Below are 144179 nucleotides of genomic sequence, written 5' to 3' on the forward strand. Positions count from 1 at the left end.
GAACATCATTAGTGCCGACGTGAATAATAATCTTAGAGAATTTACGTTTAGCATTAGCCAGCACTTTCAAATTTGCTTTGATGTCAGGCGCTCTGGCTCCCGGCAAACATGTGACTATGGTGGCTGGTGTCTCTATTTTCACGTTCCGTGTAATAGAATCGCCAATAACTAGGGCACAATCAGAATAATTCTCAGTGGGTGTTTCACTGAGCGGGGCAAATCGATTTGTTATCGGAACGGAAAAGTGGTTTTTTGATCCGCGACTAGAGCGATCCCTCACTGTCACCCATCTGCCCTGCTGCACGGGCTCTACTTCAGCCGGAACCGACTCATGTAAAGAGTTCACTAGGCTAGGCGCATCCAAAATAGTATCTAAAGCTCTAGCACTCTTCTTACTATTCTCGATTAAAGTTTGGATGCGTGTCTCTAGTTCTGAAATCTTCTCTGTCAGCCTGACTGCCTCCTTGCATTTATCACATATAAATCCTATATTGCCGACAGAGAAGGCTATGGTAAACATGTGACATGAAGTGCAGGTGACAATAACAGGAGAAGACATTACTCACCGTGTTTGTTGACTGATTCTTACTCACCTGGGCTTTTATGAACTTAAAGGTGCGGGCGCGCGAGAGAAAAATAAATAACTGAGCGCACGGGTGGTGCGTTAAAAGGCTAGCGAGTTAGCGTGTTGTGCTGACAATAACGGAAGCTAGCAATGTCAGGTTAATCTGAGATGTTGAGTAAGCTGTATTTAGTAGTATAAACAACTAGAATTTATAATAAATGATGGTTCAAAACAGAAAGAAATACGAAGCTAATACGAGGCTTAGACGCAGCAAACAAACTCACAGCAGCAGCAGTCACAGCGAGGCAGACAGGAGCAATCGATCTCCGAGCCGGTGTAGTGAAATGCTGTGTAGTGATCAGTGATCGCTCGCATCTTTCTCCGCTGCCATTACTGAACTACAACTCAAACTAACGCACGACATCAACGTCATCGTTCTCACCCACTCCCTCTGTTTGCTGATTGGACCGGTGAAATTTTGATTTCAGAAAAACAAAGAATATACCACAATCCCAGACCTAGTACTGAAGGAAAATTAAAATTGAGCGGAAGTACGTAGGAGGGCGGAGCCAGGCTAGGTCCTGGCCGTTCAGCTGTGGTACAGCAATTGTAGTGACGGGACGTAGTAACTGTGACGTTCCCTTTCAGTCAGTCACATTTGACGTAACATCAGAACGACTGATGAATTGGGATACCTATAAAAGCACTACTATTGCTGCCCCTTCCACCACCCCCCACCTACTGGGGCTTTACACAGAGATCGTCAATCACTGCTGTTATGTCTGACCCACTCAGTGAGACTATTGGATAACACTGGGAAAGCTACCAGAGATCTTTTTTTCATGTGCTCACTAAAACCTGGAATGAGATCCCACAGCACATCAGGACTATCACATCAAGAAGACTATTTAAATTAACATTTGCTCACCATTTAATGGACAGGTATATCTGTGACCATTGAGATGGCTCTATAGCCACTCCTGTAGCCCAATATCTTGGTTTTGTGTGTCTGTTGTTGTCTTTAGCTGTCTAGTGTGTGAGCTTTGTTGTGTATGTGGTTTTTATGTTCTGCAGAGCAGGAACCTGCTGAAAATCAGTTTTATACTGAGCCAGGCCCGATTGTCCTTAATCTTTCCCTGTTTTAAAAATATAAATAAATAAATACCTATGGAAAGGGACGCTGCGGAGACCACATCCTGCCCCTAGGGAGGTATCATGTGGAAAGTTACACATATGGACTGGCGAAGAGGGCAGTGCTAAAGACCTTTAGCTTCCCCAGAAAGGTCTCTGTGGTAGATACAGACTAGTTAAGGTGAAGGCAATACCGGCAGAGACGTCAGAGCAGACTCAAGGTAAAGAGACAGGCTCGCCAACAGGAAACCCGTACGGTGGAAGAATACGGATCGCCGTAGGAATCACAACATATGGGTACCTAGCCTAGCCCAGGGACTGATCAACTGGGCATACTCACAAGTGCTAAGCCTAGCGTTGGATGTCTCCACTACGTCTGACTGCCGAGGGTGCTGGAGGAACTCCATGCAGGATTCGCCAGGTAAAAAAAGCGCACGTATCGCTGCAAGCGAAACACCGATCGGTTCCCCAGGGTCTACTGGCAACTTGTGGCGAGTACACGGGAGGATATGGAGGTTGTAATACCTCGCAAACGTGTCGGGTGTTGCCCAGTCTGCAGCTCTACAAATGTCCGCTAACGAGACGCCTGGCCCCAATGCCCAGGAGGAGGCCACACTCCAAATGTAATGAGCCCTCTCCCCCAGGGGGCACGGCTGATCTTGGGCTTGGTATGGCAAGACTATGGTGTCCACTATCCAGTGGGCCAACCTCTGCTTGGAGACAGCCTTTCCCTTCTGCTGTCCTCCATAACAGACAAAGAGCTGTTCTGAGGTCCTGAAGCTCTGCGTTCGGTCCACGTACAGGCTCAAGGCGCGGATAGGCCAGAGCAGGGCAAGGGCTGAGTCTGCCTCCTCTGAGGGGCAGCGCTTGCAGGTTCAACACCTGATCCCTAAAAGGAGTGGTGGGAACCTTGGGCACATATCTGGGCTGAAGTCTCAGGATTATGTTGGCCGGTCCGAATTTCAGGCATGATTCGTTAACCAAAAATGCTTGCAGGTCCCCTACCCTCTTAACAGAACCCAGTGAAAGTCAGGAGTGCCGTCTTAAGAGACAGGATCTTAAGATCTACTGACTGCAGTGGTTGGAAGAGCGCTCTCTGCCCTAAGAGAGAGCTCCCAAGAGGTTACAATGTGAGGGCAGGAAGGTTTTAACCTTTTCGTGCCCCTCAGGAAACTGATGATCAGGTTATGCATACCCACAGACTTACCATCTACTGCATCGTGATGTAGCAACATACACTTTCTTGCAGAAAGGAAAGCACAGCTCAGTGAGAAGAACACCACTCAATGAACAGGTTCCACTTCAAGGCGTAGGCGTGCCTCGTTGAGGGTCAGGAAGTAAAACAACTGGCAATAGGTCTACCTGTGTGGCCCCGAAGCGTCTCCAAATCAGCTGGACCATCTGGGGGTGGAGTCATCATTCTCCAGGGAGTATGGGCTGTCATGAGAGCTCGTCGACTGCACGATTGAGCTCGCCTGGAATGTGAATGGCGCGAAGCGAACTCAGGTGCTTCTGACTCCAAAGGAGGAGATGGCGGGAGAGATGCTACCGGAGCGTAGACCACCCAGATGGTTGATGTACGCAAATGTATGATGTATTGTCCAAACGGACCAGTACGTGCTTGCCTTGTAACTAGGGGTGGGGGGGGGAAATCGATTCTTAGATGCATCGTGTTGCGGACGTGGACAATTCAGAATCGATTCACAACTGTCAAAAATCAATTTCCTAAAAAAAAATAAAAATATCTAATAAATTGTCAATAATATTGACGGAACGAAAAAGGCAGGACCCTGAAGCGCGAACGTGCTGTACACGGAGAGTCATGTGACACGCGCATAACAGAGACGCATGATGGCTGAGCGCGAAATTCGAACGGCACCCTCTCCGTTAAAAGCTAATGTATGGGAAATTGGCAATTTCATTGTGACCTATTTTGTATTTTTTGTATGAGAGCTGCTTTTCTGTATTGTTTAGTTTTCACATCAATATGCTGTAAACCGAGCTGTTTTACGTACGTTATACTTACTGCCAGTGTTGTGCATGAACGCGTTCAATGAACGACGTTCACTGAAAGCGTTCATATTTTCGCTGAACTGAACGAACCACTTTTCATACAATGAACGTGAACGAGAGCGGCGCTCACTCTGGCAGGAATGAGCAGCACGCGCAGTTTATGTTCACGCTCATTTGAAAAGTCAGGTTTTACCAGGGCTTAATTTGAGCCGGAACACGCCGGAACATGTTCCGTCACCTCCGACATTGGATCCGGAACCTTTTTTATTGGATCCGGCACCTCCTGTGTCACTAAAATGAATTGCCTAAATGAAAAAAAAAAAATTACTGTTTGTGTAGTGTTCAATATTTGTGACATATGACTTGCACGCTTGTTGTACGAGTTGAGATTGCTGTTAGCCTCAATCGTTTCACTCAGGGGAAAAATATCAAAAAGACAGGAAAGTTTGCTTAACTTTTTCAAATACGCTGGACAGTCAGATCCCAAACAAGCAAAAATCGTTTCCGCTGATCAAAAAGGAGACCACGGTGGACACAGTAGCCTAGTATCGATATCTCGTTATTTCAACATAAATAAGGGGACATTCTAATCTGCATTAAGCCACATTAAGCATTCTTATAGCCTAATGGTTTTCTATAGGAGGAAAATGCTTAACCGTTCATATTATGGGCTCATCTGATTTTTTGTACATAGCATAAATAAAAGGTGACTTGACTTGACTGTCACTACATGCAACTCTCCGCTATCTCACTTTTCTCATCAAATACAGCACAAAGTCATGACACATTCATTATTTAGTGTAGTCAATGATTGACAGACAAATCATAAAATGTAACAATAGTGAATTTAATTCAGAACAAATATACAAAACAAATAGTAGAACAGTATCATCAGGTGAATTTGCTGGCCGGCTCCAAGGTGTCCTCCCAGACTCTGCCACAGTAAATAGTCCACAAGTCATCTTACACACAGCATATACAGTACAGCCTACAGCTCACAACTAGTCTTCTGGCTCAAGTTTGAAGATATGTCATCTGAAGCTGATACATAAAGGTTTGCCCTTTTTCTGTTGGATAATTTATTTTGGTTTATTTTATATGGCGTTTGTCAAACAGCAGTCATTTTATTCCAAGTGAAAACTACTGGACTCAGTCGCTTGGACACAGTCATCCCCACAGTCAGTAAACCCTTTGAAGTTCTGCATCGGGTTAACCGTGTCGCTATGCAAATACTCCCCACAACGGGAGGGGCACAGAAATGATGTAGTTAGAGGCCTCTATGTCGGGTGCAAAGGGGGTCAGCAAAGACGCACCACAAAGGCATTTGCGTCGCATCTACATGTAACCATGAATTGGGCTTAAGACCCCATCAGAGCTAATGTGGACTAGAAAGTGATCTGAGTCCTCTTTAAGTGAACTCATAATGTGAACACAAAGAGACAAGAGTTATTTTTGGTTCAGTCCACTTCACAGGCCATTTTAATTGGACAAAATTTGGTTAATTATGGGAACAGTAGTTTTCACTTTGAACAAAATAACTGCTGTTTGGCAAACACCATATAAAATAACCCAAATAAACAAAATAAAATTAGCAAATGTATAGGGGAAAACAGGTTAGAATGTATTTGCTTCAGATGTCATATGACCAAACTTGAGCCAGATGACTACTTGAAGGCTGGCGTGCACATGTTCTCACATGGTCTTAGTGTCACAGGTCGGGGCGGGCCAAGCCAGACTGCACCCACCCCTGAAAACCGGGAACCACCTCGAGGAACGTGTCAAGGACCAGACAGACAAGGGAATAAAATAATGACAGTATTTTATTATATTAAAATTGGTAAATTGGATAAGTCCTAATTAAAATCTTCTTCTTGCCGCCAGGGCAGTTCGGGCGTCTCTGGACCTCCTGGGATGGGAGGGGAGGAACGATCGCAGCGGGCCGGGGGCTCGTTGAAGGGGGATCAGGGGAAATCCTCACGCCGTCCAGGTAGGTCACTAGGTAGGTACTTCTCCACGGGACTCAAGCGGGGGTCGGGGTCATACGAACCCCATTCAGACTGGAACCAGGTAGGTATGCAAGTGTGGAGGCGAGCGAGTCACTGGAACGATATGGCAAGGTTTAACTGTTCGACAGTATATGAACACTCAGCTGAGGAACCTTCTTTCTAGTGGTGTCAACAATAATCGATTCGGCGATGCATCGCAATGCAGGATATGCACGATTCAGCATCGATGCGGCAAAGTGCCATAATCGATTATGTCACTGTTTATTTTCTGGCCTTGAGTTGGACAATAAAGTTGTGAAGTTTCAATTACTTCCGCGGGCATAACAACAACAATCAAGATGGCTGAGGCGGAGGGAGACGACCGCGATAGACGAGTAATTAAAAACGCACCCAAAGCTTGGAAAGCGGACATCTGGGCACATTTCGGATTCTACGAAGAACGGGAAACTAGACAAGACGAGGCTGAACACAGGAGCGCAGCTTCGTGGCTGAGACACGAATAGACTATTAACATAAAGCTTTTACTCTTAAACACAAAAGGCACGTCCATTTGAATAAAAAAATAATATTTATTAAACAAACCAGATCAAGAGCAAAAACGAAATAAAGTGCATAACTGAAAAATAAAGCTTAGGCTCAAAACGAATACAAACAGTGGGCACTGCGCATTAGGCTCCAATAATTTTTTCCCGTCTTCTAAAAAAAAAAAATGCTGCTACACTGCCGATGTCTTTGTTGACATGGTAGAGGAGGACTGACCATGAATTAAACGGTCTCTCAATTAAATAAATAATATTCAGCAAACCTTCTAGCCTACTTTCCTCAATCTGTCTCTCTTCTCCGGTGGGTTGGGCTAATCCAAAAGAAGTGAAAACAAGGGGGGTGTTCTGAAGACAGACTGTTACCTGTGAAACAGGGGTGCTCTGAAAACCCCTGCAATTAATGCTTAGCAGTTAATGCTTTCCACCTGATGAAATGAACGCGCAAAACGAATGAAATGAACGCGGCAAAACTGATGAAATGAACGCGCAAAACTGATAAAATGAACGTGACAAAACTGATGAAATGAACGCGGCAAAACTGATGAAATGAACGCGGCAAAACTGATGAAATGAACGCGGCAAAAAATCGACCAATCAGAATTTTGTTCAAGCCAGAACGTATCGACCAACAATCGACTAATTGACTGTGAGATTACAGCCCTAGAAAGCAGTGATTTATGTTTTCTTTTTCAGGTTTGAAAATGCCATATACAATACCCTGTACCATTCAATTTTATTTTGTTTAATGACATTTATGTCGAAGATACAGGAGAGTGATAATACACACATAGCAGCCAATAAAATCTGTTGTTCAATATATGACTGCTTGTATTGCCTCATGACAAATGAAAATGAAATGAAAAATTTGCCTTGTGTGCAGTAGAATTTTGATGCATCGCAATGCATCGTAGAATCGAATCGAATCGAATCGTTACCTGGTGAATCGTAATCGAATCGAATTGTGAGGGCAGTGCCAATGCACACCCCTACTTCTTTCTTTCCGATTCGGGCAGATGCTTCCAATGGAGGACGTGTGGAGACCACCAGACGGGGAGGACACTTTAAGCGAAACGCTTCACTTGGCTGAGCACTGGAACGGTACAGTAAGGTTTGGCTGTTCAACAGTATATGTAACTTTCAACGAAAATACCTTCTCTTCTTCGGAACAGGGCAAGGCTTCAAGGAGGCGTATGAGGACCACCAGACGGGGAGGACACTTGGAGCGGAACGCTCCACTTTGGCTGTGCACTGGAACGATACAGTAAGGTTTGGCTGTTCAACAGTACATGTAACTTTCAACGGAAATACCTTCTCTTCTTCGGAACAGGGCAAGGCTTCAAGGAGGCGTATGAGGACCACCAGACGGGGAGGACACTTGGAGCGGAACGCTCCACTTTGGCTGTGCACTGGGATAATAGAGCAGGACTTTAACTATTCAACAGTTTAGGGAACATTCAGCTGGATTACCTTCTCCTTTTCTGGACAGGACAGAGGCTTCAAAGAGGCGTGTGGAGACCACCAGGCGGGGAGGACACTTGGAGCGCAACGCTCCGCTGGGCACTGGAACAAACACAGCACGGTTCTAACAGTTCAACAATATATGAAGCACTCAGCATTAACGGAGCCGGGTCTTCTCAACGCACGAAGTTGGGCGCTTGCTTTATCAAGACCCTTCTTTAGAGACAGCGGGTGGAAGACTGTAGGAGGAGAGTGCACGGCAGACTTCTATTACTTCTCCACACAATAATTTCACTTCACAGCACAAACCGTGTGAATCGTCACTTCAGGCACTGCAATTCCACTCACACACCGTGCATTCGGGCCAGCACTCACCCACCGGTCTTTCTCCCACCAGATCGGATCTCGTCTTTGACCAGGGCTTGACTTCGCTCCAGGAAAAGCAGAAGAACGGTACAGCGATTATCACATTCGGCAAGGAGAGGACAGAAGTTGGAGACAGATCAACAATTCACTCGGTGTACTAGTTCACTCGTGCCACTCACTTTCCAAACTCTCAACACCACTTCAGTGTTAGTGCAAATAAACAACGGATCCAATACTCATCACTTTGCGTCCTTCCCACTGCTGACGATATTCCTTAGGTTTTCGCTGACACATCCTTCACCCTTCTCTTCCTACTTCTCAGCTTCGATCTTCACCCGTTCCACAGCCCAGCCTCAATAAAAAGAACAACCCGCCAACGAGCACAGTATCACACGGGAGGAGAACCACACTCACAGTCTGTTTTCTCTCTGTTTTTAAAGCCCCATCTCAATATGTGTCCCTCTCACAAAGTTCCCTGTAATTGCCCCACACCTGCTGTCACTCAGGCAATTGGCCTCGCTGCCATGGCAACAAATTCGCAGTGCATTCACCAGGATCTTGGTCCCGTTCAGGTTTTTGTCACCCCGTGACATACCCCCCTGCCAAACCGTTCTAGTCCCTAGAACGGGATCCGGACACCCAGTCTCCATACCTGGCTGGGGGTTTCCCCCGGTTCTCCCGTTGGGATCGCCTTGGCGGGGAGTTAGGTTCCTCTGGCCTTGGCCCTATACCCAGCCCCTGAGGGGCCACAGCCCATCCCACCACGGGAGGCATCCACGCTGGCTCAGTCGGAGGTCTCTCTACAGCTGGTTTGGGGTAATTTGGACAAGGGCGCATCAGGTTTCGGTGGAGCACCCGCTCTGGACCTCCTCTCCCTTCGGGACGGATGGCATACACCGGCTGATCGAGATGCGGCTGTCGTTGGACTACATACGGCTGGGGCTCCCACCGATCACTGAGCTTGCCCTTCCCTTGTCGCTGGTTATCTCGCACCAGGACTCTCTGCCAGGCAGTAGCGGTGCACTTCGAGCCGTACGGTCATACAACCTTTTGTTCTTGTCTGCGGCTTGCTTAATTCGGTCCGAGACCCGTTCATAGGCCAGTTGAAGGCGTTGATGGTGCCTGGCCACCCACTCCGTTACACCGCCTCCCTCTTCAGCAGCCGCAGTGCCCAGCAGTAGGTCAACTGGTAGTCTCACATGCCTTCCGAACATCAGGTAGGTCGGTGCATACCCGGTCGTGCTGTTTATGCTGTTGTTATACGCCTGGACCATCGCCGGGAGGTTGTCAGCCCAATGCCCCTGTTGGTCGTTTTCTAAGGTCCCCAAGAGACCGAGCAGCGTCTGGTTAATCCTCTCGCACCCTCCGTTCCCCTGGGGATTATAGGGCGTCGTATGGGTCTTCTTACATCCGTACAGTTGGCACAGCTCATGTACTACCCTGGATTCAAAATTTGGCCCCTGATCAGAATGGAACACTTCAGGGCACCCGAAGGGCTGGATGACGTGCCTCCACAGGGCATTAGCGGTGGTAATGGCGGTTTGGTCCAGAGTTGGGATGGCCCAGGCATATTTAGTGAACAGGTCAGTGATCACTAAGAGGTTCTGAATGCGATCGACCGGCCGACCCAGCGTCAGATAGTCCATAGCAAGGATATGCATCGGTGCTTTGGCTCGAATTGGGACCAATGGAGCTCGTGTCTCTTTCCTGGCTTTGAACAAGGTGCAGCGCGGGCAGCCCTGCAGGTAATTCCTCGTGGTCCCCTCCATCCCAGGCCAGTAAAAGTGGCGTCGCAAGAGTGCCGTCGTCCTCTCCCGCCCTTGATGACCAAGCTTGGTGTGATAAGCCTCCAGCAGAGCGTGACATCTTCCCTCGGGGACCACCACTTGACAGACCGGGTCACCAGAGCATGAGTCCTGGAGGGACCGACAAATCACCCCCTCCTTACTTTACTTTATTCATTCATTACCTCTTCAAAACATTACAATAATACTGTTTTAAGGTACACAGTAGATTAGGTACAGTGAAATGGGTCTCCCAAAGAAGCAAAAAAAAAAGCTTATAAGTAGGGGCCCATAGTTCTTAAATGGTTAGTTACAGACAATGTGCAGTGAGACACAATATATACACACAAAATGTACTATAACATACGTTACAACAACATACTTACTCATACATACAAACATATACATACAAACATACACACATCCCAGTAATCCATGAAGATCAGTTTTGGAAAATTAGATATAGGTTAATAAAAACTTGTGTTTTAATTGTCTTTTGAAGTTGGAGATAGAGGGTAACACCTTAATACCATCATCAACCCTGTTCCAAATCTGCGGCCCCCTACAAACAACACTCATACTGGCGCGCACATGTCTGCGATATTTTCCAAATATAAGTGGTTTGATTCTCGTTTGGTATATATGCTGGGAGCTGGAGATAGGAACAAGATTACTCAATCTAGGGTTCATGTTATTTACAATTTGAAACATTAAACAAGCATTATGATATTCATTTAGCTCAGCTAGTCTCAATAACTTAAAGCGATAGAATAGAGGGCGGGTCGTAGAATTTGTCTCTGACCAGGACAGAGCCCGTATGGCTTTCTTTTGCAACGATTCAAGTTTTTTTAGATGACTTGTGAAGGTGTTGCACCATATAACATTACAGTAATTGAGATGTGGTTCAAACAAAGTTTTATACAACATCATAAGGGCAGATAGAGGAAGAAAATGTCTGATCTTATAAAACAAGCCAACATACCTTGATAATTTACTTACAAGATGGTCAATATGACATTTAAAGCTAAGAGAATCATCAATGAGGACCCCCAGAAATTTCGTTGAGTACACTCTTTTTATCACCTGCCCATTAATTTTAATCAGGCAGTGAGCAGGGTTTTTAAAAAAAGACGATTTTTTGTTCGAATTAAATAAAATGAAATTTGTTTTGCTGATATTTAATGACAGTTTGTTGCATTTAAACCAGGTGTCAACTTTGGTTAACTCTGAGTTTACTATATCTTGTAGCATATGTGGATTCCTGTGTGATGTAAATAGATTTGTGTCGTCAGCAAAGATTATTTTATGAAATATTTTAGAGGAATTTATAAAATCATTTATGTATAGAATGAATAAAAGTGGCCCCAAGATTGAACCCTGGGGTACCCCATAAATGATAGGCTTACAAATAGAGTTTTGATCATTGACATGGACATACTGTTCCCTCTCATTTAGATAACTTCTGAACCATTCAAGTGCGAGACCTCTGATACCATAGTGATGTAATTTGTGCAATAAGATATTAAAGTCGATGGTGTCAAATGCTTTTGATAGGTCCAAGAAGATACCAACACCGCATTTTCCCTCTTCAATACAGTCATTAATTTGTTCTAATAAGTCGAGTATTGCCATACAGGTTGTGCTCTTTTTCCTGAAACCATATTGTGAAGGAACAAGAATATCCAATTTGTCAAGATACCCACTGAGTCTATTATATACCACTTTCTCCAATACTTTAGAGAAAGTGGGTAGAATTGATATGGGCCGGTAATTGCTCATATCATTTTTGTCGCCCAATTTAAAGATTGGGATTATTTTAGCAATTTTTGTCATTTTAGGTACAATACCAGTTAATAAAGAAAGATTAATACAGTGAGCCAATGGCTCTACAATGACGTTCGCTATGGCCTTCATGATCCTACTACATATTCCATCCACACCAGCGGAGCATGAGCTCCTCAAGTCTAAGATGATCTTGAGGAGTTCAGCACCGTCTGTTGGCATCATAAAAAATGAGTGAGTGTAGCTACCAGAGAGAAAATGCTTGAAGGTGACACCCTGGGGTTGGCTTATCTTTTTAAACAGATTTGCGCCTATTGAAGCAAAATGATTATTAAAAGTCTGTGCTAGATCAGCTTTGGCATCACTGATGTCAGGTAGAACAGTCGATTTATGTCTCCTATTAAGAACTTCATTTAAGACATTCCATGACCTCCTGCAGTCCCCCTGCGAAGCTTTTAACAGTTCCGTATAGTGAAATCGTTTTCTTTTTCTTATGATCTGTGTTAATTTATTTTTATAGGAAATATATTTCTCTTTTTTTAAAATAGAAGGATTTTTTATGTAGGATTTATAGAGCCTACCTTTATATTTAATCGACTTCAAAATCCCCTTTGTAATCCAAGGGCTCTGGAGGGTAGTGCTGCATCTGACAGTCTTCTCAGGAATTGTGTCATGGATGGAATCTTGAATGATCTTTATCAGACTGTCATATGCAGCATCAGGAGTCACACTGTCATAGACAGAGTCCCATGGCTTGGCCTGTAAATTAACAGTTAACTGTTGTAAGTTTCTCTCGTTGGTGATTTTAAATTTAGTTTTTGAAAGTGAAGGAGAGGATAATTTACCAGAGCCAAAAAATATTACAATGGGGAAATGATCTGTGATGTCAGACTGCACGACTCCTGTCTCCATCTTAGTATTTTGAATATTAGTCACGATATTATCAATAATTGTTTTGGATGTCAGTGTAACTCTAGTAAATCTATTGATGGTGGGAAAAAAAGAGGAGGAATGCAATGTGTTCATGAAGTCATGTTTTGCCCTGTCTTCCTTAAAGATATCAATGTTATAGTCACCAAGAATTATGCAATCTTTTTTTTGCTTATTTAGTTTATGTAATAGGTCTTCCAATTTACTGCAAAATGTGTCGAAAGCAGAATCTGGTGGACGATAAATAACACCTACAATAAATGTTTTGTCAGAATTTTTAATCTCAATAAATAAAGACTCACAGTGGTCATCCTCTAAGTAATAATCACAGATATTAACTCGTAGACTGCTCTTAACATAAAGGCAGACCCCTCCACCTGTTCTATTTGGTCTGTTCTTAATGTGTAGATTATACCCATCGATGTTAAATAAATCGGCATTTGAAAAGTCATTGAGCCAGGTTTCACTACATCCAATAACATCAAAATGACAGCTTAAATTAGATAATAGGGAGGTTAAATCAGAGTGATGTTTGTTTAGGCTTCTGATGTTTAAGTGCAACAGTGAATAATTATATATATAATTTAATGGTTTTAGATTATCAAGGTCAAAAGCATTACAAGTTATATTGTCACCCATGTCAATGCAGTGCTGAGATTCTCCAACGATATTAAGATCATCAAAACCCATTTAAATAGTACAACTTGATCATGGAATTTTCTGGAATTACATTGAAACATTTACACGGCAGTAGCCACAAACGCAAACGTAGCAACAAAACACACATACATACACATAACACACACATACGGAAATATTGTAGTACCATTGTGTAGTAATTTGTACCACGCCGCAGTCATCAGCGCCAACTTGCAAAAAAAAAAAGACCCCGTAAAATGTCTCACCTTTCCGTCCTGAAAAACATTGTCCAAGCCTCCCGTAAAAGGGAGTAGTCTATTGGAGACATTAAGTCATGATAGAGTCAAGATAGAGACACTGTCTCCCGTAATCAGCAAAAGTGGGTGCAAATCACCGTTGTCAATGGAGGATGCAAAAATAGGAACTCTACTTCAAACAACAGTAACAAGTCGTAGCCTGCAGCATCCTCGTAGCATGAATATAGGCGACCATGATCTTATGCGTTCCGTGAGGGCAAGGAGACAATAAAGGCTTTGGCCTCAGCAACAGTTGGAAAGTGTTTCTTACCTCCCGACTCCATCTTGATGTAAAGCCTGGCCGGGTACAGCAGGGCCGGCTTGAACCCTCGCTCGTACAACTCCGACATGACCACCTTAAACTCGTTCCGCTGCTGCACAACCTCTGGAGGATAATCCTCAAATACAAGGATGGAATGGTCCCGGAATTTCAGCCTACCCCTCATGGTCCGGGCATGACGGATGATCTTGTCCTTTACCTGGAACCTGAGGAGACGGATGATGACCGGTCTTGGCCGCTGGTTGGGTGGTGGTTTAAGGGCCAGGGCTCTGTGAGCCCGTTCACACTCCACAGGCGAATCGATGACCGCTCTAAAGACCTCCTCGAGCATCTTGGCGAAGAAAACTGTCGGTTGTATCCCCTCCACGGATTCAGGTACACCGATTACCCTGATGTTGTTACGCCGGCTTCGTGATTCGAGGTCGACAACTTTAATTGCTAGTTTAGCATGGTCCGTCTGGAGCTTGACAATAGCTTCATTGGCAGCTTTCAGGCATGTCTCTCGCGCGTCACCTTCACTTTCAAGAATTTCGAGTTTCTCAGCATGTTCTGTCACTGTAGTTATGACACCGTTCAATTTGGTCTCGAGAGCTGAGAGAGTTCGTTTGAAGTCCTCGGAAATGGCGGCTCGGTGAGACTCAAGCAGGTGGGTGAGTGACGCCATGGTGACCGCTTCGGCGTTTGAGTCGGTTTGCACTGCTTTAGCCTTCGGCATAGTTGCAGCAGATCAGCAAGATGTATATCCACCACTTTTAGATTTTAGGAGCGAATTAGGTTACAATCGGTGAGGTTATTGGGCAAACATTTGCAAGAGCGCGAGACGCAGCGTGCCTCACATGTTACCTCATCACGTGACTCATTTTGATATTACGCTGTAGCCTTCAGGTGGAGCCTCTCCTTCTGGCCCAGCAGGCCCCTCACGATTCGGGTTTGAGCCCGGCGTCCCGCACCCTCCGGCCACTTGTCCTGTTCCAGCCAGACCCGGAACAGTGACAGGTCCTCATCCTCGCCCTGCAACATCCTCCAGCGCTGTGGGTCCCATCCCCAACTTGCGGGCGGTTCCTCCGATGGTGGTCCCGGTGCCTCCACAATGCCCACCATCATTCCCTCGTCGCGGTCCACCTCAAGCATGGGTCCCGGACCCTCCGGTCCTCCTTCGGGCCACCTAGACAGCACGTCAGCGTTGGTATGTTCCCTTTCTGGCCGGTACTGAAGCTGGTACTCAAAGTTGGCCAATTGTGCCACCCACCTCTGTTCCACCGCCCCCAGCTTGGCGGTTTGCAGGTGTACCAGTGGATTGTTATCCGTCACCACGGTCACCTTTGCTCCCCATAGGTAGTCTTTGAATTTCTCACTGAGCGCCCACTTCATGGCCAGTAACTCAAGCTTGAAGGAGCTATAGTTGGCATCGTTCCTCTCCGCGGGGTGTAGGCTCCGGCTCGCATAGGCAATAACTATTTCTTCCTCCTGTTGTTTCTGAGCTAAGACAGCCCCCAAGCCCAAGTGGCTGGCGTCAGTGTAGAGGATAAAGGGCTGGGTGAAGTCGGCACTGTATGCACAGTATCACACGGGAGGAGAACCACACTCACAGTCTGTTTTCTCTCTGTTTTTAAAGCCCCATCTCAATATGTGTCCCTCTCACAGCGTTCCCTGTAATTGCCCCATGCTGTCACTCAGGCAATTGGCCTCGCTGCCATGGCAACAAATTTGCAGTGCATTCACCAGGATCTTGGTCCCGTTCAGGTTTTTGTCACCCCGTGACATTAGTTCAGCTCACTTTAAAAGGGACCTGAGTATGCTTATAGTGTTCCTTATGCCCAAAACCATTCTCAGTCACTGCTCAAAGTTCACTTTGAAGGCTGAAAGGGACCAAGTTTTAAAACACTAAGACTGTGTGTAGCTATGGATTAATTGACCGTTCGCAAAAGCCACGCCCCTTAGTTATTGTTACTACGCCCGTCAAACAATTGAGAACCAGACACATGGCTGGGTTGAGCTCCATACATTAAGTGATTGGTTTTGGAGTAATGCAGCAGACATATCCTCCAGAGCACGACAGAAAGTATAGACAGAATAGCGCACGGGAGCACATGCACAAAACAGTTTTGTAAAATTATATATCAATCATTTTTATTTGATCATATAGCCTATCATTTTACAAAACTGTTTTGCGCATGTGCTCCCGCCGCCGCGCGCGCTATTTCAGTCACAACACTGCAATCAGAGGACGCGCTGAAACCATCAACTCTCTGTGCTGTTCTCTTCATTCATAACTCGTAGCCGACTGAGAAGGATATATTTGTGTAAATAGTTGTGCAACTGCGCGAACTTTGTTTTGAAGTTTAATGTTTGAGTTCCAGAGGAATTTGTGTCTGTGTACCTGTTCAACCACATCAAAGTTTCGTAATTAGTAAGTCCGTGCTTTTTCTCTTTTTTCTCTCTTGTTTGCTGACTGATGAGGGGCCGCAGTGCCGTAGTGAAACGGTGTTTGTACATGTAGCCTATTTTTTTTAAATTATTGTTGCAAGCAATCATAAAATACAGCAAGTTTTAAGCCCGTGCAGACCTCACTGCCATAGGCGCATCGTTTCACTATCTTGCTGAAATCGGAATGTTTGACGGAGGTCCTTCTCCTTAGTTACAGTTGCTGAGCTAGGATTGGACGAGAACCGGTCGAGGGCGGGGTTTTGCGAACGGTCAATTGACAATATAAATATGTATGGCAAAGAAAATGTGGAAATAATATGAATTAATGAATGAACCAAATGAATGAATGGATACATATACCGAATAAGCCATCACTTACCAGGAAGAGCATGGCAGCCAGCGCACTTTGACCTCTGCTGCCTTTCCCTGCAGAGACAGACAGACAGACACAAGCACACACTTAATCAGTTTAGTGAAGGTACTGTAATGATTTTACCATTCAAATAATGATGTTTGTACTTAGCTCTCTACACTGGTGTTCTTACTTGAAACATCATTTAGTTAACAAGAGTACTTATGTATTTTTTGTAAGCTCAATAAAAAATAAGAATCTGTTGTGGCATTCCATTTGCATTGTTGTTTTTGTTTAGGATTTACAGTATGTCCCTTACGAAAAGTAAGTGTATTCAAGTGTTCTATTAGTATACTTCTTTTAAACTAAAAATAATAAAGTATACTTTCAGTCTACATTTTATATAATTCTCAAAAATATACTTTATTATTGTCTCAGATTCTTCCAAGCAATTGATCTTGTTGGAACTCACTGTGCCATGGGAGGAGCGCATGGACGAGGCCAATGAGAGAAAGCGCGCCAAGTACCAGGAGCTAGTGTAAGAGTGCAGGGCTGGCAAACTCGTTGTGAGCCTCTGGAGGTAAACAACATCATAAACAACATCAGCAAAGTTACAACGCTCAATGTTCAAAGCAAAGGAAGATATTTGCTTTTAAAGAAAAGGACTACAACAAACAGCTGGTAGGGACTACACGACATTCCTCCGGGATTAGTGACATCAGCAACCCTAAACTCTACATAAGCCCCGCCCCCCGGGAACACAGTCCATGTTGAGAAGAGGAAGAGTAGTTGTAGTCGAGCACATTTGTGAATCAGCTCAAACTTTAGCATCCATCTTTTCACATGCAATAGAAAGTCACTCTGTGTGCATCTCACAACAGTTCCTATACGAGCGATTTATAGATTATCGAGACAGAATATGCTAATTGAAGATAGTTAACTCCACATCAGCAACATAAATACATCAACTAACCATTCGGAGACGTCCTGTTGATTCTACATGTTGTCACTTCTTCTTGAGTCTCTCCATCTTTGTCTGACACCGTTTTAACATTAAAGGCAGAACAGTTTCTGTCATTTTAGTGTGTCTGCGTGAGGTAATCGCAGCTAACACACACGAGCTCTTGAAACCCCTCTACACAGGCACAAAACGGTGCGTTTTTGCAAACCCTCAAAATAAATGACAACTTTAACATGCTATATAAAAATATCTGTGGGGTATTTTGTGCTAAAACTTCACACACACACACTCTGGGGACATCAGAGATTTATTTTACATCTTGTGAAAATGGCATTTTACCAGCTCTTTAAGTCTACTTGACTTATACTGAGAGAAAAGTCCAATTTTGTCCTGTGCTTGTACTCAATCTTTTGATCGAGATATACTTAAAGTATAATTAAGTATTCAAAGTATACTTGGCTTGTAGTTGTGTTAATTATTTTGATCGAGTAGCCGATTAAATATACTTTTTTTACACAGTTTTTCATATATAGTCTTATGAAACTTCCTTTCATTGTTTGAAAATATTGATTTGAATATTGATATAAAACATACGTTTCTAATTCTGCGTATCTGAATTTTAGTGTAGGCTAGTCCACTGGTAGTGTACATAGGAATTTACTTTAATTCTACTTTACTCTTTCCCACCATTGACTGAATTGACCAGCTATCCATGTTTTCACTGTTATACGGTAGGGGGCGCTATGACACATCTTCTAGTAGCCTACAGAATCTCCGGATCAAAACACAGGAGAAGAAGAACTGAACCAAGTGATAGAAGATTGCTCACTCAAATGTAAAATAACGTGATCATCAAACATTAAACAGTGTGTAAATCAAAACTGCTTAATGTTACCAAATGAAATGAAGCGTAACACATGAAGAGAAAACGACTGTGAAGCTTTGGGGTTGTTGGACTCGATCTACTCCATCTGTGTTTTGATCATCGTTCTGAATCTGATCAAGGCGTAGTCTTTGACAACAAATGAGATTTTCTCAGCTTTTTTGTTTAAAATGTTGCCTTTCTTTTTGAAACTTACCGACATTCATGCATGTAAGAAGCTAATAAAATGTTTTTTAAATTAAAGTACAGTTAAAAGGTATTTTTCAAGTATAAAAAATAATATCTTCATTTGAACGCAGTAGTATACTGCAAGTACAAAAATAATACATAAATAGTCAACTATAATTATAATGTTATGTTCACATAAAGAAAACTTACAAGTATATTTCCTTAAACTACTAAACTAGTAGTTTACTGAGAGTACACTTCAGTGTACTTTCATAAACTAAAAAATGTACTACTTGTTTTAAAATAGTAAACTACTAATATACTTATAAGTTCACTTGTAGTACAGATGCATTACAAATGAGAAACTTAGTTGTGTACTTAAAGTTTACTACTCTTACACTTATACGTATACTTTCATTTACTAAAAGTGGGCCAATTTAGTCCCAAGCAGTATTGAAATAGTACACTTACAAGTCTAGTACAAGTACACATTGATAATTAGTATACTTACTACATAAAGTATACTTAAAAATATACTTGAACATTACTTAAGTATATTTCATAAAGTTAACTTGAAGTATACTTATTTTTCGTAAGGGGTAGCACTTGTGAGAGGGTTGATACTGAACTACTGCTCAGTGTTACTGTTTTGTCACATGTGGATTGAAAGATGAGCCAGACATGAGTCAAGAGATTATCAGACAGCCTGATGAAAATATGGTTCTACATCTTACCCCATTCATCCGTCTCTCCAATATTTTATCATATGGATAAATTGTCTGTCGACTGCATTTGCTGCAACCTTAAATGACAAAGGCAAAAAAAAAAGTTTGGTTCACTTCAAATGGGTCTGAGTTCGCTTGGGGTGTTCACATATGCCCAAAAAATGCTGAGTCACTGTTCTTATTCACTTTGAAATAACCATAAGACCAATTTACGGATGGGGTGCAGTATCGGAAGGGAAGTCACTGGTCACTTCCCCACTGGTTTCTGGAGCTCTGACATGAGAGACGCCAGTCTTCCAACTCCGGCTGTGACTGGGACCTGCTGTAGCACAAAAGCTGTTGCTTTTTACACTCAATGACACACACTTTACCTGATACTAGGCACAGGTATGTAATAATAACCTCCGATATGTTCTAATTCAGACCCATGACTTGTGATCATGTTGTATACCATTCCAAGATGTAAAACTAGACCTGGAGATAAAGTACATTTTAATTAACAGGAATGTAAAAAATATCAGACCTGCTTGTTCCCGGGATGATAATGTTTCCATCACTGTCCCTCTTAATCTACTGGTGGAAGGCTGACTGGTGGGTGGATTACTGGTGGAAGGCTGACTGGTGGATGGTTCTGCTTCCTGGAGCATGCTAATGAGCTGTTGGAGGTGAGCCTGATGTTCAGCCTGATCGACAAGGTCACTCATCTCATTCAGGAGACGGTCCATCTCAGGATCAGACATGGCACAAAATATAAACACACAGGGACAAACAAAAGACAAGACAGACAGACAAACAAAAACACCACTCAGAGGAGAGAGAGAGAGAGAGAGAGAGAGAAGAGAGAGAGAGAGAGAGAGAGAGAGAGAGAGAGAGAGAGAGAGAGAGAGAGAGAGAGAGAGAGAGAGAGAGAGAGAGAGAGAGAGAGAGAGAGAGAGAGATTCAACAAGAGTAACAAGATTCAAGACAAACGTGGCTCTTAAAAGTGCCTTTTTAATGTAATGAGGTGCTGCTAATAAGTGTTAGGAAAGGACAAGGATTAAAGACCCTGCAGAGAAAGAGAAGAACAAATGAAAAAAGAATAGATCAACCAAACTACATATTACAATATGAACAACTACTAGGCTAAGAAGTTCTGTAAATGCTGCTCTTGTTCATTCATGCAATCACATACCATAAAAAAAGAATGACTTTAAAAAGAAGTCATTGTGTGAGCAAGGGTTCTATCATGATATTTTGAACACATCTTTTGTTCTGCCTTAATTTAAATTTATAAACAAACAGGAATAACATGACCAGGGACGTGTACATTGTGAATGATTTTAATAAACTCAGTTGCCTAGTAGCCTTCGGTAATTTAACATCTCTGAGAAAATTATTCATAAAAACAGCTGAATAACTGTGTTATATACTCACTTAAAAATGTTGGGTTAAAATAACCCAACAAATAACCCAACTATGGGTTAGTATAGCACCTTCCCAACTGTGGGTTATTTTAACCCAATGCATTGGGTTAAATACTAGTTGGGTTAAAATAACCCAACGGTTGAGTTAAATATTTATTTTTATTTATGACCTTATTTTAATAAATAAAATACACATTGTTTTCATTTTTTTATTGGAGTATAGACACAATCATTATGTTTTAAACCAGTTTAAAGTATTCAATTATTAATGTAATAAATATTAGTGAGCCTAGTATGTAAACATACACGTGTATAATAATAAATAGAACATAAACAATTATGATATGCAAATATTAAAATATACACATTACATTTATAACACGCGTGCACATACTGTACATAAATTAAAAATGTACACAGATGTGCCACAATAAATCAAAATAAACATACTTATTAAAAAAGGCTATACTGTACATAAATTAAAAATGTACACATAATATATCATTTCTCATGTTTTTGTCTTCTTTATCTCTATTTCAACACAAGAAGCACAAATGGGATTCAGCGGATCCTGAAGACTCCCATGATGCTGCACGCTCACCCTGAGTCTCAGCTCCCTGGATCTTGCAAGACTTTCCCTGCTCCTTTCTATAAATAAACATTAAACTTCTTAGTGTTGGTCTTTGTGAAAAAGTGCAGATACACCCAAGTATGATTAGTGCACAATGTAGCTAACCATATTCAGTTGTATTTAGATAGAGTCTGCGTCTGCAGCCATTATTTTCCATTACTTTCACACTGCAAACCATAGTGGAGATCAGGGACAACATGGAGGAAAGGACAGACAAAATGCTTGACATGCAGTTTATTAGAATTTTATTAATCCATTGAAATCAGTGCAATAGTCAAAATACATATTATATACAGTACTGGTCAAAAGTTTGGAAACATTAAGGTTTTTAAATGTTTTTGAAAAAAGTATCTTATGCTCACCAAGGCTGTATTTAAAAAATACAGTAAAAAATAATAATAAAAAAAACAGTAATATTGTGTAATATTATTACACTTAAAATATCATGTTTTCTGTTTTAATATTATTTAAAATGTAATTTATTCCTGTGATCAAAGCTGAATTTTCAGCATTACTCAGTCTTCAGTGTCACATGATCCTTCAGAAATCATACAACACGCTGATTTTGTGCTCTATTATCAATCATTATTGGTGCTCAATTATGGTTCTTATGTTTATCAATGTTGAAAATAATTTTTGCATGCTTAATTTATTTTTAATTTAATTTATTTTTTTTATGAAACCGTGATACATTTTTGTTAGGATTCTTTGATGAATAGAAAGATCAGAATTTATTTGAAATATATTTTGATCGATGTAATGCTTCCTTGCTAAATAAAAATAAAAGTTTTTTTTCTTTAATATCTTTGATATGAATGTTATCCTCAATGTTCATCATATACAATACATGATGTTAAAAATGTTTTCAAAGTTTTATGATGCTGGAATTCTTTAGAGCATTATATGTGACACATTTGTATCTCTTGAAATGTTGCATGTATATTTTTAATAAACGTTGAAAAAAATTGTAAATGGGCTTTTTCGTTTGGTCTTGTTTTGGGATCCTTTATTTTTATTTTTTATTTGGATTTATTAATATATATTTATTATTATGCAACAATAACAAAATACAAAAACTAGACAAAACAGCCACAAATAATAATAGACAATAATGAGGGTTACAAGACAAAACCACAAAGAATATTAAATCAGCTTTTAATGTTTTACACCATGACAGTCTTACATACAGTAGAGCTTTAGATATCCTCAAACTCTTTCTTAAACATAAAAAGAAGGATTTTTCTCTGAAAATTTGTGAATATAAAAAAGTATGAATCATTACAAATTTTAAATGAGAAGGGTCTAATATCAGAGAGTATTTTGGCTATACAGAATTTGAAGATAGATTGGCCTACCTTTTAACAAAGTTTGAAAAGTCAACCCAAAATACTTTGCCAAAGGAGCACATGGGGTAAAACTATTATTAAATGTATCAAGTTTATAGTTAACTGGGTAGCAACTGTGAACAATGTTAATAGAGAATTCAACAATAATTTGGATTTCTTCACCACTAATACTAACCGGTTGATGACGCAGTAGTGATACTGAAAGCTGATTGGCCTTGATGGTTATATATGGAGAAGGCAAATTTAATTCACAAGATGATGTCCGATTTATTGTGCCTTTTTGCACGCATTTTCCACGGATTTTAATAATAATACTTATTAATAATAATACTAATTATAGATTCGATGTCTGTACTGTGCATAGTGTTTTAATCTTAGTTGCCTCAGCAACGCGTGTTATCAATTCTGCATTTACACTGAACCAATCGCTGTCTGTGCGTGCATATGAGTGATTCGAATTTTAGTTGCTATAGCGACGCGTTACGAATTCTGCATATATATTTACATTTGAACGATCGCGGTCTGTCTGTTGGTTGAGAGACGAGGCGAGCTTACAGACTTTTCTGAGAGACTTTTCTGAGCAAATCTTGCGATTTGAAGCTGTTTTCTGGATTTCTGAGAGGAGACTTTTATTCTAGAAGGACATCGGAGGATATATCCTTTATATAGTTATATTTTTGAGATAATATTTTTGAATTTTTGCGTCATATAATTTCTGAGAATACTTTTCATTTGTTTCTTCTTTTAGAAGCAGTTTATTTTTTATTGTTTTATTTTTAGGGGAGTGTTTCTGAGGAGATTTGTATTTTATTGTATTGTATTTTGTGTTGTATTTTTGTATTGATTTGATTGCAGTTTGGAGGAGGACGTCGATGGCTCACATGATGGGTGAAAGAGGAGGTGAGTGCTTCAGTTTTTCATTTATGGTTTATGGTATGATTTTGTACAATGACTGAGGGTCCCCGCGGATCCTTAAAAGGTCTTAAATTCGATTTTTAAAATGTAAGGCCATAAAAAAGTCTTAAAGTCTTATTTTTACTTATGAAAAGTCTTATTTTTACTATGAAAGGTCTAAAATGTTAGATGACACTTTGACTTAGACGTATCTAAATGCTTTCCAAATGAAAACTATCTAATTAACGTAACTTACGTATTATTGTTTATTATTCTATCTTTGTGGATTTGCTTTTTCACGTGACAATTCGCGTCATTTACGACAATTCACGTCTCCTGCGCGCGAGAGGAGGATAAGAAAACAAGTAAATGTCAGTTCAATAGTTCATTCTTTGTGATTATTTTTGTCTATGAACTATGTTGATATTGTAATCATTGTTTTAACTGTACGAGGCACTGCCAGTGGAGCTGACATCGCATTTGTCTCTCATGCTTTCACTGCGTGATGTGTCAGTGCAGTTATAGATATGTCCCCAAATTAGTTTTTGTCTTATTATATTTATATCATATTATGTTGTTATATTAGAATATCACGAGCAAGAGTGTCGTTTTCCTGTGCACAATTGCAAATGTGCTATTTATTTTATACAACAGTTAAATTAACAATAAAGTTAATGTTAAGTTTATTATTATTATTAAAGCATTACTAACTATGGGATGTGTGAAATATTCCATCCTCAGGCCGCTCCAGATCCAGGAGAGCTGCTTTCTCTCAGACGGCTGGTCAGGAGTTTTGGAGACCCGGTTCTGATGATCAGGATCCGCTGCCAGACCCGAGCCAGGATCTTCCTGGATATTTAACATCTCTATCTTCTGAGTTTTCTGTGTCCACAGGTCAGGCTCACGGGACGAGGGTGAAGCAGAGGCCAGATGATGGACGTCAGGCTCACGGGACGAGGGTGAAGCAGAGGCCAGATGATGGACGTCCGTCCACTTCATCGAAACACTCTCGCAGAGGTCAGAAAGGGCTTTTAATACAGAAGTAATGGCTTAGTTTCTATTTCTATTTTCAATGGGTGATTTGTCATCGAAAACAGAAAGTTGAACCAACTAAAGTAACGGTAACACTTTATTTTGATGGTCCCTTTTGAACGTTCTGTTGACTTTAAGTAACTGTGCAACTACATGTCAACTAACTCTCATTAGAGTATCAGTAGAGTATCATTAGAGTATCATTAGAGTATCAGTAGAGTATCATTAGAGTATCAGTAGAGTATCATTAGAGTATCAGTAGAGTATCAGTAGAGTATCATTAGAGTATCAGTAGAGTATCAGTATCAGTACACTGTCTGCTTAATATCTGTTACCTCTTTATTGTGATGCTCCTCAACAGACACTCTACTGGCTATAAGTAACTTTACAACTACATGTCAACTTATTCTAACCCTACCAGTCTACTAATACTCTACTATTACTCTAATGAGAGTTAGTAGACATGTAGGTGCAATGTTACTTCTAGACAACTGAATGTCTGTTGGAGGAGCATCACAATAAAGAGTTTGCCGATATTAAGCAGAGAGTCTGTCACACTATTAAGATTTTAATAGTAAAATGTAAGTTATGTCATTATATCATTGCTTAATTTGACGTCAGAGATGTTTCTAATAGTTGTTTTTTCTTCATTTCAGGAAAAGCTCCAGAGTGTAGGAAGAGGAAGAGAGCTGGTTGTCTCCTCAGGCTCTGGAAGGCTACGAAGGGTGTTTTCAGCGGCTGTTCCTCTAGTGCTGTGAATGTTGTGGAGCCTTTCGTTCCTCCAGCAGATCCTGATCCTGAACCATCATCCCCTGCTCCAGGTACTGATACTCTACTAATACTCTACTAATACTCTACTGATACTCTACTGATACTCTACTATACTCTACTGATACTCTACTAATACTCTACTGATACTCTACTAATACTCTACTGATACTCTACTAATACTCTACTGATACTCTACTGATACTCTACTAATACTCTACTGATACTCTACTAATACTCTACTGATACTCTACTAATATTCTACTGATACTCTACTGATACTCTACTAATACTCTACTGATACTCTACTGATACTCTACTGATACTCTACTGATACTCTACTAATATTCTACTGATACTCTACTGATACTCTACTAATACTCTACTGATACTCTACTAATACTCTACTAATACTCTACTGATACTCTACTAATACTCTACTAATACTCTACTATACTCTACTGATACTCTACTAATACTCTACTCTACTGATACTCTACTAATACTCTACTAATACTCTACTGATACTCTACTGATACTCTACTAATACTCTACTGATACTCTACTAATACTCTACTGGTACTCTACTGATACTCTACTGATACTCTACTGATACTCTAATGATACTCTACTGATACTCTACTAATACTCTACTGATACTCTACTGATACTCTACTAATACTCTACTGATACTCTACTAATACTCTACTGATACTCTACTAATACTCTACTGATACTCTACTGATACTCTACTGATACTCTACTAATACTCTACTGATACTCTACTAATACTCTACTGATACTCTACTAATACTCTACTGATACTCTACTATACTCTACTGATACTCTACTAATACTCTACTCTACTGATACTCTACTGATACTCTAATGAGAGTTAGTAGACATGTAGGTGCAATGTTACTTATAGACTTTTAGAATGTCTTAAAGGGACCAAAATTAAAGTGAAACCAATTTTTTTTTGTTGAAATATTTTAAATTGGACGTTCATCTAACATTTTCAGAACATTCAAAAGTAACGTTCCCATAATGCAAAATTATAAAATAGAATGTTCCTTTAACTAAGATAAAACATTTTTGAAACGTTGAAAAAACTGGATGTTTTGAACGTTCAGGGAACATTTAGAAATGATGATTTCTTAATTTAATGGGAATGTTAGCAAAAGGTTCTCAATAAGGCATGAACTCGATGGCACTTGCGCTGTCTGACACACACCAGAAACACACACACAGAAAGCCGCTTCTCAGACAGCCTACGATATAGAAAATAATTCAATTTCACCACTTATTTCTCTTGAATTGTCAAAAACATGCAAAATTGTCAAAATGGCTGTCGTGCCGAGTATTACAAAGTTGGTTATGTCATAAATAAGACATTGCTATGCATTTAATAAAAGTCAATGTTTAATATAATATAAATATATTTTAAGATATGGCCCATATGATCTTTACCATTACAAGAACTGAGCCACATGTGCCAGAGTTGGCCAAATAAAGCCTGGAAATGTATGTTTTCTTTTTAATAAAAGTTCAGATAAAATAAGAAAAATAACTTTATCGTTGACACGGAGTCACCAGGCTCCACCCTCGTAATCGTGATAATACTGAAATAAAATGACTATTAATATTGTGAAATAAGATGTTGGGACATTTATGCAGGCATTAAGCAGAAGTCAGGTGGATAGCGTGAACAATTCCCATTACTTTACATTTGTAGCATTACCGATAAGATTTTAATAGTAAAATGTAAGTTATGTCATTATATCATTGCTTAATTTGACGTCAGAGATGTGTCTAATAGTTGTTTTTTCTTCATTTCAGGAAAAGCTCCAGAGTGTAGGAAGAGGAAGAGAGCTGGTCGTCTCCGCAGGCTCTGGAAGGCTACGAAGGGTGTTTTCAGCGGCTGTTCCTGTAGTGCTGTGAATGTTGTGGAGCCTTTCGTTCCTCCAGCAGATCCTGATCCTGAACCATCATCCCCTGCTCCAGATCACTCCGGCGTCAAGACAAATAATGGTAAATCATTATTTCTCCAACATTATTTTAAACAGTATTATCTTATTTTCCACTCAAAATCAGGCTTGTTTTTACAGAATATTAAAATTATGCAATGTTACTTATATAATGTCTTAAAGGGACCAAAATAAAGTGAAACCAAAGTAACAATTTGATGTGACCACTGACATTGATAATTAATATGATAAACAAATAAATAAAACAAAAGCAGTTTTTGATGTCTGAAATGTTGCATCCTCAGGCCGCTCCAGATCCTGGAGAACGGCTTCCACAGACTCTTCTCCGGGCATCACGTCATCCTCAGCTCGGTCCCTCTCTGAGGCCCACGTGGAGAGGCGGTGTGGAGAGTCGTGGAGTCTGAGCAGCCGAGGCTCGTACAGCGTCGAGTGGAGGTGGAGTGGCGATGGATCGGAGAGCTCAAACCAACAGGGTTTGTCCGGGTCCGACAGCCTGGAAGTGTTTCCGTGTCCTCCGCTGCCGGGTCAAGTTCCTGTCGAGCCAACAGAGACTTCAACTGGCCGAACTGCTCAGGGTGCCGTGGAGGCTTCTCCAGTGAACAAGAGCTCAACAGGTGACACTGAAATAAGGCTGGGCAGTGTAAAGTCTACAGAGAGAGATTTTGCTATTTCATGCATAACTGAGTCAAGTTTTTAACATGTCCGGTCACATTTACTGTTGCTCGACCAGCACTGATATTTTTTTAATAAAACAATGGATCTAGCAAGCTAATAATTGTCTCATATTTTTCTGTTTGTTTTTCAGAGTTCTTTGAGTCTTTCTACAACGTGGAAAAGATTATTGGATCCGGAGCATTTGGCAGGGTGTTCCTGGGAACATGCAAATTTGATGGCAAGAAGGTAAATCTTACTGAATTGTACACACATTTTGCTCTTGCATGCATCAAAACACATTGAAAACAATTTACAGATGGTTTAATACTTAGTACAAGGTCAGGTGCTTGAATACTGTCACTGTTATTGAAACTGGGTTTTTTTGTGCAGGTTGCCATCAAGCAGATACGCAAGATTGACAACGATCGCTATCTTAATATTGTAAGTTGGCCAAAACCTGAATATGTGTTGAGTTGTTTGAGTGCAGATTACTGTAGTTAATACACCCGTAGGAAGCATTAGGTGTAAATGTGATCAATATAAGCCTAGAGGCACCAAATAAAAAAGATCAACAAATAGTACATTTCAAAATGATGTTTTCTTCAGATTTTTACCCAGCTAACCTTCTGTCTGCTACTTCTCTCTAGCCTGGGAATCCCGAACCTCTCGTTACAGAAGTGGCGCTGCTGATGATGATGATGAGGCGAGAACCCATAAGCCCCTTCGTCATACAACTGTACGAGTGGTTTGAACATCCTAGAGACTTCACTCTGGTTATGGAGTATCCTGGACCCTGCAAGAGCTTGCTGGACTGCATCAACGGTCAACCTTTGTTTGAGTGGCTCTCACGGGTCATCATGATACAGGCTGTGCTGGCAGTGCAACACTGCATCCGGCGTGGGGTTTTCCATAATGACATTCATGCGCAGAATTTCCTGTTGAAGATAGACACGTTAGATCTGAAGCTGATAGACTTTGGCTGCGGTCAGCTGTTTAGTAGTGAAGGCTACGAGAGCAACATATACAGAGGTGAGCATTTTGGGAGTATGGAAACCTGAAGGTAGTGACTTACTGATTATTTGATGATGCTTTAAAAAAAAAAAGCTCAACAATGTGCAAATGTCTTTCTTACAGGAGCAGCGCCTTACTGCCCACCTGAAGTCTGGACAGGAGCTCGATTCCACGCCGTCCCAGCAAACGTCTGGTCTCTAGGAGTGTTGCTGTACGAGATGTCGAACGCATGTCTTCCTTTTTGTAATAGAACGGAAGTCACACAAGCCAAAGTTACATTTCAGAACCCCAACTTATCCAAAGGTGAGTGAATAATGATGATTTGTACAGAAAGTTAAAGGTTGAAGGGTGTCAGAATTTTTATATATAGCTCAACATGTTTGGCACGAGAGCCATTGCTGTTTTCAAAAATGCCAGGTCACATGGTCATGACTAACCAGCTCTCTCCTTATTAAAATGTGTACAGACTGCAGGGATCTGATTAGACAGTGTCTAGCCCGGGATCCAGCTAAACGCCCCAGCTTAGAGCAGATGTTACAACATCAATGGTTTGATCGTGATCAACAGTAGATGGAGAAGTTGAGGAGATTCACTCGATCAGTTGCAGGTGTGAGGAAGTGTAACAGGCAGAGCAGGATTATTACCTTTTGTCTTAAATTCTGGATTATTTGTAGTGAGATTTTCAAATTTGTGTTCATTGTAATGTTCTTGTTATAGTCAAATCACCTTCATTTATATAGCGCTTGATACTATACAGATGCTTTTAAAGCGGCATCCCTGTAGTAAACAGGGAAATTACAGAATCAGTAAACCCCAAACAGAGTTCAGTTCTGTTCTAGCTCTAAAAAAAACATTCATGAGTTGACTTGTTCATGTAATCTTTGTCTTGGACAGGAAATAACACACTTGCTGAGAGCTCTGAGCTCGAGACTTGACCCGAAGCCTGAAGTCCAACACCAGCCTGACAGAAACTCAGAGCCTGTCCACGTCAGAGCAAGAACATGAGCGACTGCAAGACTGGAAAGAAGTCATCAAGTCTTCACTGACACATGTGCTTCGTTTCAAAAGTCAAGACAAGTCATTTTTATTTATATAGCGCCTTATTTATGACCAATCTGTATACGGGTCAAAGACGAGACGTCACCATTTTGTGTCCGCATCAAATTAAATTGACAAAAGTAATTTTATATACAAAACCCTGTTATGTGTCTACCTTAGTGTCTACCTTAAAGGTGACATATTATTCCCCGTTTCACAAGATGTAATATAAATATATGGTGTCCCCAGAATCTGTCTGTGAAATTTCAGCTCAAAATCCCCTCAGATCATTTATTATCCTTTTTGGGTGTGAACAAAAACGCGCCGTTATTTTGTGTGTGTCCCTTTAAATGCAAATGAGCTTCTGCTCCGCTCCGTTCAGAAGAGGGCCGATCCTTTACACGAGCTTCAGACACTATAACAAAACACGTGAATAATCTCATCCAGAATCTTAGAAATAACAGTCGCGAGTGCAGCCTTACAGAGAGACTCAGGAAGAGGTGCAACTTTTAGACGTTTCTGAATGGTTAGTGGAGACATTTAGATGTTGTGGAGTTACATCGATTCTTCTGTTTCTGGGGGATTTCTGTTGGAAATAAAATGAATCCACTGTTCTCTTGTCTCCTCTGAGGCTGGGACTCTAGTGTTCAGTGCTCGTCTGTACGACAGGACAGTTTACAGGCTTTTCTCCAACTTTTGCCATTGCGTTAGAACTGTTACACTGTTGTCGCTTGTGAAACCAAACGGCGTCGCCGTATGGCAAGAATTACATTGTAATAAGAATTACAGACTTATGACTAGTAAAAATTAATTTGTGGAGCTCTCTAATTGCTACTAGTAAAAATGCAATTACGACGAGTAACGCCGTGTACAATTTAAGCTAAACGGCTTGCCATAGTCGCCGTGGGTGGAAACATGCAGATTAAGGGCCGGTAATGTTATAATAAGATCCTCTTCCTACATCAGAAGGAGAGTGAAATCTGATCGGCTTATTTTTTGACATGGTTGCAGAGAAATGCTCAACAAAACAAGTTACTGGGTTTCACTTTTCACGTTTCTGGGTTGGTAGATGCACCGGGGACTCGATTATATATTATTATTATTATTATAGCACTTAAACACGGGAAAAGTCAGATTTTCATGATATGTCACCTTTAATATTTCAAATAACTTTTGTGAAAATAAAATGTTAAAATATGGGGGTAATAATGTTCCAAAGTGTAAAATTGTGATTCAGCGTAATGGTCTGGACTTTGATTTTGCCATTACATCTTTAACTAAACATAAAATACCAAACTCGTTTATCTTTTTCTTGGCATGTTCACATAAGTGTTTGGCTGTGTTATATTAAAAGGATCATGTCTTATTATTATTTGTAAGTATTTCAAAAAAGGGGGAGTTTTGTCCAGAAAGTGTTGTCGGGGTCATTCAGTGTCACAGGATCAAGAAGCTTTTCTGAAATCATATAAACACATATTAATTTGACAGTCTGTGACATCATCAAATGGCGCCTGAAGATCATGTGGTGCCGCAGAAAAGTGGCTTTATTCTTCTTACATATTTGATCATTTTTCATGGTGTGGTAGCCTGAGTTACAAAAACACATGTCATTCAGTGAAATGCCACAAAACACTTATATTGTTCGATTTTTTGAAAAGTATTATGTTGTGAATAATTGTGATTATCTTTGCTGGTCAAGCTCGTTGTTTAATATAAGTGGCCAGTTGATGGCCGTCAATATAAGCTGAAGTAGAAGTTGTGTCATTCAGAGTAATGCAAAATAACAACTGTATCATCTTATTTATATCACAAAAAAATTAGGAATGCTTAACACTGACAAATATGTTCAACTTAATATTTTTTGTATTGTTTGTGTTTTTTAATGTATTTTGTTTAATGTGTTTATATTTTGGACGCTGCATTGTTTCTTTTTATATGCTCAATGTTTTATTGTACAGCACTTGTAGTGCAAATCTGTTGCTTTTAAATGTGCTGTAGAAATACATTTTGACTTGATTTTGACTTCAATTTGTGTTATTGGTTCATTTTCGATGCCCACGAACAGAGAGAGTTGAAAGGCACTGTAAAAAGTAAATGCAGACCCAGTATTCTTAAAGCACATTCACACCAAAAACAATAACTATAATGTTAACTATATTAGCGTCCAAACCCAATGACCGATAAGCTGTTCATTCTCAGCACACTGCAGTCTTTTGTTCATCTGCCACTTTAAATGCTGGCGCTCTTTGAAGCGGAATGGATTCTGATTGGCTGCAATGTATTTATCGTTCATTAGCTGGGAAAAATCGCTCTGTGTGTTTTTCTGTGCCGTTACCGTTATAGTTGTGATGTGGACTCTGCTCTTCTTTTTATATTTAGAATGTGTGTTGTTGTTGTTTTTACTATAAATGATTTATTAAAACTATATTTATCATTATTACATTTTCTATTACACTGAATAACATTTTAGTGGGAGTCTTCTGTAAACCATGGTATAATGTAAGCATTAACATTCACAAACCACTCTTAATTTAACATAAAAGCAAGCAGGCTGCGTGCATGGTTTGCCATGACTGAATGCGCGCTCCCTTAATAATTCCTAAAAAGCTGACATCAGTTCATCGCGATCTCATATCTGTTATTATCAATGAAGCTGACTGCACAATTATTCTTTCATAATATCTACACTTTGTTTGTTATAATCAGAGGATTTGCCATCATGCACTGAACAAAAAAGCGTTTTGAGCGGTGAGGGGTTTCTATCTTAAATGCTTCTGATTGGCCATTGCGTTCCAGAAATCAACACACATGTCTGTGATTGGCTACATCGCTCAACGCTGCAAACATGTTACAAATAGAAACTCTGGCCTGTAAATCGTTTCTATTTTGCTTGTTGCTTTTCTTCAACAGATGAATAACAATTTATTAGTTTTTAAATGTTTTATTCATAGATATTTCTATTTAATCGTTTTATTCCCCCGCAGTCCGCACACACAGAGTGAGTGTATTACCGCCCGCGCTCGCGCATCAGATCTAGGGAAATATCCTATACAGGTGCTGGTCATATAATTAGAATATCATGAAAACGTTTATTTAATTCAGTAATTCCGTTCAAAAAGTGAAACTTGTATATTATATTCATTCATTGCACACAGACTGATATATTTCAAATGTTTATTTCTTTTAATTTTGATGATTATGACTGACAACTAATGAAAATCCCAAATTCAGTATCTCAGAAAATTTGAATATTACCAAGACCAATACAAAAAAAGGATTTTTAGAAATGCTGGCCAACTGAAAAGTATGAACATGAAAAGTATGAGATCTTAGATCTTGAGATAGATCTTCTATAGGGTTAAGGTCAGACGAGTGGCCAATTAGAACAGGGATACCATGGTCCTTAAACCAGGTACTGGTAGCTTTGGCACTGTGTGCAGGTGCAAGTCCTGTTGGAAAATGAAATCTGCATCTCCATAAAGTTGGTCAGCATCAGGAAGCATGAAGTGCTCTAAAACTTCCTGGTAGATGGCTGCGTTGACCTTTGACCTCAGAAAACACAGTGAACTAACACCAGCAGAGGACATGACACCCCAAACCATCACTGACTGTGGAAACTTCACACTGGACTTCAAGCAACGTGGATTGTGTGCCTCTCCTCTCTTCCTCCAGACTCTGGGACCGCGATTTCCAAATGAGATGCAAAATTTGCTCTCATCAGAAAAGAGGACTTTGCTCCACTGTGCGTTATTAAATCCAGAGTCAACACAGCCGTCTACCAGGACATTTCCAGAGCACTTCATGCTTCCTTCATTTTCCAGCAGGATTTGCACCTGCCCACACTGCCAAAAGAACCAAAACCTGGTTCAATGACCATGGTATTACTGTGTAATTACATGTAGTATTCAAATTTTCTTTTGTGGGTTTCATAAACTGTAAGATTATAACAAATAAAGGCTTGAAATATCTCACTTTGCATGTAATGAGTCTATATAATATATTAGTTTCACCTGTTAAGTTGAATTCTTGAAATAAATCAACTTTTTGATGATATTCTAATTATGTGACCAGCACCTGTATCTGGAGGTTTGCCAATCCTGTGGACTACACCGATGGCCCCTGTCACAAAGCTGCATTCAGTTTCTGGAAGGACCTCTTTGCATATTTCTTTCACAACCGCTTTAACGTCTTCTTCTGGGCTCTCAGTGGATCCATAGAGACGTGGACAAAGTACACAACTTCCTTACTTGAGTAAAAGTACAGATACTACTGGTCAAATATTACTCCGTTACAAGTAAAAGTTGTAAAGACCGATGTTTACTAAAGTAAAAGTACAGAAGTACTCATTTTTAAAAGTACTTAAGTATCAAAGTAAATGTCAATGCATTGTTTTATTATTGTTGCATGTAATACTTACAGCACCTTATGCCTCTGAATCTCTGCCTGCCCTCATATCAATATCACATGTATTTCTAGAACACAGTTCCTGTAGTGGGATTGAATAAGTCACTCAATAACGTCCACAATGGTTTCGGACACACAAATGGCTGTTCCCAGTTTTTTGGCTTTTAGTGTGAACATGTTAGCCTTGTTATCTATAAGCTAGTGTGCTCCAAAACAATGACAAAGTTCACATTCAGAAGACCAAACCCAACGTTGAAAATTAAAATCATGTTGATGTCAGAATCCAATGTCAGATTGACGTTAATCTCCAACTTTGGACAGACGTTGTATTGTGGATGAATATCGGGTTGACGTCAGAAACCAACATCAGTCGAGTCATCAGACTTTCATTTACAACCAAAATGCAACCCAAATCATCCCTGACGTTACTACTGTCTACTCAAGGCCCTTGACAGAAATGTAGTGGAGTAAAAAGTATGATATTTGTCTTTCAAATGTAGTGAAGTTAAAGTAAAATTTTCCAGAAAAAATAATACTCAAGTAAAGTACAGATACTCAAAAAGTGTACTTAATGTACTTTGTTACTGTCCACCTCTGCCTTTCTATAAATAAACATTAAACTTCTTAGTGTTGGTCTTTGTGAAAAAGTGCAGATACACCCAAGTATGATTAGTGCACAATGTAGCTAACCATATTCAGTTGTATTTAGATAGAGTCTGCGTCTGCAGCCATTATTTTCCATTACTTTCACACTGCAAACCATAGTGGAGATCAGGGACAACATGGAGGAAAGGACAGACAAAATGCTTGACATGCAGTTTATTAGAATTTTATTAATCCATTGAAATCAGTGCAATAGTCAAAATACATATTATATACAGTACTGGTCAAAAGTTTGGAAACATTAAGATTTTTAAATGTTTTTGAAAAAAGTATCTTATGCTCACCAAGGCTGTATTTTAAAAATACAGTAAAAAAATAAAATAAAATAAAAAAAACAGTAATATTGTGTAATATTATTACACTTAAAATATCATGTTTTCTGTTTTAATATTATTTAAAATGTAATTTATTCCTGTGGTCAAAGCTGAATTTTCAGCATTACTCAGTCTTCAGTGTCACATGATCCTTCAGAAATCATACAACACGCTGATTTTGTGCTCTATTATCAATCATTATTGGTGCTCAATTATGGTTCTTATTTTTATCAATGTTGAAAATCATTTTTGCATGCTTAATTTTATTTTATTTTATGAAACCGTGATACATTTTTGTTAGGATTCTTTGATGAATAGAAAGATCAGAATTTATTTAAAAACATATTTTGATCAATGTAATGCTTCCTTGCTAAATAAAAGTTTTTTTTTCTTTAATATCTTTGATATGAGTGTTATCCTCAATGTTCATCATATACAATACATGATGTTAAAAATGTTTTCAAAGTTTTATGATGCTGGAATTCTTTAGAGCATTATATGTGACACATTTGTATCTCTTGAAATGTTGCATGTATATTTTTAATAAACGTTGAAAAAAATTGTAAATGGCCTTTTTAGTTTGGTCTTGTTTTGGAACCCTTTATTAATTTTTTTATTTTTTTATTTGGATTTATGAATATATATTTATTATTATGCAACAATAACAAAATACAAAAACTAGACAAAACAGCAACAAATAATAATAGACAATAATGAGGGTTACAAGACAAAACCACAAAGAATATTAAATCAGCTTTTAATGTTTTACACCATGACAGTCTTACATACAGTAGAGCTTTAGATGTCCTCAAACTCTTTCTTAAACATAAAAAAGAAGGATTTTTCTCTGAAAATTTGTGAATATAAAAAAGTATGAATTATTACAAATTTTAAATGAGAAGGGTCTAATATCAGAGAGTATTTTTGGCTTATACAGAAGTTTGAAGATAGGTTGGCCTACCTTTTAACAAAGTTTGAAAAGTCAACCCAAAATACTTTGCCAAAGGAGCACATGGGGTAAAACTATTATTAAATGTATCAAGTTTATAGTTAACTGGGTAGCAATTGTGAACAATGTTAATAGAGAATTCAACAATAATTTGGATTTCTTCACCACTAATACTAACCGGTTGATGACGCATTAGTGATACTGAAAGCTGATTGGCCTTGATGGTTATATATGGAGAAGGGCAAATTTAATTCACAAGATGATGTCCGATTTATTGTGCCTTTTTGCACGCATTTTCCACGGATTGTAATAATAATACTTATTAATAATAATACTAATTATAGATTCGATGTCTGTACTGTGCATAGTGTTTTAAATCTTAGTTGCCTCAGCAACGCGTGTTATCAATTCTGCATTTACACTGAACCAATCGCTGTCTGTGCGTGCATATGAGTGATTCGAATTTTAGTTGCTATAGCGACGCGTTACGAATTCTGCATATATATTTACATTTGAACGATCGCGGTCTGTCTGTTGGTTGAGAGACGAGGCGAGCTTACAGACTTTTCTGAGAGAATTTTCTGAGCAAATCTTGCGATTTGAAGCTGTTTTCTGGATTTCTGAGAGGAGACTTTTATTCTAGAAGGACATCGGAGGATATATCCTTTATATAGTTATATTTTTGAGATAATATTTTTGAATTTTTGCGTCATATAATTTCTGAGAATACTTTTCATTTGTTTCTTCTTTTAGAAGCAGTTTATTTTTTATAGTTTTATTTTTATTTTTAGGGGAGTGTTTCTGAGGAGATTTGTATTTTATTGTATTGTATTTTGTGTTGTATTTTTGTATTGATTTGATTGCAGTTTGGAGGAGGACGTCGATGGCTCACATGATGGGTGAAAGAGGAGGTGAGTGCTTCAGTTTTTCATTTATGGTTTATGGTATGATTTTGTACAATGACTGAGGGTCCCCGCGGATCCTTAAAAGGTCTTAAATTCGATTTTTAAAATGTAAGGCCATAAAAAGTCTTAAAGTCTTATTTTTACTTATGAAAAGTCTTATTTTTACCTATGAAAGGTCTAAAATGTTAGATGACACTTTGACTTAGACGTATCTAAATGCTTTCCAAATGAAAACTATCTAATTAACGTAACGTTAACTTACGTATTATTGTTTATTATTCTATCTTTGTGGATTTGCTTTTTCACGTGACAAATTCGCGTCATTTACGACAATTCGCGTCTCCTGCGCGCGAGAGGAGGATAAGAAAACAAGTAAATGTCAGTTCAATAGTTAATTCTTTGTGATTATTTTTGTCTATGAACTATGTTGATATTGTAATCATTGTTTTAACTGTACGAGGCACTGAGAGTGGAGCTGACATCGCATTTGTCTCTCATGCTTTCACTGCGTGATGTGTCAGTGCAGTTATAGATATGTCCCCAAATGAGTTTTTGTCTTATTATATTTATATCATATTATGTTGTTATATTAGAATATCACATGAGCAAGAGTGCCGTTTTCCTGTGCACAATTGCAAATGTGCTATTTATTTTCTACAACAGTTAAATTAACAATAAAGTTAACATTGTGTGTTATTTTTTAGACACAATATTGTCAATATTGTTTGTTTCCCCCTTTATTTCGACGACGAGAATTTCTTAATGAAACTGTAGTCCAACAGACAGCGATGTTTTTTTAACTGAAATCCGCGTTTTGAACGAATCATTTGATTCAATGAATGAATCGGTCGTTTGAACAAATCGGTTGAATAAATGACTCCCAACAACTCGCTTATTAAGACAGTGACTTACTGCCACCTACTGGCGGGTTTAGTTTCATATTTAAAGTACCCTTTAATAAAAATGTTAAAATTATAAATAATTTCATATTTAAATATTGAATAGCTTTATTTATGCAATTGCAAATTAAGTGTAAATATAGTAATGCCAGTTCAGTGCCTCTTCTGTGTCACCTCTGGACTGCGAGGATGGATTTGAATGTTAGAAGTTGACATGAAAGGTGATGCATACCTCTAAATACGTTTAGAAAATGCCCCTGGAAATCATTTTAAGGTGGTAAATATTGCCCCTTAATAAAAATGTTAATTTCGGTCACTACTGTAAACTGACCACTGCATGTTAAATATGAATATCTTCGTGAGTCTGCTGTCAACAACAGGCCTAAACCAGCCATGGTACCAGTACAAAATCAGTAAAATATCATGTAGTTATTATCAACAAAACTTTGAAAATATCGAGATATATTTTTGTTAATATTGCACACCCCTAATGTAATAATTTTGATTTCTTCAGGTCTTAAAAAGCCTTAAATTTGACTTAAAAAAATGTGCAGATAGACTACATACATGTAAAGGACCCATTTCATTTGATCTCCCAATTTGATCACATTTATTTGATGCCTTGCATGTGAAATAAACTTTTTAATTTGAGTAACTGAAGTAAAAAATTTTAATTGACCACTGACATTGATTATTGATTATTATTATTAAAGCATTACTAACTAAGTGATGTGTGAAATCTTCCATCCTCAGGCCGCTCCAGATCCAGGAGAGCTGCTTTCTCTCAGACGGCTGGTCAGGAGTTTTGGAGACCCGGTTCTGATGATCAGGATCCGCTGCCAGACCCGAGCCAGACACAGAGCCAGGATCTTCCTGGATATTTAACATCTCTTTCTTCTGAGTTTTCTGTGTCCACAGGTCAGGCTCACGGGACGAGGGTGAAGCAGAGGCCAGAAGATGGACGTCAGGCTCACGGGACGAGGGTGAAGCAGAACCCAGATGATGGACGTCCGTCCACTTCATCTAAACACTCTCGCAGAGGTCAGAATAGGCTTTTAATACAGAAGTAATGGCTTAGTTTCTATTTCTATTTTCAATGGGTGATTTGTCATCGAAAACAGAAAGTTGAACCAACTAAAGTAACGGTAACACTTTATTTTGATGGTCCCTTTTGAACGTTCTGTTGACTATAAGTAACTGTGCAACTACATGTCAACTTATTTTAACCCTAACCCTACCAGTCTACTAATACTCTACTATTACTCTAATGAGAGTTAGTAGACATGTAGGTGCAATGTTACTTCTAGACAACTGAATGTCTGTTGGAGGAGCATCACAATAAAGAGTTTGCCGATATTAAGCAGAGAGTCTGTCACACTATTAAGATTTTAATAGTAAAATGTAAGTTATGTAATTATATCATTGCTTAATTTGACGTCAGAGATGTGTCTAATAGTTGTTTTTTCTTCATTTCAGGAAAAGCTCCAGAGTGTAGGAAGAGGAAGAGAGCTGGTTGTCTCCTCAGGCTCTGGAAGGCTACGAAGGGTGTTTTCAGCGGCTGTTCCTGTAGTGCTGTGAATGTTGTGGAGCCTTTCGTTCCTCCAGCAGATCCTGATCCTGAACCATCATCCCCTGCTCCAGGTACTAATACTCTACTAATACTCTACTGATACTCTACTGATACTCTACTGATACTCTACTGATACTCTACTAATACTCTACTGATACTCTACTGATACTCTACTGATACTCTACTAATACTCTACTAATACTCTACTGATACTCTACTAATACTCTACTGATACTCTACTGATACTCTACTAATACTCTACTGATACTCTACTGATACTCTACTAATACTCTACTGATACTCTACTGATACTCTACTAATACTCTACTGATACTCTACTAATACTCTACTAATACTCTACTGATACTCTACTAATACTCTACTGATACTCTACTGATACTCTACTAATACTCTACTAATACTCTACTGATACTCTACTAATACTGTACTAATACTCTACTGATACTCTACTGATACTCTACTAATACTCTACTGATACTCTACTAATACTCTACTAATACTCTACTGATACTCTACTGATACTCTACTGATACTCTACTAATACTCTACTGATACTCTACTAATACTCTACTAATACTCTACTGATACTCTACTAATACTCTACTGATACTCTACTAATACTCTACTAATACTCTACTGATACTCTACTGATACTCTACTAATACTCTACTGATACTCCACTGATACTCTACTGATACTCTACTAATACTCTACTAATACTCTACTGATACTCTACTAATACTCTACTGATACTCTACTGATACTCTACTAATACTCTACTAATACTCTACTGATACTCGACTGATACTGTACTAATACTCTACTGATACTCTACTGATACTCTACTAATACTCTACTGATACTCTACTAATACTCTACTAATACTCTACTGATACTCTACTGATACTCTACTGATACTCTACTGATACTCTACTAATACTCTACTAATACTCTACTGATACTCTACTGATACTGTACTAATACTCTACTAATACTCTACTGATACTCTACTAATACTCTACTAATACTCTACTGATACTCTACTGATACTCTACTGATACTCTACTGATACTCTACTAATACTCTACTAATACTCTACTGATACTCTACTGATACTCTACTAATACTCTACTGATACTCTACTAATACTCTACTAATACTCTACTGATACTCTACTGATACTCTACTAATACTCTACTGATACTCTACTGATACTCTACTGATACTCTACTGATACTCTACTAATACTCTACTGATACTCTACTAATACTCTACTGATACTCTACTGATACTCTACTGATACTCTACTGATACTCTACTGATACTCTACTAATACTCTACTAATACTCTACTGATACTCTACTGATACTCTACTAATACTCTACTGATACTCTACTAATACTCTACTAATACTCTACTGATACTCTACTGATACTGTACTAATACTCTACTAATACTCTACTGATACTCTACTAATACTCTACTGATACTCTACTAATACTCTACTGATACTCTACTATACTCTACTGATACTCTACTGATACTCTACTGATACTCTACTAATACTCTACTAATACTCTACTGATACTCTACTAATACTCTACTGATACTGTACTAATACTCTACTAATACTCTACTGATACTCTACTAATACTCTACTGATACTCTAATGATACTCTAATGAGAGTTAGTAGACATGTAGGTGCAATGTTACTTATAGACTTATAGAATGTCTTAAAGGGACCAAAATTAAAGTGAAACCAATTTTTTTTTTTTGAAATATTTTAAATTGGACGTTCTAATATATTTTAAGATATGGCCCATATGATCTTTACCATTACAAGAACTGAGCCACATGTGCCAGAGTTGGCCAAATAAAGCCTGGAAATGTATGTTTTCTTTTTAATAAAAGTTCAGATCAAATAAGAAAAATAACTTTATCGTTGACACGGAGTCACCAGGCTCCACCCTCGTAATCGTGATAATAGTGAAATAAAATGACTATTAATATTGTGAAATAAGATGTTGGGACATTTATGCAGGCATTAAGCAGAAGTCAGGTGGATAGCGTGAACAATTCCCATTACTTTACATTTGTAGCATTACAGATAAGATTTTAATAGTAAAATGTAAGTTATGTAATTATATCATTGCTTAATTTGACGTCAGAGATGTGTCTAATAGTTGTTTTTTCTTCATTTCAGGAAAAGCTCCAGAGTGTAGGAAGAGGAAGAGAGCTGGTTGTCTCCTCAGGCTCTGGAAGGCTACGAAGGGTGTTTTCAGCGGCTGTTCCTGTAGTGCTGTGAATGTTGTGGAGCCTTTCGTTCCTCCAGCAGATCCTGATCCTGAACCATCATCCCCTGCTCCAGATCACTCCGGCGTCCAGACAAATAATGGTAAATCATTATCTCTCCAACAGGCTTGTTTTTACAGAATATTAAAATTATGCAATGTTACTTATATAATGTCTTAAAGGGACCAAAATAAAGTGAAACCAAAGTAACAATTTGATGTGACCACTGACATTGATAATTAATATGATAAACAAATAAATAAAACAAAAGCAGTTTTTGATGTCTGAAATGTTGCATCCTCAGGCCGCTCCAGATCCTGGAGAACGTCTTCCACAGACTCTTCTCCGGGCATCACGTCATCCTCAGCTCGGTCCCTCTCTGAGGCCCACGTGGAGAGGAGGTGTGGAGAGTCGTGGAGTCTGAGCAGCCGAGGCTCGTACAGCGTCGAGTGGAGGTGGAGTGGCGATGGATCGGAGAGCTCAAACCAACAGGGTTTGTCCGGGTCCGACAGCCTGGAAGTGTTTCCGTGTCCTCCGCTGCCGGGTCAAGTTCCTGTCGAGCCAACAGAGACTTCAACTGGCCGAACTGCTCAGGGTGCCGTGGAGGCTTCTCCAGTGAACAAGAGCTCAACAGGTGACACTGAAATAAGGCTGGGCAGTGTAAAGTCTACAGAGAGAGATTTTGCTATTTCATGCATAACTGAGTCAAGTTTTTAACATGTCCGGTCACATTTACTGTTGCTCGACCAGCACTGATATTTGTTTAATAAAACAATGGATCTAGCAAGCTAATAATTGTCTCATATTTTTCTGTTTGTTTTTCAGAGTACTTTGAGTCTTTCTACAACGTGGAAAAGATTATTGGATCCGGAGCATTTGGCAGGGTGTTCCTGGGAACATGCAAATTTGATGGCAAAAAGGTAAATCTTACTGAATTGTACACACATTTTGCTCTTGCATGCATCAAAACACATTGAAAACAATTTACAGATGGTTTAATACTTAGTACAAGGTCAGGTGCTTGAATACTGTCACTGTTATTGAAACTGGGTTTTTTTGTGCAGGTTGCCATCAAGCGGATACACAAGATGGACAACGATCGCTATCTTTATATTGTAAGTTGGCCAAAACCTGAATATGTATTGAGTTGTTTGAGTGCAGATTACTGTAGTTAATACACCCGTAGGAAGCATTAGGTGTAAATGTGATCAATATAAGCCTAGAGGCACCAAATAAAAAAGATCAACAAATAGTACATTTCAAAATGATGTTTTCTTCAGATTTTTACCCAGCTAACCTTCTGTCTGCTACTTCTCTCTAGCCTGGGAATCCTGAACCTCTCGTTACAGAAGTGGCGCTGCTGATGATGATGATGAGGCGAGAACCCATAAGCCCCTTCGTCATACAACTGTACGAGTGGTTTGAACATCCTAGAGACTTCACTCTGGTTATGGAGTATCCTGGACCCTGCAAGAGCTTGCTGGACTGCATCAACGGTCAACCTTTGTTTGAGTGGCTCTCACGGGTCATCATGATACAGGCTGTGCTGGCAGTGCAACACTGCATCCGGCGTGGGGTTTTCCATAATGACATTCATGCGCAGAATTTCCTGTTGAAGATAGACACGTTAGATCTGAAGCTGATAGACTTTGGCTGCGGTCAGCTGTTTAGTAGTGAAGGCTACGAGAGCAACATATACAGGGGTGAGCATTTTGGGAGTGTGGAAACCTGAAGGTAGTGACTTACTGATTATTTGATGATGCTTTGAAAAAAAAAGGTCAACAATGTGCAAATGTCTTTCTTACAGGAGCAGCGCCTTACTGCCCACCTGAAGTCTGGACAGGAGCTCGATTCCACGCCGTCCCAGCAAACGTCTGGTCTCTAGGAGTGTTGCTGTACGAGATGTCGAACGCATGTCTTCCTTTTTGTAATAGAACGGAAGTCACACAAGCCAAAGTTACATTTCAGAACCCCAACTTATCCAAAGGTGAGTGAATAATGATGATTTGTACAGAAAGTTAAAGGCTGAAGGGTGTCAGAATTTTTATATATAGCTCAACATGTTTGGCGCGAGAGCCATTGCTGTTTTCAAAAATGCCAGGTCACATGGTCATGACTAACCAGCTCTCTCCTTATTAAAATGTGTACAGACTGCAGGGATCTGATTAGACAGTGTCTAGCCCGGGATCCAACTAAACGCCCCAGCTTAGAGCAGATGTTACAACATCAATGGTTTGATCGTGATCAACAGTAGATGGAGAAGTTGAGGAGATTCACTCGATCAGTTGCAGGTGTGAGGAAGTGTAACAGGCAGAGCAGGATTATTACCTTTTGTCTTAAATTCTGGATTATTTGTAGTGAGATTTTCAAATTTGTGTTCATTGTAATGTTCTTGTTATAGTCAAATCACCTTCATTTATATAGCGCTTGATACTATACAGATGCTTTTAAAGCGGCATCCCTGTAGTAAACAGGGAAATTACAGAATCAGTAAACCCCAAACAGAAATCAGTTCTGTTCTAGCTCTAAAAAAACATTCATGAGTTGACTTGTTCATGTAATCTTTGTCTTGGACAGGAAATAACACACTTGCTGAGAGCTCTGGGCTCGAGACTTGACCCGAAGCCTGAAGTCCAACACCAACCTGACAGAAACTCAGAGCCTGTCCACGTCAGAGCAAGAACATGAGCGACTGCAAGACTGGAAAGAAGTCATCAAGTCTTCACTGACACATGTGCTTCGTTTCAAAAGTCAAGACAAGTCATTTTTATTTATATAGCGCCTTATTTATGACCAATCTGTATATATGACCAATCTGTATACGGGTCAAAGACGAGACGTCACCATTTTGTGTCCGCATTAAATTAAATTGACAAAAGTAATTTTATATACAAAACCCTGTTATGTGTCTACCTTTGTGTCTACCTTAAAGGTGACATACTATGCCCCGTTTCACAAGATGTAATATAAATATATGGTGTCCCCAGAATCTGTCTGTGAAATTTCAGCTCAAAATCCCCTCAGATCATTTATTATCCTTTTTGGGTGTGAGTAAAAATGCGCCGTTATTTTGTGTGTGTCCCTTTAAATGCAAATGAGCTTCTGCTCCGCTCCGTTCAGAAGAGGGCCGATCCTTTACACGAGCTTCAGACACTATAACAAAACACGTGAATAATCTCATCCAGAATCTTAGAAATAACAGTCGCGAGTGCAGCCTTACAGAGAGACTCAGGAAGAGTTGCAACTTTTAGACGTTTCTGAATGGTTAGTGGAGACATTTAGATGTTGTGGAGTTACATCGATTCCTCTGTTTCTGGGGGATTTCTGTTGGAAATAAAATGAATCCACTGTTCTCTTGTCTCCTCTGAGGCTGGGACTCTAGTGTTCAGTGCTCGTCTGTACGACAGGACAGTTTACAGGCTTTGCTCCAACTTTTGCCATTGCGTTAGAACTGTTACACTGTTACTCGCTTGTGAAACCAAACGGCGTCGCCGTATGGCAAGAATTACATTATAATAAGAATTACAGACTTATGACTAGTAAAAATTAATTTGTGGAGCTCTCTAATTGCTACTAGTAAAAATGCAATTACGACGAGTAACGCCGTGTACAATTTAAGCGAAACGGCTTGCCATAGTCGCCGTGGGTGGAAACATGCAGATTAAGGGCCGGTAATGTTATAATAAGATCCTCTTCCTACATCAGAAGGAGAGTGAAATCTGATCGGCTTATTTTTTGACATGCTTGCAGAGAAATGCTTAACAAAACAAGTTACTGGGTTTCACTTTTCACGTTTCTGGGTTGGTAGATGCACCGGGGACTCGATTATATATTATTATTAGGTGTTCAAGCACGAAGTGCTGAAAACCTATTGTAATTGTACTGATTTTTATTATTATTATTATTATTATTATTATTCTCCTGTAAAACGCATCGTGCAGCCAAAACCGTAAGAGCTAGAGACTTGAAACTTTGCCAGATGGTAGTACAAAAATCGAGGAGAGGTTATCAAATTATGAACCCGATTGACCCATAGGTGGCGCTATAGCGACCAATTGCGCGAAACTGGTCATAACTCCTAGACCGTATGTCGTAGACTCAAGTGTCTTATATCATTGGAAAGCTGGTCACCTGGAGAACAAAACGTATATCTCCGATTTAATTTCCGCCATGATAGAAATTCCGCCATTTTGAATTTTGTCAAAAACCTACTTTTGCTAACTAGTCCCTGGTTTTTTGCCCGATCGGAACCAAACCAGTGCAGAAATGTTCTCTGGAATCTTAAGATCAATAATGATCGAAAAAAAGTTGAAATTTCGATTCACGGTCGCTAGGGGGCGCAAAATTAACGTTCTGGGAGGAGCCTATTTTACAAAAATGCCTATAACTCGAGAAGTAAATGAGATAGCTTCACCAAACTTGGTAAACATGTGTAGGAGGTCAATTTGAGGTCACGATAAAAAAACCGCGTCGATTGGCCACATGGTGGCGCTATAATACAAAAAAAAAACATATAAACACCTGACCGTTTGTCCGATTGACTTGAAATTTGGTATGCAGTGTCTTGGCCCAAGGCCCCATGTATGTGTAAAAGGATATTGGCGTATCTCAAAAAACATGGCCGCCATTGACCAATGTAGTTGAATCACCTATTAGACCAGGTTAACGGTGGCCAATCAGAATGAAACTCAGTGGGCATGTTCAACTCATGGCCCTAGAGGTCTGTAAGAGTTTTGAAAGAAATCGGACACTAGTTGGCGCTAACGAGTTTTAAGGCTCTGTAATCACGTGGTGTCACAAATATCGTCACAATATGTATATCATTTGATAGATCTCCTCATGCTGAACATATTTGCCTCAAGAACCACTGCTGTCAATCAAACCGTTTATTAAATATTCACGAATATGTTAAAAACCTACTTTTGCGAACTAGTCCCTGGTTTTTCGCCCAATCAGAACCAAACCAGTCTAGGACAATTCTCTGGACTCTCTAGATCAATAATTATCGAAAAAAAGTTGAATTTTTGCATTTGGTTGGCTATAAGTGGGTCATTTAGAAAATGGGTGTGTCAGAAAGCACTCAAAAGCCTATAAATCCTAAAAGAAAACTCAGAACTTCACAAAAATTGCCGAGCATAAGTGTCCTAACATGGTGAGGAAGCATGCAAAGTTTCATGGAGATCGGACGAAATTTGCCTCTATAACAGTTAAAAAAGATGAAAATGATATGAACAACAGCATATTAAACCAATAAGTGGTCTTCTACTGCCCCCTGCTGTCATTTCATCATACTACTCCCTAATATTGTTATATATTTCATATTTAGACTTTATAAAATCAGTATTTTAACATTTACAATCACATTTTATCAAAATTCATCTATTGTTGTATTACTATTGTGTCACACTGAGAAATGGGAAGCCTGAAAGCGAAACTATAACGGTGGCCACGCCCCCCCCAGTACAAATTCACTCATATCTCGAAAACGGAAAGTCGTTGCGCGCTCAAATTTTGATGGTAAGGTCCTCTTCAGGCTCTTAATCGAAATCTATTTCGCGGAGCTCGGGAACGCCCCCCCGCGAATGTCAAATTCGCGAGACCTCCGACCTTTGATCGACTGTAACTCCCGAACCAGACCACCCCGATCCTTGTGGAATAGCTTGTTGGAAAGGGCTCGTCCTCATCTAGATTCGATTCAATTTTGGTGCGATTTGGCCTGGGGATTCCCGAGATATAAGCCAAAAAAGGATTGCATTTGAACGGGAATTACTCCCGGCCCCAATCGCCCACCAACACCAGGATGGTCTCATTACACAGGGCACCTCGAGCACCATCTAAGCTCCGAGTTTCAGATTTTTTCGACTTCTCGTTCCCGAAATATAAGTGAAAAACCAAATTTCCATTCATTCATTCATTCACTTCAACTATAAGATGGAGGCTGTACCACTGTTGTCCACTAGAGAGAGCAGCAGGATTATATTTGTAATCTTTATATCAGCTTTCAGCATTTGCTAACAAACAAATGCTTAAAGCTATATATTTGTTATTTTGATGGACGTGTAATGTGTGTAAGCATGCATAATGGAGTTAACATGGAAAAACTGGTTTTCTTTAGTGCAAAATACTGGTAAACATCAAGACTTGTAAAATGAAAGTGAGCCAATAAGTGGTTTTCTACTGCCCTCTGCTGGACATTCGACTTATTAATAGTCTTTTCACATGTGCTTTTGCATTCATATATTTAGACACTAATATATCCCTTATATATTAGATCCCTGATATAACAATAGCGTGCCGCACGAGTGCTATTTTTAGACCGCAAGGCCGCGTGACGTCAGCAACGTAAACCGGAAGGGGGTCAACATAGAAGCGCGCTCGCTTATGATTCATGCTAGTACTGCTTGTTTTCTGCCGGTTATCCCTCAAATAAGAACATGCCGAGTAAACACTGCTGCTATGGAACTTGCAGAAACGACTCCAGACACTATGACCGTCCACATATGAAGGATGTATTCTTTATTCGTTTCCCGAAGCCAAAAACCCAGAGGGATAAATGTGAACGATGGGTAAACTTGTGCGGACGTCCAAAAGACCAGTTCAATGCCAGCAACGTGAAACCATTCACCTTCATATGTTGTAAACTTAGATTTGATATGAATTAAAAATTAAGTGTTGTTGGTTGTGACCAAGTAGCATTAGCGATCGCTAAACAAAAAATAAATACATTAATAATAATAAGGTAACACTTTACAATACGGGTGCACTAATCTGCATTAATTCATGCTTAACTAATGCACAGATAATCATGTGTTAATGTATGACTCATGAGGAACTAAACCATTAATTAATGATTACTGCATCAGCAACTAATAAAGATTCTAAATGATTAATAGATTAAGTAATATATGAATTGTTATTAATTAAATGTGTGATAATGTATTAATTCCTTAAGAACTTATTTTATTAACTAAAAGTTTAAATGAATGTGTTAATTACCACAGTTGGTCAAAGTCATGTACTTCAACTTCCAGTTGCCTCCTTTAATTAATTACTACTTAATCTTAATCATTTAGAATCTTTATTAGTTGCTGATGCAGTAATCATTAATTAATGGTTTAGTTCCTCATGAGTCATACATTAACACATGATTATCTGTGCATTAGTTAAGCATGAATTAATGCAGATTAGTGCACGGTCTGTATTGTAAAGTGTTACCAATAATAATATAAATTACCCCCAACAACTGTCAGACGTAAGACAACCAGAGGACATAGTATATATGACAGACAGGACATAGGTTGGTAAAATATAGCTTGTTGAAACTGCAAAATGTCACTGTCAGTGGCGTAAGGCGATGTTTTTTTGGGGAGAAATTCTGTCGATAACAATCTACCTCTGGATCAGGTCGGCTCTTTTTCCCGTCTTTTTCAGCCCTCTACACTCAAGCCATCTCTTCAATTGAATATATATGTTCTTCTACTTCTATACCAGTGAATTTGGCACCGGGGACATCATTTTCAGGACAGAGTTAGCAGGTTTAGCTCAGTAGACATCTCGTCCGTAAACTGTTTACATGCGTCTAGCATGAGTGACACGCGCGAGTTTGACCCCCATAGCAACCGTCGCTAGCTTCATGAATATTAATGAGAAAAGGTGACGTATATCGTGCGGTACGCTATTACTATTATAACACAATCATATTTTGTCAGTTGATCACTTCATTTGTTCTGATGCTTCACATAATTGCTAGCAACGTGGTAAATCATAGTTATTAAAGCTAGAAACATGGAAAATCATAGTAAATAGGGTAAATCATGCTAGAATCCTGGTAAATCATTCTAGAATGTGGTATATCATGGTAAACCAAGGTAAACTAAGATAAATCATGGTAAACTATGGTAAATCATACTGGAACATGGTAAATCATGAAAAATCACACTAAAATGTGGTATATCATGGTAAATCATGCTAAAACATGGTCTATTCCATCTATGATGTCAGTGGTTAAATGCTTGCTACATAAAACTTAATGTCTTTTGATGCTTAACTGCCTTGACTGCCTTAAAAGCTTGAACACCGCTAAATGCTGCTAGCAGCTTTAATTATTATTATAGCACTTAAACACGGGAAAAGTCAGATTTTCATGATATGTCACCTTTAATATTTCAAATAACTTTTGTGAAAATAAAATGTTAAAATATGGGGGTAATAATGTTCCAAAGTGTAAAATTGTGATTCAGCGTAATGGTCTGGACTTTGATTTTGCCATTACATCTTTAACTAAACATAAAATACCAAACTCATTTATCTTTTTCTTGGCATGTTCTGTTTGGCTGTGTTATATTAAAAGGATCATGTCTTATTATTATTTGTAAGTATTTCAAAAAAGGGGGAGTTTTGTCCGGAAAGTGTTGTCGGGGTCGTTCAGTGTCACAGGATCAAGAAGCTTTTCTGAAATCATATAAACACATTAATTTGACAGTCTGTGACATCATCAAATGGCGCCTGAAGATCATGTGGTGCCGCAGAAAAGTGGCTTTATTCTTCTTACATATTTGATCATTTTTCATGGTGTGGTAGCCTGAGTTACAAAAACACATGTCATTCAGTGAAATGCCACAAAACACTTATATTGTTAGATTTTTTGAAAAATAAGTAGATGTTGTGAATAATTGTGATTATCTTTGCTGGTCAAGCTCGTTGTTTAATATAAGTGGCCAGTTGATGGCCGTCAATATAAGCTGAAGTAGAAGTTGTGTCATTCAGAGTAATGAAAAATAACAACTGTATCATCTTATTTATATTACAGATAAATTAGGAATGCTTAGCACTGACAAATATGTTAAACTTAATATTTTTTGTATTGTTTGTGTTTTTTAATGTATTTTTTTTAATGTGTTTATATTTTGGACGCTGCATTGTTTTTTTTTATATGCTCAATGTTTTATTGTACAGCACTTGTAGTGCAAATCTGTTGCTTTTAAATGTGCTGTAGAAATACATTTTGACTTGTTTTTGACTTCAATTTGTGTTATTGGTTCATTTTCGATGCCCACGAACAGAGAGAGTTGAAAGGCACTGTAAAAAGTAAATGCAGACCCAGTATTCTTAAAGCACATTCACACCAAAAACAATAACTATAATGTTAATTATATTAGCGTCAAAACCCAATGACCGATAAGCTGTTCATTCTCAGCATACTGCAGTCTTTTGTTCATCTGCCACTTTAAATGCTGGCGCTCTTTGAAGCGGAATGGATTCTGATTGGCTGCAATGTATTTATCGTTCATTAGCTGGAAAAAATCGCTCTGTGTTTTTCTGTGCCGTTACCGTTATAGTTGTGATGTGGACTCTGCTCTTCTTTTTATATTTAGAATGTGTGTTGTTGTTGTTTTTACTATAAATTATTTATTAAAACTATATTTATCATTATTACATTTTCTATTACACTGAATAACATTTTAGTGGGTGTCTTCTGTAAACCATGGTATAATGTAAGCATTAACATTCACAAACCACTGTTAATTTAACATAAAAGCAAGCAGGCTGCGTGCATGGTTTGCCATGACTGAATGCGCGCCCCCTTAATAATTCCTTAAAAGCTGACATCAGTTCATCGCGATCTCATATCTGTTATTATCAATGAAGCTGACTGCACAATTAATCTTTCATAATATCTACACTTTGTTTGTTATAATCAGAGGATTTGCCTGCATGCACTGAACAAAAACGCGTTTTGAGCGGTGAGGGGTTTCTATCTTAAATGCTTCTGATTGGCCATTGCGTTCCAGAAATCAACACACATGTCTGTGATTGGCTACATCGCTCAACGCTGCAAACATGTTACAAATTGAAACTCTGGCCTGTAAATCGTTTCTATTTTGCTTGTTGCTTTTCTTCAACAGATGAATAACAATGTATTAGTTTTTAAATGTTTCATTCATAGATATTTCTATTTAATCGTTTTATTCTCCCGCAGTCCGCACACACAGAGTGTATTACCGCCCGCGCTCGCGCATCAGATCTAGGGAAATATCAGGTGCTGGTCATATAATTAGAATATCATGAAAAAGTTTATTTAATTCAGTAATTCCGTTCAAAAAGTGAAACTTGTATATTATATTCATTCATGCACACAGACTGATATATTTCAAATGTTTATTTATTTTAATTTTGATGATTATAACTGACAACTAATGAAAATCCCAAATTCAGTATCTCAGAAAATTTGAATATTACCAAGACCAATACAAAAAAAGGATTTTTAGAAATGCTGGCCAACTGAAAAGTATGAACTTGAAAAGTATGAGATCTTAGATCTTGAGATAGATCTTCTATAGGGTTAAGGTCAGACGAGTGGCCAATTAGAACAGGGATACCATGGTCCTTAATCCAGGTACTGGTAGCTTTGGCACTGTGTGCAGGTGCAAGTCCTGTTGGAAAATGAAATCTGCATCTCCATAAAGTTGGTCAGCATCAGGAAGCATGAAGTGCTCTAAAACTTCCTGGTAGACGGCTGCGTTGACCTTTGACCTCAGAAAACACAGTGAACTAACACCAGCAGATGACATGGCACCCCAAACTGACTGTGGAAACTTTACACTGGACTTCAAGCAACGTGGATTGTGTGCCTCTCCTCTCTTCCTCCAGACTCTGGGACCGCGATTTCCAAATGAGATGCAAAATTTGCTCTCATCAGAAAAGAGGACTTTGGTCCACTGTGCGTTATTAAATCCAGAGTCACCGCAGCGTCTACCAGAACATTTCCAGAGCACTTCATGCTTCCTTCATTTTCCAGCAGGATTTGCACCTGCCCACACTGCCAAAAGAACCAAAACCTGGTTCAATGACCATGGTATTACTGTCTAATTACATGTAGTATTCTAATTTTCTTTTGTGGGTTTCATAAACTGTAAGATTATAACAAATAAAGGCTTGAAATATCTCACTCATGTAATGAGTCTATATAATATATTAGTTTCACCTGTTAAGTTGAATTCTTGAAATAAATCAACTTTTTGATGATATTCTAATTATGTGACCAGCACCTGTATCTGGAGGTTTGCCAATCCTGTGAACTACACCGATGGCACCTGTCACAAAGTGCATTCAGTTTCTGGAAGGACCTCTTTGCATATTTCTTTCACAACCGCTTTAACGTCTTCTTCTGGGCTCTCAGGGGATCCATAGAGACGTGGAAAAAGTACACAACTTCCTTACTTGAGTAAAAGTACAGATACTACTGGTCAAATATTACTCCGTTACAAGTAAAAGTTGTAAAGACCGATGTTTACTAAAGTAAAAGTACAGAAGTACTTGTTACAAAGGTAGCGCAAAGGCGTCATCTAGTGGCCATTAGTGGATGCGCCGGAAGCGATCGCTCACGTGAAATGTGCGTGAAATGCGCGTGAAATGCGCGTGATGAATAACAGCTGCGCTCCTCAAACTACACTACACTACACTGTATTCATACACTCGAATACCTGATGTAACCATATCATTCCTGTTAATCTGAATGGAGAGGCAACTACTGCATTCAAGTCAGCATCTGTGATTAATGTCTAATGTATGTCTGTGCTGCCGAGGATAATTCAGTAAAATGTTTAATCTGATCTCTGCCTCCTGGCCTGCGTTCTGACCGACGCTCCAAGGCGAGAACTATTCACGGGTTTCACGTGACGTCACACAGCAGTGTGGCCGCCATTTGTAGGACCGAATCCAAACATGCCGTCTATTTGCTGTAAGCTGCGATAACAGCAAATCTCAACGAAATGAGAAATTAACGTTTTACAATATCCCCAAAAACCCTGAGCGTCGTCAGAGATGGATTGCTGCTATAAAGAGGGATCACTGCGTGCATAAATATCTTTTTTTACTACTCTACTGGCATTCATATTGTCCGTGACGCCGGGGTGGTAGCCTACAAGATTCCTGTTATCCGGTGTTACACTGAGGCTTTGTGAATGCTTCACCTGGAAATTTAATAAAAGTAAAATTACTTTTAATTTTACATTATTATTGCATATTACAGGTTAGCTAGCTAAATTAAAACATGTAGTTTACAGTTGGAACACGTATAACGTCATTCTAGACAGCTATCTATTTTTACATTACTAAACTTATGTATTACTAAAATTACTAAATTTATATGTATGGCTGAATGATGTTGTTACCTGCTTCAGTATGCTAAACTACTGCTCACTGTTTCTGCCTTAAATTAATACATTGTTTAGATTATAGATAACTGCGTGATTTTTAAACATTTCTGAAATGCATAACTTGGACCCTCTAAATTGTAATGATGACCCATGCATTTTCTGTAAAGCTGCTTTGAAACGATATTGTGAAAAGCGCTTTACAAATAAATGAGAATTGAAAATGAAGGTGTCCAAACCTCACTAATAATACAGGAGATGTGCTTTACCGACATTATTAGCAATTCAGTTCAGCAATGCAGCGATTACTCGAGTGACGTTAATAACACCCGTCCTGTTATCAAGAACATTTTCTTCATCTCCAGATGATAGATTTTGGGATCATTAACCCATCCCGAAGTGAAGTAGAGGTAGGCTTCAGTGCTTTTAAATGCCTTGAGAGCTTCGCCGGTCCATGGAGAGGGATTGTGGACGAGGTAGATATAAACCGGGTGCGATTTGCCGGGGGGGATACGTAGACGCGAATTGCTAACACAGATGATGTCTTTTCTATCATTTCACTGTAGCTCATCATCGCGATGTAAAGTTAACGTTATTGCATGATCACAGTTATGTGTGGGGAAAGATAAGCTATTAGAGTAAAAATATTGCGTTAGGCTACTTCATGAGTTAATAAAAAAGATTTTACAATTCCTGCACATGCAGTGATGAAGTTCATGTTCTCATGATTTATTTTTATGAATAAAAATGTTTCAAAACATCCCCCCCTCTGTTTTTTTCACAGATCGCACCATAAATATCAGCAAACGTCAAATCTGGCAAGTTTTTACAAGACTTTAATGGAGTCAGCAGTTCGTTTGGCAGTAAATAAGGATCTATACCTAAAGTATCTATTTTATTTAAGTACCGTTGCTTTTCGTCTGCAGTGAGGTGTGCTATTTTAGTGTGCGACATCTTTCCAATCACCAGGGAGATACTACTCAATTTAACTCAAAGGTCCTAAAGATGGCGGCCACAACAAAAAAGTCACGTGACTGAAACCCATGAATAGCCTCTTAAGCACCTGTGGTCCTTACTCTAAAACATTTGGTCCTTCGAGCCGGAGAACAGTGCTTACCTTGGTTAAGGATGGCTACTTCTAAAGAAATGAGTGAAGCCCTTTCAGAATCTGTGCGTCCAAAACGGCAAGTCAGATTGCCAACCTACTTGTCAGACTACCAAGTGAATATAACAGGCCACAGACAACTGACTTCCTCTTATACAGAAGAAACTGCAGCACAGACTACATTCAGACTCGAAGAGGAGTACAAGGCAGGTAGTGATGAAACTGCCAGAATGGGGTACTCAGCGGGTTCAGCAGTGGCCAGACCTGGAAGTCGGTATGTAGAAAGAGATGAGTGGGGAGCCTTTTGTACTGAATTAGAGGACATTCAAGCTCAAATTGGCCAAGATACTAAGCTCATACAAAGTTTACGTGATCAAGTGCGCCATCATGTGTTATCCAAACACCGTGGGACTTTGGAGGAAACCTCAAGTGCAGATACTCGCCTATCACTGGACCATGACCGAGCCTTTTTCCCTGAAGCTAGGCAGCCACTCTCACACCCTTCTCACTTATCATCACCAGCTTCCTTCTCTGAATCATCCCAAGTCGCACCGCTCCGGTCCCAAGTATCAGCAGTGTCCTTGGCTGAGTCCCATTCAGTTTCCCATCTCACACCACAGAGGCCTAGAACGACAGTGGACAATCCTCAAGAGGATGAGTCATGGCCTGAACCACCACCTCCGGTATGTGATGATGTCCCTTACAGAGCTAGGAAAGAGCATAAATTCCCAGTCACTTACGTTACTTCTGTTAGTACTGCTGATAGTTATTCAAACCCAGTGAAACTATCAGCAGAGAGATTAGTAGCACAGCCCTACTACGGACAGCATGCTCCAGTCAAGGGAAACGCATTCCATGAACAAGCATTCAGGTCTCACAGAGGGGATATCATGACAAACCGTATGCTACACAATATTCGGGGTCAGGGAAGTCCACCATATCATTCCCTCATCTGCCCTCCGACCAATGCTCCATATTTAATGCCTCATTCTGCACCCTGGCTGGACATTCCTTCGCAGCATCAGCAACAAACTGTGTATGCTCCACAATCAGTGCAGCAGAGTGACCCATGGCTTACACACCCAGAAATGCCATACAATCAGCCAAAACACCAGCCTTATGAGATCGTTCCCTCATCGCTGCCGGCACAGGAGAAAGTCTATCTAGGCCCTAAACCACGAATCCGAGAATCATCGATTGATTCATCGAGACCCTGCGGAGTTCGCCAGGCTGAAGATGTCATTGGAGAATCTACTGCCAGCTTGTGCTACCGAGTTTTTTAAATACCAAATATTGGTCGACCATCTTAAATTAGAGGAAGCCTCTCTTATCGCTGACTCTTACCTGAACTAAATCACTCCATATTCTGACACAATGACCGCCTTAAATGAGAGGTTTGGTCAGCCGCATCAGTAAGCACTTAAAAGAATAGCACAGGTCATGGATGCTCCTGATATCAAGCGAGGGGATCATGAAGCATTTCAAAGATTCGCACTGCAGATTAGAGCTCTAGTTGGGATGCTGAAAACCCTTGGCGTAGAGGGAGAAGTGGAATTGAAATGTGGCTCACATGTTGCCAGATTGCTTGGTAAACTACCTCCAGAGTTGTGTGCAGACTTTCGCAGACACCTATATTATCAGTCTGATTCAGCGTATACATTACCTGAATTCTCCAAGTGGCTCCAGTACGAAGCATGGTGTCAGGGCTATACCGAACCACCCAACAAACGAAATTATGAGAGTCGAGCAAAGCCAGCCCGCTTCACAAGACCAGCCACTATCCTCCATGGTGCCAAAGCTGCCTCAGAGTCGAAAGGCCCAGAACCAGTACATAAAGCATCCACCTCAGGCAAGAAAAGAGTGAAAGTGCAACCATATTGTCCATATTGCGAAAGCTCTGAACATTTCTTAAGTCAGTTCGCTACTTTCCAGACTTTTACTCCTGAGCAAATCCGTAATTGGATTACTGAGAACAAGAGGTGCATAAGATGTGGTCGTTCTCATGCTGTTACAGACTGCACTCTCAAGAAACCCTGCAGCATTTGTCAAAACAAACATCTCCTGATACTGCATGCAGTAAATTCTAAGGCAAGTAGAGAGGGCATATGCATGGTGAGCTCGGCAGTTGGCACTGCTTATGTCACAGGTCGGGGCGGGCCAAGCCAGACTGCACCCACCCCTGAAAACCGGGAACCACCTCGAGGAACGTATCAAGGACCAGACAGACAAGGGAATAAAAATAATGACAGTACTTTATTATGTTAAAATTGGTCAATTGGATAATCCTAATTAAAAAGCTTCTTCTTGCCGCCAGGGCCGTTCGAGCGTCTCTGGACCTCCTGGGACGGGAGGGGAGGAACGATCGTAGTGGGCCGGGGGCTCGTTGAATGGGGATCAGGGGAAATCCTCACGCCGTCCAGGTAGGTCACCAGGTAAGTATACAAGTGTGGGGGCGAGCGAGTCACTGGAACGATATGGCAAGGTTTAACCGTTCGTCAGTATATGAACACTCAGCTGAGGTACCTTCTTTCTTCCGTTTCGGGCAGATGCTTCCAATGGAGGACGTGTGGGGACCACCAGACGGGGAGGACACTTGAAGTGAAACGCTCCACTTGGTTGGGCACTGGAACGATACAGTAAGGTTAGCTGTTCAACAGTATATGTAGCTTTCAACTAAAATACCTTCTCTTCTTCTGAACAGGGCAAGACTTCCAATAGGGGCGGGTGGAGGCCACCAGGCAGGGAGAACACTTTGGACGAGAACGCTCCACTTCGTTGAGTACTGGAACAGTACAGCAAGGTCTTAACGGTTCAACAGTACATGAAGCTCTCTACTGATATACCTCTCTCTTCTTCTGAACAGGGCAACGGCTTCCAATAGGGGCGTGTGGGGACCACCGGACAGGGAGAACACTTTGGACGAAAACACTCCGCGTCGTTGGACACTGAAACAGTACAGGAAGGTCTTAACGGTTCCAACAGTACATGAAGCTCTCTACTGATATACCTCTCTCTTCGTCTGAACAGGGCAACGGCTTCCAATAGGGGCGTGTGGAGACCACCAGGCAGGGAGAGCACTTTAGCGAAACGCTCCACTTCGTTGGACACTGGAACAAACACAGCACGGTTTTAACAGTCCAGCGATATATAAAACACTCAACTTTAACAGGGCCGGGTCTTCTCAACGGAGGAAGTTGGGCTCTTGATCTGTCGAAACCTTCCTTTGGAGACAGCGGGTGGAAGACTCTATGGGAAGAGTGCACGGCAGACTTCTAATATTTCTCCACACAACAATTTCACTTCACAGCACAAACCGGGTGAATCGTCACTTCAGGCACTGTAATTCCACTCACACACCGTGCATTAGGGCCAGCACTCACCCACCGGTCTTCCTCCCACCAGATCGAATCTAGTCTTTGGCCAGGGCTCAACTTCGCTCCAGGAAAAGCAGAAGAATGTTGCAGCTGTCGTTACATTCGGCAAAGAGAGGACTGAAGTTGGAGACAGATCAACAATTCACTCGGTGTAATAATTCACTCGTGCCACACACTTCCAAACTTTCAACACCACTTCAGTGTTAGTGCATATAAACAACGGATCCAATACTCATCACTTGCGTCTTTCCCACTGCTGACGATATTCCTTAGGTCTTCGCTGACAAATCCTTCACTCCTTCCTTTCTCTTCCTTAACTTCGACCTTCACCACTCCACAGCCCAGCCTCAATAAAAAGAACGACCCGCTAACAAACACAGTACCACACGGGAGGAGAACCACACCACAGTCTGTTTTCTCTCTGTTTTTAAAGCCCCATCTGAACATGTGTACCTCTCACAGCGTTCCCTGTAATTGCCCCACACCTGCTGTCACTCAGGCAATTGGCCTCGCTGCCATGGCAACAAATTCGCAGTGCATTCACCAGGATCTTAGTCCTGTTCAGGTTTTTGTCACCCCGTGACACTTATCTAAATCGACCCACTGACTGCAGCCGTGTATTGCTGAAGGTGGTAAAAGTTTGTTTGCAGTATCATGAACAAGCTCTGGAGACTTATGCTATACTCGACGACGGTTCAGAGAGGACCATACTCTTATGCGAGGCAGCAAATAAGCTTGGCCTGCGTGGAATTCCTGAGGAACTGAACTTGAGAACAATCAGGCAAGAAACCCAAGTACTTCAAGGAGCATCTGTCTCTTTCAGTGTTTTCCCCTGCTTCACAGCCAAAACGGAATTACCACATTGGTGGAGCCTTCACTGCTCAGAATCTAGCACTGGCTGATCACTCCTACCAACTAGCTGTCTTGCAGAAAAGGTACAAACACCTCAGAGGCTTGCCACTTGAGCCCGTTGATAAAGTTCAACCTCTTCTTCTCATTGGAGCTGACCAGTCCCATTTGATCACTCCAATAGAACCAGTGCTTTGTGGACCACCAGGAGGACCGGTCGCTATACGGACCAGGTTGGGGTGGACACTACAAGGCCCAGCTAGAGGTCTATCACAGCATCTTAGATCTCAGAACTGTTATCTGACCTCAATAAACACTGAAACAGCTGAACTTTTGAGAAATGTGGAGAAGTTGTGGCAGGTGGACACGCTACCATTCAAGTCCGAGAAACAGGCAACTCGATCGCGAGAGGATCAGGAGGCACTTTCACTTCTGGAAAGTAAGACAATCCGTGTGGAGCATAATAAGATCCAGCATTATGCGACCCCTCTGCTACGGAAGAGAAATCACTCCCCTTTCCATGCCACCAAAGATGCTGTCATGCCAAGCCTCCGAGGTACAGAGAAGCGACTCGCTAGAGACGATGACAAAGCCTCAGCGTTCATTGCAGAAATGAGCAAGCTTGAACTGACAGGCTCTGTACGTAAGCTAACTGAGGAAGAAGCTGCGCAGAGTGAAGAATCATGGTTCATTCCCCATCATCTGGTACAACATAATGGGAAGAACCGCCTAGTATTCAACTGTTCTTACCAATTCCAGGGCTGCAACCTCAACGAATCTCTCCTTCCTGGGCCTACCCTTGGCCCATCACTCCTGGGGGTCTTGCTTCGCTTTCGAGAACATGCCATTGCGATGAGGACAAGCCCCTTCTTCGGTTTGTGTGGAGAAATCTCTGCCGTGATGTGTCTCCTGTGGTCAATGAGTGGCAGGTTCTGCCGTTTGGTACCACATGTTCACCTTGTTGTGCTACTTTCGCCCTCCAAAAACACGTGCACGATCACAGCACAGAGGGAGAAGATGTCAGGAATTCAGTAGACAGGTGTTTCTACGTAGACAACTGTTTACAGAGTCTGTCATCAAAAGCTGATGCTAAAGATTTGCTCGATAAATTACGTGTCCTGATGGCATCAGGGGGCTTCGAGATCCGCCAATGGGCCAGCAACGCCCCTGACATCCTTAGCCATCTCCCTCAAGAAGCACGCTCCGATAACGCTGAAATGTGGCTTACCCAAGATTCTTCTGATGTTCAAGAGTCTACCTTAGGACTAAGATGGCACTGCCCTGCAGATATCATCGGCTATAAACATCGACTGGAGGATTACGGCCCAACCACAATGCGCACTGTGTATCGTACATTGGCCAGACAGTATGACCCTTTGGGGCTAATATTGCCATATACAACTCGGGCTAAGATGATTGTACAGCGACTCTGGGATAAACAACGTGAATGGGATGACCCATTACTGCCTGAGGAGCTGCTCCAAGCCTGGAATACATGGGTAGCAGAACTGCCTGAATTATCTCGCATCTACTTACCTCGCTGCTATGTTCCTACATCTATGGACCAGCCAGAGGTGGTACGAGACGTCCATGTGTTCTGTGACGCATCTGAGAGAGCATATGGATCAGTGGCCTACCTACGCTCTGAGGACGCTGAAGGTGGTGTCCACTTGGCATTCCTGCTGGCTAGATCTCGAGTTGCGCCGAAAAGACAACAATCCATGCCAAGACTGGAGCTTTGTGCAGCGGTTACTGGAGCCCAACTTGCGAAGCTGATAATCAGTGAGCTCACCTTACCTATCAGGAATACCATCTTGTGGTCCGACTCGACCACTGTCCTGACATGGCTCCAGTCAGACTCGTGTCGTTTTAAGGTCTTTGTGGGAACTAGGATTGCTGAAATCCAAGCGCTTGGAGGGATGGAGGTACGTGAGATCAACACTTAACCCGGCAGATGATCTGACCAGGGGTAAATCCTTGGTGGAACTAGCACAACCGAATAGGTGGTGTCAAGGTCCATCTTTCCTTTTACAAACCCCTGACGAGTGGCCAAAAGCTCCAGCAGGGACAGGTGGAGAAGATCCGACAGAGCTACGACGTTCCTTGTTCTGCCATTACATCTCAAGTTCTGATAGGTACGTCCCTGATCCCAGCAGGTATGCTACATGGGGTGAATTAGTGGAGGCCACATTAAACACCCTTCGGCATGAGGAAGCGGAGCAAACTGCTCCATCTAGTGCAAGAACTTATCAGCAGGCAGTCTCCCTCCTCCTTAAACGGTCCCAGCTCGACAGTTTCTTAGAGGACTATAACCTTCTCAAAGCCAATAAACCAGTTTCTTCCAGTTTCTTCCAATGTACTTAACTCTATCGACACAGATGCCTTCTTGATGGCAGTACGGAGGTTTACTGCACGTCGTGGTACCCCTGCTGAACTTTACTCTGATCAGGGGACAAATTTCAGAGGGGGAGAGAGATTGGAGAGATTCCAGATTGGAAAGACATTCATCCGTCTTTCCAATATTTTATCATATGGATAAATTGTCTGTCGACTGCATTTGCTGCAACCTTAAATGACAAAGGCAAAAAAAAAAGTTTGGTTCACTTCAAATGGGTCTGAGTTCGCTTGGGGTGTTCACATATGCCCAAAAAATGCTGAGTCACTGTTCTTATTCACTTTGAGGGCTGAAAGAGACCAAGTGTGAAAACACCCTGAGTTTGGTTAAATTAAAGGGGGCTACATGCAAAAACACCCTTACACCCAACACACGGCTGCTGATATACACATGGGGTGCAAAGAAAAGAAACAAATATACACATGAGGTGCAAAGAATGTCTACATTACTTTTTGTTTTCTTCTTTTTGGCAAGGGTGGAGGGTGGGGCTTGTGTGGCTCCTGTGCCTGCGGCTGTGGCTTCGGGGGCAAGGGGAAAAGATTAAAGATTCAGTATCTTGGGGGAGTGGTTTAATTAATTGAAGGGGTTAACTTATTTTATATTAATACAATGAATATAAAACCATAGGACCAATTTACGGATGGGGTGCAGTAACGGAAGGGAAGTCACTGGTCACTTCCCCACTGGTTTCTGGAGCTCTGACATGAGAGACGCCAGTCTTCCAACTCCGGCTGTGACTGGGACCTGCTGTAGCACAAACGCTGTTGCTTTTTACACTCAATGACACACACTTTACCTGATGCTAGGCACAGGTATGTAATAATAACCTCCTATATGTTCTAATTCAGACCCATGACTTGTGATCATGTTATATACCATTCCAAGATGTAAAACTAGACCTGGAGATAAAGTACATTTTTACATGAATGTAAAAAACATCAGACCTGCTTGTTTCCGGGATGATCTGGGCCTGCCGTAAATAATGTTTCCATCACTGTCCCTCTTAATCCACCTAACATCTTGCTTGCTGTTTGATGGCTGGCTGGTGGGTGGATTACTGGTGGAAGGCTGACTGGTGGGTGGATTACTGGTGGAAGGCTGACTGGTGGATGGATTACTGGTGGAAGGCTGACTGGTGGGTGGATTACTGGTGGAAGGCTGACTGGTGGGTGGATTACTGGTGGAAGGCTGACTGGTGGGTGGATTACTGGTGGAAGGCTGACTGGTGGGTGGATTACTGGTGGAAGGCTGACTGGTGGGTGGATTACTGGTGGAAGGCTGACTGGTGGGTGGATTACTGGTGGAAGGCTGACTGGTGGGTGGATTACTGGTGGAAGGCTGACTGGTGGAAGGCTGACTGGTGGAAGGCTGACTGGTGGGTGGATTACTGGTGGAAGGCTGACTGGTGGGTGGATTACTGGTGGAAGGCTGACTGGTGGGTGGATTACTGGTGGAAGGCTGACTGGTGGAAGGCTGACTGGTGGGTGGATTACTGGTGGAAGGCTGACTGGTGGGTGGATTACTGGTGGAAGGCTGACTGGTGGAAGGCTGACTGGTGGGTGGATTACTGGTGGAAGGCTGACTGGTGGGTGGATTACTGGTGGAAGGCTGACTGGTGGAAGGCTGACTGGTGGGTGGATTACTGGTGGAAGGCTGACTGGTGGATGGATTACTGGTGGAAGGCTGACTGGTGGATGGTTCTGCTTCCTGGAGCATGCTAATGAGCTGTTGGAGGTGAGCCTGATCGACAAGGTCACTTCATGCAATCACAATACCATAAAAAAATGAATGACTTTAAAAAGAAGTCATTGTGTGAGCAAGGGTTCTATCATGATATTTTGAACACATCTTTTTGTTCTGCCTTAATTCAAATTTATAAACAAACAGGAATAACATGACCAGGGACGTGTAGCTACATTGTGAATGATTTTAATAAACTCAGTTGCCCAGTAGCCTTTGGTAATTTAACATCTCTGAGAAAATTATTCATAAAAACAGCTGACCCTATGTTTACTTTCTTCACTTTATCGCCTCCTTTGGAGGGTGTGGTTGTCAGGTAGGGGAGGGGGGCCCATGAGGGTACTAATCCAGCCGTGAGTGTGACCTTTGCAAGAAAGATGGAGAGGCTTTTAAAACTTGCCTTCCCAGGAAGCCCACTGCTCGACCCACCCAGGACCAGTACCGAAACCATCGGATCAGTGCTGGTTTGGGCTGCAATATCATGGCATTGTCTACTGTGCTTGATGGACACGTCTCTGTGAAAGACTACTGAACTGTTCTGGAGGACCATGTGCACCTAAAGGTTCAAACATTGTACCCTGAAGGGGGCGCCGTGTATCGGCATGATAATGCACCAATACACACCGCAAGACTGGTGGCAGATTGGTTTGATGACAATGAAAGTGAAGTTGATCATCTCTCATGGACTGCACAGTCACCAGGGGCCTCATTTATAAAACTTTGCGTAGGATTTGCGTCAGAAGTGGCGTACGGATGAAATATAGGACGTGCGTACGCACAGAAATATTCGGATTTATAAAACCGCGCGCACGCACATCCTACACAGTTTTCCCTTAATAAATCACAATCAATTCTAAATGTAGCGCAGCTTTTGCGGCTTCATGTCACGCCCATAGTTGCCCATAAATAGTCCGTGAAACGCCCACAAGTTAATATTCATCGATTGCGAAATCATGGCAAACACAGAGAGGAAATAAAAAAAACTTAACTTCACTCAATGTGAAGTTCGTTGGCGAGGTGGAAAAGAGGAGAAAAATGTTGTATGGAGGGCACAATGTGGCAATTAAAAAATAAATCAGCCATTATTTTCCATTACTTTCACACTGCAAACCATAGTGGAGATCAGGGACAACATGGAGGAAAGGACAGACAAAATGCTTGACATGCAGTTTATTAGAATTTTATTAATCCATTGAAATCAGTGCAATAGTCAAAATACATATTATATACAGTACTGGTCAAAAGTTTGGAAACATTAAGATTTTTAAATGTTTTTGAAAAAAGTATCTTATGCTGCACCAAGGCTGTAATTTAAAAATACAGTAAAAAACAAAAAAAAACAAAAAAAAACAGTAATATTGTGTAATATTATTACACTTAAAATATCATGTTTTCTGTTTTAATATTATTTAAAATGTAATTTATTCCTGTGATCAAAGCTGAATTTTCAGCATTACTCAGTCTTCAGTGTCACATGATCCTTCAGAAATCATACAACACGCTGATTTTGTGCTCTATTATCAATCATTATTGGTGCTCAATTATGGTTCTTATTTTTTATCAATGTTGAAAATCATTTTTGCATGCTTAATTTATTTTTATTTTATGAAACCGTGATACATTTTTGTTAGGATTCTTTGATGAATAGAAAGATCAAAATTTATTTGAAATATATTTTGATCGATGTAATGCTTCCTTGCTAAATAAAAGTTTTTTTTCTTTAATATCTTTGATATGATGTTATCCTCAATGTTCATCATATACAATACATGATGTTAAAAATGTTTTCAAAGTTTTATGATGCTGGAATTCTTTAGAGCATTATATGTGACACATTTGTATCTCTTGAAATGTTGCATGTATATTTTTAATAAACGTTGAAAAAAATCGTAAATGGGCTTTTTCGTTTGGTCTTGTTTTGGGATCCTTTATTAATTTTTTTATTTTTTTATTTGGATTTATTAATATATATTTATTATTATGCAACAATAACAAAATACAAAAACAAGACAAAACAGCCACAAATAATAATAGACAATAATGAGGGTTACAAGACAAAACCACAAAGAATATTAAATCAGCTTTTAATGTTTTACACCATGACAGTCTTACATACAGTAGAGCTTTAGATGTCCTCAAACTCTTTCATAAACATAAAAAGAAGGATTTTTCTCTGAAAATTTGTGAATATAAAAAAGTATGAATTATTACAAATTTTAAATGAGAAGGGTCTAATATCAGAGAGTATTTTTGGCTTATACAGAAGTTTGAAGATAGATTGGCCTACCTTTTAACAAAGTTTGAAAAGTCAACCCAAAATACTTTGCCAAAGGAGCACATGGGGTAAAACTATTATTAAATGTATCAAGTTTAGCAATTGTGAACAATGTTAATAGAGAATTCAACAATAATTTGGATTTCTTCACCACTAATACTAACCGGTTGATGACGCATTAGTGATACTGAAAGCTGATTGGCCTTGATGGTTATATATGGAGAAGGGCAAATTTAATTCACAAGATGTCCGATTTATTGTGCCTTTTTGCACGCATTTTCCACGGATTTTAATAATAATACTTATTAATAATAATACTAATTATAGATTCGATGTCTGTACTGTGCATAGTGTTTTAAATCTTAGTTGCCTCAGCAACGCGTGTTATGATTTCTGCATTTACACTGAACCAATCGCTGTCTGTGCGTGCATATGAGTGATTCGAATTTTAGTTGCTATAGCGACGCGTTACGAATTCTGCATTTGAACGATCGCAGTCTGTCTGTTGGTTGAGAGACGAGGCGAACTTACAGACTTTTCTGAGAGAATTTTCTGAGCAAATCTTGCGATTTGAAGCTGTTTTCTGGATTTCTGAGAGGAGACTTTTATTCTAGAAGGACATCGGAGGATATATCCTTTATATAGTTATATTTTTGAGATAATATTTTTGAATTTTTGCGTCATATAATTTCTGAGAATACTTTTCATTTGTTTCTTCTTTTAGAAGCAGTTTATTTTTTATTGTTTTATTTTTATTTTTAGGGGAGTGTTTCTGAGGAGATTTGTATTTTATTGTATTGTATTTTGTGTTGTATTTTTGTATTGATTTGATTGCAGTTTGGAGGAGGACGTCGATGGCTCACATGATGGGTGAAAGAGGAGGTGAGTGCTTCAGTTGTTCATTTATGGTTTATGGTATGATTTTGTACAATGACTGAGGGTCCCCGCGGATCCTTAAAAGGTCTTAAATTCGATTTTTAAAATGTAAGGCCATAAAAAGTCTTAAAGTCTTATTTTTACTTATGAAAAGTCTTATTTTTACCTATGAAAGGTCTAAAATGTTAGATGACACTTTGACTTAGACGTATCTAAATGCTTTCCAAATGAAAACTATCTAATTAGCGTAAGTATTGTTTTTTATTATTCTATCTTTGTGGATTTGCTTTTTCACGTGACAATTCGCGTCATTTACGACAATTCGCGTCTCCTGCGCGCGAGAGGAGGATAAGAAAACAAGTAAATGTCAGTTCAATAGTTCATTCTTTGTGATTATTTTTGTCTATGAACTATGTTGATATTGTAATCATTGTTTTAACTGTACGAGGCACTGCGAGTGGAGCTGACATCGCATTTGTCTCTCATGCTTTCACTGCGTGATGTGTCAGTGCAGTTATAGATATGTCCCCAAATGAGTTTTTGTCTTATTATATTTATATCATATTATGTTGTTATATTAGAAAGAATATCACATGAGCAAGAGTGCCGTTTTCCTGTGCACAATTGCAAATGTGCTATTTATTTTATACAACAGTTAAATTAACAATAAAGTTAATGTTAAGTTGATTATTATTATTAAAGCATTACTAACTATGTGATGTGTGAAATATTCCATCCTCAGGCCGCTCCAGATCCAGGAGAGCTGCTTTCTCTCAGACGGCTGGTCAGGAGTTTTGGAGACCCGGTGTTCTGACGGAACATCATACCCATCAGAATGGGATACCTTCGGTTAATGCGCATGCGCAGCAGTAAAATTTGTGGAATTGCGCATGCGTTCCATTTAAACCATAATTTCAGCATACCTAAGATTACAAGCGGTAAGTGTTTGTGTATTATATCGCATAATATATACACATTACCTAATTGAAGGGTATGCTGTTTTGATAGCCCCTGGTTTAATAAAAATACAGTTAATAAAGGGGTATGCTATGTTGATAGCCCCTTGTTTAATAAAAATACAGTTTCTACAGGGGTATCAAAACAGCATACCCCTGTAGAAACTCTATTTTTATTAAACCAGGGGCTTTAAAACAGCATACCCCTTTATAAACTGTATTTTTATTAAACCAGGGGCTATCAAAACAGCATACCCTTCACAAACACTGTATGCTTTTTTGATAAAGTAGGCTAAATTGACAGAACCTGCTATAAAACTCAACTTCCGGTATGCTATTCTGACAAAGTATGCTACATCGACAGAACACCGGTTCTGATGATCAGGATCCGCTGCCAGACCCGAGCCAGGATCTTCCTGGATATTTAACATCTCTTTCTTCTGAGTTTTCTGTCTCCACAGGTCAGGCTCACGGGACGAGGGTGAAGCAGAGGCCAGAAGATGGACGCCAGGATCACGGGACGAGGGTGAAGCAGAGGCCAGATGATGGACGTCAGGCTCACGGGACGAGGGTGAAGCAGAGGCCAGATGATGGACGTCCGTCCACTTCATCGAAACACTCTCGCAGAGGTCAGAATAGGCTTTTAATACAGAAGTAATGGCTTAGTTTCTATTTCTATTTTCAATGGGTGATTTGTCATCGAAAACAGAAAGTTGAACCAACTAAAGTAACGGTAACACTTTATTTTGATGGTCCCTTTTGAACGTTCTGTTGACTATAAGTAACTGTGCAACTACATGTCAACTTATTTTAACCCTAACCCTACCAGTCTACTAATACTCTACTATTACTCTAATGAGAGTTAGTAGACATGTAGGTGCAATGTTACTTCTAGACAACTGAATGTCTGTTGGAGGAGCATCACAATAAAGAGTTTGCCGATATTAAGCAGAGAGTCTGTCACACTATTAAGATTTTAATAGTAAAATGTAAGTTATGTCATTATATCATTGCTTAATTTGACGTCAGAGATGTGTCTAATAGTTGTTTTTTCTTCATTTCAGGAAAAGCTCCAGAGTGTAGGAAGAGGAAGAGAGCTGGTTGTCTCCTCAGGCTCTGGAAGGCTACGAAGGGTGTTTTCAGCGGCTGTTCCTGTAGTGCTGTGAATGTTGTGGAGCCTTTCGTTCCTCCAGCAGATCCTGATCCTGAACCATCATCCCCTGCTCCAGGTACTAATACTCTACTAATACTCTACTAATACTCTACTGATACTCTACTATACTCTACTGATACTCTACTGATACTCTACTATACTCTACTGATACTCTACTAATACTCTACTGATACTCTACTGATACTCTACTAATACTCTACTGATACTCTACTGATACTCTACTAATACTCTACTGATACTCTACTGATACTCTACTGATACTCTACTAATACTCTACTGATACTCTACTGATACTCTACTAATACTCTACTGATACTCTACTAATACTCTACTGATACTCTACTGATACTCTACTAATACTCTACTGATACTCTACTAATACTCTACTGATACTCTACTAATACTCTACTGATACTCTACTGATACTCTACTAATACTCTACTGATACTCTACTGATACTCAATGAGAGTTAGTAGACATGTAGGTGCAATGTTACTTATAGACTCATAGAATGTCTTAAAGGGACCAAAATTAAAGTGAAACCAATTTTGTTTTTTTAGAAATATTTTAAATTGGACGTTCATCTAACATTTTCAGAACATTCCGAGAACATTCAAAAGTAACGTTCCCATAATGCAAAATTATAAAATAGAATGTTCCTTTAACCAAGATAAAACATTTTTGAAACGTTGAAAAAACTGGACGTTTTGAACGTTCAGGGAACATTTAGAAATAAGGATTTCTTAATTTAATGGGAATGTTAGCAAAACGTTCTCAATAAGGCATGAACTCGATGGCACTTGCGCTGTCTGACACACACCAGAAACACACACACAGAAAGCCGCTTCTCAGACAGCCTACGATCTAGAAAATAATTCAATTTCACCACTTATTTCTCTTGAATTGTCAAAAACATGCAAAATTGCCAAAATGGCTGTCGTGCCGAGTATTACAGAGTCGGTTATGTCATAAATAAGACATTGCTATGCATTTAATAAAAGTCAATGTTTAATATAATATAAATATATTTTAAGATATGGCCCATATGATCTTTACCATTACAAGAACTGAGCCACATGTGCCAGAGTTGGCCAAATAAAGCCTGGAAATGTATGTTTTCTTTTTAATAAAAGTTCAGATAAAATAAGAAAAATAACTTTATCGTTGACACGGAGTCACCAGGCTCCACCCTCGTAATCGTGATAATAGTGAAATAAAATGACTATTAATATTGTGAAATAAGATGTTGGGACATTTATGCAGGCATTAAGCAGAAGTCAGGTGGATAGCGTGAACAATTCCCATTACTTTACATTTGTAGCATTACAGATAAGATTTTAATAGTAAAATGTAAGCTATGTCATTATATCATTGCTTAATTTGACGTCAGAGATGTGTCTAATAGTTGTTTTTTCTTCATTTCAGGAAAAGCTCTAGAGTGTAGGAAGAGGAAGAGAGCTGGTTGTCTCCTCAGGCTCTGGAAGGCTACGAAGGGTGTTTTCAGCGGCTGTTCCTGTAGTGCTGTGAATGTTGTGGAGCCTTTCGTTCCTCCAGCAGATCCTGATCCTGAACCATCATCCCCTGCTCCAGATCACTCCGGCGTCAAGACAAATAATGGTAAATCATTATTTCTCCAACATTATTTTAAACAGTATTATCTTATTTTCCACTCAAAATAAGGCTTGTTTTTACAGAATATTAAAATTATGCAATGTTACTTATATAATGTCTTAAAGGGACCAAAATAAAGTGAAACCAAAGTAACAATTTGATGTGACCACTGACATTGATAATTAATATGATAAACAAATAAATAAAACAAAAGCAGTTTTTGATGTTCTGAAACGTTGCATCCTCAGGCCGCTCCAGATCCTGGAGAACGTCTTCCACAGACTCTTCTCCGGGCATCACGTCATCCTCAGCTCGGTCCCTCTCTGAGGCCCACGTGGAGAGGAGGTGTGGAGAGTCGTTGAGTCTGAGCAGCCGAGGCTCGTACAGCGTCGAGTGGAGGTGGAGTGGCGATGGATCGGAGAGCTCAAACCAACAGGGTTTGTCCGGGTCCGACAGCCTGGAAGTGTTTCCGTGTCCTCCGCTGCCGGGTCAAGTTCCTGTCGAGCCAACAGAGACTTCAACTGGCCGAACTGCTCAGGGTGCCGTGGAGGCTTCTCCAGTGAACAAGAGCTCAACAGGTGACACTGAAATAAGGCTGGGCAGTGTAAAGTCTACAGAGAGAGATTTTGCTATTTCATGCATAACTGAGTCAAGTTTTTAACATGTCCGGTCACATTTACTGTTGCTCGACCAGCACTGGTATTTTTTTAATAAAACAATGGATCTAGCAAGCTAATAATTGTCTCATATTTTTCTGTTTGTTTTTCAGAGTTCTTTGAGTCTTTCTACAACGTGGAAAAGATTATTGGATCCGGAGCATTTGGCAGGGTGTTCCTGGGAACATGCAAATTTGATGGCAAAAAGGTAAATCTTACTGAATTGTACACACATTTTGCTCTTGCATGCATCAAAACACATTGAAAACTATTTACAGATGGTATAATACTTAGTACAAGGTCAGGTGCTTGAATACTGTCACTGTTATTGAAACTGGGGGTTTTTGTGCAGGTTGCCATCAAGCGGATACACAAGATTGACAACGATCGCTATCTTTATATTGTAAGTTGGCCAAAACCTGAATATGTATTGAGTTGTTTGAGTGCAGATTACTGTAGTTAATACACCCGTAGGAAGCATTAGGTGTAAATGTGATCAATATAAGCCTAGAGGCACCAAATAAAAAAGACCAACAAATAGTACATTTCAAAATGATGTTTTCTTCAGATGTTTACCCAGCTAACCTTCTGTCTGCTACTTCTCTCTAGACTGGGAATCCTGAACCTCTCGTTACAGAAGTGGCGCTGCTGATGATGATGATGAGGCGAGAACCCATAAGCCCCTTCGTCATACAACTGTACGAGTGGTTTGAACATCCTAGAGACTTCACTCTGGTTATGGAGTATCCTGGACCCTGCAAGAGCTTGCTGGACTGCATCAACGGTCAACCTTTGTTTGAGTGGCTCTCACGGGTCATCATGCATCAGGCTGTGCTGGCAGTGCAACACTGCATCCGTCGTGGGGTTTTCCATAATGACATTCATGCGCAGAATTTCCTGTTGAAGATAGACACGTTAGATCTGAAGCTGATAGACTTTGGCTGCGGTCAGCTGTTTAGTAGTGAAGGCTACGAGAGCAACATACACAGGGGTGAGCATTTTGGGAGTGTGGAAACCTGAAGGTAGTGACTTACTGATTATTTGATGATGCTTTAAAAAAAAAAAGCTCAACAATGTGCAAATGTCTTTCTTACAGGAGCAGCGCCTTACTGCCCACCTGAAGTCTGGACAGGAGCTCGATTCCACGCCGTCCCAGCAAACGTCTGGTCTCTAGGAGTGTTGCTGTACGAGATGTCGAACGCATGTCTTCCTTTTTGTAACAGAACGGAAGTCACACAAGCCAAAGTTACATTTCAGAACCCCAACTTATCCAAAGGTGAGTGAATAATGATGATTTGTACAGAAAGTTAAAGGTTGAAGGGTGTCAGAATTTTTATATATAGCTCAACATGTTTGGCGCGAGAGCCATTGCTGTTTTCAAAAATGCCAGGTCACATGGTCATGACTAACCAGCTTTCTCCTTATTAAAATGTGTACAGACTGCAGGGATCTGATTAGACAGTGTCTAGCCCGGGATCCAGCTAAACGCCCCAGCTTAGAGCAGATGTTACAACATCAATGGTTTGATCGTGATCAACAGTAGATGGAGAAGTTGAGGAGATTCACTCGATCAGTTGCAGGTGTGAGGAAGTGTAACAGGCAGAGTAGGATTATTACCTTTTGTCTTAAATTCTGGATTATTTGTAGTGAGATTTTCAAATTTGTGTTCATTGTAATGTTCTTGTTATAGTCAAATCACCTTCATTTATATAGCGCTTGATACTATACAGATGCTTTTAAAGCGGCATCCCTGTAGTAAACAGGGAAATTACAGAATCAGTAAACCCCAAACAGAGTTCAATTCTGTTCTAGCTCTAAAAAAACATTCATGAGTTGACTTGTTCATGTAATCTTTGTCTTGGACAGGAAATAACACACTTGCTGAGAGCTCTGAGCTCGAGACTTGACCCGAAGCCGGAAGTCCAACACCAACCTGACAGAAACTCAGAGCCTGTCCACGTCAGAGCAAGAACATGAGAGACGGCAAGACTGGACAGAAGTCATCAAGTCTTCACTGACACATGTGCTTCGTTTCAAAAGTCAAGACAAGTCATTTTTATTTATATAGCGCCTTATTTATGACCAATCTGTATATATGACCAATCTGTATACGGGTCAAAGACGAGACGTCACCATTTTGTGTCCGCATCAAATTAAATTGACAAAAGTAATTTTATATACAAAACCCTGTTATGTGTCTACCTTAGTGTCTACCTTAAAGGTGACATACTATGCCCCGTTTCACAAGATGTAATATAAATATATGGTGTCCCCAGAATCTGTCTGTGAAATTTCAGCTCAAAATCCCCTCAGATCATTTATTATCCTTTTTGGGTGTGAGTAAAAATGCGCCGTTATTTTGTGTGTGTCCCTTTAAATGCAAATGAGCTTCTGCTCCGCTCCGTTCAGAAGAGGGCCGATCCTTTACACGAGCTTCAGACACTATAACAAAACACGTGAATAATCTCATCCAGAATCTTAGAAATAACAGTCGCGAGTGCAGCCTTACAGAGAGACTCAGGAAGAGGTGCAACTTTTAGACGTTTCTGAATGGTTAGTGGAGACATTTAGATGTTGTGGAGTTACATCGATTCTTCTGTTTCTGGGGGATTTCTGTTGGAAATAAAATTAATCCACTGCTCTCTTGTCTCCTCTGAGGCTGGGACTCTAGTGTTCAGTGCTCGTCTGTACGACAGGACAGTTTACAGGCTTTTCTCCAACTTTTGCCATTGCGTTAGAACTGTTACACTGTTACACGCCGTATGGCAATAATTACATTGTAATAAGAATTACAGACTTATGACTAGTAAAAATTAATTTGTGGAGCTCTCTAATTGCTACTAGTAAAAATGCAATTACGACGAGTAACGCCGTGTACAATTTAAGCTAAACGGCTTGCCATAGTCGCCGTGAGTGGAAACATGCAGATTAAGGGCCGGTAATGTTATAATAAGATCCTCTTCCTACATCAGAAGGAGAGTGAAATCTGATCGGCTTATTTTTTGACATGCTTGCAGAGAAATGCGTCACAAAACAAGTTACTGGGTTTCACTTTTCACGTTTCTGGGTTGGTAGATGCACCGGGGACTCGATTATATATTATTATTATTATTATAGCACTTAAACACGGGAAAAGTCAGATTTTCATGATATGTCACCTTTAATATTTCAAATAACTTTTGTGAAAATAAAATGTTAAAATATGGGGGCAATAATATTCCAAAGTGTAAAATTGTCATTCAGCGTAATGGTCTGGACTTTGATTTTGCCATTACATCTTTAACTAAACATAAAATACCAAACTCGTTTATCTTTTTCTTGGCATGTTCACATAAGTGTTTGGCTGTGTTATATTAAAAGGATCATGTCTTATTATTATTTGTAAGTATTTCAAAAAAGGGGGAGTTTTGTCCGGAAAGTGTTGTCGGGGTCATTCAGTGTCACAGGATCAAGAAGCTTTTCTGAAATCATATAAACACATATTAATTTGACAGTCTGTGACATCATCAAATGGCGCCTGAAGATCATGTGGTGCCGCAGAAAAGTGGCTTTATTCTTCTTACATATTTGATCATTTTTCATGGTGTGGTATCCTGAGTTACAAAAACATGTCATTCAGTGAAATGCCACAAAACACTTATATTGTTAGATTTTTTGAAAAGTAAGTAGATGTTGTGAATAATTGTGATTAACTTTGCTGGTCAAGCTCGTTGTTTAATATAAGTGGCCAGTTGATGGCCGTCAATATAAGCTGAAGTAGAAGTTGTGTCATTCAGAGTAATGCAAAATAACAACTGTATCATCTTATTTATATTACAGATAAATTAGGAATGCTTAGCACTGACAAATATGTTAAACTTAATATTTTTTGTATTGTTTGTGTTTTTTAATGTATTTTGTTTAATGTGTTTATATTTTGGACGCTGCATTGTTTCTTTTTATATGCTCAATGTTTTATTGTACAGCACTTGTAGTGCAAATCTGTTGCTTTTAAATGTGCTGTAGAAATACATTTTGACTTGTTTTTGACTTCAATTTGTGTTATTGGTTCATTTTCGATGCCCACGAACAGAGAGAGTTGAAAGGCACTGTAAAAAGTAAATGCAGACCCAGTATTCTTAAAGCACATTCACACCAAAAACAATAACTATAATGTTAACTATATTAGCGTCCAAACCCAATGACCGATAAGCTCTTCATTCTCAGCACACTGCAGTCTTTTGTTCATCTGCCACTTTAAATGCTGGCGCTCTTTGAAGCGGAATGGATTCTGATTGGCTGCAATGTATTTATCGTTCATTAGCTGGAAAAAATCGCTCTGTGTTTTTCTGTGCCGTTACCGTTATAGTTGTGATGTGGACTCTGCTCTTCTTTTTATATTTAGAATGTGTGTTGTTGTTGTTTTTACTATAAATTATTTATTAAAACTATATTTATCATTATTACATTTTCTATTACACTGAATAACATTTTAGTGGGTGTCTTCTGTAAACCATGGTATAATGTAAGCATTAACATTCACAAACCACTGTTAATTTAACATAAAAGCAAGCAGGCTGCGTGCATGGTTTGCCATGACTGAATGCGCGCTCCCTTAATAATTCCTTAAAAGCTGACATCAGTTCATCGCGATCTCATATCTGTTATTATCAATGAAGCTGACTGCACAATTAATCTTTCATAATATCTACACTTTGTTTGTTATAATCAGAGGATTTGCCTGCATGCACTGAACAAAAACGCGTTTTGAGCGGTGAGGGGTTTCTATCTTAAATGCTTCTGATTGGCCATTGCGTTCCAGATATCAACACACATGTCTGTGATTGGCTACATCGCTCAACGCTGCAAACATGTTACAAATTGAAACTCTGGCCTGTAAATCGTTTCTATTTTGCTTGTTGCTTTTCTTCAACAGATGAATAACAATGTATTAGTTTTTAAATGTTTCATTCATAGATATTTCTATTTAATCGTTTTATTCTCCCGCAGTCCGCACACACAGAGTGTATTACCGCCCGCGCTCGCGCATCAGATCTAGGGAAATATCAGGTGCTGGTCATATAATTAGAATATCATGAAAAAGTTTATTTAATTCAGTAATTCCGTTCAAAAAGTGAAACTTGTATATTATATTCATTCATGCACACAGACTGATATATTTCAAATGTTTATTTATTTTAATTTTGATGATTATAACTGACAACTAATGAAAATCCCAAATTCAGTATCTCAGAAAATTTGAATATTACCAAGACCAATACAAAAAAAGGATTTTTAGAAATGCTGGCCAACTGAAAAGTATGAACTTGAAAAGTATGAGATCTTAGATCTTGAGATAGATCTTCTATAGGGTTAAGGTCAGACGAGTGGCCAATTAGAACAGGGATACCATGGTCCTTAAACCAGGTACTGGTGGCTTTGGCACTGTGTGCAGGTGCAAGTCCTGTTGGAAAATGAAATCTGCATCTCCATAAAGTTGGTCAGCATCAGGAAGCATGAAGTGCTCTAAAACTTCCTGGTAGACGGCTGCGTTGACCTTTGACCTCAGAAAACACAGTGAACAACACCAGCAGATGACATGGCACCCCAAACCATCATCACTGACTGTGGAAACTTTACACTGGACTTCAAGCAACGTGGATTGTGTGCCTCTCCTCTCTTCCTCCAGACTCTGGGACCGCGATTTCCAAATGAGATGCAAAATTTGCTCTCATCAGAAAAGAGGACTTTGGTCCACTGTGCGTTATTAAATCCAGAGTCACCGCAGCGTCTACCAGAACATTTCCAGAGCACTTCATGCTTCCTTCATTTTCCAGCAGGATTTGCACCTGCCCACACTGCCAAAAGAACCAAAACCTGGTTCAATGACCATGGTATTACTGTCTAATTACATGTAGTATTCTAATTTTCTTTTGTGGGTTTCATAAACTGTAAGATTATAACAAATAAAGGCTTGAAATATCTCACTCATGTAATGAGTCTATATAATATATTAGTTTCACCTGTTAAGTTGAATTCTTGAAATAAATCAACTTTTTGATGATATTCTAATTATGTGACCAGCACCTGTATCTGGAGGTTTGCCAATCCTGTGAACTACACCGATGGCACCTGTCACAAAGTGCATTCAGTTTCTGGAAGGACCTCTTTGCATATTTCTTTCACAACCGCTTTAACGTCTTCTTCTGGGCTCTCAGGGGATCCATAGAGACGTGGAAAAAGTACACAACTTCCTTACTTGAGTAAAAGTACAGATACTACTGGTCAAATATTACTCCGTTACAAGTAAAAGTTGTAAAGACCGATGTTTACTAAAGTAAAAGTACAGAAGTACTTGTTACAAAGGTAGCGCAAAGGCGTCATCTAGTGGCCATTAGTGGATGCGCCGGAAGCGATCGCTCACGTGAAATGTGCGTGAAATGCGCGTGAAATGCGCGTGATGAATAACAGCTGCGCTCCTCAAACTACACTACACTACACTGTATTCATACACTCGAATACCTGATGTAACCATATCATTCCTGTTAATCTGAATGGAGAGGCAACTACTGCATTCAAGTCAGCATCTGTGATTAATGTCTAATGTATGTCTGTGCTGCCGAGGATAATTCAGTAAAATGTTTAATCTGATCTCTGCCTCCTGGCCTGCGTTCTGACCGACGCTCCAAGGCGAGAACTATTCACGGGTTTCACGTGACGTCACACAGCAGTGTGGCCGCCATTTGTAGGACCGAATCCAAACATGCCGTCTATTTGCTGTAAGCTGCGATAACAGCAAATCTCAACGAAATGAGAAATTAACGTTTTACAATATCCCCAAAAACCCTGAGCGTCGTCAGAGATGGATTGCTGCTATAAAGAGGGATCACTGCGTGCATAAATATCTTTTTTTACTACTCTACTGGCATTCATATTGTCCGTGACGCCGGGGTGGTAGCCTACAAGATTCCTGTTATCCGGTGTTACACTGAGGCTTTGTGAATGCTTCACCTGGAAATTTAATAAAAGTAAAATTACTTTTAATTTTACATTATTATTGCATATTACAGGTTAGCTAGCTAAATTAAAACATGTAGTTTACAGTTGGAACACGTATAACGTCATTCTAGACAGCTATCTATTTTTACATTACTAAACTTATGTATTACTAAAATTACTAAATTTATATGTATGGCTGAATGATGTTGTTACCTGCTTCAGTATGCTAAACTACTGCTCACTGTTTCTGCCTTAAATTAATACATTGTTTAGATTATAGATAACTGCGTGATTTTTAAACATTTCTGAAATGCATAACTTGGACCCTCTAAATTGTAATGATGACCCATGCATTTTCTGTAAAGCTGCTTTGAAACGATATTGTGAAAAGCGCTTTACAAATAAATGAGAATTGAAAATGAAGGTGTCCAAACCTCACTAATAATACAGGAGATGTGCTTTACCGACATTATTAGCAATTCAGTTCAGCAATGCAGCGATTACTCGAGTGACGTTAATAACACCCGTCCTGTTATCAAGAACATTTTCTTCATCTCCAGATGATAGATTTTGGGATCATTAACCCATCCCGAAGTGAAGTAGAGGTAGGCTTCAGTGCTTTTAAATGCCTTGAGAGCTTCGCCGGTCCATGGAGAGGGATTGTGGACGAGGTAGATATAAACCGGGTGCGATTTGCCGGGGGGGATACGTAGACGCGAATTGCTAACACAGATGATGTCTTTTCTATCATTTCACTGTAGCTCATCATCGCGATGTAAAGTTAACGTTATTGCATGATCACAGTTATGTGTGGGGAAAGATAAGCTATTAGAGTAAAAATATTGCGTTAGGCTACTTCATGAGTTAATAAAAAAGATTTTACAATTCCTGCACATGCAGTGATGAAGTTCATGTTCTCATGATTTATTTTTATGAATAAAAATGTTTCAAAACATCCCCCCCTCTGTTTTTTTCACAGATCGCACCATAAATATCAGCAAACGTCAAATCTGGCAAGTTTTTACAAGACTTTAATGGAGTCAGCAGTTCGTTTGGCAGTAAATAAGGATCTATACCTAAAGTATCTATTTTATTTAAGTACCGTTGCTTTTCGTCTGCAGTGAGGTGTGCTATTTTAGTGTGCGACATCTTTCCAATCACCAGGGAGATACTACTCAATTTAACTCAAAGGTCCTAAAGATGGCGGCCACAACAAAAAAGTCACGTGACTGAAACCCATGAATAGCCTCTTAAGCACCTGTGGTCCTTACTCTAAAACATTTGGTCCTTCGAGCCGGAGAACAGTGCTTACCTTGGTTAAGGATGGCTACTTCTAAAGAAATGAGTGAAGCCCTTTCAGAATCTGTGCGTCCAAAACGGCAAGTCAGATTGCCAACCTACTTGTCAGACTACCAAGTGAATATAACAGGCCACAGACAACTGACTTCCTCTTATACAGAAGAAACTGCAGCACAGACTACATTCAGACTCGAAGAGGAGTACAAGGCAGGTAGTGATGAAACTGCCAGAATGGGGTACTCAGCGGGTTCAGCAGTGGCCAGACCTGGAAGTCGGTATGTAGAAAGAGATGAGTGGGGAGCCTTTTGTACTGAATTAGAGGACATTCAAGCTCAAATTGGCCAAGATACTAAGCTCATACAAAGTTTACGTGATCAAGTGCGCCATCATGTGTTATCCAAACACCGTGGGACTTTGGAGGAAACCTCAAGTGCAGATACTCGCCTATCACTGGACCATGACCGAGCCTTTTTCCCTGAAGCTAGGCAGCCACTCTCACACCCTTCTCACTTATCATCACCAGCTTCCTTCTCTGAATCATCCCAAGTCGCACCGCTCCGGTCCCAAGTATCAGCAGTGTCCTTGGCTGAGTCCCATTCAGTTTCCCATCTCACACCACAGAGGCCTAGAACGACAGTGGACAATCCTCAAGAGGATGAGTCATGGCCTGAACCACCACCTCCGGTATGTGATGATGTCCCTTACAGAGCTAGGAAAGAGCATAAATTCCCAGTCACTTACGTTACTTCTGTTAGTTATTCAAACCCAGTGAAACTATCAGCAGAGAGATTAGTAGCACAGCCCTACTACGGACAGCATGCTCCAGTCAAGGGAAACGCATTCCATGAACAAGCATTCAGGTCTCACAGAGGGGATATCATGACAAACCGTATGCTACACAATATTCGGGGTCAGGGAAGTCCACCATATCATTCCCTCATCTGCCCTCCGACCAATGCTCCATATTTAATGCCTCATTCTGCACCCTGGCTGGACATTCCTTCGCAGCATCAGCAACAAACTGTGTATGCTCCACAATCAGTGCAGCAGAGTGACCCATGGCTTACACACCCAGAAATGCCATACAATCAGCCAAAACACCAGCCTTATGAGATCGTTCCCTCATCGCTGCCGGCACAGGAGAAAGTCTATCTAGGCCCTAAACCACGAATCCGAGAATCATCGATTGATTCATCGAGACCCTGCGGAGTTCGCCAGGCTGAAGATGTCATTGGAGAATCTACTGCCAGCTTGTGCTACCGAGTTTTTTAAATACCAAATATTGGTCGACCATCTTAAATTAGAGGAAGCCTCTCTTATCGCTGACTCTTACCTGAACTAAATCACTCCATATTCTGACACAATGACCGCCTTAAATGAGAGGTTTGGTCAGCCGCATCAGTAAGCACTTAAAAGAATAGCACAGGTCATGGATGCTCCTGATATCAAGCGAGGGGATCATGAAGCATTTCAAAGATTCGCACTGCAGATTAGAGCTCTAGTTGGGATGCTGAAAACCCTTGGCGTAGAGGGAGAAGTGGAATTGAAATGTGGCTCACATGTTGCCAGATTGCTTGGTAAACTACCTCCAGAGTTGTGTGCAGACTTTCGCAGACACCTATATTATCAGTCTGATTCAGCGTATACATTACCTGAATTCTCCAAGTGGCTCCAGTACGAAGCATGGTGTCAGGGCTATACCGAACCACCCAACAAACGAAATTATGAGAGTCGAGCAAAGCCAGCCCGCTTCACAAGACCAGCCACTATCCTCCATGGTGCCAAAGCTGCCTCAGAGTCGAAAGGCCCAGAACCAGTACATAAAGCATCCACCTCAGGCAAGAAAAGAGTGAAAGTGCAACCATATTGTCCATATTGCGAAAGCTCTGAACATTTCTTAAGTCAGTTCGCTACTTTCCAGACTTTTACTCCTGAGCAAATCCGTAATTGGATTACTGAGAACAAGAGGTGCATAAGATGTGGTCGTTCTCATGCTGTTACAGACTGCACTCTCAAGAAACCCTGCAGCATTTGTCAAAACAAACATCTCCTGATACTGCATGCAGTAAATTCTAAGGCAAGTAGAGAGGGCATATGCATGTTGAGCTCGGCAGTTGGCACTGCTTATGTCACAGGTCGGGGCGGGCCAAGCCAGACTGCACCCACCCCTGAAAACCGGGAACCACCTCGAGGAACGTATCAAGGACCAGACAGACAAGGGAATAAAAATAATGACAGTACTTTATTATGTTAAAATTGGTCAATTGGATAATCCTAATTAAAAAGCTTCTTCTTGCCGCCAGGGCCGTTCGAGCGTCTCTGGACCTCCTGGGACGGGAGGGGAGGAACGATCGTAGTGGGCCGGGGGCTCGTTGAATGGGGATCAGGGGAAATCCTCACGCCGTCCAGGTAGGTCACCAGGTAAGTATACAAGTGTGGGGGCGAGCGAGTCACTGGAACGATATGGCAAGGTTTAACCGTTCGTCAGTATATGAACACTCAGCTGAGGTACCTTCTTTCTTCCGTTTCGGGCAGATGCTTCCAATGGAGGACGTGTGGGGACCACCAGACGGGGAGGACACTTGAAGTGAAACGCTCCACTTGGTTGGGCACTGGAACGATACAGTAAGGTTAGCTGTTCAACAGTATATGTAGCTTTCAACTAAAATACCTTCTCTTCTTCTGAACAGGGCAAGACTTCCAATAGGGGCGGGTGGAGGCCACCAGGCAGGGAGAACACTTTGGACGAGAACGCTCCACTTCGTTGAGTACTGGAACAGTACAGCAAGGTCTTAACGGTTCAACAGTACATGAAGCTCTCTACTGATATACCTCTCTCTTCTTCTGAACAGGGCAACGGCTTCCAATAGGGGCGTGTGGGGACCACCGGACAGGGAGAACACTTTGGACGAAAACACTCCGCGTCGTTGGACACTGAAACAGTACAGGAAGGTCTTAACGGTTCCAACAGTACATGAAGCTCTCTACTGATATACCTCTCTCTTCGTCTGAACAGGGCAACGGCTTCCAATAGGGGCGTGTGGAGACCACCAGGCAGGGAGAGCACTTTAGCGAAACGCTCCACTTCGTTGGACACTGGAACAAACACAGCACGGTTTTAACAGTCCAGCGATATATAAAACACTCAACTTTAACAGGGCCGGGTCTTCTCAACGGAGGAAGTTGGGCTCTTGATCTGTCGAAACCTTCCTTTGGAGACAGCGGGTGGAAGACTCTATGGGAAGAGTGCACGGCAGACTTCTAATATTTCTCCACACAACAATTTCACTTCACAGCACAAACCGGGTGAATCGTCACTTCAGGCACTGTAATTCCACTCACACACCGTGCATTAGGGCCAGCACTCACCCACCGGTCTTCCTCCCACCAGATCGAATCTAGTCTTTGGCCAGGGCTCAACTTCGCTCCAGGAAAAGCAGAAGAATGTTGCAGCTGTCGTTACATTCGGCAAAGAGAGGACTGAAGTTGGAGACAGATCAACAATTCACTCGGTGTAATAATTCACTCGTGCCACACACTTCCAAACTTTCAACACCACTTCAGTGTTAGTGCATATAAACAACGGATCCAATACTCATCACTTGCGTCTTTCCCACTGCTGACGATATTCCTTAGGTCTTCGCTGACAAATCCTTCACTCCTTCCTTTCTCTTCCTTAACTTCGACCTTCACCACTCCACAGCCCAGCCTCAATAAAAAGAACGACCCGCTAACAAACACAGTACCACACGGGAGGAGAACCACACCACAGTCTGTTTTCTCTCTGTTTTTAAAGCCCCATCTGAACATGTGTACCTCTCACAGCGTTCCCTGTAATTGCCCCACACCTGCTGTCACTCAGGCAATTGGCCTCGCTGCCATGGCAACAAATTCGCAGTGCATTCACCAGGATCTTAGTCCTGTTCAGGTTTTTGTCACCCCGTGACACTTATCTAAATCGACCCACTGACTGCAGCCGTGTATTGCTGAAGGTGGTAAAAGTTTGTTTGCAGTATCATGAACAAGCTCTGGAGACTTATGCTATACTCGACGACGGTTCAGAGAGGACCATACTCTTATGCGAGGCAGCAAATAAGCTTGGCCTGCGTGGAATTCCTGAGGAACTGAACTTGAGAACAATCAGGCAAGAAACCCAAGTACTTCAAGGAGCATCTGTCTCTTTCAGTGTTTTCCCCTGCTTCACAGCCAAAACGGAATTACCACATTGGTGGAGCCTTCACTGCTCAGAATCTAGCACTGGCTGATCACTCCTACCAACTAGCTGTCTTGCAGAAAAGGTACAAACACCTCAGAGGCTTGCCACTTGAGCCCGTTGATAAAGTTCAACCTCTTCTTCTCATTGGAGCTGACCAGTCCCATTTGATCACTCCAATAGAACCAGTGCTTTGTGGACCACCAGGAGGACCGGTCGCTATACGGACCAGGTTGGGGTGGACACTACAAGGCCCAGCTAGAGGTCTATCACAGCATCTTAGATCTCAGAACTGTTATCTGACCTCAATAAACACTGAAACAGCTGAACTTTTGAGAAATGTGGAGAAGTTGTGGCAGGTGGACACGCTACCATTCAAGTCCGAGAAACAGGCAACTCGATCGCGAGAGGATCAGGAGGCACTTTCACTTCTGGAAAGTAAGACAATCCGTGTGGAGCATAATAAGATCCAGCATTATGCGACCCCTCTGCTACGGAAGAGAAATCACTCCCCTTTCCATGCCACCAAAGATGCTGTCATGCCAAGCCTCCGAGGTACAGAGAAGCGACTCGCTAGAGACGATGACAAAGCCTCAGCGTTCATTGCAGAAATGAGCAAGCTTGAACTGACAGGCTCTGTACGTAAGCTAACTGAGGAAGAAGCTGCGCAGAGTGAAGAATCATGGTTCATTCCCCATCATCTGGTACAACATAATGGGAAGAACCGCCTAGTATTCAACTGTTCTTACCAATTCCAGGGCTGCAACCTCAACGAATCTCTCCTTCCTGGGCCTACCCTTGGCCCATCACTCCTGGGGGTCTTGCTTCGCTTTCGAGAACATGCCATTGCGATGAGGACAAGCCCCTTCTTCGGTTTGTGTGGAGAAATCTCTGCCGTGATGTGTCTCCTGTGGTCAATGAGTGGCAGGTTCTGCCGTTTGGTACCACATGTTCACCTTGTTGTGCTACTTTCGCCCTCCAAAAACACGTGCACGATCACAGCACAGAGGGAGAAGATGTCAGGAATTCAGTAGACAGGTGTTTCTACGTAGACAACTGTTTACAGAGTCTGTCATCAAAAGCTGATGCTAAAGATTTGCTCGATAAATTACGTGTCCTGATGGCATCAGGGGGCTTCGAGATCCGCCAATGGGCCAGCAACGCCCCTGACATCCTTAGCCATCTCCCTCAAGAAGCACGCTCCGATAACGCTGAAATGTGGCTTACCCAAGATTCTTCTGATGTTCAAGAGTCTACCTTAGGACTAAGATGGCACTGCCCTGCAGATATCATCGGCTATAAACATCGACTGGAGGATTACGGCCCAACCACAATGCGCACTGTGTATCGTACATTGGCCAGACAGTATGACCCTTTGGGGCTAATATTGCCATATACAACTCGGGCTAAGATGATTGTACAGCGACTCTGGGATAAACAACGTGAATGGGATGACCCATTACTGCCTGAGGAGCTGCTCCAAGCCTGGAATACATGGGTAGCAGAACTGCCTGAATTATCTCGCATCTACTTACCTCGCTGCTATGTTCCTACATCTATGGACCAGCCAGAGGTGGTACGAGACGTCCATGTGTTCTGTGACGCATCTGAGAGAGCATATGGATCAGTGGCCTACCTACGCTCTGAGGACGCTGAAGGTGGTGTCCACTTGGCATTCCTGCTGGCTAGATCTCGAGTTGCGCCGAAAAGACAACAATCCATGCCAAGACTGGAGCTTTGTGCAGCGGTTACTGGAGCCCAACTTGCGAAGCTGATAATCAGTGAGCTCACCTTACCTATCAGGAATACCATCTTGTGGTCCGACTCGACCACTGTCCTGACATGGCTCCAGTCAGACTCGTGTCGTTTTAAGGTCTTTGTGGGAACTAGGATTGCTGAAATCCAAGCGCTTGGAGGGATGGAGGTACGTGAGATCAACACTTAACCCGGCAGATGATCTGACCAGGGGTAAATCCTTGGTGGAACTAGCACAACCGAATAGGTGGTGTCAAGGTCCATCTTTCCTTTTACAAACCCCTGACGAGTGGCCAAAAGCTCCAGCAGGGACAGGTGGAGAAGATCCGACAGAGCTACGACGTTCCTTGTTCTGCCATTACATCTCAAGTTCTGATAGGTACGTCCCTGATCCCAGCAGGTATGCTACATGGGGTGAATTAGTGGAGGCCACATTAAACACCCTTCGGCATGAGGAAGCGGAGCAAACTGCTCCATCTAGTGCAAGAACTTATCAGCAGGCAGTCTCCCTCCTCCTTAAACGGTCCCAGCTCGACAGTTTCTTAGAGGACTATAACCTTCTCAAAGCCAATAAACCAGTTTCTTCCAGTTTCTTCCAATGTACTTAACTCTATCGACACAGATGCCTTCTTGATGGCAGTACGGAGGTTTACTGCACGTCGTGGTACCCCTGCTGAACTTTACTCTGATCAGGGGACAAATTTCAGAGGGGGAGAGAGATTGGAGAGATTCCAGATTGGAAAGACATTCATCCGTCTTTCCAATATTTTATCATATGGATAAATTGTCTGTCGACTGCATTTGCTGCAACCTTAAATGACAAAGGCAAAAAAAAAAGTTTGGTTCACTTCAAATGGGTCTGAGTTCGCTTGGGGTGTTCACATATGCCCAAAAAATGCTGAGTCACTGTTCTTATTCACTTTGAGGGCTGAAAGAGACCAAGTGTGAAAACACCCTGAGTTTGGTTAAATTAAAGGGGGCTACATGCAAAAACACCCTTACACCCAACACACGGCTGCTGATATACACATGGGGTGCAAAGAAAAGAAACAAATATACACATGAGGTGCAAAGAATGTCTACATTACTTTTTGTTTTCTTCTTTTTGGCAAGGGTGGAGGGTGGGGCTTGTGTGGCTCCTGTGCCTGCGGCTGTGGCTTCGGGGGCAAGGGGAAAAGATTAAAGATTCAGTATCTTGGGGGAGTGGTTTAATTAATTGAAGGGGTTAACTTATTTTATATTAATACAATGAATATAAAACCATAGGACCAATTTACGGATGGGGTGCAGTAACGGAAGGGAAGTCACTGGTCACTTCCCCACTGGTTTCTGGAGCTCTGACATGAGAGACGCCAGTCTTCCAACTCCGGCTGTGACTGGGACCTGCTGTAGCACAAACGCTGTTGCTTTTTACACTCAATGACACACACTTTACCTGATGCTAGGCACAGGTATGTAATAATAACCTCCTATATGTTCTAATTCAGACCCATGACTTGTGATCATGTTATATACCATTCCAAGATGTAAAACTAGACCTGGAGATAAAGTACATTTTTACATGAATGTAAAAAACATCAGACCTGCTTGTTTCCGGGATGATCTGGGCCTGCCGTAAATAATGTTTCCATCACTGTCCCTCTTAATCCACCTAACATCTTGCTTGCTGTTTGATGGCTGGCTGGTGGGTGGATTACTGGTGGAAGGCTGACTGGTGGGTGGATTACTGGTGGAAGGCTGACTGGTGGATGGATTACTGGTGGAAGGCTGACTGGTGGGTGGATTACTGGTGGAAGGCTGACTGGTGGGTGGATTACTGGTGGAAGGCTGACTGGTGGGTGGATTACTGGTGGAAGGCTGACTGGTGGGTGGATTACTGGTGGAAGGCTGACTGGTGGGTGGATTACTGGTGGAAGGCTGACTGGTGGGTGGATTACTGGTGGAAGGCTGACTGGTGGGTGGATTACTGGTGGAAGGCTGACTGGTGGAAGGCTGACTGGTGGAAGGCTGACTGGTGGGTGGATTACTGGTGGAAGGCTGACTGGTGGGTGGATTACTGGTGGAAGGCTGACTGGTGGGTGGATTACTGGTGGAAGGCTGACTGGTGGAAGGCTGACTGGTGGGTGGATTACTGGTGGAAGGCTGACTGGTGGGTGGATTACTGGTGGAAGGCTGACTGGTGGAAGGCTGACTGGTGGGTGGATTACTGGTGGAAGGCTGACTGGTGGGTGGATTACTGGTGGAAGGCTGACTGGTGGAAGGCTGACTGGTGGGTGGATTACTGGTGGAAGGCTGACTGGTGGATGGATTACTGGTGGAAGGCTGACTGGTGGATGGTTCTGCTTCCTGGAGCATGCTAATGAGCTGTTGGAGGTGAGCCTGATCGACAAGGTCACTTCATGCAATCACAATACCATAAAAAAATGAATGACTTTAAAAAGAAGTCATTGTGTGAGCAAGGGTTCTATCATGATATTTTGAACACATCTTTTTGTTCTGCCTTAATTCAAATTTATAAACAAACAGGAATAACATGACCAGGGACGTGTAGCTACATTGTGAATGATTTTAATAAACTCAGTTGCCCAGTAGCCTTTGGTAATTTAACATCTCTGAGAAAATTATTCATAAAAACAGCTGACCCTATGTTTACTTTCTTCACTTTATCGCCTCCTTTGGAGGGTGTGGTTGTCAGGTAGGGGAGGGGGGCCCATGAGGGTACTAATCCAGCCGTGAGTGTGACCTTTGCAAGAAAGATGGAGAGGCTTTTAAAACTTGCCTTCCCAGGAAGCCCACTGCTCGACCCACCCAGGACCAGTACCGAAACCATCGGATCAGTGCTGGTTTGGGCTGCAATATCATGGCATTGTCTACTGTGCTTGATGGACACGTCTCTGTGAAAGACTACTGAACTGTTCTGGAGGACCATGTGCACCTAAAGGTTCAAACATTGTACCCTGAAGGGGGCGCCGTGTATCGGCATGATAATGCACCAATACACACCGCAAGACTGGTGGCAGATTGGTTTGATGACAATGAAAGTGAAGTTGATCATCTCTCATGGACTGCACAGTCACCAGGGGCCTCATTTATAAAACTTTGCGTAGGATTTGCGTCAGAAGTGGCGTACGGATGAAATATAGGACGTGCGTACGCACAGAAATATTCGGATTTATAAAACCGCGCGCACGCACATCCTACACAGTTTTCCCTTAATAAATCACAATCAATTCTAAATGTAGCGCAGCTTTTGCGGCTTCATGTCACGCCCATAGTTGCCCATAAATAGTCCGTGAAACGCCCACAAGTTAATATTCATCGATTGCGAAATCATGGCAAACACAGAGAGGAAATAAAAAAAACTTAACTTCACTCAATGTGAAGTTCGTTGGCGAGGTGGAAAAGAGGAGAAAAATGTTGTATGGAGGGCACAATGTGGCAATTAAAAAATAAATCAGCCATTATTTTCCATTACTTTCACACTGCAAACCATAGTGGAGATCAGGGACAACATGGAGGAAAGGACAGACAAAATGCTTGACATGCAGTTTATTAGAATTTTATTAATCCATTGAAATCAGTGCAATAGTCAAAATACATATTATATACAGTACTGGTCAAAAGTTTGGAAACATTAAGATTTTTAAATGTTTTTGAAAAAAGTATCTTATGCTGCACCAAGGCTGTAATTTAAAAATACAGTAAAAAACAAAAAAAAACAAAAAAAAACAGTAATATTGTGTAATATTATTACACTTAAAATATCATGTTTTCTGTTTTAATATTATTTAAAATGTAATTTATTCCTGTGATCAAAGCTGAATTTTCAGCATTACTCAGTCTTCAGTGTCACATGATCCTTCAGAAATCATACAACACGCTGATTTTGTGCTCTATTATCAATCATTATTGGTGCTCAATTATGGTTCTTATTTTTTATCAATGTTGAAAATCATTTTTGCATGCTTAATTTATTTTTATTTTATGAAACCGTGATACATTTTTGTTAGGATTCTTTGATGAATAGAAAGATCAAAATTTATTTGAAATATATTTTGATCGATGTAATGCTTCCTTGCTAAATAAAAGTTTTTTTTCTTTAATATCTTTGATATGATGTTATCCTCAATGTTCATCATATACAATACATGATGTTAAAAATGTTTTCAAAGTTTTATGATGCTGGAATTCTTTAGAGCATTATATGTGACACATTTGTATCTCTTGAAATGTTGCATGTATATTTTTAATAAACGTTGAAAAAAATCGTAAATGGGCTTTTTCGTTTGGTCTTGTTTTGGGATCCTTTATTAATTTTTTTATTTTTTTATTTGGATTTATTAATATATATTTATTATTATGCAACAATAACAAAATACAAAAACAAGACAAAACAGCCACAAATAATAATAGACAATAATGAGGGTTACAAGACAAAACCACAAAGAATATTAAATCAGCTTTTAATGTTTTACACCATGACAGTCTTACATACAGTAGAGCTTTAGATGTCCTCAAACTCTTTCATAAACATAAAAAGAAGGATTTTTCTCTGAAAATTTGTGAATATAAAAAAGTATGAATTATTACAAATTTTAAATGAGAAGGGTCTAATATCAGAGAGTATTTTTGGCTTATACAGAAGTTTGAAGATAGATTGGCCTACCTTTTAACAAAGTTTGAAAAGTCAACCCAAAATACTTTGCCAAAGGAGCACATGGGGTAAAACTATTATTAAATGTATCAAGTTTAGCAATTGTGAACAATGTTAATAGAGAATTCAACAATAATTTGGATTTCTTCACCACTAATACTAACCGGTTGATGACGCATTAGTGATACTGAAAGCTGATTGGCCTTGATGGTTATATATGGAGAAGGGCAAATTTAATTCACAAGATGTCCGATTTATTGTGCCTTTTTGCACGCATTTTCCACGGATTTTAATAATAATACTTATTAATAATAATACTAATTATAGATTCGATGTCTGTACTGTGCATAGTGTTTTAAATCTTAGTTGCCTCAGCAACGCGTGTTATGATTTCTGCATTTACACTGAACCAATCGCTGTCTGTGCGTGCATATGAGTGATTCGAATTTTAGTTGCTATAGCGACGCGTTACGAATTCTGCATTTGAACGATCGCAGTCTGTCTGTTGGTTGAGAGACGAGGCGAACTTACAGACTTTTCTGAGAGAATTTTCTGAGCAAATCTTGCGATTTGAAGCTGTTTTCTGGATTTCTGAGAGGAGACTTTTATTCTAGAAGGACATCGGAGGATATATCCTTTATATAGTTATATTTTTGAGATAATATTTTTGAATTTTTGCGTCATATAATTTCTGAGAATACTTTTCATTTGTTTCTTCTTTTAGAAGCAGTTTATTTTTTATTGTTTTATTTTTATTTTTAGGGGAGTGTTTCTGAGGAGATTTGTATTTTATTGTATTGTATTTTGTGTTGTATTTTTGTATTGATTTGATTGCAGTTTGGAGGAGGACGTCGATGGCTCACATGATGGGTGAAAGAGGAGGTGAGTGCTTCAGTTGTTCATTTATGGTTTATGGTATGATTTTGTACAATGACTGAGGGTCCCCGCGGATCCTTAAAAGGTCTTAAATTCGATTTTTAAAATGTAAGGCCATAAAAAGTCTTAAAGTCTTATTTTTACTTATGAAAAGTCTTATTTTTACCTATGAAAGGTCTAAAATGTTAGATGACACTTTGACTTAGACGTATCTAAATGCTTTCCAAATGAAAACTATCTAATTAGCGTAAGTATTGTTTTTTATTATTCTATCTTTGTGGATTTGCTTTTTCACGTGACAATTCGCGTCATTTACGACAATTCGCGTCTCCTGCGCGCGAGAGGAGGATAAGAAAACAAGTAAATGTCAGTTCAATAGTTCATTCTTTGTGATTATTTTTGTCTATGAACTATGTTGATATTGTAATCATTGTTTTAACTGTACGAGGCACTGCGAGTGGAGCTGACATCGCATTTGTCTCTCATGCTTTCACTGCGTGATGTGTCAGTGCAGTTATAGATATGTCCCCAAATGAGTTTTTGTCTTATTATATTTATATCATATTATGTTGTTATATTAGAAAGAATATCACATGAGCAAGAGTGCCGTTTTCCTGTGCACAATTGCAAATGTGCTATTTATTTTATACAACAGTTAAATTAACAATAAAGTTAATGTTAAGTTGATTATTATTATTAAAGCATTACTAACTATGTGATGTGTGAAATATTCCATCCTCAGGCCGCTCCAGATCCAGGAGAGCTGCTTTCTCTCAGACGGCTGGTCAGGAGTTTTGGAGACCCGGTGTTCTGACGGAACATCATACCCATCAGAATGGGATACCTTCGGTTAATGCGCATGCGCAGCAGTAAAATTTGTGGAATTGCGCATGCGTTCCATTTAAACCATAATTTCAGCATACCTAAGATTACAAGCGGTAAGTGTTTGTGTATTATATCGCATAATATATACACATTACCTAATTGAAGGGTATGCTGTTTTGATAGCCCCTGGTTTAATAAAAATACAGTTAATAAAGGGGTATGCTATGTTGATAGCCCCTTGTTTAATAAAAATACAGTTTCTACAGGGGTATCAAAACAGCATACCCCTGTAGAAACTCTATTTTTATTAAACCAGGGGCTTTAAAACAGCATACCCCTTTATAAACTGTATTTTTATTAAACCAGGGGCTATCAAAACAGCATACCCTTCACAAACACTGTATGCTTTTTTGATAAAGTAGGCTAAATTGACAGAACCTGCTATAAAACTCAACTTCCGGTATGCTATTCTGACAAAGTATGCTACATCGACAGAACACCGGTTCTGATGATCAGGATCCGCTGCCAGACCCGAGCCAGGATCTTCCTGGATATTTAACATCTCTTTCTTCTGAGTTTTCTGTCTCCACAGGTCAGGCTCACGGGACGAGGGTGAAGCAGAGGCCAGAAGATGGACGCCAGGATCACGGGACGAGGGTGAAGCAGAGGCCAGATGATGGACGTCAGGCTCACGGGACGAGGGTGAAGCAGAGGCCAGATGATGGACGTCCGTCCACTTCATCGAAACACTCTCGCAGAGGTCAGAATAGGCTTTTAATACAGAAGTAATGGCTTAGTTTCTATTTCTATTTTCAATGGGTGATTTGTCATCGAAAACAGAAAGTTGAACCAACTAAAGTAACGGTAACACTTTATTTTGATGGTCCCTTTTGAACGTTCTGTTGACTATAAGTAACTGTGCAACTACATGTCAACTTATTTTAACCCTAACCCTACCAGTCTACTAATACTCTACTATTACTCTAATGAGAGTTAGTAGACATGTAGGTGCAATGTTACTTCTAGACAACTGAATGTCTGTTGGAGGAGCATCACAATAAAGAGTTTGCCGATATTAAGCAGAGAGTCTGTCACACTATTAAGATTTTAATAGTAAAATGTAAGTTATGTCATTATATCATTGCTTAATTTGACGTCAGAGATGTGTCTAATAGTTGTTTTTTCTTCATTTCAGGAAAAGCTCCAGAGTGTAGGAAGAGGAAGAGAGCTGGTTGTCTCCTCAGGCTCTGGAAGGCTACGAAGGGTGTTTTCAGCGGCTGTTCCTGTAGTGCTGTGAATGTTGTGGAGCCTTTCGTTCCTCCAGCAGATCCTGATCCTGAACCATCATCCCCTGCTCCAGGTACTAATACTCTACTAATACTCTACTAATACTCTACTGATACTCTACTATACTCTACTGATACTCTACTGATACTCTACTATACTCTACTGATACTCTACTAATACTCTACTGATACTCTACTGATACTCTACTAATACTCTACTGATACTCTACTGATACTCTACTAATACTCTACTGATACTCTACTGATACTCTACTGATACTCTACTAATACTCTACTGATACTCTACTGATACTCTACTAATACTCTACTGATACTCTACTGATACTCTACTAATACTCTACTGATACTCTACTAATACTCTACTGATACTCTACTAATACTCTACTGATACTCTACTGATACTCTACTAATACTCTACTGATACTCTACTGATACTCAATGAGAGTTAGTAGACATGTAGGTGCAATGTTACTTATAGACTCATAGAATGTCTTAAAGGGACCAAAATTAAAGTGAAACCAATTTTGTTTTTTTAGAAATATTTTAAATTGGACGTTCATCTAACATTTTCAGAACATTCCGAGAACATTCAAAAGTAACGTTCCCATAATGCAAAATTATAAAATAGAATGTTCCTTTAACCAAGATAAAACATTTTTGAAACGTTGAAAAAACTGGACGTTTTGAACGTTCAGGGAACATTTAGAAATAAGGATTTCTTAATTTAATGGGAATGTTAGCAAAACGTTCTCAATAAGGCATGAACTCGATGGCACTTGCGCTGTCTGACACACACCAGAAACACACACACAGAAAGCCGCTTCTCAGACAGCCTACGATCTAGAAAATAATTCAATTTCACCACTTATTTCTCTTGAATTGTCAAAAACATGCAAAATTGCCAAAATGGCTGTCGTGCCGAGTATTACAGAGTCGGTTATGTCATAAATAAGACATTGCTATGCATTTAATAAAAGTCAATGTTTAATATAATATAAATATATTTTAAGATATGGCCCATATGATCTTTACCATTACAAGAACTGAGCCACATGTGCCAGAGTTGGCCAAATAAAGCCTGGAAATGTATGTTTTCTTTTTAATAAAAGTTCAGATAAAATAAGAAAAATAACTTTATCGTTGACACGGAGTCACCAGGCTCCACCCTCGTAATCGTGATAATAGTGAAATAAAATGACTATTAATATTGTGAAATAAGATGTTGGGACATTTATGCAGGCATTAAGCAGAAGTCAGGTGGATAGCGTGAACAATTCCCATTACTTTACATTTGTAGCATTACAGATAAGATTTTAATAGTAAAATGTAAGCTATGTCATTATATCATTGCTTAATTTGACGTCAGAGATGTGTCTAATAGTTGTTTTTTCTTCATTTCAGGAAAAGCTCTAGAGTGTAGGAAGAGGAAGAGAGCTGGTTGTCTCCTCAGGCTCTGGAAGGCTACGAAGGGTGTTTTCAGCGGCTGTTCCTGTAGTGCTGTGAATGTTGTGGAGCCTTTCGTTCCTCCAGCAGATCCTGATCCTGAACCATCATCCCCTGCTCCAGATCACTCCGGCGTCAAGACAAATAATGGTAAATCATTATTTCTCCAACATTATTTTAAACAGTATTATCTTATTTTCCACTCAAAATAAGGCTTGTTTTTACAGAATATTAAAATTATGCAATGTTACTTATATAATGTCTTAAAGGGACCAAAATAAAGTGAAACCAAAGTAACAATTTGATGTGACCACTGACATTGATAATTAATATGATAAACAAATAAATAAAACAAAAGCAGTTTTTGATGTTCTGAAACGTTGCATCCTCAGGCCGCTCCAGATCCTGGAGAACGTCTTCCACAGACTCTTCTCCGGGCATCACGTCATCCTCAGCTCGGTCCCTCTCTGAGGCCCACGTGGAGAGGAGGTGTGGAGAGTCGTTGAGTCTGAGCAGCCGAGGCTCGTACAGCGTCGAGTGGAGGTGGAGTGGCGATGGATCGGAGAGCTCAAACCAACAGGGTTTGTCCGGGTCCGACAGCCTGGAAGTGTTTCCGTGTCCTCCGCTGCCGGGTCAAGTTCCTGTCGAGCCAACAGAGACTTCAACTGGCCGAACTGCTCAGGGTGCCGTGGAGGCTTCTCCAGTGAACAAGAGCTCAACAGGTGACACTGAAATAAGGCTGGGCAGTGTAAAGTCTACAGAGAGAGATTTTGCTATTTCATGCATAACTGAGTCAAGTTTTTAACATGTCCGGTCACATTTACTGTTGCTCGACCAGCACTGGTATTTTTTTAATAAAACAATGGATCTAGCAAGCTAATAATTGTCTCATATTTTTCTGTTTGTTTTTCAGAGTTCTTTGAGTCTTTCTACAACGTGGAAAAGATTATTGGATCCGGAGCATTTGGCAGGGTGTTCCTGGGAACATGCAAATTTGATGGCAAAAAGGTAAATCTTACTGAATTGTACACACATTTTGCTCTTGCATGCATCAAAACACATTGAAAACTATTTACAGATGGTATAATACTTAGTACAAGGTCAGGTGCTTGAATACTGTCACTGTTATTGAAACTGGGGGTTTTTGTGCAGGTTGCCATCAAGCGGATACACAAGATTGACAACGATCGCTATCTTTATATTGTAAGTTGGCCAAAACCTGAATATGTATTGAGTTGTTTGAGTGCAGATTACTGTAGTTAATACACCCGTAGGAAGCATTAGGTGTAAATGTGATCAATATAAGCCTAGAGGCACCAAATAAAAAAGACCAACAAATAGTACATTTCAAAATGATGTTTTCTTCAGATGTTTACCCAGCTAACCTTCTGTCTGCTACTTCTCTCTAGACTGGGAATCCTGAACCTCTCGTTACAGAAGTGGCGCTGCTGATGATGATGATGAGGCGAGAACCCATAAGCCCCTTCGTCATACAACTGTACGAGTGGTTTGAACATCCTAGAGACTTCACTCTGGTTATGGAGTATCCTGGACCCTGCAAGAGCTTGCTGGACTGCATCAACGGTCAACCTTTGTTTGAGTGGCTCTCACGGGTCATCATGCATCAGGCTGTGCTGGCAGTGCAACACTGCATCCGTCGTGGGGTTTTCCATAATGACATTCATGCGCAGAATTTCCTGTTGAAGATAGACACGTTAGATCTGAAGCTGATAGACTTTGGCTGCGGTCAGCTGTTTAGTAGTGAAGGCTACGAGAGCAACATACACAGGGGTGAGCATTTTGGGAGTGTGGAAACCTGAAGGTAGTGACTTACTGATTATTTGATGATGCTTTAAAAAAAAAAAGCTCAACAATGTGCAAATGTCTTTCTTACAGGAGCAGCGCCTTACTGCCCACCTGAAGTCTGGACAGGAGCTCGATTCCACGCCGTCCCAGCAAACGTCTGGTCTCTAGGAGTGTTGCTGTACGAGATGTCGAACGCATGTCTTCCTTTTTGTAATAGAACGGAAGTCACACAAGCCAAAGTTACATTTCAGAACCCCAACTTATCCAAAGGTGAGTGAATAATGATGATTTGTACAGAAAGTTAAAGGTTGAAGGGTGTCAGAATTTTTATATATAGCTCAACATGTTTGGCGCGAGAGCCATTGCTGTTTTCAAAAATGCCAGGTCACATGGTCATGACTAACCAGCTTTCTCCTTATTAAAATGTGTACAGACTGCAGGGATCTGATTAGACAGTGTCTAGCCCGGGATCCAGCTAAACGCCCCAGCTTAGAGCAGATGTTACAACATCAATGGTTTGATCGTGATCAACAGTAGATGGAGAAGTTGAGGAGATTCACTCGATCAGTTGCAGGTGTGAGGAAGTGTAACAGGCAGAGTAGGATTATTACCTTTTGTCTTAAATTCTGGATTATTTGTAGTGAGATTTTCAAATTTGTGTTCATTGTAATGTTCTTGTTATAGTCAAATCACCTTCATTTATATAGCGCTTGATACTATACAGATGCTTTTAAAGCGGCATCCCTGTAGTAAACAGGGAAATTACAGAATCAGTAAACCCCAAACAGAGTTCAATTCTGTTCTAGCTCTAAAAAAACATTCATGAGTTGACTTGTTCATGTAATCTTTGTCTTGGACAGGAAATAACACACTTGCTGAGAGCTCTGAGCTCGAGACTTGACCCGAAGCCGGAAGTCCAACACCAACCTGACAGAAACTCAGAGCCTGTCCACGTCAGAGCAAGAACATGAGAGACGGCAAGACTGGACAGAAGTCATCAAGTCTTCACTGACACATGTGCTTCGTTTCAAAAGTCAAGACAAGTCATTTTTATTTATATAGCGCCTTATTTATGACCAATCTGTATATATGACCAATCTGTATACGGGTCAAAGACGAGACGTCACCATTTTGTGTCCGCATCAAATTAAATTGACAAAAGTAATTTTATATACAAAACCCTGTTATGTGTCTACCTTAGTGTCTACCTTAAAGGTGACATACTATGCCCCGTTTCACAAGATGTAATATAAATATATGGTGTCCCCAGAATCTGTCTGTGAAATTTCAGCTCAAAATCCCCTCAGATCATTTATTATCCTTTTTGGGTGTGAGTAAAAATGCGCCGTTATTTTGTGTGTGTCCCTTTAAATGCAAATGAGCTTCTGCTCCGCTCCGTTCAGAAGAGGGCCGATCCTTTACACGAGCTTCAGACACTATAACAAAACACGTGAATAATCTCATCCAGAATCTTAGAAATAACAGTCGCGAGTGCAGCCTTACAGAGAGACTCAGGAAGAGGTGCAACTTTTAGACGTTTCTGAATGGTTAGTGGAGACATTTAGATGTTGTGGAGTTACATCGATTCTTCTGTTTCTGGGGGATTTCTGTTGGAAATAAAATTAATCCACTGCTCTCTTGTCTCCTCTGAGGCTGGGACTCTAGTGTTCAGTGCTCGTCTGTACGACAGGACAGTTTACAGGCTTTTCTCCAACTTTTGCCATTGCGTTAGAACTGTTACACTGTTACACGCCGTATGGCAATAATTACATTGTAATAAGAATTACAGACTTATGACTAGTAAAAATTAATTTGTGGAGCTCTCTAATTGCTACTAGTAAAAATGCAATTACGACGAGTAACGCCGTGTACAATTTAAGCTAAACGGCTTGCCATAGTCGCCGTGAGTGGAAACATGCAGATTAAGGGCCGGTAATGTTATAATAAGATCCTCTTCCTACATCAGAAGGAGAGTGAAATCTGATCGGCTTATTTTTTGACATGCTTGCAGAGAAATGCGTCACAAAACAAGTTACTGGGTTTCACTTTTCACGTTTCTGGGTTGGTAGATGCACCGGGGACTCGATTATATATTATTATTATTATTATAGCACTTAAACACGGGAAAAGTCAGATTTTCATGATATGTCACCTTTAATATTTCAAATAACTTTTGTGAAAATAAAATGTTAAAATATGGGGGCAATAATATTCCAAAGTGTAAAATTGTCATTCAGCGTAATGGTCTGGACTTTGATTTTGCCATTACATCTTTAACTAAACATAAAATACCAAACTCGTTTATCTTTTTCTTGGCATGTTCACATAAGTGTTTGGCTGTGTTATATTAAAAGGATCATGTCTTATTATTATTTGTAAGTATTTCAAAAAAGGGGGAGTTTTGTCCGGAAAGTGTTGTCGGGGTCATTCAGTGTCACAGGATCAAGAAGCTTTTCTGAAATCATATAAACACATATTAATTTGACAGTCTGTGACATCATCAAATGGCGCCTGAAGATCATGTGGTGCCGCAGAAAAGTGGCTTTATTCTTCTTACATATTTGATCATTTTTCATGGTGTGGTATCCTGAGTTACAAAAACATGTCATTCAGTGAAATGCCACAAAACACTTATATTGTTAGATTTTTTGAAAAGTAAGTAGATGTTGTGAATAATTGTGATTAACTTTGCTGGTCAAGCTCGTTGTTTAATATAAGTGGCCAGTTGATGGCCGTCAATATAAGCTGAAGTAGAAGTTGTGTCATTCAGAGTAATGCAAAATAACAACTGTATCATCTTATTTATATTACAGATAAATTAGGAATGCTTAGCACTGACAAATATGTTAAACTTAATATTTTTTGTATTGTTTGTGTTTTTTAATGTATTTTGTTTAATGTGTTTATATTTTGGACGCTGCATTGTTTCTTTTTATATGCTCAATGTTTTATTGTACAGCACTTGTAGTGCAAATCTGTTGCTTTTAAATGTGCTGTAGAAATACATTTTGACTTGTTTTTGACTTCAATTTGTGTTATTGGTTCATTTTCGATGCCCACGAACAGAGAGAGTTGAAAGGCACTGTAAAAAGTAAATGCAGACCCAGTATTCTTAAAGCACATTCACACCAAAAACAATAACTATAATGTTAACTATATTAGCGTCCAAACCCAATGACCGATAAGCTCTTCATTCTCAGCACACTGCAGTCTTTTGTTCATCTGCCACTTTAAATGCTGGCGCTCTTTGAAGCGGAATGGATTCTGATTGGCTGCAATGTATTTATCGTTCATTAGCTGGAAAAAATCGCTCTGTGTTTTTCTGTGCCGTTACCGTTATAGTTGTGATGTGGACTCTGCTCTTCTTTTTATATTTAGAATGTGTGTTGTTGTTGTTTTTACTATAAATTATTTATTAAAACTATATTTATCATTATTACATTTTCTATTACACTGAATAACATTTTAGTGGGTGTCTTCTGTAAACCATGGTATAATGTAAGCATTAACATTCACAAACCACTGTTAATTTAACATAAAAGCAAGCAGGCTGCGTGCATGGTTTGCCATGACTGAATGCGCGCTCCCTTAATAATTCCTTAAAAGCTGACATCAGTTCATCGCGATCTCATATCTGTTATTATCAATGAAGCTGACTGCACAATTAATCTTTCATAATATCTACACTTTGTTTGTTATAATCAGAGGATTTGCCTGCATGCACTGAACAAAAACGCGTTTTGAGCGGTGAGGGGTTTCTATCTTAAATGCTTCTGATTGGCCATTGCGTTCCAGATATCAACACACATGTCTGTGATTGGCTACATCGCTCAACGCTGCAAACATGTTACAAATTGAAACTCTGGCCTGTAAATCGTTTCTATTTTGCTTGTTGCTTTTCTTCAACAGATGAATAACAATGTATTAGTTTTTAAATGTTTCATTCATAGATATTTCTATTTAATCGTTTTATTCTCCCGCAGTCCGCACACACAGAGTGAGTGTATTACCGCCCGCGCTCGCGCATCAGATCTAGGGAAATATCAGGTGCTGGTCATATAATTAGAATATCATGAAAAAGTTTATTTAATTCAGTAATTCCGTTCAAAAAGTGAAACTTGTATATTATATTCATTCATGCACACAGACTGATATATTTCAAATGTTTATTTATTTTAATTTTGATGATTATAACTGACAACTAATGAAAATCCCAAATTCAGTATCTCAGAAAATTTGAATATTACCAAGACCAATACAAAAAAAGGATTTTTAGAAATGCTGGCCAACTGAAAAGTATGAACTTGAAAAGTATGAGATCTTAGATCTTGAGATAGATCTTCTATAGGGTTAAGGTCAGACGAGTGGCCAATTAGAACAGGGATACCATGGTCCTTAAACCAGGTACTGGTGGCTTTGGCACTGTGTGCAGGTGCAAGTCCTGTTGGAAAATGAAATCTGCATCTCCATAAAGTTGGTCAGCATCAGGAAGCATGAAGTGCTCTAAAACTTCCTGGTAGACGGCTGCGTTGACCTTTGACCTCAGAAAACACAGTGAACAACACCAGCAGATGACATGGCACCCCAAACCATCATCACTGACTGTGGAAACTTTACACTGGACTTCAAGCAACGTGGATTGTGTGCCTCTCCTCTCTTCCTCCAGACTCTGGGACCGCGATTTCCAAATGAGATGCAAAATTTGCTCTCATCAGAAAAGAGGACTTTGGTCCACTGTGCGTTATTAAATCCAGAGTCACCGCAGCGTCTACCAGAACATTTCCAGAGCACTTCATGCTTCCTTCATTTTCCAGCAGGATTTGCACCTGCCCACACTGCCAAAAGAACCAAAACCTGGTTCAATGACCATGGTATTACTGTCTAATTACATGTAGTATTCTAATTTTCTTTTGTGGGTTTCATAAACTGTAAGATTATAACAAATAAAGGCTTGAAATATCTCACTCATGTAATGAGTCTATATAATATATTAGTTTCACCTGTTAAGTTGAATTCTTGAAATAAATCAACTTTTTGATGATATTCTAATTATGTGACCAGCACCTGTATCTGGAGGTTTGCCAATCCTGTGAACTACACCGATGGCACCTGTCACAAAGTGCATTCAGTTTCTGGAAGGACCTCTTTGCATATTTCTTTCACAACCGCTTTAACGTCTTCTTCTGGGCTCTCAGGGGATCCATAGAGACGTGGAAAAAGTACACAACTTCCTTACTTGAGTAAAAGTACAGATACTACTGGTCAAATATTACTCCGTTACAAGTAAAAGTTGTAAAGACCGATGTTTACTAAAGTAAAAGTACAGAAGTACTTGTTACAAAGGTAGCGCAAAGGCGTCATCTAGTGGCCATTAGTGGATGCGCCGGAAGCGATCGCTCACGTGAAATGTGCGTGAAATGCGCGTGAAATGCGCGTGATGAATAACAGCTGCGCTCCTCAAACTACACTACACTACACTGTATTCATACACTCGAATACCTGATGTAACCATATCATTCCTGTTAATCTGAATGGAGAGGCAACTACTGCATTCAAGTCAGCATCTGTGATTAATGTCTAATGTATGTCTGTGCTGCCGAGGATAATTCAGTAAAATGTTTAATCTGATCTCTGCCTCCTGGCCTGCGTTCTGACCGACGCTCCAAGGCGAGAACTATTCACGGGTTTCACGTGACGTCACACAGCAGTGTGGCCGCCATTTGTAGGACCGAATCCAAACATGCCGTCTATTTGCTGTAAGCTGCGATAACAGCAAATCTCAACGAAATGAGAAATTAACGTTTTACAATATCCCCAAAAACCCTGAGCGTCGTCAGAGATGGATTGCTGCTATAAAGAGGGATCACTGCGTGCATAAATATCTTTTTTTACTACTCTACTGGCATTCATATTGTCCGTGACGCCGGGGTGGTAGCCTACAAGATTCCTGTTATCCGGTGTTACACTGAGGCTTTGTGAATGCTTCACCTGGAAATTTAATAAAAGTAAAATTACTTTTAATTTTACATTATTATTGCATATTACAGGTTAGCTAGCTAAATTAAAACATGTAGTTTACAGTTGGAACACGTATAACGTCATTCTAGACAGCTATCTATTTTTACATTACTAAACTTATGTATTACTAAAATTACTAAATTTATATGTATGGCTGAATGATGTTGTTACCTGCTTCAGTATGCTAAACTACTGCTCACTGTTTCTGCCTTAAATTAATACATTGTTTAGATTATAGATAACTGCGTGATTTTTAAACATTTCTGAAATGCATAACTTGGACCCTCTAAATTGTAATGATGACCCATGCATTTTCTGTAAAGCTGCTTTGAAACGATATTGTGAAAAGCGCTTTACAAATAAATGAGAATTGAAAATGAAGGTGTCCAAACCTCACTAATAATACAGGAGATGTGCTTTACCGACATTATTAGCAATTCAGTTCAGCAATGCAGCGATTACTCGAGTGACGTTAATAACACCCGTCCTGTTATCAAGAACATTTTCTTCATCTCCAGATGATAGATTTTGGGATCATTAACCCATCCCGAAGTGAAGTAGAGGTAGGCTTCAGTGCTTTTAAATGCCTTGAGAGCTTCGCCGGTCCATGGAGAGGGATTGTGGACGAGGTAGATATAAACCGGGTGCGATTTGCCGGGGGGGATACGTAGACGCGAATTGCTAACACAGATGATGTCTTTTCTATCATTTCACTGTAGCTCATCATCGCGATGTAAAGTTAACGTTATTGCATGATCACAGTTATGTGTGGGGAAAGATAAGCTATTAGAGTAAAAATATTGCGTTAGGCTACTTCATGAGTTAATAAAAAAGATTTTACAATTCCTGCACATGCAGTGATGAAGTTCATGTTCTCATGATTTATTTTTATGAATAAAAATGTTTCAAAACATCCCCCCCTCTGTTTTTTTCACAGATCGCACCATAAATATCAGCAAACGTCAAATCTGGCAAGTTTTTACAAGACTTTAATGGAGTCAGCAGTTCGTTTGGCAGTAAATAAGGATCTATACCTAAAGTATCTATTTTATTTAAGTACCGTTGCTTTTCGTCTGCAGTGAGGTGTGCTATTTTAGTGTGCGACATCTTTCCAATCACCAGGGAGATACTACTCAATTTAACTCAAAGGTCCTAAAGATGGCGGCCACAACAAAAAAGTCACGTGACTGAAACCCATGAATAGCCTCTTAAGCACCTGTGGTCCTTACTCTAAAACATTTGGTCCTTCGAGCCGGAGAACAGTGCTTACCTTGGTTAAGGATGGCTACTTCTAAAGAAATGAGTGAAGCCCTTTCAGAATCTGTGCGTCCAAAACGGCAAGTCAGATTGCCAACCTACTTGTCAGACTACCAAGTGAATATAACAGGCCACAGACAACTGACTTCCTCTTATACAGAAGAAACTGCAGCACAGACTACATTCAGACTCGAAGAGGAGTACAAGGCAGGTAGTGATGAAACTGCCAGAATGGGGTACTCAGCGGGTTCAGCAGTGGCCAGACCTGGAAGTCGGTATGTAGAAAGAGATGAGTGGGGAGCCTTTTGTACTGAATTAGAGGACATTCAAGCTCAAATTGGCCAAGATACTAAGCTCATACAAAGTTTACGTGATCAAGTGCGCCATCATGTGTTATCCAAACACCGTGGGACTTTGGAGGAAACCTCAAGTGCAGATACTCGCCTATCACTGGACCATGACCGAGCCTTTTTCCCTGAAGCTAGGCAGCCACTCTCACACCCTTCTCACTTATCATCACCAGCTTCCTTCTCTGAATCATCCCAAGTCGCACCGCTCCGGTCCCAAGTATCAGCAGTGTCCTTGGCTGAGTCCCATTCAGTTTCCCATCTCACACCACAGAGGCCTAGAACGACAGTGGACAATCCTCAAGAGGATGAGTCATGGCCTGAACCACCACCTCCGGTATGTGATGATGTCCCTTACAGAGCTAGGAAAGAGCATAAATTCCCAGTCACTTACGTTACTTCTGTTAGTTATTCAAACCCAGTGAAACTATCAGCAGAGAGATTAGTAGCACAGCCCTACTACGGACAGCATGCTCCAGTCAAGGGAAACGCATTCCATGAACAAGCATTCAGGTCTCACAGAGGGGATATCATGACAAACCGTATGCTACACAATATTCGGGGTCAGGGAAGTCCACCATATCATTCCCTCATCTGCCCTCCGACCAATGCTCCATATTTAATGCCTCATTCTGCACCCTGGCTGGACATTCCTTCGCAGCATCAGCAACAAACTGTGTATGCTCCACAATCAGTGCAGCAGAGTGACCCATGGCTTACACACCCAGAAATGCCATACAATCAGCCAAAACACCAGCCTTATGAGATCGTTCCCTCATCGCTGCCGGCACAGGAGAAAGTCTATCTAGGCCCTAAACCACGAATCCGAGAATCATCGATTGATTCATCGAGACCCTGCGGAGTTCGCCAGGCTGAAGATGTCATTGGAGAATCTACTGCCAGCTTGTGCTACCGAGTTTTTTAAATACCAAATATTGGTCGACCATCTTAAATTAGAGGAAGCCTCTCTTATCGCTGACTCTTACCTGAACTAAATCACTCCATATTCTGACACAATGACCGCCTTAAATGAGAGGTTTGGTCAGCCGCATCAGTAAGCACTTAAAAGAATAGCACAGGTCATGGATGCTCCTGATATCAAGCGAGGGGATCATGAAGCATTTCAAAGATTCGCACTGCAGATTAGAGCTCTAGTTGGGATGCTGAAAACCCTTGGCGTAGAGGGAGAAGTGGAATTGAAATGTGGCTCACATGTTGCCAGATTGCTTGGTAAACTACCTCCAGAGTTGTGTGCAGACTTTCGCAGACACCTATATTATCAGTCTGATTCAGCGTATACATTACCTGAATTCTCCAAGTGGCTCCAGTACGAAGCATGGTGTCAGGGCTATACCGAACCACCCAACAAACGAAATTATGAGAGTCGAGCAAAGCCAGCCCGCTTCACAAGACCAGCCACTATCCTCCATGGTGCCAAAGCTGCCTCAGAGTCGAAAGGCCCAGAACCAGTACATAAAGCATCCACCTCAGGCAAGAAAAGAGTGAAAGTGCAACCATATTGTCCATATTGCGAAAGCTCTGAACATTTCTTAAGTCAGTTCGCTACTTTCCAGACTTTTACTCCTGAGCAAATCCGTAATTGGATTACTGAGAACAAGAGGTGCATAAGATGTGGTCGTTCTCATGCTGTTACAGACTGCACTCTCAAGAAACCCTGCAGCATTTGTCAAAACAAACATCTCCTGATACTGCATGCAGTAAATTCTAAGGCAAGTAGAGAGGGCATATGCATGTTGAGCTCGGCAGTTGGCACTGCTTATGTCACAGGTCGGGGCGGGCCAAGCCAGACTGCACCCACCCCTGAAAACCGGGAACCACCTCGAGGAACGTATCAAGGACCAGACAGACAAGGGAATAAAAATAATGACAGTACTTTATTATGTTAAAATTGGTCAATTGGATAATCCTAATTAAAAAGCTTCTTCTTGCCGCCAGGGCCGTTCGAGCGTCTCTGGACCTCCTGGGACGGGAGGGGAGGAACGATCGTAGTGGGCCGGGGGCTCGTTGAATGGGGATCAGGGGAAATCCTCACGCCGTCCAGGTAGGTCACCAGGTAAGTATACAAGTGTGGGGGCGAGCGAGTCACTGGAACGATATGGCAAGGTTTAACCGTTCGTCAGTATATGAACACTCAGCTGAGGTACCTTCTTTCTTCCGTTTCGGGCAGATGCTTCCAATGGAGGACGTGTGGGGACCACCAGACGGGGAGGACACTTGAAGTGAAACGCTCCACTTGGTTGGGCACTGGAACGATACAGTAAGGTTAGCTGTTCAACAGTATATGTAGCTTTCAACTAAAATACCTTCTCTTCTTCTGAACAGGGCAAGACTTCCAATAGGGGCGGGTGGAGGCCACCAGGCAGGGAGAACACTTTGGACGAGAACGCTCCACTTCGTTGAGTACTGGAACAGTACAGCAAGGTCTTAACGGTTCAACAGTACATGAAGCTCTCTACTGATATACCTCTCTCTTCTTCTGAACAGGGCAACGGCTTCCAATAGGGGCGTGTGGGGACCACCGGACAGGGAGAACACTTTGGACGAAAACACTCCGCGTCGTTGGACACTGAAACAGTACAGGAAGGTCTTAACGGTTCCAACAGTACATGAAGCTCTCTACTGATATACCTCTCTCTTCGTCTGAACAGGGCAACGGCTTCCAATAGGGGCGTGTGGAGACCACCAGGCAGGGAGAGCACTTTAGCGAAACGCTCCACTTCGTTGGACACTGGAACAAACACAGCACGGTTTTAACAGTCCAGCGATATATAAAACACTCAACTTTAACAGGGCCGGGTCTTCTCAACGGAGGAAGTTGGGCTCTTGATCTGTCGAAACCTTCCTTTGGAGACAGCGGGTGGAAGACTCTATGGGAAGAGTGCACGGCAGACTTCTAATATTTCTCCACACAACAATTTCACTTCACAGCACAAACCGGGTGAATCGTCACTTCAGGCACTGTAATTCCACTCACACACCGTGCATTAGGGCCAGCACTCACCCACCGGTCTTCCTCCCACCAGATCGAATCTAGTCTTTGGCCAGGGCTCAACTTCGCTCCAGGAAAAGCAGAAGAATGTTGCAGCTGTCGTTACATTCGGCAAAGAGAGGACTGAAGTTGGAGACAGATCAACAATTCACTCGGTGTAATAATTCACTCGTGCCACACACTTCTAAACTTTCAACACCACTTCAGTGTTAGTGCATATAAACAACGGATCCAATACTCATCACTTGCGTCTTTCCCACTGCTGACGATATTCCTTAGGTCTTCGCTGACAAATCCTTCACTCCTTCCTTTCTCTTCCTTAACTTCGACCTTCACCACTCCACAGCCCAGCCTCAATAAAAAGAACGACCCGCTAACAAACACAGTACCACACGGGAGGAGAACCACACCACAGTCTGTTTTCTCTCTGTTTTTAAAGCCCCATCTGAACATGTGTACCTCTCACAGCGTTCCCTGTAATTGCCCCACACCTGCTGTCACTCAGGCAATTGGCCTCGCTGCCATGGCAACAAATTCGCAGTGCATTCACCAGGATCTTAGTCCTGTTCAGGTTTTTGTCACCCCGTGACACTTATCTAAATCGACCCACTGACTGCAGCCGTGTATTGCTGAAGGTGGTAAAAGTTTGTTTGCAGTATCATGAACAAGCTCTGGAGACTTATGCTATACTCGACGACGGTTCAGAGAGGACCATACTCTTATGCGAGGCAGCAAATAAGCTTGGCCTGCGTGGAATTCCTGAGGAACTGAACTTGAGAACAATCAGGCAAGAAACCCAAGTACTTCAAGGAGCATCTGTCTCTTTCAGTGTTTTCCCCTGCTTCACAGCCAAAACGGAATTACCACATTGGTGGAGCCTTCACTGCTCAGAATCTAGCACTGGCTGATCACTCCTACCAACTAGCTGTCTTGCAGAAAAGGTACAAACACCTCAGAGGCTTGCCACTTGAGCCCGTTGATAAAGTTCAACCTCTTCTTCTCATTGGAGCTGACCAGTCCCATTTGATCACTCCAATAGAACCAGTGCTTTGTGGACCACCAGGAGGACCGGTCGCTATACGGACCAGGTTGGGGTGGACACTACAAGGCCCAGCTAGAGGTCTATCACAGCATCTTAGATCTCAGAACTGTTATCTGACCTCAATAAACACTGAAACAGCTGAACTTTTGAGAAATGTGGAGAAGTTGTGGCAGGTGGACACGCTACCATTCAAGTCCGAGAAACAGGCAACTCGATCGCGAGAGGATCAGGAGGCACTTTCACTTCTGGAAAGTAAGACAATCCGTGTGGAGCATAATAAGATCCAGCATTATGCGACCCCTCTGCTACGGAAGAGAAATCACTCCCCTTTCCATGCCACCAAAGATGCTGTCATGCCAAGCCTCCGAGGTACAGAGAAGCGACTCGCTAGAGACGATGACAAAGCCTCAGCGTTCATTGCAGAAATGAGCAAGCTTGAACTGGCAGGCTCTGTACGTAAGCTAACTGAGGAAGAAGCTGCGCAGAGTGAAGAATCATGGTTCATTCCCCATCATCTGGTACAACATAATGGGAAGAACCGCCTAGTATTCAACTGTTCTTACCAATTCCAGGGCTGCAACCTCAACGAATCTCTCCTTCCTGGGCCTACCCTTGGCCCATCACTCCTGGGGGTCTTGCTTCGCTTTCGAGAACATGCCATTGCGATGAGGACAAGCCCCTTCTTCGGTTTGTGTGGAGAAATCTCTGCCGTGATGTGTCTCCTGTGGTCAATGAGTGGCAGGTTCTGCCGTTTGGTACCACATGTTCACCTTGTTGTGCTACTTTCGCCCTCCAAAAACACGTGCACGATCACAGCACAGAGGGAGAAGATGTCAGGAATTCAGTAGACAGGTGTTTCTACGTAGACAACTGTTTACAGAGTCTGTCATCAAAAGCTGATGCTAAAGATTTGCTCGATAAATTACGTGTCCTGATGGCATCAGGGGGCTTCGAGATCCGCCAATGGGCCAGCAACGCCCCTGACATCCTTAGCCATCTCCCTCAAGAAGCACGCTCCGATAACGCTGAAATGTGGCTTACCCAAGATTCTTCTGATGTTCAAGAGTCTACCTTAGGACTAAGATGGCACTGCCCTGCAGATATCATCGGCTATAAACATCGACTGGAGGATTACGGCCCAACCACAATGCGCACTGTGTACCGTACATTGGCCAGACAGTATGACCCTTTGGGGCTAATATTGCCATATACAACTCGGGCTAAGGTGATTGTACAGCGACTCTGGGATAAACAACGTGAATGGGATGACCCATTACTGCCTGAGGAGCTGCTCCAAGCCTGGAATACATGGGTAGCAGAACTGCCTGAATTATCTCGCATCACCTTACCTCGCTGCTATGTTCCTGCATCTATGGACCAGCCAGAGGTGGTACGAGACGTCCATGTGTTCTGTGACGCATCTGAGAGAGCATATGGATCAGTGGCCTACCTACGCTCTGAGGACGCTGAAGGTGGTGTCCACTTGGCATTCCTGCTGGCCAGATCTCGAGTTGCGCCGAAAAGACAACAATCCATGCCAAGACTGGAGCTTTGTGCAGTGGTTACTGGAGCCCAACTTGCGAAGCTGATAATCAGTGAGCTCACCTTACCTATCAGGAATACCATCTTGTGGTCCGACTCGACCACTGTCCTGACATGGCTCCAGTCAGACTCGTGTCGGTTTAAGGTCTTTGTGGGAACTAGGATTGCTGAAATCCAAGCGCTCACAGATCGGTGGGCATGGAGGTACGTGAGATCAACACTTAACCCGGCAGATGATCTGACCAGGGGTAAATCCTTGGTGGAACTAGCACAACCGAATATGTGGTGTCAAGGTCCATCTTTCCTTTTACAAACCCCTGACGAGTGGCCAGAAGCTCCAGCAGGGACAGGTGGAGAAGATCCGACAGAGCTACGACGTTCCTTGTTCTGCCATTACATCTCTAGTTCTGATAGGTACGTCCCTGATCCCAGCAGGTATGCTACATGGAGTGAATTAGTGGAGGCCACAGTAAACACCCTTCGGCATGAGGAAGCGGAGCAAACTGCTCCATCTAGTGCAAGAACTTATCAGCAGGCAGTCTCCCTCCTCCTTAAACGGTCCCAGCTCGACAGTTTCTTAGAGGACTATAACCTTCTCAAAGCCAATAAACCAGTTTCTTCCAGTAGCCGTCTTATTGTTCTGGCTCCGGAGTTTGATGCAACAGAGGAGGTCATTCGAGTTGGTGGACGCCTCCGAAGAGCAGAGGATTTGGATCCTAACTTCAAAAATCCTATTGTACTGGATCCAAGCCACTGCATCACCAAACGGTTAATCCAATATTTTGACCAGAGATTAGGCCATCCTGGACCAGAGCGAGTCTTCGCTGAACTCCGACGGTCGTACTGGATATTGAGAGGGCGTGAGGCTGTTCGGAAGCATCAACATGCGTGTCTGGAGTGCCGGAAGTTAAGATCCAAACCTGTCTTGCCGAAGATGGCTGACTTGCCTCCTGCACGACTGCGCTTGTTCAAGCCAGCGTTCTATTCCACTGGGATGGACTGCTTCGGGCCATTCCATGTGAAGATTGGTAGGCGTTAGGGGTGGGAATCTTTTACCATCTCACGATTCAATTCGATTCCGATTCTTGAGGCCACGATTCGATTCAAAATCGATTTTCGATTCAAAAAGATTTTCGATTCAAAACGATTCGATTTTATCCATAATGATTTCTAATCGGGTTTCTGATCATGATCTACTCTCATCTGCTTTGCTATACAGAATGACAAACGGAGACTTTAAAGTGTCTTTTTCACATTTATTAAGTTCAATTCTCAGGGAAGTGCCTTTTATCAAAAACATTGTCTGGTTCTCAATTGCTACTCATTAGTAGCTAGCTATAAAATAAGTTGGAACAAAACAAAAGTGCTTCTTCATAATACAAAATGGTTGAAAATAGATGCAGTTTACCACAAATATCATGTAGAACACAACCGGTGAAGACAAAAAAACATCTATATTTCTCAGTCAGACTCAGTAACTTAAAGAATAACAAGTTATGAAAATAAAGTGCTTCTTTCAAAATGAATAATAGTCCTACCCCTAAGCTACCTGGCGATGAAGCAGCGATAGACCGAGGTTTTTTTTTTTTTTTTTGCCCTTTCGGAGTTGGCAGGGAGTTTCGTGAAGCACTGCTGTTGGTCTGCAGCTGGCGGCTGACTGTACGTTCACAACGCCGCCGATTCGAGCTGCAAAAAAGCTATGGCCGCCCTGTCAAGGACGCTTGTCAAAAAGTACGGGGAATCTTGTTGACGCTTTGGCCGCTCTGACGTAGCAGCATTCACAATGAAATGTAAACAGAAAAAACAAGCAATGCATTCGGCAGTTTAGGATATCGCACAAGATTTGTCAACACAGAAAACATTTCATCACTGGAGAGTTTTTTTCCCGACACCATCGTATTAATTGATTTTGATTAATATACGCGAGGGAGAGAGAGAGAGCAGACAGCGTTCGGGTGAGTGCGCGCGCGCGCGGCCGGGTCTCTCTCTCTCTCTGCTCGTTCTTATGCCCTGTCAAGCGCGCCCTGTTAAACTGACAGGACTTAAAACACATGCAAATGGTAGGAACGAAAGATCTCCCTCTCATCCATTTGCTTCCTTTTTGTTTTAGTGATTTGCTCACGTCCCGTATAGGCTAGTTACAAAAATGGAGGCGAACAGCCAGCTGATTTTATTTATTTATTAAATCGATTCTTGGACATTTCAGATCGATTCTGAATCGTTGCAAATGAGAATCTAGATTCTTCTGTGAATCGATTTTTTTGGCACACCCCTAGTAGGCGTACAGAAAAGAGATGGGGCATCATATTCAAATGTCTTACCACTCGAGCAGTGCATCTTGATGTACTTAACTCTATCGATACAGATGCCATCTTGATGGCAGTACGGAGGTTTACTGCACGTCGTGGTACCCCTGCTGAACTTTACTCTGATCAGGGGACAAATTTCAGAGGGGGAGAGAGATTGGAGAGATGCAGTGTTGTATAAAGTACTAGAAAGCAATACTTGAGTAAAAGTACAAGTATGGTACTAGAAAAAGACTTTGGTAGAAGTAAAAGTTACCTTTTAGAATATTACTTAAGTAAAAGTCTTAAAGTATCTGATTTATTTTGTACTTAAGTATGAAAAGTAATTTTCTGATATTTAATGTACTTAAGTATTTTAAGTAAAAGTAAAAAGTTTTTTTTATTTTTATTAAAGCAAGCGGTTAACTTTGTTTGTGAACTTTATTGTGGATTTCTTATACTAGGCATAGGCTACTATTAACTGGTACAACCTGCTGTTGTTTGTGTTTTGTAGCCTACTGTACTTGTGTTATCGTTTATCTCCCACTGCATGTACTTTAAGTTAGCTGCTCTACTAAGAAAACATCAGTCTGCAATAGTGCACTGTTCTGTACAGCCTTATAATTCATTGTATTTTTCAAAAATATAATTTTATATTCAGTGCAATAGCCGTATACGGGGTTTTATAAATACAGAGGTCCCAAAAGTGATCTTGCTAGGGGGTTCGGGGGCATATTATTTTTCCACTGTCATTGGCAAAAAACATATGTATATCTGTGTTAAATAGGAATCCATTGTAATAAAGTTATTCTCATTCTGGGCACAGTATGCAAAAGGCTATTGCTCTACCTGCTCCCCTCTCTCATCTCCATCTCTCGTTCTTCTTCTCTCAGTCTCTTTATCTTTACCTGTACATCTCCCCTTCCCGAAGATGAGCTTTGCAAACTGATTATTTATGTCGGTCGTTTAAAACTTCTATTGTAAATCAGCGGTTTAGTTTAGCCACTTGCATCTTATCTCGTGAAGCGTCGCGAGGGATTCGCGCGCGGCCGCGGCTCGCGCTTCCATGGCAACAAACAAGCTTGACGCTGAAATAGAGTGTGCGCAATGCAATCTAGGAGCAGTGATTCGCCAAACCTCAAACCCACATTTCTTCTGATTTTATTTTGTAGTAACGAGTAACGAAGATGCGTAGTGGAAATGTAGCGGAGTAAAAGTATACATTTTATCTAGGAAATGTAGTGAAGTAAAAGTAAAAGTTGACATAAATTTAAATAGCGAAGTAAAGTACAGATACGTGAAATTTCTACTTAAGTACAGTAACGAAGTATTTGTACTCCGTTACATTACAACACTGGATTCCAGATTGGAAAGACATTCATCCGTCTTTCCAATATTTTATCATATGGATAAATTGTCTGTCGACTGCATTTGCTGCAACCTTAAATGACAAAGGCAAAAAAAAAAAAGTTTGGTTCACTTCAAATGGGTCTGAGTTCGCTTGGGGTGTTCACATATGCCCAAAAAATGCTGAGTCACTGTTCTTATTCACTTTGAGGGCTGAAAGAGACCAAGTGTGAAAACACCCTGAGTTTGGTTAAATTAAAGGGGGCTACATGCAAAAACACCCTTACACCCAACACACGGCTGCTGATATACACATGGGGTGCAAAGAAAAGAAACAAATATACACATGAGGTGCAAAGAATGTCTACATTGCTTTTTGTTTTCTTCTTTTTGGCAAGGGTGGAGGGTGGGGCTTGAGTGGCTCCTGTGCCTGCGGCTGTGGCTTCGGGGGCAAGGGGAAAAGATTAAAGATTCAGTATCTTGGGGGAGTGGTTTAATTAATTGAAGGGGTTAACTTATTTTATATTACTACAATGAATATAAAACCATAGGACCAATTTACGGATGGGGTGCAGTAACGGAAGGGAAGTTACTGGTCACTTCCCCACTGGTTTCTGGAGCTCTGACATGAGAGACGCCAGTCTTCCAACTCCGGCTGTGACTGGGACCTGCTGTAGCACAAAAGCTGTTGCTTTTTACACTCAATGACACACACTTTACCTGATGCTAGGCACAGGTATGTAATAATAACCTCCGATATGTTTTAATTCAGACCCATGACTTGTGATCATGTTGTATACCATTCCAAGATGTAAAACTAGACCTGGAGATAAAGTACATTTTAATTAACATGAATGTAAAAAACATCAGACCTGCTTGTTTCCGGGATGATCTGGGCCTGCCGTAAATAATGTTTCCATCACTGTCCCTCTTAATCCACCTAACATCTTGCTTGCTGTTTGATGGCTGGCTGGTGGGTGGATTACTGGTGGAAGGCTGACTGGTGGGTGGATTACTGGTGGAAGGCTGACTGGTGGGTGGATTACTGGTGGAAGGCTGACTGGTGGATGGATTACTGGTGGAAGGCTGACTGGTGGATGGATTACTGGTGGAAGGCTGACTGGTGGATGGATTACTGGTGGGAGGCTGACTGGTGGATGGATTACTGATGGAAGGCTGACTGGTGGGTAGATTACTGATGGAAGGCTGACTGGTGGATGGATTACTGGTGGAAGGCTGACTGGTGGGTGGATTACTGGTGGAAGGCTGACTGGTGGAAGGCTGACTGGTGGATGGATTACTGGTGGAAGGCTGACTGGTGGATGGATTACTGGTGGAAGGCTGACTAGTGGAAGGCTGACTGGTGGATGGCTGACTGGTGGATGGATTACTGGTGGAAGGCTGACTGGTGCGTGGATTACTGGTGGAAGGCTGACTGGTGGGTGGATTACTGGTGGAAGGCTGACTGGTGGATGGATTACTGGTGGAAGGCTGACTGGTGGATGGATTACTGGTGGGAGGCTGACTGGTGGATGGATTACTGATGGAAGGCTGACTGGTGGGTAGATTACTGATGGAAGGCTGACTGGTGGATGGATTACTGGTGGAAGGCTGACTGGTGGGTGGATTACTGGTGGAAGGCTGACTGGTGGAAGGCTGACTGGTGGATGGATTACTGGTGGAAGGCTGACTGGTGGATGGATTACTGGTGGAAGGCTGACTAGTGGAAGGCTGACTGGTGGATGGCTGACTGGTGGATGGATTACTGGTGGAAGGCTGACTGGTGCGTGGATTACTGGTGGAAGGCTGACTGGTGGGTGGATTACTGGTGGAAGGCTGACTGGTGGGTAGATTACTGGTGGAAGGCTGACTGGTGGATGGATTACTGGTGGAAGGCTGACTGGTGGGTGGATTACTGGTGGAAGGCTGACTGGTGGAAGGCTGACTGGTGGGTGGATTACTGGTGGAAGGCTGACTGGTGGGTGGATTACTGGTGGAAGGCTGACTGGTGGAAGGGGCCTCATTACTGGTGGAAGGCTGACTGGTACCAGGGGCCTCATTTATAAAACTTTGCGTAGGATTTGCGTCAGAAGTGGCGTACGGATGAAACATAGGACGTGCGTACGCACAGAAATATTCGGATTTAAAAAACCGCGCGCACGCACATCCTACGCAGTTTTCCCTTAATAAATCACAATCAATTCTAAATGTAGCGCAGCTTTTGCGGCTTCATGTCACGCCCATAGTTGCCCATAAATAGTCCGTGAAACGCCCACAAGTTAATATTCATCGATTGCAAAATCATGGCAAACACAGAGAGGAAAAAAAAAAAAACGTAACTTCACTCAATGTGAAGTTCGTTGGCGAGGTGGAAAAGAGGAGAAAAATGTTGTTTGGAGGGCACAATTTGGGCATTACTAATGCCAAAAAGGCACTTGAGTGGCAAAAGGTTGCAGACGCCGTAAATGCCTCACAACCTCGGACCGTGGCTGAAATAAAAAAGAAATGGTCGGACAAGATCAGCCATTGTGCGTCATTACGCATTGTGATGGGGCATTTTATTTCCATCCATTTAATTGCATCTGACAAGTTACAGATGTCGGTTATAATCTACGTGGAAATGGGAAATAGTTCAGTGCAAATGTAATTTCTTGCAGCTTTCTGAATGGCTGAGACATACGTCATACGTTATTTTATCAAAAATAAAGATAATAAGATAAAATAAAACAAACTAAAGGCATATGCATGAATACCATAGCGGATTCCGTAGCTGATGAAGACATTTTTACTAAAACAACTTTCCCCAGTGGACAATTACAGTTTTTCTCAGTCGCTTTGATGCATTTCTCACATCACTATTTACATTTGCACAACAGTTAGTTCAACCTCCACAACATTTAGTCATTTGTGCACTTCATAGTAGCAGTTTCTCATTCCTTCCAACAAATTGCAAATGCTTTTGGACATGCATCAATTGCTTTCATACAACTCTCTGCTGTTTTCTAACATTATCATTTGCTTAAATGTCATGTCAGTCAAAATTAACTATACTTGTGAATGCTGAATAGTCATTCCATATAAAACGAATAGTCCTCCTTTCATTGCTTGAGTCATTACATACAAAAATGTTGAACTAGTTGTCAAAATCTGTGTTGCAAATTTTACAAAAAAAATTTAATCTTTTTTTCCTGAAAATGTCTCCTAAATTGAATAATTTATCTTAGGTGAATCTCAACTTTCACTGATGCGAAGGGGTGTGTGATGCATTACTGTAGTTGCAACCAATGATAAGCCACTTCTCTACAATCACTGTCAGAGCTAAATCCCATAAACCCCCACTTTACAAGCATATATGAACCAAGCAGGACATAGTGTGTACCAATTCTACAATCCTGTGACCGTAATGGAAGGCCAGCCTCGTGGAAGAGGGGTGCGGGTGCGGGTGAGGGTGCGGGTGAGGGTGAGGGTGAGGGTGCGGGTGCGGGTGCGGGTGAGGGTGCGGGTGCGGGTGAGGGTGCGGGTGAGGGTGCGGGTGAGGGTGAGGGTGCGGGTGAGGGTGCGAGTGCGGGTGAGGGTGCGAGTCCGGGTGAGGGTGAGGGTGAGGGTGCGGGTGAGGGTGCGGGTGAGGGTGAGGGTGCGGGTGAGGGTGAGGGTGAGGGTGAGGGTGCGGGTGAGGGTGCGGGTGAGGGTGCGAGTGCGGGTGAGGGTGCGAGTCCGGGTGAGGGTGAGGGTGCGGGTGAGGGTGCGAGTGCGGGTGAGGGTGCGAGTCCGGGTGAGGGTGAGGGTGCGGGTGAGGGTGCGGGTGAGGGTGAGGGTGCGAGTCCGGGTGAGGGTGCGGGTGAGGGTGAGGGTGCGGGTGAGGGTGAGGGTGAGGGTGCGGGTGAGGGTGCGAGTGCGAGTGCGGGTGAGGGTGCGAGTCCGGGTGAGGGTGAGGGTGCGGGTGAGGGTGCGGGTGCGGGTGAGGGTGCGGGTGAGGGTGAGGGTGAGGGTGCGGGTGAGGGTGCGGGTGAGGGTGCGAGTGCGGGTGAGGGTGCGAGTCCGGGTGAGGGTGCGAGTGCGGGTGCGAGTCCGGGTGAGGGTGCGAGTCCGGGTGAGGGTGCGGGTGCGGGTGAGGGTGAGGGTGAGGGTGAGGGTGCGGGTGAGGGTGAGGGTGAGGGTGAGGGTGAGGGTGAGGGTTAGGGTGAGGGTGAGGGTGAGGGTGAGGGTGAGGGTGAGGGTTAGGGTGAGGGTGAGAGAGAGGGTGCGAGTGCGGGTGCAGGACGGGGAAGTGGAAGAAGAGGCCAAGTACATAGGGGGATCCCTGATGAAATCAGGGGCACAATTGTGGATCAATTGTGGTACAAATGTTAGGGGTACAAATGTTGTCAATCACGTTGCAATATTGTTTACAGTTGTGCACAGCTCTACCCAAAGGGAGTTTATGTTTGTTGTAAATAAGGGTGTATTTTTTCTTTTGCACAATGCTGTGAACAGATTAGAATTGCAAAGAGCATATACAGTTTTTCTCAGTCGCTTTGGTGCATTTCTTAGGTCAAAAGTGCAATTCTTGATACTACTTGTACAAATTCCAAATCATCTAGTCACTTGTGCACATCATTAAAGCAATTTCTTATTCCTTTGAACAAATTGCAATTGCTTTTGTACATATTGCAATTGATAATGTACAAGTGTCACCTTTTTTCCACATTTTCAATTGCTCATGTCATGTTGATCAAAATATAGTAGATGGTTCTCTGTTGAATAGTCTTACCCCTCAAAACATCTAGGCATTAGTTCCTTGCATAAGCCATTACATGCAAAATTGTTGAACTATTTGTCATAAACTGTCAAGCATAGTTTTACACATTTACACAAAACAAATTCAACTGTGTGTTCTGGGATAAAGCGTATAATGGAGTTGGAATCAAGTGAACCCTCTCACAACTTTGTATACGTGGATGAGGCTGGCTTCAACCTGACCAAATGCAGAAGGCGGGGTCGGAATATCATCGGTCACAGAGCTACTGTGGATTTGCCAGGCCAACGGGGAGGAAATATCACCATGTGTGCTGCTATTTCGGAGCATGGTGTGCATATCCCCCTTATAGGGCCATACAACACCCAGCATCTCCTCAACTTTTTAGAGACTCTACAGGGCTGTCATCCCTGATGATGAGAGGGGTCTGTTTAGAGAGGATTTGCCAAAGTATGTGGTCATTTGTGATAATGTGAGTTTCCATCGATCAAACATCATACGACAATGGTTTGTGACCCACCCGAGGATGCTCATAGAATTCCTCGCACCTTATTCACCATTCCTTAACCCAATTGAGGAGTTCTTCTCCACATGGAGGTGGAAGATGCTCGTCAGCCACACACACAGATGACCCTGCTGGCTGCAATGGATGCAGCGTGTGAGGACATCACAGTAGACGACTGCAAAGGATGGATAAGGCATTCCAAAATATTCTTTCCATGTTGCATTGGAAGGGAAAATATCCGGTGTGATGTGGATGAGAATATGTGGGCCGACAGACAGAAACGTCTGGCTGTGACTTAGGGGTGTTTCCTGTGTCTCTTTCTAATTTAGTTTTTTTTTCCTTTGTGCCCCTTGTCTTTTTCTTACTGTAAATTATTTTGTTTTTTTTTCTTTCATAAAAAAGCACTAGTAAAAGCTGTGAAAAACAAAATCCTGTCCAGTCTCTTTCAATCAATAACCCACATACAGTAATATGTAAATAGTACTGTTGAAATTGATATGCCATAGAAGTGCAGCCTTGTGCATTTTCAATACAGTAACTGTCATCCAAACTGTAGCCAAGTTTACATCAGGTAATACTGTCAAAGTACACAGTTACATTGACAACATGCCTAAACATTTTGACGACCTTGTTCGTGAACAATGACTCAATGACTTATCATTCTGATGACACTGACATGATCATTGGGATGAATATTTACTTTTGAGAGATGTACTAAAGATTTTTAGTGACTGACTGGCTTTAGAAACATATCCATTGTATATTGCAGTTTGTACAAATTGTTCTGAGAAATGCACTTATTATTTTGCACATGTTAGGGATGATGTGAAAAATGCACCAAAGTGACTGAGAAAAACTGTAAATGTGAAACATTCAGTGTCTTGTAGTTACCTCACTAAATACAGTAATGTGTAACTTTACTGTATTTTTCAAATGGCTGTGCAAATAGTATATAATGCCGTCTTGAGCATTTTTAGGTAGTGTCACCAATATCTGACTTTTTTGCATTGGAAAACATTTACAGAGTAAACTGTCATAATAAAAACATGACAAAGCCATTTGACTATCTTGTTCATAAGCAATGGTGTCAAGACTTTTCATCTTGATGACACTGACACTTTCATTGAAATGAATACGTGCTTTTGAGGAATGAGCGATCCATTTTGAGCAAGTGAAACGCTTTTGCAGGTTATCAACTAGGTTTTGCAGTTTGTACTAATTGTTTTGAGAACTGCATTAACTGTTGTGCAAATGTAAATAGTGATGTGAGAAATGCACCAAAGCGACTGAGAAAAACTGTAATACATCTATCTATTTATCTATATAGCCTATCTATCTCCCTAATTATCTATCTATCTATCTATCTATCTATCTATCTATCTATCTATCTATCTATCTATCTATCTATCTATCTATCTAATTCTATATCTGCTCCGCCAGACGGACACATTGACGATAATATCAGTTCTCTTACGTAGAGTTCTCTCGTACTGCGTCGAAAGAACGCTACGGGAAAGATATTTCTTTGTCGAGATTGAAGCCTAAAATTAATCCTTAATTTTGTAATATTGTAAAACGCTTTTCTGAAGCATACAACCTAGGCGGAGCAATACAGCTCACCCATTGGCTGCTCTGCCAGAAAAGCACAGCCTATGCGAGGCCAGAGACGCTGACCAATGAGGACGCTTCGCGCCCTTCTGCGTCACCTCCCGCCCAAACAGGCGTGGCCTAGGCCTATAAATACGAGCATAGCTGTCTAACACACTGATTTTCTTTACTTCACGAAGCTACACGCATCGTAGGACCGGATTCGAGCCACCACAGCCGTCTGATACAGCACCTCAGCAGGACGAGCCCTTACCTGAAGCCGCTGGTCATCGCCGCCTTCAGCCGCCGTTCCCTGCTGCGCTTCTCCGGCGTGGAATATCCTTTACATTATGTGTGTGTGTTTTGTGTGTGTGTTCGCCGTCGCGTCACACAGTTTTTCCACACTAAAAGAGCCGAGCGTCTTTTTCAAGATGCCTCGCACCTCCTGTGGCTCGTGTAGAGCCCCGCTCAGCGACGGGGACCACGTGCTTGTGTTTCCTGCCTGTGAGTATCACGCAGCTTCAGCTCTCGTCGATGGCGGCTGCCATCACTGTGATTTGATGCCTACGGTGACTCTGCGGACTCGCCTGGCGTTCATTTACTGAAGCTGCATCTTTTCCGCCCGCTGTAGTGCCGCGCCGTGAAAAGCGCCGTGCTCAGCGGAGCCCGGAACCTCCCTCCACCACGAGGTGCTCGCCGCTGCTGCCGCCAGCTTCTCCGCCCGCTTCGCTGGACTCTCTGACTGACGGACAAGGGCCGCTGTGTGCCGCCGCGTCCGTCATGAACGAGGAAAGTGAAGCCGCGTCTGTGGAGGAAGACTGCTGTTCTCTCCTCGCTTCGGGTAGCAAGGGATGGGCGAGCTCCGAGGATCTCCCCTCCCCCGCCGCTCATGAGCGTCGACGGAGAAAGACCAGCATCGATGCGCTTACCGGCTGGATGGCTGTTTTTCTGCAGAGGAACGTACGTTACCGTCCTCACGACCCGCGCCCCTTTCTTCCTGAATTCACGAAGAAATCGCGGAGTCCCGGAAAGCCCCGTTTTCAGCCAGGATGCGCACTTCTGCTTCGAGGAAAGCTACAGTGTTAAAATCCCGCCGCGGCCGGATTTCACTAAAATGTCTCGCTCGCACAGTCCCAACATACGCGACCGTGCCAGTGTATTTTGCAGTCACCAAATCAGCATCAATGCTCGTTTGCCTGCTCACAAACGCCGTTTTCACGACGCCCCAGGTAAATCTGAAAATGTATTTTCTGGTGTCCCGGCCACGGCCGATGGTGTGATGTGTGTATCCGTAATGCCCACGACTCAGTGCCCATTCGTACACACAAGCACAGCCCTACACAATACAGGGCTTGCACACATAAAATCGACTCATGTTGATTGTGCATCACATGTAAGTTAGTGAACGGGCCCGCTTTTCAGTGCCCACAATCACTACACACTGCATGTCCCGTGGTTTCTGTAAAAACGAAACGAATGCACGGTCAGTCAGTTCTGATAGACAGTACTCTCTGTGCTACACGGTGTCCCGGCCACAGCCGATGATGTAATGTGTGTAACTGTATGCCCACGACCCAGTGCCCATTCATACACACAAGCACAGCCCCACACAATACAGGGCTTGCACACATAAAATCGACTCAATGTCGATTGTGCATTATATGTAGTGAGCGTGCCCGCTTTCAAGTGCCCACAATCACTACAAGCTACATGTCACATGGTTTCTACGGAGCTCGCACCGCGTGCTCTCTCTCTCTCAGCTGAGAGAGCTGAGCGCGCGCGCGGGCTGCCCGCTCGATAAGCGCGCCCCCGCATCACGCCATGTTACAGCACACGACTGCTCTCGTGTCGCCGCCATTTCGCGACCAGAGCCCGGTTTTTCAACCCGTGCAAGCACAGCCCCGTACAACACAGGGTCTGCACACATAAAATCGACTCAGGTCGATTGTACTTTACATGTAGTGAGTGTGCCCACTGTCCAGTGCCCACAACCACTACACACTGCACGTTCCGCGGTTTTTCTGTAAAAACGAAACCAACGGACGGTCAGTCAGTTCACAAACACAGTATTCCCGGTGTTATAAATGTGCCCGCTACCACGCGCCCACATTTATTCACAAATATACGAGCCCTACGGGCAGCCCCGTTCAACACAGGGTTTGCACACTTAAAATCGACTCAGATCGATTGTGCTTTACATGTAGTAAGCGTGCCCACTGCCAAGTGCCCACAACCACTACACACTGTACGTTCCGCGGTTTCTGTAAAAACGAAACTAACGAACGGTCATTCAATACACAAACACAGTGTCCCCGGTGTTATAAATGTGCCCGCCACCAAGCGCCCACGTTTATTCACAAGCATAACGAGCCCTACGGGACTCGTCCCGCGCGCTCTCTCTCGACACAGAGAGCCGAGCGCGCGCGGGATGCATACTGTGTTAAACATGCCCCCCGCCTCACACGCCACGGCGTCCATGTCACAGCACACGGTTGCTCTCGTGTCGCCGCCATTTCGCGACCAGGGCCCAGATTACATTCAACCCCTAGTCACACGTGCACATGCATGGGAAAGACTTCCCGGGGTCTCAGAATGGGTGCTAGAGACTATAAAAAGAGGCTATTCGCTACAGTTTCATCGACGCCCTCCCCGTTTCACGGAGATAGTCGAAACTACGGTAAAAACAGAAGTAGCACATCTACTTCGAGCCGAAATAGCGAAGCTATTGAGCAAAGGGGCCATAGAGCCTTTATCTCAAGCTCAGAGCGAAGGGGGTCTGTACAGCAGATATTTTCTGGTACCGAAAAAAGACGGGGGTCTCAGACCCATTTTAGATCTCAGGCATCTGAACAAAGCGCTGACAAAGCGAAAGTTCAGAATGCTCACGACCAGAGCTATCCTCGCGCATATTCGCCGAGGAGACTGGTTTATGGCAATAGATCTGAAAGACGCGTATTTTCACATACAAATTGCGTCACGTCACAGGCGATTTTTGAGATTCGCCTTCGAGGGCCAGGCATATCAGTACACAGTCCTGCCATTCGGCCTGTCTCTAGCACCTCGTACATTTACAGTGTGCATGGACGCGGCGCTGGCACCCCTGAGACTCCGCGGCATTCGAATTCTGAATTATTTGGACGATTGGCTGATTCTAGCTCAATCACCTTCAGAACTCATCCGCCACAAGACCCTAATTCTCGATCACCTCGAGTGCTTAGGTCTGAGAGTCAATTGGGAGAAAAGTTCACTGTGTCCCAGTCAAAGGATCTCCTTTTTAGGACTGGAGCTGAACTCGCTGTCTATGACAGCTCGAGTGTCATCACAACGCAGGCGAAATTCCCTGCGGATGGCGAAATCCTTCCGCAGCGGTCATATAGTGCCGCTCAAGAGATTTCAAAAAATGCTAGGCCTCATGGCCGCAGCATCGACAGCTCTACAGTTGGGCCTGCTGCGCATGCGCCCACTGCAGTTCTGGCTAAAAGCGCGTGTACCGCGCCGAGCATGGGTTCACGGTCATTATCGCCTCAAGGTCAATCAGGAATGCGTTTCAGCCCTGACACCATGGAGAGCGTCAGACTGGTACCGGTCAGGTGTAAGCCTGGGGACTTCCTCGAGCCTGAAGGTGGCGTCCACGGACGCGTCCACCTCAGGCTGGGGAGCACTGCTCGAAGGCAGACCGTTCTTTGGCCAATGGGCAGAACGAGTCGAACTACCGCACATAAACTGCCTAGAAATGATGGCAGTGGACTTAGCGCTGAGGCGCTTTTGTCCTCGGATAAAAGGACACCACGTCCTAGTCCGTTCGGACAACACGTCGGTAGTAGCCTACATAAACCGCCAGGGTGGCGTGGGATCCCGAAACCTTTACAGGTTGACGGAACGCATACTGGTATGGGCCCAGCACAACCTGCGCTCGCTGAGAGCGATCCATGTGCCTGGCCGCCTGAACGTAGGACCAGACCGACTCTCACGGAACAACGTTCCTACGGGAGAGTGGTCCCTACACACACAGACAGTGCGTCTGCTGTGGAAAACGTTCGGCAGAGCGGAAATAGACCTGTTTGCAAACCAGGAAAACGCTCACTGCCCAGAATTCTTTTCGAAGAGCACGAACGCGCTGGCCAGAGTCTGGCCCCGCCGTCCGCTCTATGCTTTTCCTCCTGTCTCACTCCTGCCTCAAGTGTTGGAGCGTATCAAGGAGAGCGGATGCTCAGTATTACTGGTTGCTCCATACTGGACGAATCAGACCTGGTTCCCAGCTTTGATGCGACTGAAAAGTACTGCCCCGTGGCCGATTCCAGTGAGGAGAGACCTCCTCTCACAGGCCAAGGGCTCGATTCTGCATCCTCACCCCGAGCTTTGGTCCCTACTCGTATGGGCCATAAACGGGTACCCGCTAACCTCCCAAGAGGAGTGTTAGACACGATCGAACAAGCTAGGGCTCCGTCTACTAGACGACTCTACGCTTCCAAATGGTCGGTGTTCTCTGGATGGTGTTCAGATCAAGGTCTGTCACCACTTCAGTGTGGAGAACCGGAGATTCTCTCCTTCTTGCAAGAGCTATTGGATAAGGGAAGAACCCCATCCACGCTCAAAGTCTATGTGGCTGCCATATCAGCGTTCGTTAATCCAACGCTTGGCCATTCACTAGGCAGGAACGACCTGGTGGTCCGCTTCCTTAGAGGCGCCAGGAGGTTAAACCCTCCAAGGCCTCCTTCAGTCCCCGTTTGGGACCTTTCTACAGTGTTGAACGCTATGAAAGGGGCCCCTTTCGAGCCTATTCACTCAGTTGACATGAAACACCTGTCTTTCAAGACCGTGTTTCTTTTGGCTCTCGCTTCAGTGAAGCGTGTGGGAGACTTGCAAGCGCTCTCAGTGAGAGCTTCTTGTATGGAGTTCGGGCCAAACGACTCTGTAGTCGTATTGAAACCGAAGCATGGGTACGTGCCTAAGTCCCTCAACACACCGTTCAGGGCTCAGGTCATCTCCCTGTCGGCCCTGCCAGCCTCAGAGGACGGAAATAGCTCCCTTTGCCCGGTCAGGGCATTAAGAGCTTACGTGTCCCGCTCCGCTGTTTTTCGACAGACGGAGCAGCTCTTTGTTTCGTTCAGCGGGCGCTCCAAAGGGCGAGCCGCAACGAAACAGAGTCTGTCTCGATGGGTAGTGGACGCCATTGCGCTAGCCTACGCATCTAGAGGTTTGGAATGCCCTTTGGGCATCAGAGCACATTCCACGAGAGGCATGGCCTCTTCATGGGCTTGGTATAGCGGAATCTCGTTACAAGATATCTGTATGGCGGCAGGCTGGGCCTCCCCGTCTACATTTATTAGGTTCTATAACCTAGAGGTTCCTGCGTTGCAGGCTAGACTGCTCTCGGTCTAGAAGACAATGTATAAGTGTTCCTGCCCCGCGCTGCGGCCCAGGTCACTTCAATGTTTAATATGTATAAGTGTTCCTGCCCCGCGCTGCGGCCCAGGTCACTTCAATGTTTAATATGTATAAGTGTTCCTGCCCCGCGCTGCGGCCCAGGTCACTTCAATGTTTAAGCATCACTCACTGACAATGTGTCCCATGAGCATGCTATTACCCCTCATATATATCTATATTTACATATATATGCTATTGTGCCTTAGAGGCACTACTATAAAGGGATGATGCTATTTTAGCCGCTCTCCCTATACTTCTTGGGGTAGGCACTTGTATACCAGGGCGCGCGCGCCCTTAGGTGTCTGTGTCGGTCCAAGAGCACACACGGCGGTTTACATAGGGTTCCCGTAGCGTTCTTTCGACGCAGTACGAGAGAACTCTACGTAAGAGAACATACTCGGTTACTAACGTAACCTCGGTTCTCTCTAGGAGAGGGAACGAGTACTGCGTCTCATGGCCGTGCGTGCCCACGCTGCGTCGCTTCATTGACGAAAATCAGTGTGTTAGACAGCTATGCTCGTATTTATAGGCCTAGGCCACGCCTGTTTGGGCGGGAGGTGACGCAGAAGGGCGCGAAGCGTCCTCATTGGTCAGCGTCTCTGGCCTCGCATAGGCTGTGCTTTTCTGGCAGAGCAGCCAATGGGTGAGCTGTATTGCTCCGCCTAGGTTGTATGCTTCAGAAAAGCGTTTTACAATATTACAAAATTAAGGATTAATTTTAGGCTTCAATCTCGACAAAGAAATATCTTTCCCGTAGCGTTCTTTCGACGCAGTACTCGTTCCCTCTCCTAGAGGTTACGTTAGTAACCGAGTACGTTTTGTACATTATTTCGTTCTGTTTACCATATTATTTATGAGGATGAATTGCATAACATGCCAATATTATTGCAGAACATTTCACTTTTCTTTTTGCAAATACAGTTCATTTGCATTTCTGTTGTAATTTTCGTTTGATTTTGTTTGTTTTGCACTGCAGACCGATCGAACGGGTTCGTGTAGGCTGTTAATTGTAAGACTTGTTTTGTGAAGTCTTCATGTTATTTATGAGAGGCAGTATAGAGCATCACAGTCCCGCCCACAGCCCGAGAGAGCTCTGGTGCCGGAAGTAAATTTCCCATTCATTTCTCCCATTGACTTTTGGAAAAATCCTTATCTAAAGAGTTTTAGAGCATGTCTGAGGATAACCAGCTATGGCTGAACTCATAAGCATACAACATATCATTTCGAGTAAAAAAACGAAGAGAAAATCCCAAAAAAGGCAAAGGTACAAGACTGTGTACATATTTTCATTTCCGAGCGAAGGAACTACTCGTCCCATAACCCACCGCGCCTCACTGAAGTCGACTAAAGCCAACCGCGAAAGAGCCTTTTGAGTGAATTTTATATAGTAAATGTGTAGTTAATAGCAGTTCTTTCAGTAATAATAGTGTAAATAAAAATAATAATATATTGTGTGCGTGTGTGAAAGCGGTTAACGATAACGTTAGCAACATGGTGCAGCTCAGTCATCAACACACGTGTGTTCAGTCAGTGTGTAACGTTAGTTTGTGTGTTTATTTCAAAGCCCTTTGTGACACAGGACACTCTGCTGACAGGACAGGTTGAGGTCCATGCTCATTTTCATGATGTTATAGTTCCTCCTTAATTGTAATAACATTTAATGTATTTTCTTAATATCCACAACAAGTGAAAATTAAAAAGTGATGGTCAGCAAACCAGAAAGTGCACAGCGCCACCGGTCTGATGCATGGACCGGTGCATGGTCTGCTCTTGGACCGTCATATTCAGTTTATTAACTTGCCATGAATTATTACACAAATGTTCAGTAAATGCATGAAGAGGTAACGTTATGCCTAGGCTTAATATTGTTTTGACAGTGGCATCATAAAATGCTTGATATGACTCATACCATATGAAGGCTACAGTAGCCTATCTAAAGTGAACGATAAGTAAGGGATAATGTAAAGGTTGTTATAGCGAATACAACTCGCGAAAGGCTGATTATATGAGCCCGAAGCGGAGCCTGAAGGGAGTTGTATTCGCTATAACAACCAACTCGCTATACATTATCCCGCTTATTACATGGCTACCTACCAAATAAATAAATAATTTGACACAAAATATTAATTTAAAAAGGAATGTATTGATTTAAAAACTATTTATATGGCTTCCGCTAAAGAAAACAGTCCGTTCAAGTCTCTACCAGAGAATGTAGACGGGCTCTGGTCTCTACTGTTAGAATCCTGCTTCCATGGCAACGCTCTGACCTTCGCGGGGTTTACACGACATCCACCAATCAGATGCATCACTGTGGGATTGTGGGATTGTTTAGGATTGTGGGTAATGAAGTACTTATCCAAGACATCGCGAATAAAAGGCATTTATCTCAAATCAAGGTTAGTGCCCCATGAACTTTTGGCGTTTATATGAGCATATACAATCGCTTAGTACAGCCGTTGCTGGTTTTAAGTCTACCATGTATGGTTACGTTTTTATGGCTTATACCCCAAATGTCTATGGAGAAATTGTATTGAAATTTTACTTCCGGCACCGGCTGTGGGCGGGACTGTGATGCTCTATTTGCCATTTCTTTTACACAACGGTCTACAGTTTCACACACTTTCACGTGTTTCTTCCATCTGCCGACGGTGTCGCCATTTCTCATTTCACCCGTTTTTGTGCTTCCCACCAGACTTAGAAATTAGCGCCAGTGTTTACATGCACTTGTGTGCCAAACGCTGCTCTTTCTGCATGGACTCCACAACCGCCGGCGCGTTTTGCTGGATATTTTTTTTCACATAGCGGCAAAATATGCTTAACGTAGGTCAATAGTAATAATAATCCACCCAGATACTGGACCCATTCTCTCTAGCGCGGCTGCTTCGCTAGCATCGTCGGATGCCGATCGCGATGCGGGAGTTAATGCGATGCGACACCGCAGTTTGAGCTAGTGGCTCGAATTGATATGATTTTAGCTCTGTGTCCACAGACAATTCCTCCACTTCAGGTGAGAAAAGTCCTCAACTTTAAATGACCGCTCTGTTGCAAAGCTACTTGCGTCACTCTCCATCTTAGCGAGTCTGACAGCAGCTGTCAGTCACTGCGGGTCTGTCAATCACCCGCTCAGCCCCGCCCTCGGTTCGTCCGTTGGGCTCTGCCCACTTTTCCAGCATTTTTCAAATATTGCCAGTGGGTGGAGTCAGGCTCTGACCAGGGGTTTAGTTACCCTTTAACAATAAAGTTAATGTTAAGTTGATTATTATTATTAAAGCATTACTAACTATGTGATGTGTGAAATATTCCATCCTCAGGCCGCTCCAGATCCAGGAGAGCTGCTTTCTCTCAGACGGCTGGTCAGGAGTTTTGGAGACCCGGTTCTGATGATCAGGATCCGCTGCCAGACCCGAGCCAGGATCTTCCTGGATATTTAACATCTCTTTCTTCTGAGTTTTCTGTGTCCACAGGTCAGGCTCACGGGACGAGGGTGAAGCAGAGGCCAGAAGATGGACGTCAGGCTCACGGGACGAGGGTGAAGCAGAGGCCAGATGATGGACGTCAGGCTCACGGGACGAGGGTGAAGCAGAGGCCAGATGATGGACGTCTGTCCACTTCATCTAAACACTCTCGCAGAGGTCAGAATAGGCTTTTAATACAGAAGTAATGGCTTAGTTTCTATTTCTATTTTCAATGGGTGATTTGTCATCGAAAACAGAAAGTTGAACCAACTAAAGTAATGGTAACACTTTATTTTGATGGTCCCTTTTGAACGTTCTGTTGACTATAAGTAACTGTGCAACTACATGTCAACTTATTTTAACCCTAACCCTACCAGTCTACTAATACTCTACTATTACTCTAATGAGAGTTAGTTGACATGTAGGTGCAATGTTACTTCTAGACAACTGAATGTCTGTTGGAGGAGCATCACAATAAAGAGTTTGCCGATATTAAGCAGAGAGTCTGTCACACTATTAAGATTTTAATAGTAAAATGTAAGTTATGTCATTATATCATTGCTTAATTTGACGTCAGAGATGTGTCTAATAGTTGTTTTTTCTTCATTTCAGGAAAAGCTCCAGAGTGTAGGAAGAGGAAGAGAGCTGGTTGTCTCCTCAGGCTCTGGAAGGCTACGAAGGGTGTTTTCAGCGGCTGTTCCTGTAGTGCTGTGAATGTTGTGGAGCCTTTCGTTCCTCCAGCAGATCCTGATCCTGAACCATCATCCCCTGCTCCAGATCACTCCGGCGTCCAGACAAATAATGGTAAATCATTATTTCTCCAACATTATTTTAAACAGTATTATCTTATTTTCCACTCAAAATAAGGCTTGTTTTTACAGAATATTAAAATTATGCAATGTTACTTATATAATGTCTTAAAGGGACCAAAATAAAGTGAAACCAAAGTAACAATTTGATGTGACCACTGACATTGATAATTAATATGATAAACAAATAAATAAAACAAAAGCAGTTTTTGATGTCTGAAATGTTGCATCCTCAGGCCGCTCCAGATCCTGGAGAACGTCTTCCACAGACTCTTCTCCGGGCATCACGTCATCCTCCGCTCGGTCCCTCTCTGAGGCCCACGTGGAGAGGAGGTGTGGAGAGTCGTGGAGTCTGAGCAGCCGAGGCTCGTACAGCGTCGAGTGGAGGTGGAGTGGCGATGGATCGGAGAGCTCAAACCAACAGGGTTTGTCCGGGTCCGACAGCCTGGAAGTGTTTCCGTGTCCTCCGCTGCCGGGTCAAGTTCCTGTCGAGTCAACAGAGACTTCAACTGGCCGAACTGCTCAGGGTGCCGTGGAGGCTTCTCCAGTGAACAAGAGCTCAACAGGTGACACTGAAATAAGGCTGGGCAGTGTAAAGTCTACAGAGAGAGATTTTGCTATTTCATGCATAACTGAGTCAAGTTTTTAACATGTCCGCTCACATTTACTGTTGCTCGACCAGCACTGATATTTTTTTAATAAAACAATGGATCTAGCAAGCTAATAATTGTCTCATATTTTTCTGTTTGTTTTTCAGAGTTCTTTGAGTCTTTCTACAACGTGGAAAAGATTATTGGATCCGGAGCATTTGGCAGGGTGTTCCTGGGAACATGCAAATTTGATGGCAAAAAGGTAAATCTTACTGAATTGTACACACATTTTGCTCTTGCATGCATCAAAACACATTGAAAACAATTTACAGATGGTTTAATACTCAGTACAAGGTCAGGTGCTTGAATACTGTCACTGTTATTGAAACTGGGTTTTTTTGTGCAGGTTGGCATCAAGCAGATACGCAAGATTGACAACGATCGCTATCTTAATATTGTAAGTTGGCCAAAACCAGAATGTGTGTTGAGTTGTTTGAGTGCAGATTACTGTAGTTAATACACCCGTAGGAAGCATTAGGTGTAAATGTGATCAATATAAGCCTAGAGGCACCAAATAAAAAAGATCAACAAATAGTACATTTCAAAATGATGTTTTCTTCAGATTTTTACCCAGCTAACCTTCTGTCTGCTACTTCTCTCTAGACTGGGAATCCTGAACCTCTCGTTACAGAAGTGGCGCTGCTGATGATGATGATGAGGCGAGAACCCATAAGCCCCTTCGTCATACAACTGTACGAGTGGTTTGAACATCCTAGAGACTTCACTCTGGTTATGGAGTATCCTGGACCCTGCAAGAGCTTGCTGGACTGCATCAACGGTCAACCTTTGTTTGAGTGGCTCTCACGGGTCATCATGATACAGGCTGTGCTGGCAGTGCAACACTGCATCCGTCGTGGGGTTTTCCATAATGACATTCATGCGCAGAATTTCCTGTTGAAGATAGACACGTTAGATCTGAAGCTGATAGACTTTGGCTGCGGTCAGCTGTTTAGTAGTGAAGGCTACGAGAACAACATATACAGGGGTGAGCATTTTGGGAGTGTGGAAACCTGAAGGTAGTGACTTACTGATTATTTGATGATGCTTTAAAAAAAAAAAGCTCAACAATGTGCAAATGTCTTTCTTACAGGAGCAGCGCCTTACTGCCCACCTGAAGTCTGGACAGGAGCTCGATTCCACGCCGTCCCAGCAAACGTCTGGTCTCTAGGAGTGTTGCTGTACGAGATGTCGAACGCATGTCTTCCTTTTTGTAATAGAACGGAAGTCACACAAGCCAAAGTTACATTTCAGAACCCCAACTTATCCAAAGGTGAGTGAATAATGATGATTTGTACAGAAAGTTAAAGGCTGAAGGGTGTCAGAATTTTTATATATAGCTCAACATGTTTGGCGCGAGAGCCATTGCTGTTTTCAAAAATGCCAGGTCACATGGTCATGACTAACCAGCTCTCTCCTTATTAAAATGTGTACAGACTGCAGGGATCTGATTAGACAGTGTCTAGCCCGGGATCCAGCTAAACGCCCCAGCTTAGAGCAGATGTTACAACATCAATGGTTTGATCGTGATCAACAGTAGATGGAGAAGTTGAGGAGATTCACTCGATCAGTTGCAGGTGTGAGGAAGTGTAACAGGCAGAGTAGGATTATTACCTTTTGTCTTAAATTCTGGATTATTTGTAGTGAGATTTTCAAATTTGTGTTCATTGTAATGTTCTTGTTATAGTCAAATCACCTTCATTTATATAGCGCTTGATACTATACAGATGCTTTTAAAGCGGCATCCCTGTAGTAAACAGGGAAATTACAGAATCAGTAAACCCCAAACAGAGTTCAGTTCTGTTCTAGCTCTAAAAAAACATTCATGAGTTGACTTGTTCATGTAATCTTTGTCTTGGACAGGAAATAACACACTTGCTGAGAGCTCTGAGCTCGAGACTTGACCCGAAGCCTGAAGTCCAACACCAACCTGACAGAAACTCAGAGCCTGTCCACGTCAGAGCAAGAACATGAGCGACTGCAAGACTGGAAAGAATCATCAAGTCTTCACTGACACATGTGCTTCGTTTCAAAAGTCAAGACAAGTCATTTTTATTTATATAGCGCCTTATTTATGACCAATCTGTATATATGACCAATCTGTATACGGGTCAAAGACGAGACGTCACCATTTTGTGTCCGCATCAAATTAAATTGACAAAAGTAATTTTATATACAAAACCCTGTTATGTGTCTACCTTAGTGTCTACCTTAAAGGTGACATATTATTCCCCGTTTCACAAGATGTAATATAAATATATGGTGTCCCCAGAATCTGTCTGTGAAATTTCAGCTCAAAATCCCCTCAGATCATTTATTATCCTTTTTGGGTGTGAGTAAAAATGCGCCGTTATTTTGTGTGTGTCCCTTTAAATGCAAATGAGCTTCTGCTCCGCTCCGTTCAGAAGAGGGCCGATCCTTTACACGAGCTTCAGACACTATAACAAAACACGTGAATAATCTCATCCAGAATCTTAGAAATAACAGTCGCGAGTGCAGCCTTACAGAGAGACTCAGGAAGAGGTGCAACTTTTAGACGTTTCTGAATGGTTAGTGGAGACATTTAGATGTTGTGGAGTTACATCGATTCCTCTTTTTCTGGGGGATTTCTGTTGGAAATAAAATGAATCCACTGTTCTCTTGTCTCCTCTGAGGCTGGGACTCTAGTGTTCAGTGCTCGTCTGTACGACAGGACAGTTTACAGGCTTTTCTCCAACTTTTGCCATTGCGTTAGAACTGTTACACTGTTGTCGCTTGTGAAACCAAACGGCGTCGCCGTATGGCAATAATTACATTATAATAAGAATTACAGACTTATGACTAGTAAAAATTAATTTGTGGAGCTCTCAAATTGCTACTAGTAAAAATGCAATTACGACGAGTAACGCCGTGTACAATTTAAGGAGAGTGAAATCTGATCGGCTTATTTTTTGACATGCTTGCAGAGAAATGCTTAACAAAACAAGTTACTGGGTTTCACTTTTCACGTTTCTGGGTTGGTAGATGCACCGGGGACTTGATTATATATTATTATTATTATTATTATAGCACTTAAACACGGGAAAAGTCCGATTTTCATGATATGTCACCTTTAATATTTCAAATAACTTTTGTGAAAATAAAATGTTAAAATATGGGGGTAATAATGTTCCAAAGTGTAAAATTGTGATTCAGCGTAATGGTCTGGACTTTGATTTTGCCATTACATCTTTAACTAAACATAAAATACCAAACTCGTTTATCTTTTTCTTGGCATGTTCACATAAGTGTTTGGCTGTGTTATATTAAAAGGATCATGTCTTATTATTATTTGTAAGTATTTCAAAAAAGGGGGAGTTTTGTCCGGAAAGTGTTGTTGGGGTCGTTCAGTGTCACAGGATCAAGAAGCTTTTCTGAAATCATATAAACACATATTAATTTGACAGTCTGTGACATCATCAAATGGCGCCTGAAGATCATGTGGTGCCGCAGAAAAGTGGCTTTATTCTTCTTACATATTTGATCATTTTTCATGGTGTGGTAGCCTGAGTTACAAAAACATGTCATTCAGTGAAATGCCACAAAACACTTATATTGTTAGATTTTTTTGAAAAGTAAGTAGATGTTGTGAATAATTGTGATTAACTTTGCTGGTCAAGCTCGTTGTTTAATGTAAGTGGCCAGTTGATGGCCGTCAATATAAGCTGAAGTAGAAGTTGTGTCATTCAGAGAAATGAAAAATAACAACTGTATCATCTTATTTATATTACAGATAAATTAGGAATGCTTAGCACTGACAAATGTTAAACTTAATATTTTTTGTATTGTTTGTGTTTTTTAATGTATTTTGTTTAATGTGTTTATATTTTGGACGCTGCATTGTTTCTTTTTATATGCTCAATGTTTTATTGTACAGCACTTGTAGTGCAAATCTGTTGCTTTTAAATGTGCTGTAGAAATACATTTTGACTTGTTTTTGACTTCAATTTGTGTTATTGGTTCATTTTCGATGCCCACGAACAGAGAGAGTTGAAAGGCACTGTAAAAAGTAAATGCAGACCCAGTATTCTTAAAGCACATTCACACCAAAAACAATAACTATAATGTTAACTATATTAGCGTCCAAACCCAATGACCGATAAGCTGTTCATTCTCAGCACACTGCAGTCTTTTGTTCATCTGACACTTTAAATGCTGGCGCTCTTTGAAGCGGAATGGATTCTGATTGGCTGCAATGTATTTATCGTTCATTCGCTGGGAAAAAATCGCTCTGTGTGTTTTTCTGTGCCGTTACCGTTATAGTTGTGATGTGGACTCTGCTCTTCTTTTTATATTTAGAATGTGTGTTGTTGTTGTTTTTACTATAAATTATTTATTAAAACTATATTTATCATTATTACATTTTCTATTACACTGAATAACATTTTAGTGGGTGTCTTCTGTAAACCATGGTATAATGTAAGCATTAACATTCACAAACCACTGTTAATTTAACATAAAAGCAAGCAGGCTGCGTGCATGGTTTGCCATGACTGAATGCGCGCTCCCTTAATAATTCCTAAAAAGCTGACATCAGTTCATCGCGATCTCATATCTGTTATTATCAATGAAGCTGACTGCACAATTAATCTTTCATAATATCTACACTTTGTTTGTTATAATCAGAGGATTTGCCATCATGCACTGAACAAAAAAGCGTTTTGAGCGGTGAGGGGTTTCTATCTTAAATGCTTCTGATTGGCCATTGCGTTCCAGAAATCAACACACATGTCTGTGATTGGCTACATCGCTCAACGCTGCAAACATGTTACAAATAGAAACTCTGGCCTGTAAATCGTCTCTATTTTGCTTGTTGCTTTTCTTCAACCTATGAATAACAATTTATTAGTTTTTAAATGTTTTATTCATAGATATTTCTATTAATCGTTTTATTCTCCCGCAGTCCGCACACACAGAGTGAGTGTATTACCGCCCGCGCTCGCGCATCAGATCTAGGGAAATATCCTATACAGGTGCTGGTCATATAATTAGAATATCATGAAAAAGTTTATTTAATTCAGTAATTCCGTTCAAAAAGTGAAACTTGTATATTATATTCATTCATTGCACACAGACTGATATATTTCAAATGTTTATTTATTTTAATTTTGATGATTATAACTGACAACTAATGAAAATCCCAAATTCAGTATCTCAGAAAATTTGAATATTACCAAGACCAATACAAAAAATGGATTTTTAGAAATGCTGGCCAACTGAAAAGTATGAACATGAAAAGTATGAGATCTTAGATCTTGAGATAGATCTTCTATAGGGTTAAGGTCAGACGAGTGGCCAATTAGAACAGGGATACCATGGTCCTTAAACCAGGTACTGGTAGCTTTGGCACTGTGTGCAGGTGCAAGTCCTGTTGGAAAATGAAATCTGCATCTTCATAAAGTTGGTCAGCATCAGGAAGCATGAAGTGCTCTAAAACTTCCTGGTAGACGGCTGCGTTGACCTTTGACCTCAGAAAACACAGTGAACAACACCAGCAGATGACATGGCACCCCAAACCATCACTGACTGTGGAAACTTTACACTGGACTTCAAGCAACGTGGATTGTGTGCCTCTCCTCTCTTCCTCCGGACTCTGGGACCGCGATTTCCAAATGAGATGCAAAATTTGCTCTCATCAGAAAAGAGGACATTGGTCCACTGTGCTTTATTAAATCCAGAGTCAACGCAGCCGTCTACCAGGACATTTCCAGAGCACTTCATGCTTCCTTCATTTTCCAGCAGGATTTGCACCTGTCCACACTGCCAAAAGAACCAAAACCTGGTTCAATGACCATTGTATTACTGTCTAATTACATGTAGTATTCTAATTTTCTTTTGTGGGTTTCATAAACTGTAGGATTATAACAAATAAAGGATTGAAATATCCCACTTTGCATGTAATGAGTCTATATAATATATTAGTTTCACCTGTTAAGTTGAATTCTTGAAATAAATCAACTTTTTGATGATATTCTAATTATGTGACCAGCACCTTTATCTGGAGGTTTGCCAATCCTGTGGACTACACCGATGGCCCCTGTCACAAAGGTGCATTAAATTTCTGGAAGGACCTCTTTGCATATTTCTTTCACAACCGCTTTAACGTCTTCTTCTTCTGGGCTCTCAGGGGATCCATAGAGACGTGGACAAAGTACACAACTTCCTTACTTGAGTAAAAGTACAGATACTACTGGTCAAATATTACTCCGTTACAAGTAAAAGTTGTAAAGACCAATGTTTACTAAAGTAAAAGTACAGAAGTACTCATTTTTAAAAGTACTTAGGTATAAAAGTAAATGTCAATGCATTGTTTTATTATTGATGCATGTAATACTTACAGCACCTTATGCCTCTGAATCTCTGCCTGCCCTCATATCAATATCACATGTATTTCTAGAACACAGTTCCTGTCGTGGGATTGAATAAGTCACTCAATAACGTCCACAATGGTTTCGGACACACAAATGGCTGTTCCCAGTTTTTTGGCTTTTAGTGTGAACATGTTAGCCTTGTTATCTATAAGCTAGTGTGCTCCAAAACAATGACAAAATTCACATTCAGAAGACCAAACCCAACGTTGAAAATTAAAATCATGTTGATGTCAGAATCCAATGTCAGATTGACGTTAATCTCCAACTTTGGACAGACGTTGTATTGTGGATGAAAATCGGGTTGACGTCAGAAACCAACATCAGTCGAGTCATCAGACTTTCATTTACAACCAAAATGCAACCCAAATTATCCCTGACGTTACTACTTTATACTCAAGGCCCTTCACAGAAATGTAGTGGAGTAAAAAGTACGATATTTGTCTTTCAAATGTAGTGAAGTTAAAGTAAAATTTTCCAGAAAAAATAATACTCAAGTAAAGTACAGATGCTCAAAAAGTGTACTTAAGTAAATGTACTTTGTTACTGTCCACCTCTGCCTTTCTATAAATAAACATTAAACTTCTTAGTGTTGGTCTTTGTGAAAAAGTGCAGATACACCCAAGTATGATTAGTGCACAATGTAGCTAACCATATTCAGTTGTATTTAGATAGAGTCTGCGTCTGCAGCCATTATTTTCCATTACTTTCACACTGCAAACCATAGTGGAGATCAGGGACAACATGGAGGAAAGGACAGACAAAATGCTTGACATGTAGTTTATTAGAATTTTATTAATCCATTGAAATCAGTGCAATAGTCAAAATACATATTATATACAGTACTGGTCAAAAGTTTGGAAACATTAAGATTTTTAAATGTTTTTGAAAAAAGTATCTTATGCTCACCAAGGCTGTAATTTAAAAATACAGTAAAAAAATAAAATAAAATAAAAAAACAGTAATATTGTGTAATATTATTACACTTAAAATATCATGTTTTCTGTTTTAATATTATTTAAAATGTAATTTATTCCTGTGATCAAAGCTACATTTCAGCATTACTCAGTCTTCAGTGTCACATGATCCTTCAGAAATCATACAACACGCTGATTTTGTGCTCTATTATCAATCATTATTGGTGCTCAATTATGGTTCTTATTTTTATCAATGTTGAAAATCATTTTTGCATGCTTAATTTATTTTTATTTTATGAAACCGTGATACATTTTTGTTAGGATTCTTTGATGAAATATCAGAATTTATTTGAAATATATTTTGATCAATGTAATGCTTCCTTGCTAAATAAAAGTATTTTTTCTTTAATATCTTTGATATGAATGTTATCCTCAATGTTTATCATATACAATACATGATGTTAAAAATGTTTTCAAAGTTTTTGTCACGGAACACACACAGGAGAGAGAGATCCAAATGCAGTATACTTTAATAGGGTAATCCGTACTCACAAAACTAGTCCAGGCAAGGGTCAAAATCCATATAAGCAATCCAAAGACACACGACAGAACAAGGAACGGAAGTGTGGGGACAATATACAAGGACTCCGTGACAAACACTGAAACAGACAGGGTATATATACACAAGTGCAAACAAGGTGACGAGAAACAGCTGAAGGAAATTAACAATCAGTGACAGACAGGATTATGGGAAATGTAGTGAAAATGCCTAGACACCGTGAAAACTGAGACCTCTAGTGTTAAACCCAGGGAACCACCAGACACTGTGACAGTTTTATGATGCTGGAATTCTTTAGAGCATTATATGTGACACATTTGTATCTCTTGAAATGTTGCATGTATATTTTTAATAAACGTTGAAAAAAATTGTAAATGGCCTTTTTCGTTTGGTCTTGTTTTGGAACCCTTTATTAATTTTTTTATTTTTTTATTTGGATTTATTAATATATATTTATTATTATGCAACAATAACAAAATACAAAAACAAGACAAAACAGCAACAAATAATAATAGACAATAATGAGGGTTACAAGACAAAACCACAAAGAATATTAAATCAGCTTTTAATGTTTTACACCATGACAGTCTTACATACAGTAGAGCTTTAGATGTCCTCAAACTCTTTCTTAAACATAAAAAGAAGGATTTTTCTCTGAAAATTTGTGAATATAAAAAAGTATGAATTATTACAAACTTTAAATGAGAAGGGTCTAATATCAGAGAGTATTTTTGGCTTATACAGAAGTTTGAAGATAGGTTGGCCTACCTTTTAACAAAGTTTGAAAAGTCAACCCAAAATACTTTGCCAAAGGAGCACATGGGGTAAAACTATTATTAAATGTATCAAGTTTATAGTTAACTGGGTAGCAATTGTGAACAATGTTAATAGAGAATTCAACAATAATTTGGATTTCTTCTCCACTAATACTAACCGGTTGATGACGCATTAGTGATACTGAAAGCTGATTGGCCTTGATGGTTATATATGGAGAAGGGCAAATTTAATTCACAAGATGATGTCCGATTTATTGTGCCTTTTTGCACGCATTTTCCACGGATTTTAATAATAATACTTATTAATAATAATACTAATTATAGATACGATGTCTGTACTGTGCATAGTGTTTTAAATCTTAGTTGCCTCAGCAACGCGTGTTATCAATTCTGCATTTACACTGAACCAATCGCTGTCTGTGCGTGCATATGAGTGATTCGAATTTTAGTTGCTATAGCGACGCGTTACGAATTCTGCATATATATTTACATTTGAACGATCGCAGTCTGTCTGTTGGTTGAGAGACGAGGCGAGCTTACAGACTTTTCTGAGAGACTTTTCTGAGCAAATCTTGCGATTTGAAGCTGTTTTCTGGATTTCTGAGAGGAGACTTTTATTCTAGAAGGACATCGGAGGATATATCCTTTATATAGTTATATTTTTGAGATAATATTATTGAATTTTTGCGTCATATAATTTCTGAGAATACTTTTCATTTGTTTCTTCTTTTAGAAGCAGTTTATTTTTTATTGTTTTATTTTTAGGGGAGTGTTTCTGAGGAGATTTGTATTTTATTGTATTGTATTTTGTGTTGTATTTTTGTATTGATTTGATTGCAGTTTGGAGGAGGACGTCGATGGCTCACATGATGGGTGAAAGAGGAGGTGAGTGCTTCAGTTTTTCATTTATGGTTTATGGTATGATTTTGTACAATGACTGAGGGTCCCCGCGGATCCTTAAAAAGTCTTAAAAGGTCTTAAATTCGATTTTTAAAATGTAAGGCCATAAAAAAGTCTTAAAGTCTTATTTTTACTTATGAAAAGTCTTATTTTTACTATGAAAGGTCTAAAATGTTAGATGACACTTTGACTTAGACGTATCTAAATGCTTTCCAAATGAAAACTATCTAATTAGCGTAACTTACATATTGTTTTTTATTATTCTATCTTTGTGGATTTGCTTTTTCACGTGACAATTCGCGTCATTTACGACAATTTGCGTCTCCTGCGCGCGAGAGGAGGATAAGAAAACAAGTAAATGTCAGTTCAATAGTTCATTCTTTGTGATTATTTTTGTCTATGAACTATGTTGATATTGTAATCATTGTTTTAACTGTACGAGGCACTGCGAGTGGAGCTGACATCGCATTTGTCTCTCATGCTTTCACTGCGTGATGTGTCAGTGCAGTTATATATGTCCCCAAATTAGTTTTTGTCTTATTATATTTATATCATATTATGTTGTTATATTAGAATATCACGAGCAAGAGTGTCGTTTTCCTGTGCACAATTGCAAATGTGCTATTTATTTTATACAACAGTTAAATTAACAATAAAGTTAATGTTAAGTTTATTATTATTATTAAAGCATTACTAACTATGGGATGTGTGAAATATTCCATCCTCAGGCCGCTCCAGATCCAGGAGAGCTGCTTTCTCTCAGACGGCTGGTCAGGAGTTTTGGAGACCCGGTTCTGATGATCAGGATCTGCTGCCAGACCCGAGCCAGGATCTTCCTGGATATTTAACATCTCTTTCTTCTGAGTTTTCTGTGTCCACAGGTCAGGCTCACGGGACGAGGGTGAAGCAGAGGCCAGATGATGGACGTCAGGATCACGGGACGAGGGTGAAGCAGAGGCCAGATGATGGACGTCCGTCCACTTCATCTAAACACTCTCGCAGAGGTCAGAATAGGCTTTTAATACAGAAGTAATGGCGTAGTTTCTATTTCTATTTTCAATGGATGATTTGTCATCGAAAACAGAAAGTTGAACCAACTAAAGTAACGGTAACACTTTATTTTGATGGTCCCTTTTGAACGTTCTGTTGACTATAAGTAACTGTGCAACTACATGTCAACTAACTCTCATTAGAGTATCAGTAGAGTATCAGAAGACTCTCTGCTTAATATCTGTTACCTCTTTATTGTGATGCTCCTCAACAGACACTCTACTGGCTATAAGTAACTTTACAACTACATGTCAACTTATTCTAACCCTACCAGTCTACTAATACTCTACTATTACTCTAATGAGAGTTAGTAGACATGTAGGGGCAATGTTACTTCTAGACAACTGAATGTCTGTTGGAGGAGCATCACAATAAAGAGTTTGCTGATATTAAGCAGAGAGTCTGTCACACTATTAAGATTTTAATAGTAAAATGTAAGTTATGTCATTATATCATTGCTTAATTTGACGTCAGAGATGTGTCTAATAGTTGTTTTTTCTTCATTTCAGGAAAAGCTCCAGAGTGTAGGAAGAGGAAGAGAGCTGGTTGTCTCCTCAGGCTCTGGAAGGCTACGAAGGGTGTTTTCAGCGGCTGTTCCTGTAGTGCTGTGAATGTTGTGGAGCCTTTCGTTCCTCCAGCAGATCCTGATCCTGAACCATCATCCCCTGCTCCAGGTACTGATACTCTACTAATACTCTACTGATACTCTACTGATACTCTACTAATACTCTACTATACTCTACTGATACTCTACTGATACTCTACTAATACTCTACTGATACTCTACTAATACTCTACTGATACTCTACTAATACTCTACTAATACTCTACTGATACTCTACTGATACTCTACTAATACTCTACTGATACTCTACTGATACTCTACTAATACTCTACTGATACTCTACTGATACTCAATGAGAGTTAGTAGACATGTAGGTGCAATGTTACTTATAGACTTATAGAATGTCTTAAAGGGACCAAAATTAAAGTGAAACCAATTTTTTTTTTAGAAATATTTTAAATTGGACGTTCATCTAACATTTTCAGAACATTCCGAGAACATTCAAAAGTAACGTTCCCATAATGCAAAATTATAAAATAGAATGTTCCTTTAACCAAGATAAAACATTTTTGAAACGTTGAAAAAACTGGACGTTTTGAACGTTCAAGGAACATTTAGAAATAAGGATTTCTTAATTTAATGGGAATGTTAGCAAAACGTTCTCAATAAGGCATGAACTCGATGGCACTTGCGCTGTCTGACACACACCAGAAACACACACACAGAAAGCCGCTTCTCAGACAGCCTACGATCCAGAAAATAATTCAATTTCACCACTTATTTCTCTTGAATTGTCAAAAACATGCAAAATTGCCAAAATGGCTGTCGTGCCGAGTATTACAGAGTCGGTTATGTCATAAATAAGACATTGCTATGCATTTAATAAAAGTCAATGTTTAATATAATATAAATATATTTTAAGATATGGCCCATATGATCTTTACCATTACAAGAACTGAGCCACATGTGCCAGAGTTGGCCAAATAAAGCCTGGAAATGTATGTTTTCTTTTTAATAAAAGTTCAGATAAAATAAGAAAAATAACTTTATCGTTGACACGGAGTCACCAGGCTCCACCCTCGTAATCGTGATAATAGTGAAATAAAATGACTATTAATATTGTGAAATAAGATGTTGGGACATTTATGCAGGCATTAAGCAGAAGTCAGGTGGATAGCGTGAACAATTCCCATTACTTTACATTTGTAGCATTACCGATAAGATTTTAATAGTAAAATGTAAGTTATGTAATTATATCATTGCTTAATTTGACGTCAGAGATGTGTCTAATAGTTGTTTTTTCTTCATTTCAGGAAAAGCTCCAGAGTGTAGGAAGAGGAAGAGAGCTGGTCGTCTCCTCAGGCTCTGGAAGGCTACGAAGGGTGTTTTCAGCGGCTGTTCCTGTAGTGCTGTGAATGTTGTGGAGCCTTTCGTTCCTCCAGCAGATCCTGATCCTGAACCATCATCCCCTGCTCCAGATCACTCCGGCGTCAAGACAAATAATGGTAAATCATTATTTCTCCAACACTATTTTAAACAGTATTATCTTGTTTTCCACTCAAAATAAGGCTTGTTTTTACAGAATATTAAAATTATGCAATGTTACTTATATAATGTCTTAAAGGGACCAAAATAAAGTGAAACCAAAGTAACAATTTGATGTGACCACTGACATTGATAATTAATATGATAAACAAATAAATAAAACAAAAGCAGTTTTTGATGTCTGAAATGTTGCATCCTCAGGCCGCTCCAGATCCTGGAGAACGTCTTCCACAGACTCTTCTCCGGGCATCACGTCATCCTCAGCTCGGTCCCTCTCTGAGGCCCACGTGGAGAGGCGGTGTGGAGAGTCGTGGAGTCTGAGCAGCCGAGGCTCGTACAGCGTCGAGTGGAGGTGGAGTGGCGATGGATCGGAGAGCTCAAACCAACAGGGTTTGTCCGGGTCCGACAGCCTGGAAGTGTTTCCGTGTCCTCCGCTGCCGGGTCAAGTTCCTGTCGAGCCAACAGAGACTTCAACTGGCCGAACTGCTCAGGGTGCCGTGGAGGATTCTCCAGTGAACAAGAGCTCAACAGGTGACACTGAAATAAGGCTGAGCAGTGTAAAGTCTACAGAGAGAGATTTGGCTATTTCATGCATAACTGAGTCAAGTTTTTAACATGTCCGGTCACATTTACTGTTGCTCGACCAGCACTGATATTTGTTTAATAAAACAATGGATCTAGCAAGCTAATAATTGTCTCATATTTTTCTGTTTGTTTTTCAGAGTTCTTTGAGTCTTTCTACAACGTGGAAAAGATTATTGGATCCGGAGCATTTGGCAGGGTGTTCCTGGGAACATGCAAATTTGATGGCAAAAAGGTCAAACTTACTGAATTGTACACACATTTTGCTCTTGCATGCATCAAAACACATTGAAAACAATTTACAGATGGTTTAATACTTAGTACAAGGTCAGGTGCTTGAATACTGTCACTGTTATTGAAACTGGGTTTTTTTGTGCAGGTTGCCATCAAGCAGATACGCAAGATTGACAACGATCGCTATCTTTATATTGTAAGTTGGCCAAAACCTGAATATGTATTGAGTTGTTTGAGTG

The 144179-nt window shown here is 41.2% G+C and overlaps 4 protein-coding genes and 1 long non-coding RNA gene across 6 annotated transcripts in view; all 5 read left to right on the forward strand.

Moving 5' to 3' along the window:
- Nucleotides 1-23222: 23222 nt before the first annotated feature.
- LOC307009160 (uncharacterized protein) lies at nucleotides 23223-30151 on the forward strand. 2 transcript variants are annotated; one of them, XM_079632684.1, is made up of 11 exons: nucleotides 23240-23588; nucleotides 24324-24599; nucleotides 25271-25435; nucleotides 27222-27413; nucleotides 27655-27984; nucleotides 28176-28270; nucleotides 28415-28465; nucleotides 28672-29053; nucleotides 29159-29338; nucleotides 29502-29642; nucleotides 29930-30151. In XM_079632684.1, exons 1-10 carry the CDS (start codon nucleotides 23561-23563, stop codon nucleotides 29603-29605), a joined length of 1803 nt encoding a protein of 600 aa, XP_079488810.1. In that variant the 5' UTR covers nucleotides 23240-23560; the 3' UTR covers nucleotides 29606-29642; nucleotides 29930-30151. The 2 variants fall into 2 exon arrangements, with proteins under 2 accessions (XP_079488811.1, XP_079488810.1); XM_079632685.1 differs by lacking the exon at nucleotides 29502-29642 and having other exon boundaries at nucleotides 23223-23588.
- A 6469-nt stretch (nucleotides 30152-36620) lies between these two features.
- LOC307009159 (uncharacterized protein) lies at nucleotides 36621-45518 on the forward strand. Its single transcript, XM_079632683.1, has 11 exons — nucleotides 36621-37314; nucleotides 38961-39248; nucleotides 39684-39848; nucleotides 42003-42194; nucleotides 42396-42725; nucleotides 42917-43011; nucleotides 43156-43206; nucleotides 43413-43794; nucleotides 43899-44078; nucleotides 44242-44382; nucleotides 44669-45518. Exons 1-10 carry the CDS (start codon nucleotides 37287-37289, stop codon nucleotides 44343-44345), a joined length of 1815 nt encoding a protein of 604 aa, XP_079488809.1. The 5' UTR covers nucleotides 36621-37286; the 3' UTR covers nucleotides 44346-44382; nucleotides 44669-45518.
- A 22647-nt stretch (nucleotides 45519-68165) lies between these two features.
- LOC307009500 (uncharacterized protein) lies at nucleotides 68166-99764 on the forward strand (the record flags this gene model as incomplete). The annotated part of the gene is made up of 10 exons (XM_079633293.1): nucleotides 68166-68445; nucleotides 68881-69045; nucleotides 93053-93217; nucleotides 94566-94757; nucleotides 95000-95329; nucleotides 95521-95615; nucleotides 95760-95810; nucleotides 96017-96398; nucleotides 96504-96683; nucleotides 97274-99764. The coding sequence occupies 10 exons, from the start codon at nucleotides 68166-68168 to the stop codon at nucleotides 97312-97314; spliced, it is 1881 nt and encodes a 626-aa protein (XP_079489419.1). The 3' UTR covers nucleotides 97315-99764.
- LOC307009100 lies at nucleotides 72480-75605 on the forward strand. The gene is made up of 3 exons (XR_013799955.1): nucleotides 72480-72533; nucleotides 72697-72837; nucleotides 73124-75605. It is a non-coding gene; the product is annotated as an uncharacterized lncRNA (long non-coding RNA).
- A 40053-nt stretch (nucleotides 99765-139817) lies between the features above and the next one.
- Nucleotides 139818-144179, forward strand: part of LOC307009099 (uncharacterized protein) — a 6663-nt gene continuing 2301 nt past the window's right edge. The window contains exons 1-7 of the mRNA XM_079632540.1: nucleotides 139818-139949; nucleotides 140693-140968; nucleotides 141524-141688; nucleotides 142893-143084; nucleotides 143326-143655; nucleotides 143847-143941; nucleotides 144086-144136. Of these exons, the coding sequence (XP_079488666.1) occupies nucleotides 139922-139949; nucleotides 140693-140968; nucleotides 141524-141688; nucleotides 142893-143084; nucleotides 143326-143655; nucleotides 143847-143941; nucleotides 144086-144136 (1137 nt within the window). The 5' untranslated portion in view covers nucleotides 139818-139921. The remainder of the gene's footprint in view (nucleotides 139950-140692; nucleotides 140969-141523; nucleotides 141689-142892; nucleotides 143085-143325; nucleotides 143656-143846; nucleotides 143942-144085; nucleotides 144137-144179) is intronic.

Source organism: Phoxinus phoxinus, assembly GCF_949152265.1.
Source record: "Phoxinus phoxinus genome assembly, chromosome: 13".
Taxonomy (NCBI): domain Eukaryota; kingdom Metazoa; phylum Chordata; class Actinopteri; order Cypriniformes; family Leuciscidae; genus Phoxinus; species Phoxinus phoxinus.

Coding starts and splice junctions, on each gene's coding strand:
- LOC307009159 (XM_079632683.1), top strand. CDS start 37,287: ATGGCTCACATGATGGGTGAAAGAGGAG. Junction 37,315..38,960: donor CATGATGGGTGAAAGAGGAG/GTGAGTGCTTCA, acceptor TTCCATCCTCAG/GCCGCTCCAGATCCAGGAGA. Junction 44,079..44,241: donor GAACCCCAACTTATCCAAAG/GTGAGTGAATAA, acceptor AAATGTGTACAG/ACTGCAGGGATCTGATTAGA.
- LOC307009160 (XM_079632684.1), top strand. CDS start 23,561: ATGGCTCACATGATGGGTGAAAGAGGAG. Junction 27,985..28,175: donor AGTGAACAAGAGCTCAACAG/GTGACACTGAAA, acceptor TTTGTTTTTCAG/AGTTCTTTGAGTCTTTCTAC. Junction 29,054..29,158: donor CGAGAGCAACATATACAGAG/GTGAGCATTTTG, acceptor TCTTTCTTACAG/GAGCAGCGCCTTACTGCCCA.